The sequence below is a fragment of the Homo sapiens genome, chromosome 4, assembly GCF_000001405.40.
Source record: "Homo sapiens chromosome 4, GRCh38.p14 Primary Assembly".
Lineage (NCBI taxonomy): Eukaryota > Metazoa > Chordata > Mammalia > Primates > Hominidae > Homo > Homo sapiens.
In genome coordinates, this window is record NC_000004.12 from 8,684,918 (window position 1) to 8,797,477 (window position 112,560).

Here is a 112,560-nt window from a genome sequence, read left to right on the forward strand (position 1 = left end):
AAAATTTAGAGATAAGTTCTCACTATGTTGCCCACACTGGTCTCAAACTCCCGGTGTCAAGCAACCCTTCCACCTTGGCCTCCCAAAGTGCTGAGATTACAGGCATGAGCCAAAGCGCCCAGCCAAGATGACACTATTTTAACAGGTTATCCTATCCTAATCATTAAATAAAGGACCTTAAGCGGCGTGGAATCAGTAACGACATGCCTGTCTCATAATGGGCGGTACATTTCAAGACAGGTCTTGCTTCCTTCACAGGATGACTGCAGGTTAGCCAGGTGGGTGGTCTCAGGGGGGGCTAGTCCACTCCATGCTGCATGGGGACCTAGTCTCTGATCCTAAGTGCAGCCACCATGTCTCTCCTCGTGGTTCCACGATGGCTACCCCTACTCCACCGATCTTGTCACACCACAGCGACCAAACAGGAAGCAAGGGGGACTGCTGCTCTGGCCAAGGGAACTCTCCCTTTCACTGATGAGGAGAGAAAACGTTCCCAGATGTCCCACGTCTCATTGTCCTGACTTGAATCACAAGCCCTTCTGGAAGGGATTGAATTGCCATGACCTTACATCAAGGATCGGTGAACTATTTCTGTGAAGGGCCTGATGGTGAATAGTTTTGGCTTTGGGAGCCATATGATCTCTGACTCAACCATGAGATTGTAGCACAAAAGCAGCCACATGCCGGGCACACTCGTGCCCACCTGTAGCCCCAGCTACTCCAGAGGCTGAAGTGGGAGGATTACTTGAACCCAAGAGTTCAAGATCAGCCTGGGCAACATAGCAAGACCCTGTCTCTTAAAAAAAAAAAAAACCAGCCACAGATGATGCAAAAATAAATGGATGTGGCTGTGTTTCAATAAAACTTGATTTACAAAAATAAGCAATGAGTAAGATTTGTTCCACAGGCCAAATATAGTTTGCTGATCTCTGCCTTAGACCAAATGATACTCACCCCTTGGGGCTGGCCAAATTGCAACCAGTGAATCTGCCAGAAGCGTTTAAGCCGGCCCTGCATCTCCTGGGTTGGGAGGAGCAGTGGCCAGTGCTGCCTGACCTTCCAGCAGAGGACTTCCCATGCCTCCATTCTGGGAAGCAGAGAGGGACCAGCAGCTGAGTGTGGCCTGGATGGGACACAGAGGTGGGGGGGCATTGCTGAGGCCGAGCCTGTTGCACATATTGGGAACAGCAGAAGGGACATGTAGGGCATAGCTATGGAGACCCAGGGGCACAGCGTGACTGTTAGAATCACCCCGACTCTTGCCAGTGGAGGGATGTCCCTGTCCCTCCTCTGGGGGCTGATGCCTGGGCCCGCTGTGCATCTGGGATCTGCATTCTCACATGCTGCCTCAGTGGCTCTGAAAATCAAGTAAATCTGGAAACCCTGGTATGCTCTCCTTTTATTCTCCAAGGAATTCTTTGGGACAGGTGACAGTCTCTCTCTTAAAGTTGGGGAAATGGAGGCACAGGGTTGTGAAGGTGCATTCAATCTGAGAATTCACCCCATGTGAGTCTGCAGATGGCAGCGTCTGCTACCAACCTGGGTGCAGAGTCGGCAGCCCAGAGAGTCAACCAGAACCCTTCTAGAGCGCAGTATGGTGTGGTTTTGAGCACTCAGGCATGTTTCAAAGTTCTGGCCCTTAGACCTAGTAATTCTCTTCCAAAGAGCCGTTCAGGAAACAGGGATGTAGAGCCAGAAACATCTACATGTTGTTCATGTTTTTATCATGATGTATTTACCATGATTGTACAATCCTTTTTATTTTGAGATAATTGTTGATTCACATGCAGTGGTAACAAATGATTCAGAGAGATCTTATGTACCCTTCACCCAGCTCTCCCTATGGTAACATCTTGCATAGCTAGGAGGAGGCCAACCAGGAAATCAACATGCTAGGAGACAGTCCATCACCCTATTCCAATTCTCGGTTTTGCATGGCAGTGTGTGTGCGTGTGTGTGTGGTGTGTGTGTGTGTGGTGTGTGTGTGGAGGGTATGTGTGTATGTGGTGTGTGTAGTGTGTGGTGTGTGTGTGGTGTGTGTAGTGTGTGTGGTGTGTGTAGTGTGTGTGTGGTATGTGTGTGGTGTGTGTAGTGTGTGTGTGGTATGTGTGTGGTGTGTATAGTGTGTGTGGTGTGTGTGTGGTGTGTGGTGTGTGTGTGTGGGGTATGTGTGTGGTGTGTGTAGTGTGTGGTGTGTGTGTGGTGTGTGTGTGGTATGTGTAGCGTGTGTGTGGTATGTGTGTGGTGTGTGTAGTGTGTGTGTGTGGTGTGTGTGTGTGGTGTGTGTGTGGTGTGTGTGGGTGTGTGTGTATATTGTGTGTGGTGGGTGTAGTGTGTGTGGTGTGTGTGTGTAGTGTGTGTGGTTTGTATGTGGTGTGTGTGGGTGTGTGGGTAGTGTGTGTGTGGTGTGTGTGGTGTGTGTGGGGATGTGTGTGTGTAGTGTGTGTGGTGTGTGTGGTTTGGTGTGTGTGGTGTGTCTGCTTAATCTTGTGCAATTTTTTTCACATGTGTAGCTTCAAATGGCCACTGCCACAGTCAAGATACAGGGCACTGATTTTGAAAACAACCATTTGCAATAATTTGAGTATTTGTCACAAGAGAAATTGATATAAAAGATTCTGGTGCTTGCTGGGCGTGGTGGCTCACACCTGTAATCTCAGCATTTTGAGAAGCTGAGGCGGGTGGATCACCTGAGGTCACGAGCTCGAGACCAGCCTGACCAATATGGTGAAATCCCATCTCTACTAAAAATACAAAAATTAGCCAGGCATGGTTGGGGGCACCTGTAGTTCCAGCTACTCGGGAGGCTGAGACAGGAGAATTGCTTGAACCCAGGAGGCGGAGGTTGCAGTGAGCCAAGATCGTGCCACTGCACTCCAGCCTGGACGACAGAGCGAGACTCTGTCTCAAAAAACAAAAGATTCTGGTGCAGTAATTCAATTATGCCCACGTCCCGCTTCTTCTGTGGCTCCCGACGTAGCAGAGATTCTTGCACCCATTTTACTGAGGAAACAGGATCAGAGAGGTGATGCTGGGGGCCCAGGGCCACATCCGCTTTTGACTGGGGTGGGGGAAACGACAGAGTCCACCTCCTCCCACTGTGCTGTCTTTCCTGGGATGTGTGGGGCAGGGAGGATGACCCGCCAGCAGTGTGGGGAGACACAGGCCATCTCCAGCCGTCCCGCCCACCAGTGCGCTGTGTCTCTCCCGCCTCTGGATTGTAGAGTGTCTCTCTGCACAACACACTCACACGGAGGCACGGGGAAGGGCAGCAGCGAGAAAGAATTGCAGAGGAAGAGGCAGGGGTTTCTGCGGGAGCTGTTCTGGGCGTCGCTCCTGTATCGCCCAGGTCCTCCCGGACACTGCTGTCAATGGGTATTTGGTTCTTTCCCGTCCCTTCCCCGGAGGCCTGGCCTGCAGCTCCCCGCAAGGCCACTGCGTGGCGCCCTGTACCCCAGGCGGGACGGCCGGCGCCGAGCCCAGGATTCGTCCACGCCTCGCGCAGTGGAGCTTACGGGAGATGCGCGACCGTCATCCTTCCCTTCTGGTGACATCTTCCCAGGCCCTACTTTCAACACATTCTATAATTTCTCTAATTAAAAAAAAGATTAACAATGGAAAATCCCCTTAGGAAGAGATTATTAATGAAGAAATTGTGTTCACTTTCCCATTCCAACGATTGCATGAATGTTCGTGTGCTGTGTGGCCTCACGGGGAGGGTGCTGTTTATCTTTGAGGCACTGGGCCGGGGGCGGAACCCAGGGTCCATTCCTGCTCCCTTTACCACCAGCTGGGTGGCGCCGGGCAAGTCCCTCTCCCAGCTGTGCCCCTGGAGTGCACAGGCCCGTGCTCTGGTTCTCTGTGGAGACTCCCGGAAGGCAGTCTGAGACTAGGTGGAGGGTGCAGGCACCCGGCTCATCCCCAGAACAATGGCAAGACCAAACCCAACCAGTGACATTGGTAAGGAGAGAGCTCCTGTTGCTTTCTTCCAAGGAAGAGCTCGCAATCAAAGGCGGGGCTTGCTGTGCACGTGTGTGCAGAGAATGGAGGAGGCAGCAGAGGGCTGGATTCATTGAGCTCATGAGTCGTTGAAAGAAATTTAATTTTAAAAGACTAGTTCATTCCAAAACATTCGCTGAGGACCCGCTATGTGCTGGGCCAGGGGCCAGCGCTGGAGGCAGGATGACGAGACAGGCTCCTGCTCCCAAGGAGGTGTTCGTCACCTGTAGGGGACAGACAGAGGAATCTGGCGTGGCACCCCTGCTGGCAACCCCGAGGTGGAGGAAAGCATGGAGGGGTATGAGAGGCCCCGACCCATCCTCAGCAGGCCAGGGAGGCATCCTGGAGAGATCCGAATCTTAAAGGATGGCTGAGGGTAGAGAACCGAGTAGACAGGGAAGGAAGAAAGAGCATCGGCGAAGGCCGGACAGAGGCTTGCCAGGTGCAGGGAGCAAGTGCGTGCATTTGGGGTGGAGGGAGGGCCTGGCTGGAGAGGTGGGGGCTGACCGTGGGATGCCCTGTGCACCCTCAGCTCATGGGCTCTGGATCCATCTTGAACAGCTGTGCAACCACAGATTTAACCCTTAAACACTGTGAGCCTCAGTTTCCTTCTCTGTAAAATGGAGATGATAATCTCTCCCTATAGGGCTGGCATCTGGAGGGAATGTAAACTATGGAGTGCTGGGCATGGGGTCCGAGGAGGCACCAGCAGGGATGAGCCGCCTCCTGCTCTCTCCCTGCCCCAAATAATTGTCTGATCTCACCTGAATGGGGAGCAAGATGGTACTCTTCCTCTGACAGGCATGGCCCAGCCCACTTTCTCTCTGCCTGGCAGCTGTAGCTTGCTTTATGAATCAGACCTTCCATAGGGGTCATTCTCCTGACCCCTATCCTGCCCACCTGTGATCTTCCTGAGTCACCAGCAAAGGCCTCATAGCCACACAGGACCCTGGGGCCCACAGTCTCTGTCCCCGTTTGGAACACTGGAGCACGCGTGCCTGACCCGTCCCTTTGCACTGAGGGCACCAGTGCTCTCCTGCCCCGGGCCTGCTGGCTGCACAGGTGGAGTCTGGGGGTACGATGGGTCACAGAACCAGAAGGCAGGACACCTGGGGACACCAGGCAAACAGGTTCCCTTCTTGAATTGGGTGGGCCGGGGTGCCCACATCTGCAAAATTAAGTGGTTGGAAGAGGCCAAGTCTGCAACTCCGTGTTCTAGGTGTCAGTGTTTGTGTTCAGGGTCAGGTGACACAGACAGAGAGACAGACATTGAGAGAGAGAGGGAGAATGAGCCTAGATGTCAATGTTCTCAGGCCTGATTGAAAAAAAGAGTAGGAAGCAGGAAGACTTTGGGGTCAATACGCACTGTGAGGGGAGGGGCTGCTGGCCCCCGTGTCTGGAGCTCAACAGCTCCCAGTGCTCTTTCTGGTCTCGCCTTCCATGCATTCAGTAAGCGCTGTTGCACCCCTGCTGGGCGCTGAGCGTGTGCCGGGCACAAGGACGCTCTCGAGAACAGGGCAGTAGGTTCTGCCTGCGTGGAGCTTGCCTCCTATCACAGGACAAGGGATTTATGAAAACTGCAGCCGCTGTAGATATGACAGGAAGGGAGGGGATGATGGCAGGAGCCCAGCAGAGGAGTTGGGAGCTTGTGGGCCAGGCTGCAGGGCTGAAGGAGCAGGCAGGGTGCAAGCTGAGCAAGGACTTCTGGTCGCCCAGGGAGCCACCTGGGACCACGTGTTGCAGGCAGAAGCAGCAAAGGCCCTGGGGTGGGTGGTGCTGCATGTTCTGGGACATGCCACGGCCGTGTGGCTGCAGGTGCTCTTGGGGGGTTGAAGTTGGGTCGCAGGAAACTGGGGTTGGATCAGGCAGGGCTTTGGGCCAACATGTGACTTTTGGGTCTTTCTCCAAACTCAGGCATGGCAGGACCTTGAAGAGCAGGGATGTACTCACCTGGCATTTAGTGACCGTGTGACTGTATTGACACGGGAGGCTTCCGATGCCCTGCTGCAGGGCCTGGAGCTCACAGCTCTGCCACAGCATCTGGCCCAGGCAGGGAGGATGGCCCTGGAACTCAGGGCTGTCAGCAGAAAAGGACCAGGTGGGGGTCCGTTTTGGAACAAGCCCTGCCTTGGTGTAGAGGACAGATTGGAAGCTTTAGGAAAGCTCCATGTGCCCCTGAGGAACACGAGGTCTGCAATGGGTGCAGCACTGCGCCCGCATCCATGTGAAGAGCACGAGGTCTGCGATGGGTGCAGCACTGCTCCCGCATCCATGTGAAGAGCACGAGGTCTGCGATGGGTGCAGCACTGCTCCCGCATCCATGTGAAGATCACGAGGTCTGCGATGGGTGCAGCACTGCTCCCGCATCCACGTGAAGATCACCAGGTCTGCGATGGGTGCAGCACTGCGCCCGCATCCATGTGAAGATCACGAGGTCTGCGATGGGTGCAGCACTGCGCCCGCATCAGTAGGGTCGGGTTTATGAAGCAGCTGCTCAGCCCCTTCCTGTCCTGGTAAAGTGTCCTCTGCTCATTGCATCGGATTTTGACAGAGCTGTGCCCAGACACCCCCTACGGTTGAGGCTGGGCTGTGGCTCCTCTCAGTTCTGTGAATTCTTGCTCTTTATGTTTTGAAGCCGCACTGTGAAGTGCACAAATCGCCCTGTATCCTGGGTGGAGCGGCCTGGCAATCGCTGTGCACTGAGGTATGCTACCAAACCTTAAAGCCCCAAAGGTATCTGTCTGATACTAGTATAACCGCGCCAGCTTTAGGGGCTAGTGTTTGTGTGATGTATCTTTTTCTATACTCTAACGTTTTCTGGATCCTTATATTTAAAGTGAGGCAGGAGAATAGGGAATTGGGGTAGCCAAGGGCTGGGGCATAAGGAAAGGAATAGCAGGTGCAGCTGGTTCACGTAAGCCAGAGAATTGTAGGGGCAGCCGGTTCTAGACAGGACTAGGCGGCACCCAGGCCACATCCTCACTCCTGCAATAACAAGACAGAAGTTGCCAGCAGTCTCTGATGGACCACAGGCCAAGTCTCCACTTCAACCTCTGATTGGTAACAAGCCAGTCCTTCATAGGGTATAACCAGTTCGAAGCCTCTAAGGGGCACCTAGGGGTGTTGCCAAATTCTTTTGGCTTTATAAAAACCCTGGGGACCATCGCAGTAGAAGAGGCCCTTGAGCCACTTGCTCGAGCCCGTTTCCACTCTGTGAATTGTACTTTCACTTCTTCAGTAAATCTGCGCTTTCATTACTCTTTCTTTTGTTGCTTTGTCTTTTGTTGCTTTGTTCTCTTGTTGCTTTATTTGTGCGTTTTATTCAATTCTTTGTTCAACACACCGAGAACCTGGACAACTCATAGTCCAGAACTTCCATCTGGTAACAAAAGCGTGTCTTTTTTTCTTTTTTTTTTTTTTTTTTTTGAGACAGAGTCTCGCTCTATTACCCAGGCTGGAGTGCAATGGCATGATCTCAGCTCATTGCAATCTTCGCCTCCTGGGTTCAAGCAATTCTCCTGCCTCAGTCCCCTAAGTAGCTGGGATTACAGGCATGCCACCACGCCCGGCTAATTTTTGTGTTTTTAGTAGAGACGAGGTTTCACCATGTTGGCCAGGCTGGTCTTGAACTCCTGACCTCATGATCCGCCTGCCTTGGCCTCCCAAAGTGCTGGGATTACAGGTGTGAGCCACCAAACCCAGCCCAAAAGTGTGTCTCTTCAGGCGGTGTCTGTGTTTGAATATGGTCTGCTGATCCCTGTCTTTTGAGTATTAATCAATTCACATTTAATGTAATTATTGAGCTACTTATGTCTACCACCTTCACATTTGTTTTCTAACTGTCCAACCTGTTTTGTTCCTTTCCCCCCAACTTGTTTATTGCCTTCTTCTAGAGTCATTACTTTAGGTCAATTTCCCCGCCTCCCACGTATTAGTTATTTAACTCACTGGTTATCTTATGATTGGTATCGTTCTTGGTTTATCAAAGTCAAATACAAACAAGTGCTTTCACCCATTCCCAGTATGCTAGGATTTCAGAATGTGCCAACTCCATTTAACCTTTTCCAGCCTTTTGTGTTATTGTTATTCATCTGAATTTGGCATGTATTTTAAAAGTAACCATTGTCTGTGCAATCCATGTTGACTTAGATCCACCTGCACATTTGCCCTCTCTGTTGCTTTCACTCAATGCTTTTTTTTCTTTGTTTCTAACTGACGTTATCTCCCTTCTGTCTGAAGCCTCTCTTTATTGTTTTTTGTTTGTTCGTTTGTTTTTTCTTTTTTGTTTTTTCTGCAGGTCAACTCACAGCTGAGTCTCTCCAACCTGGTTCACTAGGAAATGTCTTCATGTTGCTTCATTTGTGAAGATCTTTTGCTGGGTATAGAATTCTGAGCTCACAAGGGGCTTTTTCTTCATCACTTTAAAGAAGACCTTGTTTTTGTTGAAGTCAACTGCCGTCTTTTGGTGGCCCCTTTTGTTGCCCGTGTGATATGCCTTCTGTTTGTTTGCTTGTTTGCTTGTTTGTTGGTTTGTTTGAGACGAGTCTCGCTCTGTCGCCCAGGCTGGAGTACAATGGCATGATCTTGGCTCATGGCAACTTGCACCTCCTGGGTTCAAGCAATTCTCCTGCCTTAGCCTCCCAAGTAGCTGGGATTGTAGGCACATGCCACCACGCCTGGCTAAACTTTGTATTTTTAGTAGAGACTGGGTTTTACCATGTTGGCCAGGCTGGTCTTGAACTCCTGACCTCATGATCCGCCCGCCTTGGCCTCCCAAAGTGCTAGGACTATAGGCGTGACATCACGACCGGCTGATATGCCTTCCTTCTGGAATGGAATGTGTCTGCATTTAACGTTTTCTCTGTCTTTTGTTATCAGCAGCTCCACTGCTAATGTGTGGCTTTCTTCGTGTCCTTCTTAAGGTTTTTTATGGTTCTTGAATTGGTAGCTTGATATGTTTTCTTCCATTTTGGGAAATTCCCCGCCATGATTTCTTCAAATCCTGTTTCTGTCCCCTCTTCTCTTCTGAGACCACAGTCCGTGTATGTTTCGCCCTCACATCCTGCCCCATGCTTTTATTATTTTTTTCTCTGCTCTGTGTTTTCCATTCTTTTTGCTCTCCTCATTTTAGCCTCACTATTTTCTTTTATTCTTAGTCCATTTATGTTGTTATTGCCTCAATATTTTCTACCCCCAGCGCCCACTCCATTATCATTTCCTGCTCTGCCCCACTGTGAGAACTGGTGAGTCCATTGATCAAGTCCTTCATTTCTGTTTTCAGACTTTTCAGTTCTGCCAATGCTGTTGACTGGTCTTTCTAGATTCTTCTTATCCCCCATCTTGTAGTGGGGACAGGAGCTACTGAAGGAGAAGTAGGACCCGGGGCCCAGATGGGAGTGTCAGGTGCCCTCGGGGGATGTGGAAGGGGACACGCGGGGCTGGTGACACCATGCAGGAAGTTTGGAGTGCCGGCAAAGGGGTGAGGCAGGCTGTCTCAGCCTCGATGAATTTGAGGGGCCAGTGGGACTCCCGGGTGGAAGAGCCCTGGAGGCAGCTGGAGCTGGCAGAATTCAGGAGGGAGGTGAAGTCTGGAGAGAAGGTGAGTTGGCCCCAGGTGAGCAGGAAGAGTGGGAGGAGCAGGGAGAGCAGGTGGAGGAAGGGAGAGTGAGGAGGAGCAGCCGGGGAGTGGGGGACCAGGACAAGGTGGTGCTTTGGGAAAGGGAGGGAGGAGAGCGTTTCCCAGCAGAAGTAGGAACTGACAGCGTGAACTGCCACAGAGGGCTCCCCTGAGATGAGGGCTCCCCTCCCCAGGACACGGAACAGGGTGGGCCAGGCCAGGAGCCAGGTTTGAAGTTGGCAGTGTTGTCACATGAAAAGGGAGTGGCCAGGGGATGGGGATGCCCCGTAAACAAGAGAGCAGACCTGGGCTGCCCGTGGGGACCCTGAGCCAAGGCTACCCGGACAAGGACCCGAGCATAGCCGGCAACATCACAGAGCACTTGCCAACAGCTCCTATGGATGCCGGTCCTCCAGGGCCCCTCCTGGCCCGGGAATCTGCCCTCTGAGCTGCAGGAACAGCCCCAGGACCCTGGAAGGGAGAGGGCAGTGGAGGCGGGTCACACCTGGTCAGGTTTCAAGGGCCAACTGCAAAAGGGCCCTGAGGCTGGGTGGAGGAGCCACAGCCCAGGAAGGCTGCAGGCAGGAAAGGGGTGAGAAGCCCCTTCCTGAGAGTGGCATTGGCCTCTGGTTGTGAAGTGGTCCAGGGCCAAGGGAAGGTTTTCCCTGGGTGGGGGCAGCACAGGCATCTGTGGTCCCATGGCTCCCCCCGGCCTTTCACCTGCCTCCGTGGGACACCGGGAAGGTGATTTGCTCCTGCCTGGCTGTGGTTTCTCTTCTCCAAAAATTGGTGAAGGCAAATAACATCCACTTAGTCTGCCTCGTGAGATGCCAAATGCAGGAGTCTCCACCTCTGCTAAGGGCTGTGCTCACGTGTGAAGAGTTGCTGCCGCCTGTGTGCAAAGAGTACAAGAGTTACGGAGACATCAAGGACGGCCACTCCCAGAGGAAGGAGGGTGCATGTGTTCAGCTTTCTTCCCCTCCACACACCACACACCACGTGTACAGGCATGTGTGTATGCACATAGCACAGACCATGCACACATTCACTTATACACTCATACGCACAGGTACACACATACATTTGCACACAGACCTATACCTGTGCACATGCACACATTGACACATACATACACCCGCACCTGCACACTCAGGAAAGTCTCCTTTCTTTGCAGACACCCTGGCCCTGTCGCTGGTCCCTGGCAGCCCGGGCCTCTTACCCAGTCCTCTTCTCCACTCTTAATGCAAACACTTTCAAAATGAAGGAAAGGAGATATTTTTTTCTAAACACTTAAAATCCAATTTTAAAAAATCAATGGTCCACTTAATCAGCTGCAGCCCTGGGGCGGGCAGGGCAGGCGGGGGAGCACTTGTGTTTCGTCCTGTGCATCTCAGGCTCTGTGGCTTCCTCCTAAGGCAGAACCACAAGCTTGGGTTCCTCCTGACACTGCCCTCCAATGGAGGTAGCAGGGGTTAACTGGCCTCCCCGAAGTCACAGGCCTTCTCCCTATTCCCTCTTATCGGGTGGATGACTCCAACATCCCCAGATCTGCTTCCCCAGGGAGCCCAGGTCAAGTACCTCCTCCACCAGGAAGTCCTCTTGGACTGTTCCAGGCAAGTCCCCTCCCTTGCACTCCTGGCCAAGTGCTCCTTCCTGTCCCAGGATGACCACACATCCCCATGCTCTCAGGGCAGGACTGGTGGCCTGCAGCTGCCCCAGCCTATGTGTTAACAGCGTCCCCATTAGGATGACAGATCCAATGGACACTCTGCTTCCCCACACTGCCACTTCCTCCTTCACTCTCCCAGGATGTGGTCACCATCGGTGCTGGGCCAGGCTCTGTGCTGGTCTCTGGGCCATGGGGAGGAACAAGACAGTTGTAGGAGACACTCAGGTCTGTGGACGATGGCTCTCACTGGCTGGAGCATCTGCAGCAGCCGCAGGTCCTGGGCCTGGAGTGGGAGGCTTTGCAGGAGGCCACCAGGAGGGACCCCGGTCTGCCCTTCCATGAGGCCTGCCCACCCCTCAGCCCATGCACCTCCCTGGCCCAGAAGCTCGCTCCCCAACCAGCCCCATGTCCTTGGCATTGAGCAGGAGTTTGGCTCTGCCCCTTCCCAGCTGTGGGGCTTTCAGCAAGTCACTGTCACCTCTCTGGGCCTCAGCCTCTCCAGCTGGAAAGTGGAACGGATAGCAGTGTCCTCTTTGAAGTACACAAGTCAATGGCTTTAGTATACAGCAGTCCCCCTTACCCACAGTTTTGCTTTCTGAGGTTTCACTTACCCGTGGTCAACCTTAGTCCTAAAATATTAAATGGAAAATTCCCAAAATAAACAATTCACGTGTCTTAAGTTGCATGCCATTCCGTGCCATGTGATGAAACCCCATTCTGTTCTGCCCAGGACATCCTCCCTTTGTCCAGCATCTCCATGCTGTACATGCTACTTTGCCCAGCCATCATCTAGTAGCCACCTCAGTTACCAGATTGAAATCACAGTGTACGTAGGCTTCAGTGCCATTCAAAGCTTCCACTGGGGGTCTTGGAATGCATCCCCCATGAATAAGGATAACACCACTATATTCACAAATACCCGCCACCATCACTGCAGTCCATTTTAGAACATTTTCATCACCTCGAAAGGAACCCCCCACCCCTGAGCTATCACCTCCCCACCCTCCCCTGCCCCAGTCTGAAGCAACCGCTCATCTACTTTCTGTCCTGCAGACCCCCTGTTCTGTTCCTATCATATACATGGACCCATATAGCATGTGGTCTTTTGTGACGGCCCCTTTCCCTTTCCATGATGTCGTGAGCTGCGCCCGTGCTGGAGCAGGCATCAGTGCTGCCCTCCTCTTGGGGTCAAATAGTCTTCCTGTCTGCACAGACAACAATTTATGTATCCATTCACTGGATGATGGACATTTGGGACATTTCACTTCTTGGCTATTATGGATGTTGTTATGAACATTCAAGTACAAGTTTTGGTATGGAAGTTGTTTTAACTTTGCTTGGGTGCATGCTCAGAGCGGAATTGCTGGGTCATAGGGCAACTTTATGCTTTCCTAAGTGGCAGCACCTGTTCTCTTGTACAAAAACAAAAGTTTTGCAAGTAAGAAAGCAGTGCTCTTAGGAGAATCGCTTGAACCTAGGAGGCAGAGGATGCAGTGAGCTGAGATCACATGCCATGGCACTCTAGCCTGGGCAACAGGAACAAAACTCCATCTCAAAAAAAGAAAAAAGAAAGAGAAAAGGAAAAGAAAGCAGTGCTCGAGGACCTTGGCCTTGTACACAGCGGGTAGGAGAGGTTGGCAATTTGTTCCAGTCCTTCCTGCTTCTCCTGCTCCTGGGTCCCCACCACTGCCCTGGCCTCTGTGAGGCACTTGCCACGGAGCAGGACCAGCTGCTCCCCACCCCACCTCTCCACTCTCAGGCCCGACTGCCTTCAAGGTACCTCCATCCCATGGCTGGAAGGGCCTTAGAGATGCACTGGACACTGCTCTGGGGACCCAGGGAGATGAAGTGGCTTGTCCAGGGCCATGCAGCAAGTTAGTGACAGGCCCGGGACACGGAGCCACATCCCTGTGCGTGTCTGGATCCTTCCCGGGTCCATCTGTCCACACTGGCCTCTCTGCACCCCACAGACTGGCTCCTCCTCAGACAGCCTCTGCTCCAGAGGGTGGAGATGGCGTTTCCTGCCCCTGTCTCCCCTTTGGGGCCAGTTTGGAGTCAGGCCCCTGGATATTCCATACTTGCTGGTCTTCTGGAAGCAGAAACAAGCCTGCAGGGACCCTTCTGTCTCTTCCAGCCTGAAAGCATTGCTGGGTGCGAGAAGGGCACCCACATTGGTCTCCTCAGACTAGTGCCTGGGGAGCATCTCAGACGCCTCTTCTTAGATGCCCCGACTGGCCATGTACCAGGCAGCGCTCAGGGACAGCGTGTGCGGGATCGGGGTGAGGGAGAGGCTGGGCTGAGGCGCATGTCGGGGGGCAGGATGGTGGAAAGACCAGGAGGCAGAGGAGGGCAGGGGAGCGCGGCCTTGGCTGCAGGCCTGCTGAGGCGGATGGGGGATCAGTGGCCCTGGACTCAGTTTCCACTCTGGTCAGGAGGGTTGTGGCCATTGGTTAATCCTCCTCTGTCACTCTCCACATTCCCCCTTCTTCCGGTGCCCCTGCCTGTCCCTCCTGGCTCAGGGCTACTGCCCTGCTCTGAGGACGCAGATCTGACCGCCACCCTCCAGCCACACCAGCAGCTCCCCTGCCAGGGGGGACTGGAAACGCCATTCACACCCCATGTGGGTCCCCGGTTCTCAGACACGTGGAAAGAGGCTGAGGTGGCCTGCATGCCTGCCCCCTGGGGTCCTTGCACCCAGCCTGCATCCCCACCCCGTGCTCCATAGGGGTCTGGTTTCAAGGCGGATCCAAGCTCACCTCAGGGCCTTGGCACATGCTCTGGGCTGCCCATAGCATACTCCCACACTGGTGTCTGGCTCCCCCTGAACCCACTTCCCCTTGGCAGGCTTTGTGACCCCCAGCCCTGGATCAGAGCCCAGGAATGTTCATTTCTCAGCCGCCCCCTTCTAGATCAGGCCCAGCAGGGCCCCTTCCTGCTGACCCCCAGTGAGGGCACCTTTTCATCCGTGAGGCCAGAGGTGGGTCTGCCCTAGCACCAGGATCCCTGGGGCCTGGCACAGAGTCCAGGCAGAGTGTCTAGCACAGAGTGGGCACTCAGAAGAGGGCTGCTGGATGAATAGACGGAGAAAGAAGAGGAGGGAAGAGTGTCAGAGGTGCAGATGGCTTGGAAATTCATTGAGCTGCCCAAAGGGGAGGTCTCCCTCCAGGCAGTTGTGCGGCAAGATAAAGGCAGCAAAGCTCTGGCCTGAGGAGCCCCCAGCCCAGCAGAGGATTCTATGACTCAGGAGGCCCCAACACAGCCTGGGACCAGGGCACTGACCCTCGAAGAACCAGCAGATGTCTCTCAGGCAAGGAAGGTCCAGGCACGGGGAACAGCAGGTACGAAGGCCCGGCACCACTGTGTGTGGGCATCAGTGCAGACCAGCCGGCACGAGCTGAGTGGGTCCCCCTCACGCAGGGATGGCCTCACGCGGGCAGCTGAGCCTCGGCCCTGAGGAGAGGGTTTACACCAGACAGTGGCAAGCGATACATGTCCAGGGTTCTCGTGTCCCCGGGTGTAGCTTCACCAGTGTGCTGCTGCCCAGAAATGGAAGGGAGGGCCGGCCAAAGGCAGGGCAGGGGGCTGCAAAGGGCGCCACTTCAGGGGTCTGTGAACCTGCCAGAGAGGTTTTTAGGCTGGGTGCGCGCTCTGTCATCGTAAGGGGTGGGGTCAGTTTCCATCAGATTCTCAGAGGCATCCTGACCCAGGGAAGGCACAGGCGTCACCCACTGCCAGGCAGCCAACCCCTCGCTGAGCAGCAGCGACCCACAGACCTGCCGCTGGGACCCCGTCTCCCTCCCTCCTCACTGTTTGAAGCTGCCGGGCCTAAGCCCCTCTTTGGCTTTTCTCCATCCTGAGTCTGGTTGGCATTCCCAGCCTTCCCACCCTGAGAACCCTCACAGCTGAACTTTGCTAGAGCTGAACTCAAAGTCACTTCAAGGTAGTTTTGATTTTTTTTTTTATTAAAAAAAAAAAAGGAAAAAACCAAGGGTGGGTTATTGGGGGGAAGAACCCGAGCGGGCACTTTGCAATTATCCTTTGAAATTAGAATATTCAGCAGATGTTTCTATTTTCACCCAGTCCTGCTCTCTTTCCAACCCAGCGAAATTAGTTCCAAAGTCATTATTCACCTAATCACAGTAATAGTTTAACATCCGATCTGCCCTCTGTCCAGCCGGGGAGGAGAAGCGGCCAAAGCTCTATTTTGGCACTTCCTTCCCACTGATCCCTTAATTAACTGGCATCTGTTCTAATACAAGTTAAATATTGCAGTTGACTTTATTTTCTCTCTCCCGGTCCTCCAGGTCCCGGGACAGGGTAGATAAAGTGAAACACATTTGCTTCCCCGGGCGGGAGGAAGGGACATGGAGCTGCCTCTCTGGAAATGCGGCCCATCAATCATAAACTGATTACAAATTCGTCACCTTGAATCAATTTCTGTTCACAAGTTCAAAAGGCACCCTGAGCTCGGGGCTATCTGGAACATTCTACATGTGGAGAGGATTAACATTTGGTCGAATGCCTCCTTCTGAGAAGGAGCCCAGTTCGGCGCTCGGGAGGGGGAGGCAGGTTCGAGACACGGATCGCATTAACCCCACAAAGCCGGCGTTCACTGCGGCTCCTACCCAGCCACCCCCTCCCTGGTGGGGGCATTGGCGCTGCCGGGAGGGGTCCTGGCACCTCTTTGTGGACCTAACTGGGGGTGGGGAGGAGAGGAAGAGGCAGAAATTATCTTGTCCGATGGCGTCAAAGCACATTGCAGCATAAATTCTTCTATACGGAATTTTCCTTAAAATGATTATCCTGAAAGAGGCAACTCGTGTGAGTGTGTGTGTGTGTGTGTGTGTGTGAGACAGAGAGAGACAGGGAGAGAGAGAGAACGAGAAAGAGCGAGAAAGCGTTGCCACATGAGCATTAGGGAAGGGCCACTTCCCTGCCGACTTCCAAGTTTGCCCCCGAGTCCCTAAGAGATGCCCTCAGACTTCCTGCCCCCACTCCAGAACCTCAAGAGGAGGCATGTTTTGGGGGAACGTCTTGAGGTTTGGTCAGAGAAGTTCGCTTGTGAAGCAGCCGGGCCTCTGGACCGCCTCCCTCGACTTTGAGGGGATGGGGTGGAGATGAAGTGAGGTGGCGAGGGAGGGGGAGACACCCCACTTTAGCAGCCCCCCTCTTGACTTCAGGTCAGACACGGCTTTAAAGAACATCACCACACTCTTCTTAGAAACAAAAGTCCCCTCCCTCCTCCCTCTCTCCTCACCCAAGTGGGGTCCCAGGCATGGGGAGCACCCAGCACCTGCCCCTTCTGCGCATGGGGGTCCAGTGACTCTGGCAGCTCCATTCAGGTCTGGGGAGGGAAAACAGGAGGAGCTGGGTGCAGACGCCCTTCAGAGGTGGGGGCCAGGTGCAGCCCCCCAGCTCTCCCACCCCCTGCAGGTGTGGCCTGGGCAGCTCTGACATGCTCTCAGCTTCTGGAGGCAAGAAGTCTCTCCTGGGAGGTGGCTGAGCACTTAGAGACACCCCTGCAAAGTGCCCGCGGCACGGTGGTCATTGCCCAGGGTTGGAGGTCAGAGGTCGGAGGTCAGAGGTCACTGCAGTGGACTCAGTGCAGCGCTGTGGCACCGCCCAGCAGCACAGCCCCAGGACACATGAGCGATCCCTCACAAACCTTCCAGGGGCACCCACTGCCCCGAGGGAGCCCGATGCTGGCCTGGGAGTGGCCAGGGAGGAGCCGCTGCCTCTGAGTTTTGGTTCATTTTCACCTCTGCTGGTGCATTTGTTCTGTCCTCTTTTGGATGAGCGTGAAGAAAAAGTTTCTGGAGTTAAATCCACGTCTGCAAAAACACTGAAATCTTGCACTGTCGTCCAGCCTGGGCTCTGCCACGCCCAGCTCCGTGGGGACCATGAGCAGGCCCCATGCTAGACCTGGGTTGGAGAAGCCCTGCTCTCACTCCGGGTCCTTATTGCTCAGACGTGAAAACTGAGGCCCAGGAAGGAGGGCTCTCAAGATCCCTCGGGCTCATTCCTTGAGCGAGGGAGACAAGAGCTGGCCCCTGACCTCCAGCCAAGCCCTTTTCCTCCTGTCCCCTGCCTGTGGCTGCTGAATTGACAGCAGGCTTCTTGCCTTCTGTATCCCAGATCTCCTCGTCGGATGTAGGGATGTTCAACACAGCCAGTCTTCCCATTTAACTCCAAGCACAGCCAGGCAATTTCAGGAGCTAGAGCCCAGTGCTGGGGTCTTGGTCCCAGCTCAGGTGAAAGAGGAGAGGGCAGGATGAATGGACAGGTGGGGACCCCAGGAGGTGGGAAGGGGCTGTACAGAAAGGGAAGGTGGAAAGAGGTGGCCAGGGACTGGGAGGAGGCTTTCTTCCTCTGAGAGCGAGACAAGTGTGGGTGAACCCAGGTAGGGCGTCTGGACGGGAAGTGTTTTCTGGTTAAGACTTGCCTGCCAAATTTCCTCACCAGACATCTGCTCTGCTCATCCCCAGAACACACAGTGTCCAACAGACACAGGTGCTGGGAGAGGGTGTGCTGGGCCCACCATGGAAGCCCTGGCATGGGCCACACCAGAGAAGCCAAGTGGTCTAGACGTGATCCCCAAGTTGAGACTCAGCAGGCAGCTGGACTTAACTCAACAGGCAGGCATCTCCCGCCGGAAGGTGGGAACAAGGAAGGGCAGAGGGAACAGAAAAGCTGGGCCGAGGGAGAGCCTGCCCTCTTCCAGGAACTAAGAGAAGCTCACTGGTATGCAGAGGCTGCGGGACAGGTGTGTCATGGGGCGATCTTAGTGCCTTCACCGCGGCTGCAGTGGGTGAGCTCCAATCTCCACTGGGTGAGAAGCGCTACTGGATGTTCATGAGTTCCAGCCCTTTCTTCCTCCCGAGACACAGCCGTGGGGAACACACACTGCCTGCCCTCAGCAGCTCACAGTCTGGGTCGGGGAGTCAGACTTGAGCCCATGGGGCAGAATACTGGCCCTGGGGAGTTGAGATCAAGGGCTGTGTGTCCTCAGAGGAGGGGGGCTGGCATTACTCATGGCAGAGTCCAAGTGATACCATTGCTCTGGGTGCCAGGCAGGTTCTGGTGGGTGCAGAATTCATTTATCATGGAGGGACTCCTGAGAGGATGACAGGGCCACTTTGGGGGTCCAGCAGTGCTGGTGACCAGAGAGGCAGGAGAGACAGTCATCTTTGTTCTGCAAATGAGCAGAGAGCTGGGAAGCCGAGAGCTGGCAGGGAGGGGGTATTCTGCTGGCCGTAGGGTCCCAGGAGAGGCACAGAGACTCCAGGAAGACAGCTCCAGTTACCACCCACAAGTGGGGATGCTGCAGACCCCAGAACACAGCAGGGACTGGCCAGGCCCCCAGGAGGGGCCAGGTGCACTGAACTGCCCCGGACAGGCCTGGCGGAGGGAGACCTGATGAAGATGCCCAGGCTGCCTGCACACTTTTCTCATTCTCAGTGTTAGATTCCCTCTAGGTTGATTTGTTTTGTTTTCCCCATAATGCTCAAGTTCATTTCTTCACAAAATATCCCAAACGCTGTCTCTGGAGGCAGCCAGACAAAGACTTTGGCCCAGATATGATGATGCCTCAGCCTTCTCATCTGTGTAATGGGAATGAAACTCTCACACCAAATGACCATCCTGAGAATTGTGTGGGGTAAATTCGGGTAAGATCAGCCTGGCTCATCTCAAGTGAGCCCAAGTGTTCCAGGCCCCTGCGTCCCCGTCTGGGTGAAGCCTGTCTGTGGGGAAGTCCCCAGTGAGGTCTGGCAGAGGAGGGGACCCACTGGCCTTGGCTCATCCTCCAGCTGGGAGATGTGACCTCAGTCCAGGAGAGCACACGTGTGGCTGCCTGGCCAGCGCACAGCACCTGAACCATGATTCTCCCTACTCCACATAGCTGCTTTCCAACTCACAAAGCAACCTTCCCACCAAAGGAAAGAACCCCTCAGGCCCCCTCCCTGGCCCTCTGTTCATTTGTGGAGCCGAGACGGGTGACATTTTTCATGACCAATGATGGTTCAGACTTTCCCTGCCCTGGTGGCCACCGCCTGGGTCCTGCACCACAGGGGCCTCTGTGTCTCCCGTTTGGGTGTCAGGGTCAGAAGAGGCTGAGCAGCTCCTGTTTCTCCTGTGGATGTACTGCCTCGGCTGCTGGGGACCTCAGAGCCACATTTTCAGCTCTCCACTAGCAGGAGTGTGAGGCCAAACAGCTTACTGGGTGCTGTTTCTCCCGGTCCTGTTCTCCCATGGCCTCCACTCTTCCTCTAGCCTTTAGGTCACCTCTGTCTATTGTCATCTTTTGCTCCCTTGTTCTAAATGAACTAAGTATAGAGGCTTGTTGATAGATGGACACAGAGAGAGACAGAGAGAAGCAGCAGTGGCCAGCTGCCTGTGGCCCACAGACCCCGGTTAATTTCTTTACAAAACAACAGTAACAAAACATCTGTGTCCCTCCCCTTGTGCCTTGCAGAGGGGGAAGCCTGGGCCTGGAGTCCATGCATGGCTGGGCCTGGGACCAGGCAGTGGAGATGCAGTGCAGACAAGACTTGGCCCCTCTAAGATCACGGCTGGCAGGAGACAGGGACAACGTGGCAGGACAGGTCCTGTCGGTGAAGGACGTGCGGCCAACTCGGGGCTGGCATCTGACAGACCTGGCATCACTTGATGCAGCCTGCCTGGGGCAGGGGCGCTGCCTTGGCTACTCCGTCTGGGCAGGGCAGAGGACGGGGGCTGGCAGGAGGGGGCCTGTGGGAGGAGTCTGTGGAGGCTGTGCCTGGAAAGCTGGGCCCAAAAGCTTGAACCAAAGCACCCTTGGGTGATGGGGACTCTGATGGACATGACATTAAGCACTGTGAGGTCTTGTGCCTCAGTTTCCCCGTGTGCTCAGTGAGGGGCCTGGCCGTTCTTTCTTGGCGCCTCCTGCCTTCTGACCCCAGGACGCCTCCCCAGTGTCCTCCCCAGACGCTACATCAGATGACATCAGCCCCTGTCTGTCCATCTCCCACGCAGCCAGGTTGGTTCTAACTTAATCTGATTTGCTGTTTCACAAAAGCACAGATCCCGCCAGTGTCTGGTCCCTAGGGTGCGGCGCTGACTTGTGTATCAGGAGGGGCTAAGGAAGCGGCCTGAGCTCAGGCACTGGGGCCCCGGGTGCTGGGTAGAGACCAGGCTGGCCTGGGGCTCAGGGCCCACCCCAGGGTGGCCTGGGGAGAGAGGGAAGCTGGTTAGCAATGTTGGGCTGGGGAGAGGTAGCCCAGGATCCCTGGTGGTCAGAGCTAGAAGGGGCCCCACAGGATTCTCTGTCCACATGAGCGGCTCCAGGGCACTTGCTGGAGGTCTGCAGTGCAGGGAGCTCTCCGCTCTCTGAGGCCCGCCCATCCCCAGACAATGCTGCTTGTTAAAATGTCCTCCAGGCAGAGCGAAAAGCTGCCTCCCCGTAGCTTCCCCTCAGCACCACGCAGGCAGTTCCTGGCCCCTGAGGTCCTCCTCTTTGGCCCCCCACCCCAGCCTCAGCTCCAGGTTCCCAGGAGCCTCTGAATGTGGCTCCCACACTGCATGGACGGGAGTTGGGTGCTGGATAAGCCAGGGGGTGCCCCCTCTGCAAAACTTCGGCCTGGCAGGAGGCTTCTTGTGACTTCTGAGGCTTGCCAACAATGTGCGGGGGTCGCCGGCTTTCTGCTGGATTTGCTTTGTAAAGAGGTCTTGGCTTGGGGTCAGCTGACCCCTGTTCCTGTCCAGCCTGCCACCAAGGACTCCGTGTGCCCTGGGGCAGCCACTTAACCCCTGGCCTGTGACGCTGCAGCTTAAAGGGTCTGAGGCCACCCACCTCGCACTCTGCCTGAGGAGCACGCTCAGGAGAGGGAGTCTCAGCAGTTGTGCCAGATGTCACCCAGGTCCAAAGCTGTAGCTTTGCCTCCTCTACCCCGGCCCTCAGTCCCAGACGTGGGAAAGGAAGGGCCCTAATGGCAGTGGAGCCCCCCGAGGCTGCGGCAAGGGGCAGGAGGGTGGTGGGTTGTGGTGGGGGAAGCGTATTTTAATTCTCAGCATCCCTCACTGCTTTCCTCTTCTAGAGACAAGAACAAGCCCAGAGTAAGTGATTTTCCCAGAAAGTTGGGGCATGAGACATGTCCAAGTCCTAAACCCCCATGCCTGTGATTGGAACCTTATTTGGAAATAGGGACTTTGCAGATGTCATTAAGACGAGGTCATCCTGAAATAGGGTGGGTCCCATGTCCAATGACGGGTGTCCTGATGAGAGGAGGAAAATCTGGAAGCAGAGACCCAGGGAGAAGACCCTGCATTGAGAGAGGCAGAGACTGGAGGGAGGCCTAGGATGGCTGGAAACCACCAGGAGCTAGAGAAGTGTGGGAGGAGTCCATCCAGGGCCCCAGAGGGAGCGGGGTCCCACCGCTTCTTGACTTTGGACTTGGAGCCTCCAGGATGCATTATTTGAAACCACCCAGTTTGGGTTGCTTTGTTTGGCAGCCCCAGGAAACGAATGCAGTCGGGTTTGGGATCCGAGCTCTGCCACGAAACCGGCTGTGTGACCTCGCAGGACTTGCTGAACTTCTCTGAGCCTCGGTCCCCTGGTCAAAAAAATGTTGATGCAGCACGTCCCTCACTGGGAGCCGTGGGGACGAAACAAAATGCATAAGGGGCACACGGCGAATGGGTGAGCTGCTTTAGACAGTGGGAAGCCTCCTCCAGCCCCGCCGGGGCCCGGGGGTGCTGCTCTGGCTGTGGGTGGGGGTGGGGTGTGCAAGGGAAATGGGGTATCAAGAGGCTTCCTCCAGCTCCCTTTGATGTATACAACTGCCTCCAAGGGCACGTGAAACCCTTTGAGCCTAGGAGTTGGGGGCAGGAGAACTCTGAGAAAGGCTGCCCCTGGCAATTAGCTGCAGATCAGGTTTCTGCCCGGCGTCCCATGGGTCCTGTCAACAGAGGAGAAAGCCTGGAGCGGGGCCGCAGGTCCTTGGTCCACACATCCCCCTGGTTTCTCATGCCCACCCCTCTCCATGAGACTCTGCTTAGTAAATATTAATTTACCCTCAATTACTGATGACAGGTCGAGGAAGGCCTTGCCCGAGCCGCAGGATGAGGCTGTGTCCTTCAAAGCCGGCACCAAGCAATTAGGGCTAATGGTGTCTGCAGCAGGAGGCCCGTGTGGCTGGCCCCGTGGCCCATCCCCTGGCGGCTACCATGGCAGTGGCCCTGCTTTCGGGTCTGGAGAGTCGTCTCCCACCTCTCTTCCCAGGAAGGACAAGAAAGCAATGTTGCCAAGTGCCCAGGAGGACCCAGAGCTGGGAGGCCTGAGGACCCTGCTAAGCTGGTGAACACTGGCAACTAAGAAATGGGGTTCAGCTGTGCCCTGGGATTCCAGAAGCCCACATTTCTGAGGTTTGGCATTGGAACACAGAGGAGTGTAGGAGCCGATGGTGGCACACTGTCACCACAGACGCCAGTGCAGGGAGCTGAGCAGAGAGGGCAGCCCTGGCCTCACCACACCTTGCTGGCTGACAGCAGCAAATCACTGAGCCTGAGTCTCCTTGGCTGTTAAGTGGGGATACAGTGATTCCCTTGTGGGTGGTGGTGAGGATGGGATGAGACCATGGTCTGCTGTGACTCACGGTTGAGGTTCCTGAGTGTAAGTAGGTGGCCGTGTGTCCAAGGAGGCCCGTTCCCATGCCCTGAGAATTCAGAGGGTTTCGGAAAAGGGAACCCCCTATCATACACTGAGGTCAGCTGAGAGGGAGCCTGATTGAAAGCCTCAGAAAATGAATCCAGAATGAATGAACTTAGGAGGCAGGGGGTGTGGCCTTTGCACACCTCAGCACCATACAAAACCACCCAGTTCTTGCAAAGGTGTCAGCTCACCTGCTATAACAAAGTCCTACAGACTGGGTGGTTTAGAACCAGCAGACACTTATTTGTCACAGTTCTGGAGGCTGGAAGTCTGAGACTGAGGTGCCAGCATGGCTGGGCTCTGGTGAGGACCTTCTTCCAGGTTGCAGACAGCTGCCTTCTCATAGTATCCTCCTGTGGTAGGAAGAGACCTCTCTGAGGTTTCTTTAAAAGGGCAGTGATCCCATTCATGAGGGCCCATCCTCATGACCTGATCTTCTCCTAAAGGCTTCACAGCTTAGTACATCACTGTGGGGATTAGATTTTCATGGATGAACTGGAGGGGGGACACGAATCTTCACTCCCAAGCAAAAGGGCTGTCCAAGACCTCAGAATTCACCCTGCAGATGAAGAACACAGCCCCAAGGTGGGAACCCTGGGATGGGGTGGGCACCGGGCCAGGTCCTGGCTGCTGATCAGGGTGGCCTGCCCAGTGCACCTCTGCAGGTGACGGCACTGTCCTGAGGTCCTGTCGTCCCCTCCCACCCATGCCCCACCACGCCCTGCATCCTGGGACCTCGGTCTCCCACTCTCCCCACTGGGGCTCTGGAAAGTCAAGGTCACTGGGTGAGCTTGAGGATGCCCAACTCCTGCACGGTTCGCATCTGGCCCCTGGGACGGGCATCACTCTCACACCCACCCTGCTGCCACTCTCTGCGCACTCAGCACCCGCGGGAACCTGAACATTCCGCCTCCCAGGATGTGGCCAAGCCAGGGCTGGGACCCAGGGGGGCGGACAGGATTCAGCTTCCCCGGGGATTCAGGGTGCTCAGGCTGAAGGCCAGGCCCTCAACCTCTCAGGATGGGACAGAGCAGGGAAGGGAACATTCACGTGGGCTGTGTGAGTGTTGGGAGGTGCGGTGCATTGAATTATGTCCCCCACATATCCATGTCCATCTGGAGCCTTAGAATATGACCTTATTCGGAAATAGGGTCTCTGTGGCTGTGATGAAGGTGAAGATAGAGATGAAGCTGTCTGGAGTAGGGTGGACCCAAGTCCAGTGATGGGCATCATTCTAAGAGGGGAGGAGGCATTGGGGTGCTGTGGCCACAGCCCAGGAATGCCTGGAGGTGACAGGAGCCGCAGAAGCAGGGAGAAGCCTCCCTCAGCCATTCAGGGGGGCTCCGCCGACACCGTGGTCTGGACTTCTGGTTCCCGGGGCTGGAGAGGATCAGTGTCTGATATTTGAAGCCCCCCAGTTTGTGGTTATTATGGCAACCCCAGAAAATGAATCCAGGAGACACCGAGGCTGGCACGGGTTCTGCCCCCCACAGAGAAGATTGCCCCAAGACAGAGTCCCCCCAGGATTGCCCCCCAGAGCCAGAGCCAAGACCAGAGGTCATATTCCTGTGATTCCCATCTCCTGGGCTGTGGGCACGGAGCCCCAGGTCTGGCACAAGGTCCTCACTCGACTCAGCTCCTCCCATCCCTTTTGGCAAACAGGAATAAGAATTCAGTAAAAATGCAGGCCGGACCCTGCCGGACACAAGGGAACGTCTGCTGCTGGGTGCGTGGTGGCTGACGCTCCACCTCAGCCATTTAAAAGGATTCATCAATGGCATCCTTGCAGCCACTCTAAGAGACACTTTATTATTACCCTGTTTCACAGATGAGGAAACCGACGCACAAGGGGGTGAAGCAGCTTTCCCAGGCCACACAACAGTGTGTGGGGAGTGGCGTCCCACAGCCCTCCCCTTCCACACTTTCCTAACCTCTCAGCTGAGAAGGTGAATTCGTACTGATTAGAGTGTCAAGCTATCCGGTTAACAAGCCAGCATTCGCGGAGCTCCTGTGTGGAGCGCTGGGGACGGGCGCAGCGGGGAATTGCACAGCCAGTCCCGGCAAACAGTGAGGAAACGTGCAGCCAGCGGGAGGCCTTCTTCACAGGAAGAGGCAGGAGAGGACTCAGGGGGGCATCTCTAGCCCTCCACGCCTGTGTAGGGAGAGCACGAAACGGGTCACAGGCTCACAGGAGGAAGCGGATGTCACTTCACTCCCTCTCCAGCTGCCCTGTCCTCCTGGCCTTTCTGCCCCTGGGTGAGGCTAGCAATTCCACAACCTCTCCCCATTCCCCAGTGCCCGGGAACAGGGTGTGGCTCAGCACCCACCTGTCATGTTCTCCCCCCAGAGACTTGGCCCTCCAGTGGGCCGGGGAGGGGGGCTGCTAGTGCTGCGCTGAGTCTCCTTCCCAAGGCCTGGCAGCACGGCTTTCCTTTAGGCGGGTACGGTGCCCCAGCAGCTTGCAGGAAACTCCTTTTTGCCTAAGTTAATCGGAACCGCTTTCTGTTGCTTGCAGCCAAAATCCTATCTGGTGCAGCAAGGCCTCCTGCAGGAAGCAGAACCTGAACTGGGCATTCCCTGGTGGTAGGACCTGTCCAGTTCAGGAGGAGAGGAGAGAGCCACCTGGCAAGGGCAGCTGCCCAAGTCAAGGTGTGGGGTGAGGGCGTGGGATGTGGGTGTGGGGTGTGGGCGTGGGGTGTGGGTGCACTGACCATGTCCACAGGGACTGAGGAGACCATCTGGGAGGGCTGAGACCACAGGGAGGCAGGGCAGTGGGGGTGAAGAGACCCCTCCTGCCTCACCCCTTGCCACCCCTCCAACCCCTCAACTCCTGCTCAGCTCGGTGGCGGGAGCGCCACACTCAAGAGTCACCCACCCAGTATGGACTGCATGTCATGTGGACAGTGCGTTGAGGGCAGGAGCCTGGGCTCTCACATCTCCGCATCCTTCACACCTGAGCCCCACCCAGAGTAGGTGTGGGGCAATGCTGGGTGCATGAAAGAATCTAACTGTTGCAAACACAGGAATGATGCCACTGAGCCATCACTCTCACAAATGTCCAAGACTAATTTACGTGGAGGTACACGGCCCATGCTAAGTTGATCGTGGGATGGAAAGTTGGTCCTCCATGCCCGTGAGAAGTGCCAGTCCCGCTCCTGCAGCCCAGGGGCATTCAGTCCCTGCCAGGAGCAGGGCAGAGTGGAGCAGACAGCTGGAGACCATGTGGACAGATGTGGAGCTTGGCCACTGCTGGGGATGGGGGGAGGTCCTCATAGGAAGCCTATACAGACATCATGTGTCTGGGAAATGCCCTCGTCCCAGAGCCGTGTCAGGCCTGTGGTCTGCAGCAGTCAGAGATGAAAGCCAGTCCAAACTTTGACCAATGTCCCACTCTAACCACCGACAAGGTCAGGGCTGGGGCCTACAGAAAGAGCAGACCCCAAGACCCCACCCTGCCCCCCAGAACCGGGCAGTGCAACCGGGGCAGCAGGACCCAAGCACACGAAGGGTCAAACAAAGCAACAGATCTGAGAGGCAGCTCCAGGGAGCCACAGAGATGTTTCCAAGACAGGGCATGATGGAGGCCTAATCAGTGCCACACAGCCCTCCTGTCCCTTCTGCTCCCTCTCTGGGGCTCCCTCTTCTATGTCCAGACCCTCTCCTCCCCACCATGGTCTCCTTACCTCCCTGGAAGCATTACGTCCTAGCCACCTGACCTCCTTGTAATCCAGTCCACACTGCTGCTTCAGGGACAGTTTCAAATGCCCCTGGGACGTCCGGGTGCTGTGGCTCCCGCCTGTAATCCCAGCACTTTGGGAGGCCGAGGCGGGCAGATCACGAGGTCAGGAGATTGAGACCATCCTGACTAACACGGTGAAACCCCGTCTCTAATAAAAATACACAAATTAGCCAGGTGTGGTGGCGGGCGCCTGTAGTCCCAGCTACTTGGGAGGCTGAGGTAGGAGAATGGCGTGAACCCAGGAGGCAGAGCTTGCAGTGAGCCAAGATCGCACCACTGCACTCCAGCCTGGGCAACAGAGTGAGACTCCGTCTCAAAAAAAAAAAAAAAAATGCCCCTGGGACATCCAGGTAAACGTGGTGGAATGGAAAGGACCTGGGCTTCCCCTTGTTAATCAGTGAGCACAGAGAACAACAAAACATGAAAACTGGTGAGAGTCTGCCAGCAGCATCCAGGCAATGACTTAAAGGGATAGCTGCCTGCCATGCTCATATTTTCACTGAAGTAAGCAAGGGAAACCGATCCCCGGGAGTCATGGCATGGCTCCTGAACACACTTCTGCATGGTAGAAGTCGTATTGTGGGGAGAGGGCAGGTTGACAGAATCCTAAGCACATCCATTGAAGGCTTATCAGCTTTGGAAGTTTCTATTGTCATATCCTTAAGCTCAGAATTAGTAGGCCATGTCCAGCCTACTAATAAACACGTCAAAGGCATTCTTCATTTCTGTGACAGTGTTTTTGATATCTAGCATTTCTTTTAAATTCTTTCTCAGAATCTTTCATATCTCTGCTTGCATTACCCATCTGTTCTTGCAATTCTTGGTCTGATAGTTTCAACATTCCTGCCATATCTGACTCTGATTCTGATACTAGTTTAGTCTCTTCAAACTGGCTTTTGCCTTTTAGTATGCCTTGTAATTTTTATTGGACCTTCCCTTAATCAACCAGTGAGTATAGCAAACAACAACAAAACATAAAAACTGGTGAAAGTGTGCTGCTTTAAGGTATGGTGGAAAAGGGTATGGGTGGACATCCTAGGAAAGACCCCTTGGGAACAAGGGACACAGGGTTTCAAGAGACACACAAAGTTTTTCAGGCCTTACCTTTTTAAATGTCTCCTGCTTATTTGAGAAAATGGCTAAAACCAAGGAATGAGAAACAAGCAAATCAGAGAAAAAAGGCAAAGATGTTGAAACAATCAGAGAGAGGGTAATAGAGGGACAAAATGATTCAAGAAAGGTAGTTGGTGGCCCTGAAGAGGATAACTCAACAATGGAACATAAATTATATTTTAAGATGTAACAGAAGACAATTTCCCTGATATAAAGGAAAGATGAATTTGCCAAATGAGCAGCAAATAATTTTCCAGGGTAAGGTGATGGAGAATGAGCCACACTGATACAAATCCTGGTCAAATTATTGAACTTTGAAGATAAAGAGGCATTTTCAGCCATCCAGGCAGCAAAAAACAAGTTAGGCCGTTATCAGATGACTCCACAGTTTCATTCAATATCACAACACAAACTTCTGGAGGTAAGAACCTGTGGGTGGAAAAGTATGACAATAAAAACAGACAAGTTGCTCAAGTATAAAGGCAACAGGCCAACATTCTCAAACATGAACTAATTCTGGGCATACAGAAAAAATACTTGATAATAAAGTCCAGCTAACCAAAGATAAAAGAAAGAGAAGTTGTGATGAAAGGTAGCATTCAATTTCAGGAGACAGTAGAGCAATGGCTGCAATGGCTAAGGGAGAGAAAAATGTAGCCAAGAAATTCTATACCCAGCTAAGATGGCCATTGGGTATAAAGGCAAAGCACAAGCATTCTCAAGTATGCAAGAATTCATAAAATATAACCTTTATGATTCTTCTTGTGGTAAAGATAACTTTTTGAAAAAAAAAATCTAGTTAAAAAATGGAATCAACTGAAATGCGCATCAACAATGCGCATCAACTGAAATGCGCATCAACTGGACAAAGAAAACATGGTACATATACACCATGGAATACTATGCAGCCACAAAAAGGGATGAGATCATGTCCTTTGCAGGGACATAGATGGAGCTGGAAGCCATTATCCTCAGCAAACTAATGCAGGAACAGAAAATCAAACACCACATGTTCTCACTTATAAGTGGGAGCCGAACAATTATATCACATGGACACAGGGAGGGGAACAACACACATTGGGGTCTGTCAGGGAATGGGGTAGGGGGAGGGAGAGCGTTAGGAAAAATAGCTAATGCATGCTGGGCTTAATGCATAGGTGATGGGTTGAAAGGTGCAGCAAACAACCATGGCACATGTTTACCTACGTAACAAACCTGCACAACCTGCACATGTACCCCAGAACTAAAAATAAAAATTTTAAAAAATGATTAAAGTTTTTAAAAACATGAGATTAGAGAAGTTGTGGTTAAACAAAAGACTGAGGGTAAGCAATCAATTAAGATGTATACACTTTAATAACTATATGAATTAAGATTACAGAATTCATAAATGTTATAAACCTTGACAAAGTAAAATCAATGATACAATAGATAAAAAATCCTGGGATTTTGTTTGAAATTGCATTAAATCTATAGATTAGGAGTGGGCAAACTTTTTCTTAAAGGACCATATGGTAAATACTTTAGTCTTTGAGAACTATATAGTCTCTAGCACAAGTATTTAACTCTGCCATTGAAGTACAAAACCGCCATTGACAATACATCAAAGAATGGACATGCTATTTTCTGATAAAATTTTACTTACAAGAATAGGCAGTCAGCCTAATGGTCATAGTTTACCAACCCCTACTAAATATCAATTGGAGGAAAAGGGACACTTAACAATATTGAGTCTTCCAATCCATGAATATGGTATATCTCTCCATTTGTGTAGATCTTTAATTGCACTTAGCAATGTTTTGACTTTTTATAACTTACATAACTTTTATTAAATTTATTTTGAATTATTTTGTATTACTCTAAATGGTATTTAAAATGTTTTAATTTCAATTTCCATTTTTTTTAAAAGTCAACTTCCAAACCATTGTTAGTATGGACAAATACTATTGAGCTTTTGTAAACTGACCTTGTCAGTATATAAATTATATATTTATAATTCATTCATTATACTCTAGAAGACTTTTGAAGATTCTTTATGGTTTCCTATATAGACAATCATGCTGCTGCAAATAAAGACTTTTTTTCCTTTCCAAAATGCATGCTTATTTTTTTAAAAAATTCTCTTTCTTGCTGTACTGAATTGGCTAGGACCTCCTGTACGATAATAGACACATATGGTGAGAGCAGATCTCTTGTTTTATTCTCAGTCATTGTAGGGGGGATGCATTCAGTCAATCACTATTAAGTATTATGTTGTCTATTAAGTTTTTCATAGACAGCCTTTATCAAGTTAAGGAATATCCTTTCTATTCCTAGTTTGCTGAGAGTTCTTATTATGAATTGAGTTTTGAAGAACGAGTATTGCAGAATGATTTTTCTGCCTTTGTTAAAATGATTATATGACTGTCTCCTTATTCTGTTAATGTGGCAAAGTACATTGATTTATTTTTAAATCTTGAACCAACCTTGCATTCCTAGGATAAATCCTACTAGTCCTTATATACTATTCTTCTTATGTTCAGTTGAATTCAATTTGCTAATGTTTTGTTGAGTGTTTACATATATGTACGTGTGTGTGTGTATATATATATATGAAAGATATTGGCATAATATTTTCTTTTCTTGTAATTTATTTGTCTAGTTTTGTTATTGGGGTAATAATATTGGCCTCAAAAAATAAGTTTTAGCATTCCCCCTTCCTCCTCCTCTATTTTCTGAATCTCTGTGACATTTGTATTATTTTCTTCTTATAATATACTTTGATAAAATTCACCAGTGAAACCATCTGGATCTGGAATTTTCTTTGTAGAAAGATATTTGGTAACAAATTAAATTTTTTCAGTAGTTATAGAGTTTTTCAGAATTTCTGTTTCTTCTTGAGTCAGTTTTGATAAACTACAGTTTTCAAGGAATCTGTCCATTTCATCTGTTATCAAATGTGTTGGCATAGGTTATTTGTAATATTCCCTTATTATCTTTTAATCTCAGTGAGATAGAAGTAAATTCAAAGTAAGTAGAAAAAGGAAGTAACATAGGTAAGAAGAAGTGAATTTAAAGTAAGTAGTAAAAGGAAATAATATCACTCTAAATACCTACATTAGAGAAGGAAAATGGTTTAAAATCAGTGATCTGTTTTTAAATCATTTCCTTCTCTAATATGGCATTTAAAAAATTAATTATATAGGAAGAATGTTTAGTTATATTCCACAAATTTTGAAATGTTTTCATGATAATTTATATTAAAATATTTTCTAATAGGCCAGGCATGGTGGCTCATGCCTGTAATCCAAACACTTTTGAGACTAAGGTGGGTGGATCATGAGGTCAGAAGTTCGAGACCAGCCTGACCAACATGGTGAAACCCTGTCCCTACTAAAAATACAAAAATTAACTGGGCATGATGGCGCACACCTGTAATCCCAGCTACTCAGGAGGCTGAAGCAGAAGAATCACTTGAACCCAGGAGGCAGAGGTTGCACTGAGCCAAGATCATGCCACTGCACTCCAGCCTAGGTGGCAGAGCAAGATTCTGTCTCAAAAATAAATAAATAAATTAAATAAAAGCCAGGCACCATGGCTCATGCCTGTAATCCCAGCACTTTGGGAGGCCGAGGCGGGTGGATCACGAGGTCAGGAGATCGAAACCATCCTGGCTAACACGGTGAAACCCCATATCTACTAAAAATACAAAAAAAAAAAAAAATTAGCCAGGCGTGGTGGCGGGCACCTGTAGTCCCAGCTACTCGGGAGGCTGAGGCAGGAGAATGGCATCAACCTGGGAGGCGGAGCTTGCAGTAAGCCGAGATTGTACCACTGCACTCCAGCCTGGGGACAGAGCAAGACTCCATCTCAGAAAAAAAAAAAAAAAAAAAAAGGATATGGGCCGGGCACAGTGGTTCATGCCTGTAATCCTAGTACTTTGGGAGGCCAAGGTGGGTGGATCACTTGAGGTCAGGAGCTCAAAAGCAGCCTGGCCAACATGGTGAAACTCCACCTCTACTAAAAATACAAAAAAGTCAGCCAGGCATGGTAGCAGGCACCTGTAATCTCAGCTACTCAGGAGGCTGAGGCAGGAGAATCACTTGAATCCAGGAGGCAGAAGTTGCAGTGAGCCGAGATTGTGCCACTGCACTCCAGCCTGGGCAACAGAGCGAGACTGTGTCTCAAAAAAAAATACATATATATATATATATATATATAAATGAATCTTTTATCCAGTTATTAATGGAAATATCATGATTAAAAGTATAATTTTCCTGCATGAAAAGTTTAATAGATGGGATTAACAGCAGTGTGGAGACTGCAGAGGAAAAGTTTAGAGTACTTGAATACAGGTGGGGGAAACCTATCCAATTGTAAAAACAGAAATTGAAAGGATTGAAAAAAAGAACAAAGCATCAGTTCTAAACAATAGAAATGGTTTAACATATGTGCAATTGAAGTTCCAGAGGGGGAAAGAGAAAAAAAAAATGGAACAGCAAAAAAATAGGGAAATTGCAGTTGAAATTTTACCAAATTTAATGAAGAACCTACAAATGAAGTGAGTCAAGATCTCAAAAGTCTACAGATCCCAAAAGCTTGGTAAGCCCAAGAGAACCACCCCTAAGCATGTTACAAGCAAACAACAGAAAAATCCAAAAAATAAAAAGAAAAAAGAAAAGAAAAAATCTTAAAAGCACCAAACGAAAAGTGTACATCACTACAGGGAAGCAACAATAAGAATCAATGATGATGATCTCTCAGCAGATACTATGGAGGCCAGAACATAAGGGCAACATCTTTAAGGAATTGAAAGAGAGAAGAGAAAGAAAGAAGAGAGAGACAGAAAGAAGGAAGGGAAGGGAAGAGAGAAAGAAAGAAAGAAAAAAAAAGAAAGAAAGAAAAGAAAGAAAGAGAAAGAAAGAAAAGAAAAGAAAGAAAGAGAAAGAAAGAAAGAAAAAGAAAGAAAGAAAGAAGGAAGGAAGGAAGGAAAGAAAGAAAGAAAGAAGGAAAGAAAGAAAGAGAGGAAGGGAAAGAAAGAAAGAAGAGACAAAGAAAGAAGAAAGAAACAAGAAAGAAAGAAAGAAAGATAGAGCTGCGACCCCAGAATTACATATCCATCAAAAATATCCTCAAGAAAGACGTTTGCAGATCAAAAATACCCAAGAGAATTTGTTGCCAACAGAGCTGCACACCAAGGGATGTTACAGAAAGTTTCTTGTTTGTTTTTTTTGTTTGTTTTGTTTTTGGTTGAAGAGAAATTATAGTGGGTGAGAACATGGGTCTATAGGAAGAAAGAAAGATCACTAGAAAGAGTACATCTGTGGATAAATAAGAAAGACTACCTTGTACTTATCAATTTCTTTGAAAGTCAATGAGCTATTTAAAGCAGATCTGTCCACAGTAAGTTTCTCTGAGGACGGAAATGTTCCACATCTGTGCTGTCTCACAGGGTAGCCAATAGCCACAGGTGATCACTGAGCACTGAAAATGTGGCGAGAGTGATGGAAAAACTGAATCTTTAATTTTATTTCATTTTGTTAATTTAAATTTAAATAACTACATGTGGTTAGTGGCTATCGTATTGGGCAGTGAAGATTTAAAGCAACAAATATGGTATTGTATTGGTGGGGGCATCATACTGTATACAGAGGTAAGGTAATGGCAGCAGTCCTACAGAGGAGAGGGAAGCTGAATGGACTTGGGCAGTGGTCAGATCCTTACATTGCACATGAAACAGTATAACATCAACTCCAAGTAGATTCTGATTAAGTTAATGATGCATGTTGTAATCCCCAGAGAAATCACTCAAAATAATACAAAAGGACCCTTTTTTAAAAGCCAAAATAAAGGCCAGACACTGTGGCTCACACCTATAATCCCAGCATTTTGGGAGGCTGAAGTGGGCAGATCATCTGAGGTCAGAAGTTTGAGACCAGCCTGGCCAACATGGCAAACCCAGTCTCCAGTAAAAATACAAAAAGTAGCTGGGCACAGTGGCGGGCACCTGAAATCCCAGCTACTCGGGAGGCTGAGGCATAGGACTTGCTTGAACCCAGGAGGAAGAGGTTGCAGTGAGCCGAGACCATGCCACTGTACTCCAGCCTGGGCAACAGAGAGAGATTCTGTCTCAATAAATAAATAAATAAAAGCCAAGAGAAAAATTAAAACAGAATGCTAAACATATTTAGTTAGCCCAAAGTAAAGGAGAAACAGAAGAACAACAGAGGAACAAAAAAATTCAATGAAACAAAGAGAAAAATAGGACAGACTTAAACCTAACCATATCAATAATTATATTAAGTGTAAATACATTTATTAAATGTAAATATAAAAGGCAGAGATAGACTGAAACATATCTATATTATCTGCTTTAGATTTCTAACATCTGAACTATAACAGGATCTCTTTCTAGTAATGCTTTCTTTTAAATTATAGGTCATAGTTTCTTGCTTCTTTGTATGTCTAGTAATTTTTAATGTATTCTGGACATTATAAAATTGTAAATAATATGGATTATGTTATAAGGATGTTGAGCATTGTTCTGGCAGGCAGCTAAATTACTGGTAAATCTTTTTTATTCTGTGGGGCTTAGCTTTATTCTTTGTTGGGGGGGTGTACTTCAGTTTGATCTTAATTCTAAGGCATGGTCCTTCCTCTAGGGTGTGATCCTTACTCCTAAGGCATGGCCTTTATGGGTCTCAACCAAATGTCCAAGTGCTCAATGAATTCTTGGCACTCTAACTGATCCAGAATCCCATGTCTCCCTGCACTTCACAGCCTCTGGAAACCCAGCATAGCACGCAGCTAAGCACTGGATGGACGATCACTGTGGTGGCTTATGAAGACATGTCCTGTACATGTGCAGCACAGCCTGAGACGAGGATCTGCACTGACCTCACGGGGCTGCTGGGGCTGCTCATCTGTGTGTCTCCCTCGTCTGATACGCTGCCCCCCAAATTCAGCAGCTCAAGCTCCAGTCTCTTTCTCTTCAGCTCAGTGAGATTCGGAGCTCCACGTGGGCTCCAGGAGGGAGAGGGCAGACAAAGCTCACCCACCTCCTTTGCTCCTCTTCTCTGGGGAACCACAAACCTGCTCTGCCTGTTGTCCAATATCTGAGCACAGTGGCCTCACATGTTCTCTACCGTTTCATCATTGTTTACACTGGGAGGGAAAATCCAGTACCTGTTATGCCAGAAGTGAAAATCCCAACAAATAACTAAGCTTGAAATTCCTTGTTCTTCTGGAAATGTATATGTATGGGTCCAATCTGGCACATAGTAGGTGATTGACAAATCACAAAAATTCTATGTTAATTAACTAATGCTCATCCCCCATATTTTGTAGTATTCAGTGTTTTCAAAGCATGTTTACATCCGTGGCCTCATCTGCACATCGTGATAGCCCTGTAAGAGGTTTTGGTTCGATATTATTTTCTTAGATGAAGAAACTCAGATTTCAACAGATCAAGTGATTCATCCAAAGTTGCCAGCCGAGTGCGGTGGCTCATGCCTGTAATCCTGGCATTGGGGAGGCTGAGGCAGGCGGATTGCTTAAGCTTAGGACCAGCCTGGGCAACATGGCAAAACTCTGTCTCTACTGAAAATGCAAAAAATTAGCCAGGCATGGTGGTGGGCGTCTGTAATCTCAGGTACCCAGGGAGGCTGAGGCAGGAGAATCGCTTGAGCCTGGGTGGTGGAGGCTGCAGTGAGCTGTCATCGCACCACTGCACTCCAGCCTGGGTAACAGAGTTAGGCCCTGTCTCAAAAATAAATGAATAAATAAAAACAAAGTTGCCGAGCTAGAAAAGGCGTCTATATGTGAAGCCCCTAGGCCGGTGCCCTCTGCACGAGGGACTGCAGCCTTCTACAGACACGATCTCCTGCTTCATCTCTCTCCCCTGTTCTCCTTGGGAAAAAAAAAATGTTCACCATACAGGTTTCTCTCCTGAGCAGTATGAGGGATCCATAAATCAGGAATAGTTAATTTCCCCATCAAAGCTGGTAACATGTGAGCCCCCCACGCCCCAGGAAGCTATGTCATTAGATTATTCAAAATCTATTCAAGTCAGTCTCTAGGTCAAAGCAAATTAGGGGAATGAAAACTTTGAACAAATATCTATGAATTTAAGTGAGGGGAGTGCAACAGATATTCCAGTTAGGTAAAGCAGGAAGGAAAAGAAATGAATTTACCCCAAACCCAAATACACAAATCGTCAACTAAGGCTAATTCCCTTCCACTTTGTGAAAAGTTACCCAGAGCTTCTTGGACTAAGACAGCGGCAAACGCTGCAGGAATGTCTCTTTAGTCTCTGGATCCAATTGGGCAAGATATTGTTTTGTTTCCGTGTCTCCGGTTCTTATCAAAATTTTAGAAGAAGAACACTTTAAAAATGTCCAAAGGTGCCCCCATCTCTCAGGGTGTTTCAGAACAGGCAGCATACGGCCCAGATGCTCTGGAGCTGCGCCGAATATTCACTGTCCATAAAATCAACCACTCATTTGTCTTTGTAGCTGGGAGGTTTCCAAAGAGAACCTTCACCAAAGATTCCAGCTTGGAAATTCAAGCCCAGAGACAGTGACTAGACACACAAGCTTTTTAGCAGATAACACTGCTTTGAAGCAGTTCTTTATTTGTATTAATATCTGTCACTCAACAGATATTTTTGAATGGGCAAATAAAGCCAGGAAAGAATCGATGAATACATTGAATGTATACAATGAATACAACTCGACTGATCCAAAATGATTTTAAAAGCAGGATGATTCCTATTGCATTTTAAAAAACAAAACAAGAACAGCTCTTACCTTACGTTTCACAGGCTTTCCCTCAGTATTCTTTACTCCCAGCTCAGAACTTTAGGGCCAAGATTGGCCCTGCTACCTGGCAGATAGTAGGTGCTCAATAAACATTTGTTGAATAAATAGATGAGTGGATAACCTTCAAAACTGCAGATTCAGCAAGGAAGCCTAGAAAACGAGTTTAGGTGCTTCCCGAAATGGAAATAAAGACTCAATTAAGCACACCCACACCCAGCAAACTCCTCCCCGAGGAACCCCCTGAGCTGACTCGTCCCTGCCCCATCTCCACCGCTCTTTCCCACGGAAGTGAAAGGTCCCTGTGTCCTTTCACTGGACCTGCCTGATTCATATTGAGGGTGGAGATTTGACCAGGGCCTGGCCCAAAGAGAGGCCTGGGGAAGGAGCTATTGAACACTTTACATGAGACAGTAAACCTTACTGTAAATCTTACACCGCAGACGGTGTTACCCATTTCAATGGAAATGTGTCCTGTTTTACAAAATCTAGAGAAGTGAGTGAGTAATTTTTTGTAAAGAGCTTTTTGGACCCAAATCTAATAACACACAACATATAGTAAAATGATATCTATATATAAAAGTATATAAAACAAGTATATAGTTAAGTTTGTCATACATAAATTTATTATTTAATAAGTTAGAGATTAATATATATGACCTATAAATATATAATATATAATACATATATAAATATATAACATAGATGAATAGATACACACTATATAAATACATTATTTATTTCCCTCCCCGCTGGGAAAAAAATCTGATAATTCTACCAGTTTCCATTGGTTTAACTTTACTGATTGGATTATCTCTTGTATGTAACTTGAAAATGTGGAACTTAAAAACATTTAACAAAAGACAGATAGTCTTCCTGGATATTACATGTATAGAGGCAAATTCAAAACAGAAAGCCAATACCGAATGGGTATTAGAAACGAATTGCCTGATTAAATCTTGTCTGAATTATCAGGTACATAATAAGGCAAGTGTTAGCTTTGCAGCAGAGCTGAGCCGTCACTCTGTGTGGCTCGCCTTCATCTAAAAGAGACCAGATACTTCTCGGTGGCAACTAAGAACCAACATTTTTCTTATTTAAGATGATTGGAATGACGGATGCATAAATCATAACATATGAAATTCCCCCCGTCACTTAGACCCCTTTAATACTAAACATTTGTTCCAATTTCTTGACCACCGCTGCACCCGGAGCTGCTTACCAGTTACGCCTGTGCTGATGCAGGCATTTTCTAAAATGCTCCATCACCTTGGCCCTCAAGGTGCTGTCTTGAAACTAGGAGGTCAGGATGTAAATGAAGGATGACTGAAACGCATTGGCTTAATCAACGATGGATGGCATGTGGCAATCATTTTTGGGCTTCTTCTAGATATTTGTAAAGAAGGTACCATGGCTTGGTTGATCATCTGAATATGATTATTTTTGGTGGGGAAGTAGGGGGTTGTATTTGTTTACCTCGCATTTTCTCAGGATTGCAAACTGATCCATAACTCTCCTGAAAGACTCTTAACTTTTAAGAACATAATTTAATGGTCTACATAGTAAAACCCCGTCTCTACTAAAAATACAAAAAAATTAGCCGGGTGTGGTGGTGTGCTCCTGTAATCCCAGCTACTCGGGAGGCAGGAGAATCACTTAAACCTGGGAAGCAGAGGTTGCAGTGAGCTGAGATCGCACCACTGCACTCCAGCCTGGGAGACAGAGAGAGACTCCATCTCAGCCAGAAGTACCCTTCCTGGGGGGCTCAGCCACGCCCACCCACCTGTTCTCCAACCCTAAATGATGGGGTCACACTCAACTTTGAAGCTCATACCTTTCCACCAGCTGCACCCAAGAACCTGGGGACGACCTAAAGCAGTCAGAGGAGGCCTCACATAGGGATGTTGAGAGGCAGCTGCTGTGCTGAAAGGAGCCTCGAACTGGTGAACAGTGGGGAAGGGGACAGACATACGAAGCCAGGAGGCCCCTAGGCAGGGCCTGTACCTCTGAATTAGCCTTCAGGGAATCCAGGAGACAGACACTGCCAGGGGGTGTGTTCCCGATTCCTCTGGGGACTGGGCCTTCAGCTGTGCAGAGCAGGATGGATGATGCCCATTTCAAAGGAGCAGAAACTGAGGCTGGGGCAGGGGCTGGCGTGCAAAGCCTTGGCTTGGGTCCCATGGGTGTAAGCCATGGAGTTTGCGCCTGCTTTCCACGTGTCGGGGAACTGGATAAGGTCTGCTGAGGCCTTGCTGAGTGTGCACTAGGTGGCCACTCTCCGGCAGCTGGCTGGAGCAGTGCTGAAGCCGATCTTGTGCTCTGATAGGTGTGGTCACTGCCCAACCCCCTCACACAAGAGCACACCGACAGCAAAGCCGGGCCCAGCCCAAGATGCCCATCCATGCCTCAGTTTCCTCTTTGGTGGTGGCCCTTCCTGTGAATGCCGTTCCCCCTGCAGAGAAGAGGGGGCGGGGACAGCAGGGGCGCTGCAGAGGAGAGGGCTGGCCGGTTCTCCTCCCTTCTGGGGCTGCAGCCAGTGGGGCCACCAAGCCTCCCTTTTTGTGTGAATCAGGCTGAAAAGAACCATGGGGGAAGGAGGGACCGAGACCCAAGTCAAATTAGGACTGTGGATTTTCCTTAGTGAGTTGTTCTAGAATGTTCCTAGGACAGAGCAGAGAGATGGAGCAGAAAGAGGAAGAAGAGAAGGAGGAGGAATAGAAGAATAAATAGGAGGAGGAAAAGAGAGAGCCAGAGAAACAGAGAGAGAGAGACAGAGAGAGAGGAGGTCTGGAGGACAGAGAGGGAGAGACCAGGAGAGGGGAACAAAGAGACAGAGACCTGGAGAAAGGGACAGAGGCAGAGACAGAGACACAGAGAGATGGACTGGGAGTTTCGGTGGGGCTGGGGACAGGTGTTGAGATCCTGGATGTCATTTGTCAATGGAGGGTGCTGGCAGCACTAAACCCCGTGATGGGGCGGGCGGGAGGGCCGGGGATGGCAGGGGCAGGTGGGTGGCAGGCCCGAGGGTCCAGGCTCAGGGTAGACCCAGGCGGGAGCATCATGGAGGTGGTGTCCACCAGCAGGGCTAATGGGGAGGCTGCCAAGAGAGGTTCCAGTCAGGAGACAGGAGGAGCCACTGGGGGACCGAGAGGCCACGGTCAGGGAGGGGAAAGGAAAACAAGAGGCTGAATCCAAAAGCCGAGCAACCGAGGGTGGACGTCTCCGCTGGCCCGCCCCTCCTCCCTGGATGGGTATTCTCAGATGCGCCTGCTTCCCCAACACAAGCCCCCCTGCTAAGAGTAAGGACAACAACTGACACTCATGTGTGGGACTCTACAGCTGGCAAATTTCCTCCCAATGTGGTTCTCACGGATGCACACTGTTCCAAAGCCCAGAGAGTCTGCGCCACTTGCCCAAGGTCACACAGGAGGGCAAGCTGGGGTACGAGCCCAAGACAAGTCCCGCCACCCTCCTCATGCTGAAGCTCACCTGGAGAATGTCCGGAAGAATGCGCTGTGGACAGAAGACACCCCTCCCCCTCCTCGCAGGTTCCTGCCGCACCCTGGGAACAGTGCCCTGGGGATACCGGGCCCTTGGGTTGCTGCAGGATCAATCTCTTTGCCTTCAGCTTCCACCAATGCCGGGTTTGCAGGGAGAGGCAGCCGGGACTGGGCATGTGGCCATGTGCAGGGCTGCGGAGTCCACTCGCTGGTGCCTGGTGTGTGGCCTGTGAGTCCCTCTGCCAGGTGTGATGGCCGGGCCGCCACAGGGCAGCTGGTCTTGGGGCGCCTGTGAGCCAGAGCAGAGCCGGCAGGAACAAGGCTGCGGGCGCCTAATGAGAGCCAGGTGGGGCCACACCTCGCCTGTCGGCGGCACCTCCTGGCTTTGATCAGTGATAAGGGACTAAGTGTTCCCAGGACCCCTGCCCTCCCCCACAGCCGGCTCCTGGCCTGGCCACCGCTTCCCCTTCAAAGCCACCTCTCATCACCCAGCCACAGGGCAGACAGAGGCAGAGGTGGAGGGGCCCCGGCTGGAGGGGCCAGGGGCGGGGCAGAGGTCCTGCTTCCCTGGGATCCATTTCTCCAACACTACTGCAAAGCCCCACGTGCTGTATAAACACACAGGCACACCCCAACACCACCCACTCCCAGCCCAGACCTAGAGGAAGCTTCCCTCCTCCCGGCCCTCGGCTCAGCCACCCACTTGTCCTCACGGGGCTGCCCCACCAGCCAGCAGGCCTCCTCCACGGTGAAGCCTGGAAACCCCTGCTCCACGGCCTCCCTAAGAGCCAGGCATCCCTGTCCCTGTCGGGGAAGGATCCCCCGCACCCCCTCCCTCCTCTCTATTTTGTTTTGGTGATTTTTTTAATTATTAAAAAAATGGAGCTTTAAAGTCTACTTTGCCCCAAAACTGGAGCAAAGCCGTGTGGAGGGACAGTGACCCTGACCCCGGTGTGGGACCGTGAGAGTGCAGGAGGGAGGCCGTTGGCCAAGGCTGCTGAAGCCCCCACGGCTTCTGATCCTTCCCCGCCCTTCAAAGTCTCACGGATGACCCTGGACCCATGGACTCCAGGCAGGTGTGGGGTGTCTGCACTGTCACTTGGGGTCACACTCACAGCCCTGTGATGCCTGGGGTGTCTGTCCTTGTCTGCTCATGGACGGGGCTCCCTGCTCTGAGGACACGACATGGGGGTGGAATCTGCCTGTATTTGGGGGGCGGGTGGGTGCAGGCACAGCTGCTGTGGGGCTCCTCATGAGTATGGCAACCTCATTAGTAAAGCAATCAACACTTGGTCACCAGCAGGGCTTCAGAGCCAGCAACCTGGGGGTGGGCAGCCCCCACCCTGTGTCTCCCAGCTGTGGATCTCCTGCTGGTTGACCTCCCCAGGTGGGAAGGAGAATTGAGAGGGTTAATGCAGATGAAGCCCACGGAGCAGAGCTGGGGCCCCACCACTCAGCTGCTCCTGCTGTTATCACCATTACCACCCTCACGGCAGCTGCCCAGGAGAAGTGCCAGGCTCAGGCTGGCTGGGGCAGGCAGGTGTGTGTTGAATGACTAAGCAAATGCTCTGACATCGGCCCCGGGAGGCCCAGAGGAATTAACAGCCTCCCCCAGTCTTCAGCTGTTTGCAGCCATAGGCTCCCTGTGCATATGACCGCCACTTGCAGGAGGCTCAGGGTGAAGCTGTCCCCTCCCACCGCCCACTCTGCACCCTCCCAGTGGTCCCCCCACCAACAGAGTAACGGTGCCCAGAGCAAAGGCCACAGCTCCGCTGCCCAGTGGCTCGGGAGTGTTGCTCTGAAGTTCTTCCTGGGGCCCAGCCTAGAGCTCACTCCTGCAGCAATGCACTGTATATATGTGCACGCTGCCGGTCACAATCAGGATCCTAACGTTTAGAGTAATTCCTGATAAATGATAGGTGGCCTGATTAAGATCCAGTTACTATTTGTTGAATGAGTGAAGGAATGAATGAATGAATGAATGATTGCAGGTTATTCGTACACTGATGATCTTATTTAATGTTTACCAAAAGAAAGATGCCTGTGCTGGCAGTTATGTGATGAACAGCCCCATTTGTTAGTTTCCCAGGCTGCCATAACACGGTACCACAAACTGGGTGGCTGAAAACAATAGGAATTATGTCTCCAGTTCTAGAGTCCAGAAGTCTGAAGTCACGGTGTGCAGGGCTGGCTCCTCGGGGGGCTGCGGGGTGGGGGTGTCATTCCCTGACTCTTCCTGGCTTCTGAGGGCTCTGGCATTCCTTGGTATTTCTTGGGCAGGTGGACGCATCACTCTGATCGCTGCCTTCGCCTTCACACGGCCGGCTTCCCTCCGTGTCTGTCTCTTCTCCGCTGCTTATAAGGACCCCAGTCATCGCATTTAGGGCCCACCCTACTCCAGTGTGACCTCATCTTAACATAGGTAATTGCACCTGCAAGGACCCTATTTCCAAATAAGGTGACTGTCACAGGTATTGGGGGATAGGACTTAGATGTGTCCTTTTAGGGGAGCACTGCTCACCCCAGTGCACCCTGTTTTCTAGGCTCATACTCACAGACAAAGCTGCAGAGTCAGAGGGCTCAGGGCCCTCCACCAGCCCAGGCTTTCGGGAGACAGGAACTGAGAGGTGGCCTGGCCGAGCTGCTTCCTGGAGGTTCTGAGGCCCTGACTGTGACTCTTCCTGCCACCCTGGGCTGCCGGGCAGACACTGGATGTGAATTTACACATGAGTATTGCAGCAGGGGCCGCCACCAACCCTGTCCCCCACCAACGGGTGCAGTCAGTCAACTGCTGGCTCGGCCCCACTGGCCTCCATTCTGGAGAATGGTCACTGCTCCCAAAGCAAAGCTTGTGTCCAGTTGCCCACACCGCAGTCAGATAGAATTGTTCTCTGACCAATGGGTGGGGGCTGCAGGAGCACAGAAGGTGTGGCCTCCTGGGTTAACCCCTAACTTGGAGCAGAAGAGGGGCTTTAACAAGGACCTGGTGGGAATGGTAAGCCCAGAAGGCTTCCTGGAGGAGGTGATGGGCGCACAGAGAAGAGGGAGCTGGGGTTGAGGCTGGAGGGAAGGTTCTAGCGAAGGCCAGCAAGGAAGAGGGTGGGAAGGTCCGTCCCATTCTGGACAAGGCTGGGCCACTGGAGACAGGCCTGGGAGAGAGGGTCTACCCAGCATGGAGGCCTCTATGAAGGACAGAGGGTGCACTGGTTTGCTTTGCTGCTGATGGAGCCCAGTAGCCCCTGCCAGTGCTGGATTGAGACAATGGAGTTTGAGGGAGAAGGAGTTGCGGGGAGGCCCTCAGAGGCGTGGGCTGGTTACTCGGTAGCCATCTCCTCAGCGCTTCCCTCCTGCCGGGGCTGAGTGGCCACCAGGGTGGGTGGAGTAGGGATTTGGGCCACTTCCCCAGGCTTCGGCTTCCTGTGTGCAGTAGGTGCCTTTGGCTGGTGCATCCTGAGTACTCAGAGTTTGCTGTAGCCGAGAATTTCCCAGGGAGACAGTGGAATCTGGGGTCAGTGAGCTGGAGAGGGGCCTACGCCTTCACCTCATGCTCCCTGCAAGAAAGTTCAGGATCCCTGTCCTCCCCCAGGGCAGAGGTGGGTGGAAATGGGTGGACCACAGCTTCTAAATCCATCTCTACCCCGAGCCTGGGGTGGCCTTGGGCAGGAGGGCAGGAGATCTTGTGTCTCTGGGTCTCTGTTTCCTCATCTGTGAAGAGGGCGATGCTGGCGGCTGCCCCAGGTGCTGTGAGACAGAAGGAGCAGATGCAGGAAAAGCCCCCCAGTGGCACAGCAGGCCGGAGACACCCCGGGACGTGCACGCTCCGCTTGGCCTGGCCTGGCCTGGTGGTCTTCATATTTGCTAACTGTATGGAAAGACGGAGTTTTCTTTCTTTAGAATAATACAAATGAATTCACTCATGCTACAGAAACCGATCGAGCTCCACTGGGCAGGGCGCTTGGGATGTGTCAGTGAGTGAGGCAGCTGCATCTGCCTACCCATCGTGTTTGCACTGGGAGGTGGCGTGGGGGAGGGAGATGGGTGATAAACTACAAAGACAGCAGGCGACTGTCTGCTAGACAGACAGATGGACACTGGGGGACAGCAACAAACAGAGCCGGAGAAGGGGATGGAAAGGGCTGGGGCAGGAAGGGAGGCTGGGTGCAGCTTCAGACAGTGGCCCAGAGCTCATGGAAGGGGGCGTCATGGAGCGGGGGCCTTGTGGAGTGGGGGGCCTTGCAGGGGGACCTCATGGAGAGGGGAGCCTCAGGTGGGGGGCGTCATGGAAAGGAGGGCTTCGTGGTGGGGGGTCTGGAAGGGGACCTTGTAGGTGGCTTCATGGAGAGGGAGATCTCATGGAGAAGGGGGCCCTCATGGGAGGGCTCAAGTAGGGGGGCCTTGCATGGGGGCCTCGTGGAGGAGAGGCAGCATGAGGGGGTGAGGAGTGAGCCTTAGAGAACCTGCCGGAAGGGCATTCCAAGCAGAGCGAGCAGGTGGCACAGAGGCCTATGGGGTGCACCAGGGCTGGGCTGGGGCAGTGTGAGTGGGGGAGGGGCTGGGAGCTGGAGCCAGGGCTGCAGGCCCAGCTCATGGTACCTGGGTGACCACTGCCAAGGCCATGGGCTTTAACCCCGAGTGGGAGGAGGGGCCTGTGCAGCATTCAGAGCCGAGGAGGGGCATGACCCAATGACACCGATCCTTTAAGAGGACAAGGTGCAGCATGCTCACTCGCTGGGGCTGAGCAGGTCAAGCCGTATTTCAGATGTCCCCCAAAGACAGATCTAAGTTGTAACCCCGGTACCTGTGAAGGGGACCCTATTTGGAAATAGGGTGGAGGCGGCCTTGCTGGCGGCCTGGCTGGGGCATGAGGGGCATGGGGGACGATGTTCAGGTTCAGGGCCAGATGAAGCAAGGGAAGTCTGGATACACCCCCCAGCCAGACACAGGCCTTGGGGCAGGTCTCAGCAGGATGACGGCAGCTCAGGTGTGGCCGAGCTGTTGAGTTTGCTCTGCGGGTGAGACGTCTACTGGAGAGGTGGAGGGTGGTAGGTAGAGACGCAGGAGGCTTGCAGGGAATGAGGCCTGGCCTGGAGATACAGCGGTATAAATGTTGCACAAGTCAACACACGTGGTGATGTAGGTGATGTGTCGAGGTCCTGCCCATTTCTAAAAGGAAGGTGTTGAGCAAGAACCAGCTCTCAAGTTGAGTCTGTGACTGCAGCAGCATGAGAAGGAGCAGGGGTGGGGGCCTTCGCAGGTTCCGGAGGTGACAGGGTCAGGGGATGCTGCCACCAAGCTCTGTGATCAGAGAGAGGCCGGGTAAGCCCCATCTGGCACCTTCACACATGGTCATCTCCTCACCTGGCGCCCCTTCCCTGGGGTCGGCCTCTAACCTCAGACCAAGAAGAGCTGTGCTTCTTCCCAAAAGGCCTTTTCAAAAACCACAGAGTTTTTGCATGGTGGATGTAGGAACTGATGCATTTTTCACCCTCGCCCTGGTTGCTAGAAGGCTCGGGACAAACCCAGGGTCCCTTCATGTGAGTGGGAAGTTTTCGGGGACTATTTGGTAAACTGGGTCATATCCGAGCCAGGACAGGTCCCCTGACCTTATGTGATCTTTGCTCAGACTTCCTTGTTCATTAAAATCACATATTCACTGTTTGGGTTCTACCACCCACCTATACTAGTAAGTTCATTTATGTCTCCAAGTATTGGACTTAATTGCTATCTAACAGTGGAGTGTTCGCCTGGCCAGCCCTTGTAAGTCATCTGCCTTAGACTTGTGCCCACAGTGGGTGGCCAGTTGCTGGAGAGAACTCCCAGGCTGCACCAGGCATGTTCACCTGGAGCCCGGGGAGAAGGTTCCTGTGGGACCCTCAAAGCGCCCTCAGTGTGTGGGGAGGGAGGGAACCTGGCGGCATCTCTTGACCATCTACCACGAACATCACATACACATTCTCCCTTAAACTTCAGCCAAGCCTGAGAAGTGGGTCTTTTTTTTTTTTTTCTGAAACGGAGTCTCACTCTGTCACCCAGGCTGGAGTGCAGTGGTGCAATCTCGGCTCACTGCAACCTCCGCCTCCTGGGTTCAAGCCATTCTCCCGCCTTAGCCTCCTGAGTAGCTGGGATTACAGGCACGTGCCACCATGCCTGGCTAATTCTTGTATTTTTAGTAAAGATGGGGTCTCACCATGTTGGCCAAGCTGGTCACAAACTCCTGACCTCAAATGGTCCACCCTTCTTGGCCTCCCAAAGTGCTAGGATTATAGGTGTGAGCCACCATGCCCAGCCAGAAGTGGACCTTTTGTCCCCATTTTACAGATGAGGACACTGGGGCTTGGGCACAACAAGAAACCTGCCCAGGGTCATGCCTAGTGCTGACCTGTGAGCCCAAGTCCGCCCAGGTCGAGGTCCACACTCTTGGCTGTGAGCATATGAATAGCTCACCTGGGAGACAGGTGTGTGTGTCCGAGCAGCACTCCACCAGGAGGCAGCATGGCTGGGCAAGACCCCTGAAGCCCTCCAGGGAGGAAGGCGTGGCCCCAGAGAAATGGCCCCTAAAGTGGTCCACGTTGGAATCCAGGAATCTGTGACTGTGTTAGGCTTTGTGGCCCCAGGACATCCAGACTTCAAGTCAGTTGACTTGAGATGGAGAGATGATCCTGGATCATGACACAGGTCCTGCACTGGGCGGGAGGGAGGCAGAAGCAGGGCCAGAGTGACTCAGTGCAGGAAGACCTCCACCCACTGTGGTTGGCTTTACAGTGGGAGCTCAGGGCCACGAGCCAATGAATGTGGGCACCTCTAGGAGGTGGAAAAGGCAAGGACTGGCTTCTCCCCTGGAGCCTTCAGAAGGAACACAGCCTCACTGACACCTTGACATTATCCCAGTGAGACCCGTGCTGGACTACGAGCTCCAGGACCATGAGATAATTACTGAGCACTGACCTGCCAAGTCCATGGTGTTTATTATGGCAGCCACAGGAGACGAACACCACAAAGGGTTAAACACTGTTTCCCAGAAGGCTGGGGGAGGCTGAGCTGCCACAAAGGATATGGAGTGTCATGGATGGAGGATGAAACGGGCCCTCTCTCCCTCCTCTTGGTCAGCCTTGGCCGGAATGGGAGACCAAGGAGTTAGGCCAGGCAAGTGGAGGAAAACCTCAGAATCCAGGCAAAAGCTGAAGAAACTGAGGCCATTGTGTGCAGGGGGCAGGGGCACAGATAGACCTTGTCACCTTCTCCACGTCTCAGAAGGGTTGTCACTGGCAGCGGAGCCCAAGAAAGGCTCGGCCTCTGTACTGGAGGAGGGGTCTCAGGGGTGGTGCACAATGCAGGGCGAACATTCATGGTAGTGAGCTCCCCAGCACTGGAGACGTACAAGCCAGGGTCAGTGTGCCACCATCAAGCCAGAAGGACAGCTGGCCCGGAGACGCTGATAGAGTTCTCACGAGATCTGTTTGGTTGAAAGCGTGTAGCACCTCCCACTTTGCTCTCTTCCTATCGCTCCAGCCACATAAGATGTGCCAGCTTCCCCTTCATCTTCTGCCATGACTGTAAGTTTCCTGAGGCCTCCCCAGTCATGCTTCCTGTACAGACTGCAGAACCATGAGCCACTTAAACCTCTTTTCCTTATAAATCACCCAGTCTCAGATAGTTTTTTGTAGCAGTATGAGAACAGACTAATACACCAGGATTTCCCTTTCACTCCCTGACATCCACCCCCATCTTGAGGCCTGAAAATGCCCAAGGGGAGGCCACAGGGATCTGGGGTTGCCTGACTCTGGGGCAGCCTGTCCACAGGAGAAGGGCTCAGCCTCAGCGGGCAGCTGACATCTGGGCATTGCAGCCACTGGCCCCACAAGGACAGGGCATGGTCAGACCCTCCAGCTGCGAAGAGGAAGGGGATACTCTGTACTCTGCCTCTAGGACCCCATGGGTGCCCAGCACCTCAGTTTACCCCAGAGATCTCCCTTGAGTAGTTTTGGGCCTATAGAGCAGGGATCTCCCACCCCTGGGCCTGGACTGGTATCAGTCCATGGCCTGCTGGGAACCAGGTCTCACAGCAGGAGGTGAGTGGCAGGCAAGTGAGCATTCCCGCCTGAGCTCCACCTCCTGTCAGATCAGCAGCAGCATTAGAGTCTCATAGGAGATGAATCCCATTGCGAACTGTGCACACGAGGGATCTAGGTTTCATGCTCCTTATGATAATCTAATGCCTGATGATCTGAGGTGGAACAGTTTCATCCCAAAATCATCCCTCCACCCAACCTGGTCTGTGGAAAAATTGCTTTCCACAAAATTAATCTCTGGTGCCAAAAAGGTTGGGGACTGCTGCTATATGAGATGGATATGGGTTTACTGGGGACTGAAGTTTACATAATGGGGTGAGGGCTTTTAAGAAAAAGAATACAAGGCCGGGTGCAGTGGCTCACCCCTGTAATCCCAACACTTTGGGAGGCCAAGGCAGGTGGATCAGCTGAGGTCAGGAGTTCAAGACCACCTGGCTAACATGGTGAAACCCCGTTTCTACTAAAAATACAAAAAATTAGCCAGGTGTGGTGGCACGAGCCTGTGATCCCAGCTACTCAGGAGGCTGAGGCAGGAGAATCACTTGAACCTGGGAGGCGGAGGTTGCAGTGAGCCAAGATTGCGCCATTGCACTCCAGCTTGGGCAACAAGAGCGAAACTCCATCTTGGGAAAAAAAAATACAAAATTACAAAATTATAAATGCAAATTTAGTTATAAAAGTGAACATTTACTTAGAATGAGGAAAGAAATAACACATTTCAAGCTTAAAATAGCTTACAAATACAACAAATTTCAAAGCTCCAGAAAAATTACATCAATTTTACTAAGGAACATTCTTGTGACTATTTACTTTATACCCACAGGTTTTGGCCACATGCTTGCTCCATCTCTCCATAAGATCCTAATTTGACAGTATTTTCCATTGAGACAATCTCTCGTGGTTGGTCAAAGCTTGTTTTCAAGTGTTGACATTTGAAAGAAGTTTCCCTTTTACTATTCGTTATTTGTCATATTATATAAATTATGAAACAGTTGTCAAATTTGGGGAAACCTCATCAAATTGCTTCTCTACTTGAGATGTGCAATATCAAGGCACTTCCAGGGCTCTTGGATATAACTCATGTTGGACGCTCTTTGAATTGATGACATACCTCAACCAGTTGGTCATCAATGTCCTTGCTGTGTTGAATATTGTGAGCTTTCTACTCTCTTCAGTGATGTCAAATGTTTTGTGTTAAATCAGCAGGAAATTTAGATATTTTCATAGAGTATTCATGTGACCCATTTATTAATGGATTATCTGATGATCCAAGAGTTTATTTATTACTTTGATTTAACATTTATCTCTTTTCCTTATTGCTCGCCTGGGTATGATCTGCTACGTGACTGCTGCATCTGCCCAGCCTGTTGTGAAGGCGGCCAACAGGGAGCACACTGCATCTCATTTCTGTACATCCTTCCTTGGCCCCTTCCCTTTTTCCTCCATCCTCATCACCCTGGGTTTGCACCTCCCAAATAACGTGTTAGTTCCTTGATTTGTGCTTCTTTCTGCGGGCCTGGGGCTGGGTCCAATGGGATGCCTTTCCCCTGTTCTTGGTTTTCAAGAAGGAGAATGTATCTGTGATGTATTCCTGCTCTTCACTGCTCCAGGAAGGTGGAGTGACTCCCATGATAGGCAGATTTGGGAAAGATAACTGAGACGTCTTGGCCTAGCTGAGACCTTCCCCTTGAGAGAGGCTGACAGCAGAGGCCAGATGGAGAGGCCTGGCCTGGCCAGGCCAGGGCTGCCTGGAGCTGGGTAGGCACATCTTCCTTCTCATTCTCAGCCACATTCACTACCCTGGCCTCCACCACTCCGATGGTGATGTTGAGAGATTCCATCTGTTGGCTCCTATTTTATTTCAAAAGCGTTGAGCCCTGGGCCAGCTCCAGAGACCCCATTCTCCCCAGGGCCTAGTATGGAGCCCAGGGTCTGGAGCAGAAGAGGAGTCCTGGGACGAGGACTGTTGTTGTTGTAACTTGATGACAGTCAGGGAGAAGCTGTTTTGCATAGCAACCCCCAATGTGCATTCTACCATCCCAGGGCCTAGAACCCCCTACCAGGAATCTTCAGCAGGTCCCAGGAAGCAAGAGACCTCAAAGAACTGGCACACTTTTCATCCCCTTTGGCCACACCAATCTGGAACTTTCAGAGTTGCTGTCAGAACCAGAGGCACCCCCCACCAGAAATGCTGAAGGATCTCTTAGGGCAATTCCACATTGGGCAGTCATGAAAGGGTCTGTCCTGGCAGAGGGCCAGGCCAGTAGTCACTGACAGAGGGGTGTGCATTGAGAAGCAGCCCCTTGGAATGTGCCTCGGGTGTTACCAGGGCCCCAAATGCACGGTGCTGGCCTCCACGGGGCCCCACTCATCTGACCTAGGACTTCACCTATATATGGCCATGTACTTTATTTGGGGGTGATCCCAGAAAGCACATGATGGGGCTAGGGAAGGGAGACAGAGAGGGGAGGAGAGCCAGGAAAAGTGCATTGATGAGGGAGTGGCCTCCACGGACAACTGGAGCTCAGCCCTCCTGGGCACTGGAGGTCCTCACAGAGACAGTGCAGAGCCCTCCACAGAACTGTGCCTACACAGGGCCTTCCTTCACCTAGTCTTCTCCAACAGTGAGTGAGGGCTGTTCTTGCAGGAACAAACTCCCTAGCTTTTCTCGCCTGCCCTGCAAGTGGGCCAGGCTGACTTCCATGACCAGAGTAAGCTCACAGGCTCGAGCCTCAGGGGTGCAGGGGAACTGTTCAGCAACGGAAACTGAAGCCCTAGGTGGGCCAAGGGGCTGCGAGACACACAGACAGCCGGCATCGTCGGGAGGACAAGAGCGCTGGGTTACCCATGCCAGATTTCCCACTTTTGGGGGTGTCCGGGGTGAGGGGGCTGCTCTTTCTGAAGCTGGTTTTCCCCTGAAAGGGGCACAGCCTGTCCCATTCACTCATTTAGAACCTGATGGTTGGTGTGGGGAAGGGGATGCGGATTTTTCTCCTGTTGCCCCAAAGACAGTTCCCAAGATAGAGCGACTTCTGAGCAGAGCTCTTCCTCTGCTGCAAAACGTTATGGCTGTGCGATTCATAATTGGAGCAGTCATCTCTGACCAATGCGATGGGGCTGCTTCCAAGAGCTTAACCAACCAATTCGTCCAGGGGGAAGGAAATGAAAGCTTTCCTTAATGTGTGGCTATCTGGGAGCCGCGGATGGGCACTGCCTGTGTTATTAACGACAATCAGACTGTTATTAATTTATATTCCGCCTCTTAAAGGAAAACCTATGTGTGCAGAGACCATGAGGGAACACCTTGCTGCTCATTTGCTTTCCAAGTCTATCTGAATTATTCAGGCCTGCTAATGAATTTGTCTTGTCCAGGGCTCTTCCATATTGTCTAGACAGATTTCAGAGAGTTAATAGCAGAGTAAATCCTGCAGTCTGGCCGGCCAGACAAAAATAGTTGCATATAATTATGTCGTTTCCTAAAGAGGTGATTTCCTGGCTGAGACCTGGGGGGTGTGGTCAGGATGCGTAGACATTTGCATGGACGCGTGGACATTTGCATATTTCTCACTGGAGCTGAGACACTGGGCAGGGAAATTCCGACTGAAGTCATCTGAGTGGAATTTTGTTTTTTTTGAGATGGAGTTTTGCTCTTGTCACCCAGGCTGGGGTGCAGTGGCGCTATCTCGGCTCACTGCAACCTCCCCCTCCCGGGTTCAAGTAATTCTCTTGCCTCCATCTCCTGCATAGCTGGAACTACAGGCGCCTGCCACCATACCTGGCAAATTTTTTACATTTTTTGATAGAGATGGGGTTTCGCCCTGTTGGCCAGGCTGGTCTCAAACTCCTGACCTCAAGTGATCTGCCCGCCTCAGCCTCCCAAAGTTCTGGGAGGCATCCCTGAGGAGCACGGAGGAGGATGAGAGCCATCAGCTGTCCAGAAACACAGGATGAGAGCTGTCAAGCATCCAGAAACAACTGCAGCAGCCCGGGTTGAGGGTGCTTCCAGCTTGGAAAGATGTCTGCTTGTCCTCAGTTTCCCCATCACATCAAACCAACAGGCATTCATCGTGCAGGCACTGGGCTGAATTCTGGGGACGCAGAGGCTGTAAGGTGCAGGTGCCATCACTGCATTGTCACAGGAGGTTCTGCCCAGGGCTGCCTCGGTGTTGGGTGGTAGCTGCATCTCTGAGGCATCCGGAAGCTTGGAGGGGAGGTCAGGGTGCAGGAGGCAGGAAGGGCTATTCTCGGCCTCAGGAGCAGCGGGACCTGGAATAAGCCTGGGAGACGTGTCCAAAAGGCCCAGAAATCTGGGTGTTTCAGGCTGAACCGCGTCCCTCCAAAATTCGCATGTGGAAGTCCTAATTCTCAGGACCTCAGGATGTGATCACATTTGGAGAAAGGGTTTTTAGGGAGGAGATTAAGTCAAAATGGGGTCACAAGGGTGGGGTCTGATCCAACCTGCCTGGAGTCCTCATAAGAAGAGATTAGGACACAGGCATGCACAGGGAAGATCAAGGGAGGACACGGGGAGACTGTGGCATCTGCAAGCCGGGAGAGAGGCCTTGGAGGAACCAGCTCTGCCTGCTGGCGGCTGGACATCGGGCTTCCAGCCTCTGGACTGTGACAGTGCATTCTGTGGCGTAGGCCTCCCCATCTGCAGGACTGTGCCATGGCAGCCCCAGGAGATGCGTGCCGTGGGAATAGGAAGCCCAGCCCTGTGGCCCCGCCAGCATATTCCGCCTCCTCCGTCTCAGCCAGAGCCCTTCGGGCCCATCCAGACTGCAGTTCAAACCCAAGCGTGTCTCCACCTGAACCTATGCCCGCCCTCAGCCCAGATGAGTTGGGGGCTCCAGGCTGGCGAGACAGCTGAGCGTCTGCCTCCCTCTGCACAGTGCGGTGATTTCGCCCTGATGGTTAAGTGGAGCGCTTAGCTCCTAATTGCTGTAATGGTGCTCGGGGAGGGCCCTCGTGGTGGGCGGATCAGGTGTGAGCCCAGAGTAGGCACAGTGGTTGGAGTCAGTGGCCAGCTACCCCCTGCCCCCTACCCCACCTGCAGCAGATGAAATACAGCCTTGCCACAGGCCTGCAGGCAAGGCGGAGAGAGTGGGCTGGGCTGCCAGGCCAATTGTGGCCACCTGGCACCTCTACCCAGCAGCCGGGAGGCAGAGGGTCTCATTCATTCATTCACTCATCCACCCATTCATTCAGGGAAGACACAGGCTGGGGGCTACTGTGCGCCCCACACTGTACAGGGCACTTGGCACAGATTGACTCAGTTTATTTTTCTGATGGGCCTTGGGGGCATTCACTTCATGTCACAGCTGATGCAGATCGGGCCAAGGGAAGCTAAGTCACTTGTCCAAGATCTCCTGGCAAGAGGAGCTGGGACTCAAGCACCAGCAGCCTGGGTGGCTCCAGAGACTGTGCTCCCAGCAGGCAGCACAGCCTCAGCCAGGCAGGCAAGGCCCTGCAGACAGGCGGTGAGGGCCTGCAGCAGCCCGGCCTCTGTCCCGCAAGGCTGGAGCTCAGGGAGGTAGGAAGCGAGGAGGCGCCCAGAGGGAGGTAGGAAGCGAGGAGGTGCCCAGGAGCCATGCCCAGAACTCCCGCCTTCCAGCTCATGGCCCACCTCCTGCGTGTTCTTACCAGGGCCCGGGATCCACCGGCGTTCCCAGCCCCAGAGAGGAGCAGCTGTGGAGGGCTGGGCCCTGGGGCTGCACTGGGAGGCCTGGGCGCTGAGTCCCCAAGCAGATGGTCCAGCCTTGGGGCCTTTGGCCACGCTGCCTCCCCTGATGCCCTCCCTGACCACCGGCTGCAGCACCGCTCTGAAACCATGCACACAACGTACTGCTATGTATTTCTTTGCTTACTCATTGCTGTCTTTCTCCTTCCCAAAGCACGAAAGTTCTGCCAGAGCACAGCTGCTGCCTGTCTTGTTCTCTGGCATCATCCAGGCCAGGACAGCACCCAGACCAGGATGATGTCCAGCACAGCTACCACGGTGCAGACTCCCGTCCCATGTGAGTGGTGGGGACGCTCCTAGCTGGAGCACGTCCCACCCTATCCTGACGGACATGGGGTTGCTTCCTAAGGTGGGGAGCTAAAGGTGGTGTCATAGAGCAGAAACTGCGCACCGAGAGACACAGCCAGGCTGTCATCCCCAACATCTTCCCAGGGAGCCGGGCCCTCACCCTGAAGTCTGCTGAACAAAGCTTTTAGCCTCCCAATAGGTGTTTGCTGATCTCAAGCTCCACAGAGCAGTGCTTTCCTCTCCTGGTGAATCATAATTACTTTCCTAGCACTGTGAGGGCCCTTTGTACAGAAGTAAGTGAATAACATACGTGCTTTGAAATGTCTTGGACATACTCGATGCCAGGCCTTCCATTGGCGTTTCCCTCTGTGCTTGCTGTTAATGAAGCCGGTGAAGTGGCCTTCCAGTGTGGCCCTGGCGGGGCACCCAGTCTCGGTGAATTAGACGCAGCAGCAGGCGGATACCGTGCCAGCTTCCTGAGCAGTCTCCAAATCGGCATTCGCCAGTTTTACCTCCTGCTGCTGGATTTAGGAGTTTAATTGAGGTTTTCTTTTTTCCAGGTTTTCAGTTACCCCTCCTCATTGTCTCGAGCCTCTAAACAAAATTGAGAGCTAAACAAATTACAAAGTTTTATAAAAGCCCTTTTTGAACATTCCTAAGCATGAAAGGATGGAGGGAGAAAAGGAAGAAGCACAGGGAGAGATGTCTGCAGAAGGAAGAGGAGCCTGGGGCTTGCAGCACCACCTGGACAGGCCTGTGTGGGGAAGCCCAGGAGGACCCTGAGAAGGAACCCAGGGGAGCAGGGGTGCAGAACCGCACGTGTCACCCCCTCTAAAGAGGCCCCAAGAGTGCACCTGAGCTGAAATTAATGGGGCATGGGCAACACGGGTGGGACAGGGGCCGGCAGAGCCCGAGTGAGCAACTGGATGGGTCCTATGAGTGCAGGCTGGGCAGGGGGAGGGTGGAGTGGGCTGGGGCCTTGGGGACTTGCAGCTGTGGGCTAGGTTCTCCGGTCAAAGGAGCAGAGGGTGGTCCCACAGTGAGGGCTGAGCCTTAGGAAGAGCTGGCAGCAAGTGCAGATAGAGCTTCAGAAACAGGGCCACTGGCAGTGTCCTCTGGCCTCACCTCTCCCCAGCTCTACCACACCTTCCTTCCCAGCTGGGTACAGTGGTCCCCCTGCCCCCGCCCAGTCCCTGATGGCGCCGGAGTCCTTTGCAGGCCACAACTCTCGCTTTTGTCCACCCTCCTCCCAGGGGAAGGGAGCGAGCATGAGTCAGGCCTTCCGTGTGCTGTACCACCCAGTAGGCGCAGCCGGCTTCCACAGCTCGCAGAGCGCATGTCTCTTGCTGGAGCCACTGGATCCAAATCCAGGCCCTTGCCTCCGTGCCCGAGCTCTGACTCCCGTCTCACAGGCACTCGGTAAAGGCTGAATGAATCAACAGATGCACCAGCAGTGTGTGTTCATGAGAGTCGTTGTGAAAAGCCAGTCTTCTTTAATTAATGACTCGCCTATAATTGCCATTCTAGTGCGCTACGTGCCGCCGTCTGTGATGGGCTTTCCAGACCAATTTTGGCGTCAGCGGCCTAATGTGGGCATGCTGTGCCTGCGCACCCAGGGGCCCAAGTGCCCCATCCATCAGCCTGCCTCCTGCAGCCCCAGCCGCCCGGATCAATACCCTCTCCCACACCCAGGCTGGGGCTGCACCCTCAGTCTGCCCCTCATGGTGGGCCACCTCCCTGGCGCACGACACTCCTGGCTTGTTCCCAAGGTGTCAGCATTTCCTTTGTGCTAGACTAGGGGTCTCAGAAAGGGCCCGCCCCTCGAGCTGGTCAGGGGCCAGGCACGTGGCCCCTCTGCAATGTGGCCCCTCTGCAACCTGATCCCCGTGGACGTCCTGGGCCTGCCTTCCCTCAGCCCCTTCCCCTTTCCACTATTCACTCCACCTCCTGCTTGCTGCGCTGCCCCCAGCCCCCATGGCTCAACGCTCTGCTCTGTCCCTGGGGAATTCGTGCTTCCAGACTCAGCCCCTTTCATTGGAGGTGTCTCCCAGGGAGGCATCCCCCTGTCTCCAAGGTAAGCCCTGCCCTGCCAGCCCCGGAAGCACTCACCACTCCCCCAGATGCCTCTGCGGCTTCAGCCTGTCTGGGTCCCCAGTGCCTGGAACCAGGACTCAATGTTGAGGAATGATGACATCAGCCAGTGTGGGTGGGGGTTGGGGTGGCCCACGGTCAGATCCCACGGATTCATCCTCCAGCAGCACACAGCTTGGCAGGTGAAGGGAGGCCCAGCAGGCAGCTAACTGTGTTCTTGTCCCCAAAAGATAACTGTGTTTCCCCAGAAGAGATCTTCAACCCCCGAGACCCAAGAATGTGATCTTATTTGGAATGATAGCCTCTGCAAATGTCATCAGATTAAGATGAGGTCACACTGGATGGTGTCCTTAGAGGAAGAGAAGGAGATACACAGGAGACAAGTCCGAGTGAGGGCAGAGGCAAAGGCTGGAGTGGTGCCGCTGCCAGCCAAGGAGTGCCAAGGGTGGACGACTGCGTCCAGGTGGGTGACATAAAGGAGGAGCCCCCGCTGGAGCCTGCAGAGGGAGCACGGCACTGCTGACACGGTGATTTTGGACTTCAGACCTTCAGACGGTGAGAGAATCAATGTCTGTGCTTTAAGCCATGCAGTTGGTGGTCCTTTGCCATGGCAGCCCAAGCAAGCTAATCCCCCTACCAGTGCCCTGCCCTAGCCAGGCAGCCCTGCACCCCACACCAGGCCCCCTCCATCACGACCAGCATCACTATAACCCCCCCAGTGCCCCAACCTGACCAGGCAGTCCGGACCTCACATCAATCTCACTGCCTCACCACCAGCGTCACCATCCCCCTCCCAGTGACCCACCACAGCCAGGCAGCCCTGCACCCCACACCAGGCCCCCTCCATCATGACCAGCATCACTATACCCCCTCCCAGTGCCCTACCCCGACCAGGCAGCCCCAGACCCCACACCAATCTCACTCCCTCACCACCAGCATCACCATACCCCCTCCCAGTGACCCACCCCAGCCAGGCAGCCCCAGACCCTACACCAGTCCCCCTCCATCACCACCACTGTCACCCTGCTCTGGGCTCTGGCTACTGGCTGTGACATCCATCTCTTAACCCAGCAGTCCCCAACCTTTTTGGCACCAGGGACCATTTTCTGGAAGATAATTTTTCTATGGATGGTGGGGAGTTGGGGGGCACAGAGGATGGTTTTGGGATGATTCAAGCACATTCTATTTCTTGTGCACTTTATTATAATATAGAATGAAATAATTATACAACTCACCATAATATAGAATCAGTGGGAGGCCTGAGCTTGTTTTCCTGCTACTAGATAGATGGTCCCATCTGGGGTGATGGAAGGCAGAGACAGATCATCAGGCATTAGATTCTCATATGCTCAGCATAGATCCTTCACATGTGAAGGTCATAATAGGGTTCACATTCCTGAGAATCTAATGCTGCCACTGATCTGACAGGAGGTGGAGCTCAGGCGGTAATGCAAGCAATGGGGAGTGGCTGTAAATACAGAGGAAGCTTTGCTCACTTGCCTGCCACTCACCTCCTGCTGTGTGGCCCAGTCCTGGCCCATGGCCCCGGGGTTGGGGACCCCTGTCTTAACCACTGTCCTTGACTTCACACCTCTGCCATCCTTAAAACCAAAAGTATCTTCCATCCTCCAACTCCCTGGGTCATGAATGCACTGGGTCCCTCTCTGGCTCCATCTCCCCTCACATCTCTTCCTGTTCCTGCCATCTGGCTATGCTTCTTCTGGTATCCTCATCATGCTGGCCCCTCTGCCTGAAATGTCCTTCCCATTTTCAACTGCAAACTCCTACTCATCCTTCAAAACCCAACCCAGACCACCTCCTCTGAGTAGAGCTAACGAAGCAGGAGGACTGTCTTATCAGCTCTGTGAATGGGGTGTCATCTCATCATATAGTTTAATGTCCTAATGTCAAACCCAGCAAATTAGGACCAGTCCCTTTACCCCACTGAGTCTCACAGTCCTCTTAACAACTGTTTAATGAACAACTGGTTTGAACCACCTGCTGGAAGGTTTTGGATCTCTCTATACTAAACATCTTGATTTACTTCTCAGAGTCCTTAATCCCAGTAATGATTTTTTAAAAAATTTTAGCCCAGCTTTTGAGAGAAAGAAAAGACATGAAAGAGTACATGTTAACATCAGGGGCATAGTTAATGAGCAGAAACCTACTAGGAAGGATCCTAGAGTGGCCAGTCTGTCCAATCCAATTTCTCTAGTCTAAGATAGAAATCGCTGGTTTTGTTGCTGTGTAACTGATATAGTTTGGCTGTGTCCCCACCCAAATCTTATCTTGAATTGTAGCTCCCACAAATCCCATGTGTTGTAGGAGGGACCAAGTTGGAGGTAATTGAATTATGGAGGTGAGTCTTTCCCATGCTGGTCTCATCATAGTGAATAAGTCTCATGAGACCTGATGGTTTTATAAATGGGAGTTCTCCTACACAAGTTCTCTCTTGTCAGCAGCCAGGTAAGACGTGCCTTTCACCTTCTGTCATGATTGTGAGGCCTCCCCAGCCACATGGAACTGTGAGTCCATTAAACCTTTTTTACTTTATAAATTACCCAGTCTCGAGTATGTCTTTATCAGCAGCGTAAACATGGATTAATTCAGTAACTTTTTAGTTATTTAGTTAAGTTCCATTATTCTTCTTATAATGGCTCTGTGAGGTAGGGGCTATTCTCCTGACATTTTACAGATAAGGAAACTGGGGCTTCCAGAAGTAGTCTGCCCTGGCCTCAGGGCTGGGCAGCCTTGGCAGGGGTGCACAGTCAGGTAAGAAAGACACAGGTAAGAAAGGTAAATGAAGTGGAGGGGGTTAAGCGAAGTGTGGAGGCTGCAGGGGACCACATGGGGACACCTAGTCCAGACTTGGGAGTCAGGGGGCTTCTCTGGAGAGCAGCATTGAAGCCGTGACCTACAGGAGGAACGAGCAGGAGCCAGAGAGATGAGGGTGCAGAGCTCCCAGGTGTCAGGAGTGATGTGTGTGGTCCCAGCACAGGTCACGCCACTGTAAGACCTATGCGGCCAAGTCCAGGAGGGAGTGAGGTGGTGCCCCCTCCCTCGAGTGGAGTCTCAAGTAGAGATGAGAGAGGAAGGCACCATGAATGTCCTCGCACCCAGGTGCCTGGCACATGGTTGGTGCTCTGTAAGTTATCTTTCAGTCAAATTGAACTCGCCGGCGAGTGACCTAGCAATTGAAAAGTGAGCCTTAGATCGGATCAGAATCTTTGACCTCACTTCCGGGAACTGGGAATCACGCAGCAAGGCCAGACCACGCGTGAAGGGTGTGGGGGAGGCACTCCCAGGGCACTGACCCCCTGTCATGCTCACTGCACTCCACCAGGCGGCGGGCACTGGGGCCCTGGACCAGCCTCCAGCTGAACCCCATGCCCAGCCTTCCGGGGACACAGCCTGCACCTGCTCACCAGCAACATGGCTCCCCAGGTTCCAGGCCTACCTTGGCACTAAAGTTCCCCACCTCCACGGTGAGGTTGTCTCTCCTTCTGGTCCTCAGTTTCCCTGGCTGTCAAATGAAGAGGATTCCCTAAGATGGTCCCCCAGTGCCATCCAGCTCCCACAGGCCCTGATCTTCTGTAGGCCCCTTTTGCTCTTTCAGGACTTCTCTATGTGTCCTTTATTGAGAGCTTTGCTACTAGGCCGTTTGTATTTTCTGAAGCTGTTCTCTCCCCTGAGCAAATGTGCTTCCCTCCTGTGCCATCTCTCCCCTGCCTCCAACTCACGGTATTGATATTCAAACAAAAATAGCTCCTATCCCTCTGCCCACATCACCAGATGCACAGAAATGCAGAGTTACTTCCCGAGGCAATTAATCCCATTAACAAGCAATAGTTCACAGCCTTCAACCGGGAGGCCGCCTTCATTACAGACTGTTAACCAAGATCTTCCTTAATCCCATGCAAGGCGTGCAGGCTGCTGCTGGGACACCCAGACACCAGCGGCCTTGGGATTAACTGCTGCCCCCATCCCACCACAGCACCCCACGTCCGCACACAGCCCTTCCAGCATCCCTGGGCACCGACGCCAGGGCTGGGCACATGGCAGCTGTACGGGGGTCCCCTCAACATTCAGCGGATGTCAACAGCCCACTCCTGATTGGGAGTGATTGTTTTCAGCATGGAGTCAGCCCGGACTGGATTTATCAAACTGTTAACTGTGCTTATCGCAAATCACTTTAATGATGTGTTAACATTTAATTAGATCGCTACCGAATGCTTCAGATTACACGTACGGCCGGTGAACCTGACCATCAGAGCAAAGAGAGTCACAGAAAATGGGATCCTTGCCCCCAGCCCCAGCTGGACAGGCGGTCCTGGGCTTGGCAAGCCAGCCCATTTTGGGGGGAAGTTTCTTGGCATCTGCTTTACGTCTCTGGTGAGGCCATAAGGCGTGCAGTGGGCATTGTCGTGGAAACCGTGCACATCCTGGAAAAAAGAAGTCTGCTCATGTTCACGCCGCGTGGCTGTGTTACGTGTCCGCTGTCTGCAAGGCACAGAGTTGATGCTTTGAGGGACCCTGAAATGGAGAAAACATGGACCCTACCCTTGAAAAGATAGGCTCACAGAGCAGAAAGAAAATTCCTGTTCCTGCACCCAGGCCCATGCTGAGCAGGGGGCGGCCCCCGATCCTACTGCTCAGCTAGGAAGGCGTTTTATCTGCATTTTACAAACAGGGAGATCAAGGCTCACAGAAGTGGTTGTTTACTCCTTGTGGAGGCTCCACGAGGGCAGGAGGGGAAAGGTCTTGGGTGAACAAATGCTCGCTCGGCCAGGCTGGGGCCAGCGCTGCAGGCCCGGGAAGCAGAACCAAGGGGCTTCAAGCTGTGCTGTAGGCAACCACGGAGGGGCTTTGAGGCAGGGGTCGGGGTGACGCAGTCCAACCCACGTTTTCAAGATCCTAAGAAACAAAATGTTCATTATCCTCACGATTTGGAAATAGGAAATCCAGGTCTGTGCTATGACCCCACGGTGTGTCTGATGCCCTGTGTAGCAGGTTGGGTGTTGGCCCGTGAGTGTCAAATGCCTCCTCTTCTTTGGGTCATTGGTTCATTGATAATTATTGAGTTATTGAATCATTGATTCACTTGCTGGGAATCTGCTGGGCATGGACGGTGCCCACGAGAAGCGCTCTCTCCATCTCAAACACATATGCACACCATGCACATATGCACATGTGGGCCCACACACGCATGTGTGCACATACATGTACAAATCCACCCAATGCACATACACATGCATACATTCACATACACCCTCACACTTGTGCACACTCATGCACACAATACACGTGTGTGCACATTCACATGCACACCCACACATTCCACACGTGTGCACACATGCACGTACATTCATACACATGCACGTACATTCATACACATGCACACTCCACACACTTGCACACAGATCCATGCACACACACAGACGCATGCACACGTACGTTCATGTACATGCACACTCCATGCCAGTGCACACACATTCATAAACACAGGTGCGGGCACACATGCATGTGCACACACATTCATACACACATGCGCAGGCACACACATTCACACACACAGGTGCAGGCACACACATTCATACACACATGTGCAGGCACACACATTCACACACAGGTGCAGGCACACACATTCATACACACATGTGCACACACATTCATACAGGTGCAGGTACACACATACATGCACACATGTGCACACATATTCATACACACAGGGGTAGGCACACATATTCATGCACACGTGCACACACATACATGTGCAGGCACACACATTCAGACACACAAGTGTGCACACATTCATACACACAGGTGCAGGCACACACATTCATATACGCATGTGCACACATTCATACACACAGGTGCAGGCACATACATTCATACACACGTGCAGACACATTCATACAGGTGCAGGCACACACATTCATACACACATGTGCACATTCATACACATGTGCACACACATTCATACAGGTCCAGGTACACGCATTCATGCACACATGTGCACACACATTCATACACACAGGTGCAGGCGCACACATGTTCCGCCACACATGCGTTCACACATACAGCGCCAGCCTTCATATGGTTCAGGCAATCATGCGCCATACCCAGCTGCTCTCCAGGTTTCCATCTCCGGAAATGCAGGAGCCGGGGCAGTGTGTGGGGGCCGGTGTCCCATTTGGCTTCGCTCTCCCCTCCACCTGCATGAGTTGGGGAAATGCCCGTTTTCAAAGGACATGTCGATGGCCCTGCGGCTCTGCCTCCACGGGGCCGTGGCCCAGCACCTCCGCAGCGAGGCCTAGGCAGCAGCTGTGCTGCAAACACCACCCTGGCTGTGCTCAGAGGCGGCCGGCCGCCCCGAGAAACCCTCCATGATGTGACGCGACCAGACAGGCGCAAGGAACAGGCCCCGCAGTCATGTAAAATGCAGGAGCGCTCCCATCCCAGACGCTGGCTGACCGAGCAGCAGCGCAGCAGTAAGCGCATCCCAGTCCCCGTTTGGGGGCAATTTAACCCGGGCCCTTGCGTAACAACAGCCTCATTATTCGGAGGAAGCCGGAGGCTCAGGCGTGTTCTTTGAATGGCATAGCCCTTGTAGGGGGTGCGCGAAATCATCTGGGGTGGACGCCACGTGGCCTCCCAGAGCTAGCCCAGCCCACTACCCAGATGGAAGCTTCCAGATGAGTCAGTCCGTGGGAAGAGAACAGGAGTTTGTTCAGCAAGCTCCAAAGCCTCGGGCAGCCTGGGGGATGATTGACCTGGAGTAAAATCGTGCATCCTTAAACTGGCAAGCCTTGGGCTGCCCGACAGATTCCACGTACGGGTCACCTCCCCGAGACAGATTAAGCTCCATGGTACCCCTCTGCCCAGGCGGGGGGTGGGACGGCCCAGCCCTGCTCCTGGATGTGCTGTTGCCTCCCACATGGTGTGGCAAAGGAGAAGGTAGGAAAGGCCAAGGCATTGGGGCCAGGCCGGCAGGCTTGAGATGTGGCTGGTGCTGAGGCCCTTAGGGTGAATGCCTAAACCTCTCTGCACCTTGGTTCCTGTGCCCCAAAAGTGGTCATAATAAGGGAGACCGCCATGCAGGCCCTGTGTGGGAGGCTCTCACAAGGACAGGGCTGAGCCTCTGGACGTCAGCGTTGCTCTCTGGGCACTGGGCAGGGGCTGCGGCACCGTCCCGGGCACTGCCATGAGCAGGCAGCAGGGCCCTCGGAGCCAAGCCCACACCTGCTCAGAGAGGAGACTGAGCACACTCACTGGGAATTTGCGATGGCACGTTGGTAAGAAGAGTTCAGCAGGAATGGCAGGCAAATTGGTGAAGGCATGCAGGCTGGCAGGACAGGGTAGACTCCTGCGGCTGCAGAATTTGGAGGATTCCCCATCATCTACTGGCTCTGTCTCACAAACCCCGCTGGATGCTCACAGAAAAGTCTGGAAAAGTCCCCAAGTTTTGTCCACTGTGGTGGACCTCGGAGAGGGGTTGAGCAGCCACATGGAACTGGTGTGAAATTCCAGCCAGGCCCTTCTCCCCACTGTCCATCAAGGTACAAGAGCCTAAACCTGAGCAGGACATCAGTGAAAACGCATTGCAGCTAAAGGAGACTGGGGAAAGAGGACTTTACTCTTCAGGGAGGGTGACAGGATTGAGGACTGAGCCCACAACCATGGCTAGAAAAAGAGCAGAAGATCCGAGAAGGCCACAATCCCAAGAACCAGGGCCACAGTAAACCTAAGACTAAGGCTTATCCAGAGCCTCGGCAAGCGCACTCACCTCCACCTCCTGCCACCAAGCTAATAAGATCTGCAACACCAGAAACAGCAGAACGATGCCGAGAAAGGGAGAGGAGAAGGGAACCAGCATAGGAAATCTCTCTGAAGCACAGTGCAAAAGGAAAACCTAGAATTCAGAGTCATACGTTGCTAAACACAGACTATCTATGCAGCTGCTTGAAGCAGTTAGAGTGATCACAGTAACACATCTCAAACCTAGCCCAGCTCCTAACTAGATTAACTTAAACCTCCTACAAAGGGTCCGGTAGGAGGAAGTTGTGCCCGTATAAGATGCCTGGCTTTTAACACAAAATTCTGATGCATACAAAAAGACAAGGGAAAAAAAATCACACTCATAAGAGATAAAGAATACACATGTTGGAAATACTGGGCAGGAAATTTTAATAACTATGATTACTCTGTTGAAGGCTGTAATGAAGAAAGGGGACAGTGCATGATCAGATGGGTTATTTCAACGGAGAGATGGAAACTGTAAGGGAGAATCAAATGGAAACGCTAGAAATGAGAAACACAGAGACAGAGAGGAAGAGTGCCCTCAATGGGCTCATCAGTAGATGCTACACAGCTGAGAAAGAATCACTGACCTTGAAGACGAGTCAAAAACAATTACCCAAACTGGAAAAAAGAGAAAAAAGAATGAGCATCACATGGACTAGAACATCCAAGAGCTAGGAGACTATATCAAACTCCTAACATACGCATACCTGGAATCCTAGAAGTAGAAGAGGGAGAATGAGCAGAAGAAGTATTTAAAGAAATAATGACCAGAAATTTACTGAAATGAACAACAGACACCAGAAGACAGATCCAAGAAGCTCAGAGAACACCAGCTAGCATACACACCAAAACGAAAGCAAACAAAGAACCACACATAGGCATGTTATATGCCAGCTCTGGAAACCAAAGACAAAAAGATAACACTGAAGCGAGCCAGACCAGGGCAGGGTGGCGGGCAAGCATTATGGAAGAGTAAACGCGCAATTTGCAACAGAGTTCTCATCAGAAATCATGCAAAACAGAAAACAATGGAGTGAATCTTTAAAGTGCTGGAGGACAAAAAAAACCAGTTAACTCCGAGAAAAATATCTTCGCAAAAATGAAGGAGACATAATAAATTTCTCAAAGAAACAAAAATGGAGAAAATGCATTTCCAGCAGACCTACTCTAAAGAGAATGCTGAAGAAGTTCTTCAGGTGGAAGGACTAGGATAGTAACTGAAACTTAGCTCTACACAAAGAAATGAAGAGCGCTAGAAATGGAATAAATGAAGGTAAAATTAAATTTATTTTTTTCTAGTTTCTAATTGCTCTAAAAAAAAAAAAAAAACATTTAAAACAGGCCGGGCGCAGTGGCTCACGCCTGTAATCCCAGCACTTTGGGAGGCCGACGCGGGCGGCTCACGAAGTCAGGAGACTGAGACCATCCTGGCTAACACGGTGAAACCCCGTCTCTACTAAAAAATAGAAAAAATTAGCCGGGCGTGGTGGCGGGCACCTGCAGTCCCAGCTACTCGGGAGGCTGAGGCAGGAGAATGGCGTTTACCCGGGAGGCAGAGTTTGCAGTGAGCCGAGATCGCACCACTGCACTCCAGCCTGGGCCACAAAGTGATACTCTGTCTCAAAAAAAAAAAAAAGGTTGCACCGTATTGTGTGTTTATAGCATATATAACAGTAAAGGTGTGACAGCAACAGCACAAAGGCCAGGAAGAAGAAATTCGGAATATGCTATTTTAAAGTCCTTATACTACATACAAGGTGGTACAATATTATTTGAAGGTAGATTCTGATTAGTTAAAGATGTACATTTGAGGCAAAGGTCAACCACTAAAAGGTTTTCGAAGAGGTATAAATAATAAGTCAGTAGAGGAGATAAAATGGAATCATAAAAATTGCTCAGTTGACGAAAGAGAAGGCCAAAAAAATGGGAAAAAAGAAACGAAGAAAAAATAGAATAGAAAATGGTAAGTAAAATGATGGATTTTAATCAAACCATATCCATAATCACATTACTTATGAATTGTATAAACATACCAAATAAAAGGCAGAGATTGTCAGATGTGATTGTTTCGATTGCGTGCTGTACATACGAAACCTGCTTGAAATATAAAGATATAATAAATGTGTTACAAAAAGTGAAGGAAAAGAAAATACAGATCATGCAAACACTAAGCAAAAGAAAACTGGAGTAACTATATTAATATCAGACAAGGTAGACTTTAGAGAAAGGAATACTGTCAAAGATAAAGAGAAACATTACATAACGATGAAGGAGTCAATTCTCCAAGAATATAACAATCTTAAATGTGTATGCAACTAGCAACAGATTCAAAATACATGAGTCAAAAACTGATGGAACTGGAATGAGAAATGGATGAATCCACACAATTATAGTTGGAGATGTCAACTCTGTCTCAGGAATGGACAGAAAAGTAAACAGATAATCAGTAAGAACAAAGACTTGAACAACACTATTAGGCCTAATTGGCATATACAGACTCCACCCAATAACAGGAGATTGCATCTGGACCATAAAACAAATTTCAGCAAATCTAAAAGAATATAAACCTTTTAATCTTTAACCATAACAGTAAACTACAAATCAATAACAGAAAGGTAGAAGAAAAAAACACTTATAAACTAAACAATGCACTTATAATAACCCATAGATAAAAGAGCAAGTGTCAAGAACAATTTAAAAATATTTTAAAGTGATATTAAAATGAAAATAAAATATGCCAACATTTGACGGATACAGTTAAAGCAGTGCTTAGAGGAAAAAAGAAAACTTCAGTCCCAGCTGATTTTGCTGGAGAATTCTACCAAATGTTTAAGAAAGAGACAGTATCAATTCAACACAATCTCTCCCAGAAAATAAAATAGGAAAAACATTTCCCAATTCATAATTCCAGCAATACCCCAATATCAATCCACACAAATACACTGCAAGAGAGAGAAAATTACAGACCAATATTTCACATGAATAAAGTGTGCAAACTCTCAATACAGTATTAGCACGATCATGTTTTATCCCAGAAATACAAAGGAGGTTACAAAATTTTAATTTAACCTGATACATCATATTAATATACTACAGAAGAAAAGCCATGTAATTATCTCAGTAAATGAAGGAAAAGTAATTGATAAAATTCAAAATCTATTGATGACGAAAAAAATTCTCAACAAACTGTAAGTAATAGGGAGCTTCTTGATGTGAAAAAGAACATTGACAGCTAATGTTAAACTTATAGGTGAATGTTTTTTCCCAATATCAGAAACAAGGCAAGGATGTCCTCTCTCACCATTCCTATTCAAGCATTTCTGTCCTGGAATTATAGGTGCACACCACCATACCCAGCTAATTTTTATATTTTTAGTAGAGAAGAGGTTTCACTACGTTTGTGAGGCTGATCTTGAACTCCTGACCTCAAGTGATCCACCCACCTCAGCCTTCCAAAGTTCTGGGATTACAGGCATGAGCCACCGCGCCCAACCAAAGTATAAATTTTTAAGTATGCAACGTCTGCATGCTGAAAACTACAAACATTGATAAAAGAAATCAAACAAGAACTAAATAGTGAGATTTATAGCAAGAAAGACTGAGAATTGTTAAGATGTCACTTCTGTACAATTTCATTTATAGGTTTAATGCAATGCCAGCAGGCTTGTTTTTTGGATAACACACGTTGAATCAAAACTGTCTATGGAAAAGCAAATTAACTAATAGAGCCTCCACTAGAAGTTTGTAAAAGGAGAACAAAGTTGGAGAACTCACACCACCTAATTTAGAGACCTGCTGCAAAGCTATAGTAATCAAAACAGTGTGGTCTTAGTGTGAGGACAGACATACAGGTCATCAGAACAGAATAAAGCCCACAGATAGATCCAGGGAAATACTGTCACATGTTTTTTGACAGAGGGGCAAAAGAAATTGAATAGAAAAACATGGCAATTTTTTCAACAAATATGCTGAGGAAATTGTGCATTCATGTGAAATTAAATAGCTTAGTCTTTAACCCTTATAACAAAATCAAATCAAATTGGAACATTTGTAAAATGTATAAAACTTTAAAACTTCTAGTAGAAAACATAGGAGAAAAGTCAGTGTGGCCATGAATTGGGCAGAGTGCCTAGAGAAGACCAAATAACATCATGCACCAAAGAACAGCGCTGATAAGTTCAACCTTATCCAAATCTGGAACTTCTATGTAAACAAGTTAAAAAAAAAAAAAACTATTAAGAGCATGAAAAAACAAGCCACAGGCCGAGAGACTATGTTTTCAAATCACATTTCTGACAAAACACAATATCCAGAATATATATACAGCAGTCCTCCCACCTTCTTATCTGAGGAGGATACATGCAAAGACCCCCAGTGGATGCCTGAAATTACGGACAGTGATTTCACGGACGGTGATATACACTATGCTTTTCCTCTACATATGTATCTATGATATAGATTAATCTGTAAATTAGGGACAGACAGAGATTAACAACAGTAAGTAGTAATAAAATAGAGCAATTATGACAATATGATGTAATAAAAATTACGTGAATGTGGTCTCTCTCTTTCCCCCCTTTCCTCTACCCTCCACCCCTCTCTCCCTGTCTCCTCTCTCTCTTTCTAAATATCTCACTGTATTATATACCATGGGCAACTGAGACCACAGAAAGCAAAACCGCAGATAACGGGAGACTACTGTAATTTTTTTTAAAAGCTCTCAAAGGTCAAAATGAAGACAACAAACAGAGCTTTTTAAAAGGGGGAAAGATTTACACCAACAAGTCATTGAAAAGGACGTACAGATAACAAACAAGCATGTGAAAAAGTGCAGGAGAAAAAGAACAAGGTGAGCTTAGAACATCTTAGGGTGCTAGAAGGTAGAGAATCGGTCTGAAAAAAGAGATGGGCACATGTTAAAGCACAGGAGCGCTGGAACAATTTAAGCATCAAAATAGACAAAATACTGGATTTGAACCCAAATAATAAAATAAACAACCCGAGTCCATACTGATATCATGAATAATGAACTAAATAAATAAACGAAGTAATAGATGGAGAAGGGACCATTCTTTCTTCCAGGAGAATTCCAAATAGGAGCTATAGAAAGAATTAGGAAAATAGACCATCACCATTAGAACATCGCAGTCGTAACTACTACAGGGAGGTCCACTGCTGAATGCCAAGATTAGTAGGCAGAAGTGTTACTGGTGGAGGGTTTTGACTACAGGTTGTCCAGGTTCTTGGCTTGTTGAACAAAGAATTGGACAAACGACACCAACAAAACAATGACGGAACAAAGCCACAAAAGCACAGATTTATTGAAGTGAAAGCATACTCCACAGGGTGAAAGCGGACTCCAGCAAGTGGCTCAAGAACCCAGTAGCAAAATCTTCTGGGGTTTAAGTACCCTGTAGAGGTTTCCTATTGGTTACACCCTATGTAAATGAAGACTTGGCCTTTGACCAATCAGCGGCTGAAATGAAGTTACACCCTATGCAACTAAACTTGGCCCACAACCAATTAGAGGCTGAAGTGAAGGCTCCCTGTTTTCAGACCCTATTTTCCTGCCTCAGAAGTTTCAGGAGGAGCAGGACGCTTGCACAGCATCAAAGTATCTCTTCCAAAATTTTAGGAGTGACAAAGGAAAAACAGCTAACTGTGCAGAGGAGAAACCTGGCGGCCACCACCTTACTCAAGAATCACAGCGAGTATCACCAGTGATAATGAGGTAGGAGGTGGGGCTTGGACGCCGGACCAAATTGAGGACTAGCTAAAACAGGACAGGGAAGCAAGCCACTTTCCATAAGACACGCCCACCAGTGCCATGTCAATTTATCATTGCCATGGCAACACCCGGAAGTTACCACCCCCCTTCCATGGCAGCAACCTAAGGACCAGGAAGTTAACACCCTTTTCCTAGAATACTCTGCATAATTCACCCTTTAATTTGCATATAATTAAAGCTGGTTATAAATATGAGCGCAGGGCCGGGCACGGTGGCTCATGCCTGTAATCCCAGGACTTTGGGAGGCCAAGGCGGGTGGATCGCCTGAGGGCGGGAGTTTGAGACCAGCCTGGCCAACACGGTGAGACACCACCTCTACTAAAGATACAAAAATTAGCCGGGCGTGGTGGCGCCTGTAATCCCAGCTGCTTGGGAGGCTGAGGCAGGAGAATCACTTGAACTCGGGAGGCAGAGGTTGCAGTGAGCTGAGATCACGCAGATCTGCCTCTGAGCTGCTGCTCTGGGCACACTGCCTGTGGGGTAGCCCTGCTCTGCAAAGGAGCAGTACTTCTGCTGCAGTACTTCTGCTCCTGTTTCGAAAACTAACTGCTAAAACCACCGGCTTGCCCTTTAATTCTTTCCTGGGTGAAGCTAAGGACCTTCCTGGGCCGAACCCCAATTTCGGGGCTCACCTGCCTTGCATCATCAAGACACATGGGATGGCCCCTGATGTAGGGTACATCTCTAATGCAGCTCTTCCCAGTAGTTCAAGGCGTCAGTGTTACCATGAGAAAACATCAGTCAAACCCAAGCTGAGAAATTGTCTACAAAATAACTTCCAAGTCTTTTCATAAAAGACAAGGAAAGATTGAAGAACCGTCAGAGGTTGCAGGAGATGGAGGAGACTCAAAAGCTACATGCGTTGTGGAATCATTTGGCCGGGCGCGGTGGCTCACGCCTGTAATCCCAGCACTTTGGGAGGCCGAGGTGGGCGGATCACGAGGTCAGGAGATCTAGATCGTCCTGGCTAACACGGTGAAATCCCGTCTCTACTAAAAATACGAAAAATTAGCCAGGCGTGGTTGCAGGCGCCTGTAGTCCCAGCTTCTCGGGAGGCTGAAGCAGGAGAATGGCCTGAACCCAGGAGGCGGAGCTTGCAGTGAGCGGAGATGGAGCCACTGCACTCCAGCCTGGGCGACAGAGTGAGTCTCCGTCTCAAAAAAAAAAAAATGTGGAATCATTCAATTTTTGAACAAAAAAGAACTTTAGTGGAAAAACTGTTGAAATCTCTACTTTAATCATAGCAATGTATCAATGTTAATTTCTTAGTATGATCATTATACTATGGCTACATAAGATGTTAATGTTAGGGGAAACTGGATGAAAGGTGTCCAGGAAATACCTGTAGTATTCTCACAACTCTTCTGTAAATCTAAAATTATCTCCATGCAAAAGGTTAAGAGTAGGAAGTGACTGAGAAAAATAAAGGTGAGGTACACATACTACCCAATTTTTTTTCTTTCTTTTTTTTTTTTTTTTGAGACAGAGTTTTGCTCTCGTTGCCCACGCTGGGGTGCAATGGCGCAATCTCGGCTCACTGCAACCTCCACATCCCAGGTTCAAGCAATTTTCCTGCCTCTGCTTCCTAAGTAGCTGGGATTACAGGCATGTGCCACCACACCCGGCTAATTTTGTATTTTGAGTAGAGATGGGGGTTTCACCATGCTGGCCAGGCAGGTGTCGAACCCATGACTTCAGGTGATCTACCCTCCTTGGCCTCCCAAAGTGCTGGGATTACAGGCATGAGCCACTGAGCCCGGCCCACACTACCTAATTTTATAGTAAGTAGCTACTATAAAGCTACACAATCAAATCAGTGTGGCCCAGAGTAGAAGGTCCAGGAAGACAGCCACTCGCACATATGACCAACTGATTTTTGACAACGGTGCAAAGGCAATTCAATAGGAAAGGATTGTCTTTTCAACATATGGTGCTGGAACAATTAGACAAGACATGAAAAACCAGGGGCTGCCACCACACCTCACACCTCATACAAAATTAACTCGAATAGATGACATACCTAAATGTAAAACGTAAAACTATAAAACTTTTAGAGAGAGATAATTGGGACATTGAGTTAAGTGAACTTTTCTTATATACACCCACTGAAGCAGGGGTCCCCAACCCCCTAGGCCACAGAGCAGTACCTTTTCATGGCCTGTTAGGAGCCAGGCCGCACAGCAGGAGGTGAGTGGTGGGCCAGCGAGCATTACGTCCTGAGCTCCACCTCCTGTCAGACCAGCGGCTGCATGAGATTCTCTTAGGTGTGAGAACCCCGTTGTGAACCACGCATGTGAGGGATCCAGGTTGTGCACTCCTTATGAGAATCTAACTAATGCCTGATGATCTGAGGTGCAACAGTTTCATCCAGAAACCATCCTCCTACCCTGGAAAAATGGTCTTCCCTGAAACTGGTCCCTGCTGCCAAAAAGGTTGAGGACGGCTGCACTAAAGCAGGATCCATAATAGAAAACAATGATACATTTAATTTATTAAAGTTTACCTGGCAAAAGGACATTGTTATAGAGAACAAAAAGACAAACCACAGGCTAGGAGAAAATATTTATAAACCACAAATCTGTAAAAGGACTTGTATCCAGAATATATAGAGAACTTTTTTTTTTTTTTAAACAGGGTCTCACTCTGTCTCCCAGGCTGAAGTGCAGAGGAGTGATCATGGCTCACTGCAACCTTGACCTCCTGGGCTCCAAGGATCCTCCTGCCTTAACCTCCTGAGTATCTGGGACTACAGGTGGGCACCACTATGCCTGGCTAATTTTTGTATTTTTTGTAGAGACAGGGTTTCACCACGTTGCCCAGGCTGGTCATGAACTCCTGGCCTCAAGCAATCCCCCCGTCTTGGCCTCCCAAAGTGCTGGGATTACAGGCGTGAGCCACCGCACCTGCCATAAAGAACTCTTAAAGCCCAATAATAAGCATATTATTAATTCAATAATAAAATGGGCAAAAAGTTTGAACAGACACTTCACCAATGAAGATATAAGCACATGGCAAATAAGTACTTGAAATAAGCTGGCGTGGATGCGGTGAACGGGGGACCCTTCTACACTGCTGGTGGGAATGTCAACTAGTATACCCACTATGGAAAACAGTGTGGCGATTCCTTAAAGAACTAAAAATGGAAATACCATTTGATCCAGCCACCCTACTACTGGGCATCTACCCAGAGGAAAAAAAGTCACTGTACAAAAAAGATACTTGCCCATGTATGTTTATAGCAGCATAATTCGCAATTGCAAAATTGTGGAAACAACTCAAATGCCCATCAATCAATGAGTGGATAAAGAAACTGTGGCATATATATATATATAGATACACACACACACACACACACACACACACACACACACACACACAATGGAATACTGCTCAGCATAAAAAGGAATACATTAATGGCCTTCGAAGCGACCTGGATGAGATTGGAGACTATTATTCTAAGTCAAGTAACTCAGGAATGGAAAACCAAACATCGTATATTCTCACTCTAAGTGGGAGCTAAGCTATGAGGATGCGAAGGCATAAGAATGACACAGTAGACTTTGGAGAATGACACAATGGACTTTGGGGACTCGGGGAAAGGGTGGGAAGCGGGTGTGCAGTGTATACCGCTTGAGTGATGGGTGCACCAAAATCTCACAAATCACCACTAAAGAACTTACTCATGTCACCAAACACCACCTGTACCCCAATAACCTACGGAAATTTTTTTTTTTGAGGAGTCTTGCTCTGTCGCCCAGGCTGCAGTGCAATGGCGTGGTCTCGGCTCACTGCAACCTCCACCTCCCCGGTTCAAGCGATTCTCCTGCCTCAGCCTCCTGAGTAGCTGGGATTACAGGCATGCACCACCACGCCCAGCTAATTTTATATATATTTTTATATATTTATATATATTTATATTTATGTATATCTATATATATATATTTATATTTTTATATATTTATATATTTATATGTTTTTATATATTTATATATATTTATGGTTTTATATATTTATATATTTATATATTTTTATATATTTATTTATATATTTATATATATTTATATATTTTTATATTTTTATATATTTATATATATTTTTATATATTTATATATATTTATATATTTATATATATTTATATATTTATATATATTTATATATTTATATATATTTATATATTTATATATATTTATATATTTTTATATTTATATTTTTATATTTTTGTATATATTTATATATTTATATATTTATATATATTTATATATTTATTTATATATTTTATATATTTATATATATTTATATATTTATTTATATATTTATATATTTATATATATTTATATATATTTATATATATTTATATGTATATTTATATATTTATATATTTATATATTTATATATATTTACATATTTATATATATTTACATATTTATATGTTTATATATTTTTATATATTTATATATTTATATATTTTTATATATTTATATATTTATATATTTTTATATATTTATATATACTTATATATTTATATATATTTATATATTTATATTTTTATATATTTATATATATTTATATATTTATATTTTTATATATTTATATATATTTATATATTTATATATTTATATATATTTATACATATATTTATACATATATTTATACATTTATATATTTATTTATATATATTTATACATATATTTATTTATTTATATATATTTATACATATATTTATATATATTTATATATTTATTTATATATATTTATATATATTTTTTTAGTAGGGATGGGGTTTCTTCATGTTTGTCAGGCTGGTCTCAAACTCCTGACCCAGGTGATCCGCCCACCTCAGCCTCCCAAAGTGCTGGGATTACAGGCATGAGCCACCGCTCCCCGTCAGAGATAAATTTTTTTTAAAAATACAGGTACTTGAAAAGCTGCTCATCATCACGCATTAGGAAAATGCACATTAAACCCCCAGTGAGGTACCACTCCACACTGGTGAGAAGAGTTAAAATTAAAAACGAAACGAAATCCCTGACAGTACCAAATGCCAGCAAGGCTGCAAAGTGACCAGAACTCTCCTGCGTTGCTGGTGAGAATGTGTGAAAAATGGTTAACAGCGTCCCGTAGCATTCCGCACGCATTTGCCACAGGACACAGCAGTCACCATCCTGGACACTTACCCAGGCGAAATGAAACCTGTGTTGCCACAGTCGCCCGAATGTCAATGGTTAGAGGAGCTTTATTGACGATCGCTCAAACTGGAAGCAACCCAGATGTCCCTCAAGTGGAGAGTGGATTAATAGACTACAATACGGTCACGCGATGAAGTGTCACTCAGCAAGACGAAAAGAGGAAGCATCAGTTCACACCACAATGTGGACACATCTCAGAGGGATTACGCCAAGCGAAAGGTGCCAGGTCAGAAACCGCGCACTGCGTCATCCTGTTCGTATGACATTCCGGAGAATGTCATGGACACGATAGGGATGGAGCACAGATCCTGAGTGCCATGGGTTAAGGGGAAGGGGCGGCTTTCACTGCACTGGAATTGGTGTGGGCAGGGGAAGGGATGGAACGGTTCTGCATTTTGACTGTGGTAATGGTTATGTGACTATGCATTTGTCAAAACTGCATGCAAAAAAGTTAATTTTGCTGTATGCAAATTAGAAAATAAACTTGTTGTTTTTTTAATGTCAACACTATTGCGCGGTTGGGGTCTGTCTCTCGCTCTTTCCCTGTAACACAAGAGCAGCGTGTCCCAGATGGGGTTGCTTCCTCAGCCCGGGTCCCGGATAGACCCAGAGACTCCTGGAGACTTGGGACTGGTGTCCAGAGCTGGGCGCTGCCCAGGAAGGAGCAGGAGAGACGGGGCACACCTGGACCTCTTGCTCCCTCTGTCCTGTCTCAGAATCTGGTTCAGCCCCTCCCCAATGCCCCTGGAGCCACAGCCTGTGTTGGCCTGGACACTGCGGTTTGGTCTGCCCAGACCCCTCCCTGCTTCTCCCTGTGGTGAACGCGTTCACTCGACTTTGAGAACACCCTCTCCCCTCTGGGTGGTTCCACTGCGGCTGCCAGCCCTGCCTCCCACGCCCCTGCCAGAGAAGATGCATGACCTGGCCATGCCAGTCAGAAGCCTTCTGTGGATGTTATGCCGGCATTGGAGAGAGAGAGGACCTCTGTCTTTCTGTGGATTTGAGCTGTCAGAGTGTGACCTTGAGTAGTTGGTGGCCACATCCTTTGCCATTTGGAAAAGTCCAAGTGACCACCAGAGATGGCAAAGGCACTGGTTCCAATCTGAGGGGTATGCTCCATCCCTACGCCTGCCAGCCGGGGCAGCCAAAAGCCCCCCTTTTGTCTTGAATAGCTTGGGACTCCACCTGGAACCCTGAGTCCCTGCTGCTGCTCCCCTGGGCTGTGAGATGCTCCCAGGTCTGCAGCTCTCTCTCCTGGCAGCACCGCAGACTCAGAGCCTGAACTCTGCCCGGCCAGACTGAGGGCAGCCAGAGCCCCAGCAAGCCTCCATGCCCAGATTGGCCTGGGCCAAGCCCACGGCCAGGGCCAGCAAGCAGAGAGGACCAGAATGGCCCGTGCTTTTGGCAAGAGCTGGCCTGGAGCACGGAGGCAGCTGCCACCCTCCCTGGAGCCCCACAACAACCCCCCTTCTAGAGTGTGACTCTAGAGCCACACTCTTCCCTCCAGCTGCTCTCTCTTCCACCTCTCCCCGCACCAGCACCGACACCCAGTGCACGGAGTGCACACCCCACGCCAGCCCACGCTAAGCTGGGGAGGAATCCATGCGGAGGAACCTGCTCTGCCCCGGAGGCTCACAGCCTGGTGGAGAGGAGGACGAGTTCACAAATCATTGCAACCCAGGGACGCGGCAAGGGCCTCAGTAAAACCAACAAATAACCAGGAACTGACCACAGGCTTTGCTCCAGGCAGTGAGCCCAGCAGAGTAAACCTCAAAGGGCCGGAGTCTTTCCAGGTGTCCCGAGAGGCATCTGGCAGGGAGGTGGTGCCTGAATTTTAGAGCTGAGCTGGGTTTTCAGGGAAAACCAGGGGAGTTTCCCCCAACGTCATCCAGGGAAATCTCCGTCAGGTTGGGCGGCAGCACAGAGGAGCAGCTGGGAGAACTGAGGTCTCACCAAGGAAGCCACCATCAGCCGGTCCTGGGGCCTAAGGCACTGTCATTTGCAGGGCAGAGCCATGGACAAGGCCCACGGGGGTGGCTGGGCATGCTGGGGAGGGGCTCCACGGACAAAGAAAAAGGGGCCCAGCAGGGGTGAGGCGGGGAGGTCAGGGGTCAAGGCACAGGGCTGGGAGGAGCCGTGGGCAGGAGGCAGTGTCCCCGAAGAAGCCGGGCCAAACACCGAGGCCTGGACCATGGTTGGGCTGGTGGCCCCCGCCCAGCACTGGACAGCACATACCACCCCTCACTGAGGCCTTGTCCCCCTCCTCACTCCTCTCCCCAGCTTCACTCCCCATACAGTGAAATCACTGAATTGTTGCTGCCCCAAATATCATTTTCTGATTTCCAGCCGGTTTGGACTGGAAGGAACCTTCATGTCCATCCCTCGCAGCTGGCCTGCCCGGGAGTCCCAGGCTCTCCCTCTGCCCTCCAGCCACAGACCCCCGGGGATGCCGCCTTTCATCAGCAGGCCCAGGGGCTGGCACTGCCTGGCAAGGGGCCTGCTGCATCTGGGAGCCAGGACGGGGCTCCAGGCTGCCCCTCAGACCCGGCCACAGGGTGCCGCTGCCCAGGCACTGGCTCAACAAACAGTCACTAAACACCTCTTAGGGATGACAGTTCTGCTCTGGGCATTGAGCCACAGACAGATGACCACACCCTCATGGAACATTCTGGAGGGAGATGCAGAGAACAAATGGGAAAATAGGAAGGGTGTGAGGACAGTAACCCATGGTGGCTAGAGTGCAGCTTCCCAAGTTGTGCACTGGGCACATCAGGCTGTCACCTGTGCAAATGGGTCACCTGTACAAATGGGTCACCTATGCAGATGGTTCATCTGGGAATAAACGTCACCTGTGAAGGAGGGTCACCTGTGCAGGTGGGTCGCGTGCAGGTGGGTCGCCTGTGAAGGAGGGTAGGTATTCTGTGGAGATGAACCACCTATAAAGGAGGGTCATTTGTGAAGGGGGGTGGTGAGATATTGGTCTTCCCCACCCACAGCAGAGGCTCTGGGTCCTGGAGGAGGTGAAGCCCTAGGCTAGTAGCCTCCTGCCCACAGCGGCCTTGGCAGGGGCTCCTCAGAAGGTGCCTAAGTGGCAGGGTCAGAGGACAAGCCCTGTGGTCCCCGCAGATGATGACCACGGCAGCCACATCAGCACTTGTGCTCAGGGACACAGGAGCCCTTCAGAGGCTCTGCCTCCTGTTGCCAACTTCAGCAGCCCAAGCCTCTACTTGCTTCGGGTGAGGCCCATGCCTGGTGCCCCAGGGTCAGGGTGGGGCAGCAGAGTGAGTGGCCCCTAGGGGCTCTTGAGGCACAGCTGCAGGCAGTGGGCATCAGCAGCCCCTCAGCCGCCGAGGCCAGCTGGGCCACTCAGGCTGGGTAATTTGCACGTGGGGGCTTTGCCATTGGCTTTGAAGTTTGTGAAGTGAGAGCAGCCAGTCGCCTCCAGGTTCTCTGCGATCACAGGACATTGCAAGGTTACATTTTTCAATGAAATAAAAATCACGGAGCCAGCTGCTGGCATCCCTAAACACAGCGCCCGCCGCTGCCGGCTTCTGACGGCTGCAACCCTTGTTGAAAATATTTACCCCCATCAGGATGGGCTGTTTCTCGTCCGCGGTGACCTGCAAGAATTTGAAAATAGAATCATTTAAAGCCCCAATGGAGAATTACTCGAGAATTACTTGGGCCGTCTTACGTGTGAAGCACTATAGAAAAATGCCCGCGTTTCTCATGAAGTGCTGCAAACTCCGGTTTCTCACTAAAATTCAGGAAAAGTTACTTGGAAGTTTTATACAAATTCAACATGAAAAATTGTCCTAATTATAAAATACAAAGAAAACATAGCGCATTTCTTTCCTCCGAGTCCCCAGGCCAACTCCACTTTACTCAGAGTGTCATACGAATGACACCATTTCTTTGCATGGTGTGCTGAGGAAAAGCGTGGGCAGCCCGAGGGAGCCCCGCACAGGCTGCAAGGAGGCCTGGGGGAAAAATGGGGTGCAGGGGGCGTGGTCAGAGCAGCAAGGAGGCCGTGGGGCCGGTACAGTGGCCAAGGAGGTGGAGGTGGAAGCTGAGGCAAGAGGGTCCCCGGCCGCCCCTTGGAGGCCAGGCTGAGTGGCTGCGTCTGACCCTAGGATGGGTGAGTAGGTGGGGGATTTCATAGGGGGCCACGGTTTGTGAGATGCAAAGCCCCATGGGTGGGAGGCCAAACCTGTTGACCCCTCAGTCTCTGTACGCTGAGATGTGGCCTGTGTGTGATGGGGGCTCATAGCTCCACGTTCCGCTGAGGGCAGGTTGGCAAACTTGTTGCTGGCGGCCCCAGGGCCCTGCACGCTGGCTGCGCGACACTTAGCAGGGAAGCCAGAGCCCTTAGGGAGGCATTGAACACTTCTGAGCACTTTGCATAGGTGACCCCCCCCACTTCAGAGACATGCCCCTTCCCCAAGATGAGCCCCTTCCCGGGGGGCTAGTGAGGAAGGCTCTGGGCACCTGGGGTGCGCAGCTGGGACGGGGAAATTAGCACAGCACATTAACACAAGGACGCACGAGGATAATGTGCTCTCAGGAAGGAGATCGATGGGCCCTCTCTGGGTGCCTGAAAGGAGTCCAAGGTCAAATGGCTCGGGGCTGCGGGCTGCCGGCGGTCAGGCTTTCGGTGAAGCCACGCAGACCCCAAGGAAGGCAGTGCTGAAGTTGCAGGTGCCAGGCCAAGGCCTCCCTTCTCGGGCGTACGCGGGGCTTCTCCACCCCCTCCCCTGCCCCGTCGTCCCCACCAGCGCCCCAGGATCCACTCTCTTGGCCCACCCCACCTGTCTGGGAACTCACTTTGCCACCTCCCATGCCCCCAGCTCTGCCTTGGGTGAGCTCCCAGACGGCCTCGATGGCACCCAGTGAGGTGGGCCTGCCTTAGATGGGACGCTCACGTTCTGCTAAACAGGAAAATGCCTTTGCCACCTGCCCCAAGAAGGAACAGATGGAGCTCATTTGCGCCACGGGAAACACAAGACAAACCATTTGCCAGCAACTGTCTGTGTGCCCAACGCCAGATCACAGGGTTACTCCTGGGGTCTTGCCCCCAATCTACAGCCACCTGGTCACTTCCAGGGTGTCATCTCCATCTTGTTGACAAGGGAGAGAAAGCGGCTCCCCCTGGGTGGTGTAGCCAGGCTGGAGTCGGGCTAACCTGTCTCCCCACAGCCGGGTTCTGATCGGATGTGACCCATGGATTTGGCCTCGTGCTGCTGGATGGAGCAGCCCTCGAAGACAGCCCGTGCTTTGCTCTGCTGAGAGGATGAGAGGCTGCCCCATGATGCTGTGGCCACACAGAGAGGCCCTTGGCTGCAAGGGCAGGTCAGCCATAAGCAATGGCCCCCAAACAACATCATCCCCAGCTGTTTGCCAAAGTGGTCGTTAGGCAGAGGACGGCCGGTATGACAAGAGTTGTACCTACATGCCCTGCGACAACCCAGCAGGAGACAGGCACAGGCCACAGCCAGGTTGGGGGACAAGAGTAGGGAAGGGCTTCAGGAGATACTGGGGGGACTGGCCTGTCCTGGGCTGGGGCAGGCACATCACAGGAGGGTCATTTGATGAGAGCAACAGAGAGAGAGAGAGAGAGTGCCCCATGTACCATCCATGTGTCAGCTGGCCCTTGCCAGCCACGCACACAGGAACGGGCCCTTGCCAGCCGCACACAGGCCCTACTCTCCTCATGTTATTCACTCACTGACTCATTCACGCACTCACTCATTCTTTCATTTGCAGAGTGAGCACCTGCGAGCCGGGACCTGGGGGTGGGTGCAGCCGTGTGTGACAAAAGCGTGCTGCCCACGGGGCTCCCTGTCCAGAGGCAGCAGAAATGAAGGAGCCAGACAGCGTTGGGAGGAGCCCGGCCCCAGAGCCCAGAGGACTTGCTGTGAATGTAGCAGAGGAGGGTCAGGGTGGGATTTGCTCCAGCCCCTTGGGTCAGGGCCTGCGCAGTCCACACCTCTGTCTCCCTCCACATCTACAGAAAGAGGTGACGTTGGTGAGGGCCAGGACACATGGCCAGGCCTTTGGTGGCAGCATTGCCTCCTCACCCTCATCAGCCCTGGCACCCCCGGCAGTGACCCCCACCCCCAGGCTCTCAGGGTCCTTCCTATAGAACAGGATGTGCCTTGAACCTCCCAGGAGACAGTGGGCACTGAGCAAACATTCCTCCTGCTGTCCTCCCATGCCAGTCCCCAAGGCCACCAACCTGGCCCAGGGTTTCCTTCCGTGGGTGTGTTGAGGAAGCATGTCACTGCTGGATTCCACCTGCCGAAGTGCTCCCAGTACACATGCAGGGCTCTGAGGTGTTCCCTGCTCACAGGCGGGGCTCCGAGGTGCTCCCTGCCCACAGGTGGGGGCTCCAAGGTGCTTCCCAGCTTACAGGTGGGGTTCTGAGGTGCTCCCTACTCACAGGCAGGTTTCTGGGGTGGTGCCCGCTCACAGGTGGGGTTCTGAGGTGCCCCCCACCCACAGGCAGTGTTCTGAGGTGCCCCCTGCTCACAGACAGGGCTCTGAAGTTTGTGGGTCTTGCTGCCACCCTCCCAGGAGACAGACAGGAACCCGGCTGGGTGAGTGATTTGGAAGGAGGAGGGAACATCACTGACCCCTCTCACAAACAGGAAGGGCAGCCTTGCTGAGCATTTTACTAAATACCCTGCACTCTGCAGGCATGATCCCGCACAAAATGGATCAAAAGCCGGGTGATCGGACCATGCCTGTGTGAGCCCCTCATGGCCTCCCAGGGAAGGCCCTTGGCACCCAGGACAGAGCCCCTGTCCGCCCACATCCCCTCCCTGCTCCCCCGACCTGCCCACCCTCACCTTCCCCTCCGTCCTGTTCTGGCCACGCAGGGTCTTTCCACTGCGGCGTCTCCGCTGACTCTCACTGGGGACTTGCCCCTGCTTCGCACCCAGTGTCTGTGGGGTCCAGTAATGCCTGTGGAAGACTTTATGGGCAAGAAGGGTTATTTACTATTTAATCGGGTTTTAACTTAATACACAACTTATTAAAGTTAACATTGACGTTTCATATTCAAAAAGCCAATTTCCCTTGAGCCGTAAAGCTCGACTTACAAATCTCATTGTACTGTTTATAAAGCTAGTCATTGTTGAATAAGAAAAGTATCTTTTACGTGTTCTTTAAGTAGCATCCGAGGCACTGAAATTAAAGACCTTAGCCCCCTGTGCTTTATTTGCCTACTCCACACATCTAATTAATTACACCTTTTAGATTGCATTCATAAAATTAATATTTTTAGAGGTTTTATTTTTTCCCTAAGAACTTCAAAGGCCTGTCAGGGTATTCTTATAGACCTAACATAAAAACCTTCCGAAGCACTTTAATAGCCCCTGGAAATAAAATAAACTGTATCCATTGCTATGCTGTCAGTAAGTTCATTCCAACCCTCTCCTTCATTCTATTTAGAACCACTACACTCTCGGCATTGTCTAGAGTGGATGTGGGTTTTTATTTTGTTTCGTTTTTGAGACGGAATCTCACTCTGTCGCCCAGGCTGGAATGCAGTGGCATGATCTCGGCTCACTGCAGCCTCCACCTCCTGGGTTCAAGCAATTCTCCTGCCTCAGCCCCCTGAGTAGCTGGGATTACAGGTGCCTGTCACCACACCTGGCTAATTTTTGTATTTTAAGTAGAGACGGGGTTTCACCATGTTGGTCAGGCTGGTCTCGAACTCCTGACCTCCACTGATCCACCCGCCTCAGCCTACGAAAGTGCTAGGATTACAGGCATGAGCCACCGTGCCTGGCTGGATGTGGGTTTTTGTGCCGAGCTCATAGCCTCCTCCGGCTGCCTTCCAACCTAACTCCACCCCCTGGCCCCTGGCTCAAAACTATCCCCCAGGCTGTAGGAGGGCCAAGGATGCTCACCCCGCTCCCTCCATGCTTGCCACAAAACCTTCTGGGCATCTCCTGCCTCTGTGCCTTTGCAGCGGCTGTTCCCTCTGCCTGGAATGCTCTTCCTCCTATGTCTGCTCAACCTCATGGCATTCAGGCTTCGTCTGGATGGCCCGGGAGGCTATCAGGGCCCTGCCCTGAATTGAGCCCAGCCACCGTCCTTGGCTTTACTTTCCCACGTGGCATTTACCACCACCGGGCCCCACCCATGGGTCTGCTGTGGGTTTGCTGTCAGCCTCTCCCTGGAGGTCAGCTCCTGGAGGGCAGCACCTTCTGCTGCTCACACCTCTGTCCCAGGCTACCCTGGAAAGAGTCTGGAACAGAGGAGGCATCAGCAAGTGTTGACTGGATGAATGAATGAATGAATCAGTCTGTCAATCAATCAACCAACCAGATCAATCGCCCTCACAAAGATGATCCCTTGCGAGAGGGCCGTGCTGCTCCGGGTACTGTTCCACTTCAACGTTCCTTCCTGTTTCTTTCTGTCCCAAGATTAAAACATCACCACCGAACGGGGAGGGTGGGGACATGGCCATCATTTCAGGCCAGCCAGGGTTGCTGCACCGAAGTCCAGGTGGTCGGAGAGCCGTAGAGCCATGGCCGTGTGCTTCGTGACGTCTGTCCCAGGTCACCAACTGCTGAGCCCTGGCCACCCTCGCAGCCACCCCAACTCCATTCCTGGTTCAGGCCCTTGGATGGCCAATAGGATTCACACTCCTTTCCTGGGTATTCTTGTCCTGGCCACAAGGCCGAGGTTGCCAAAGGGTACTGCTGACCCCCCGTTACCCTCCTGCTCCATCCACCCAGCGCATTCACACTCCCACAGCTGCCCCCGGGCCATGTCTGTCTCTGCCCCTGGGTTGCTGGAGACATCTGACTCCCATCCCACCCTCACGTTTGGGTAAACAGAGCCCCCTCTCTGGGAAAGGGGACAACAGCTGGGCTCCTGGTGGGGACGCATGGAGGTCAAGGAGCCTGCAGGCCACCAGCACCACAGGAGAAGGGTGCCCTTAGCGCCTGGCCATTTGGACCCAGTGTGGCCATCACAGCACTCCTTAGGAATGTGTCATCTATTGTATGACACTCTCTATCCAGTGCAGTGTGTGACAGCATATTAAGGACTGCTATTTCAATTACTATGAATAATAGAGCAGCCTGGGGAACTGACTGCCTCTCAGGCCCTGGAACGAGGAAGCCACAGTGTTGACATTCACACACCTTACAAAGTCAGGGACAGAGCTGGATGGGGGCGAAGAGAGGTGGTGGGTGCTCCACGGGTGAGGAGGTGGGTGCTCCTTGAGTGAGGACCTGGGTGCTCCTTGCATGAAGAGGTAGGTGCTCCTTGAGTGAGGACCTGAGTGCTCCTCGGGTGAGGAGGGGGGTGTTCCTTGGGTGAGGACCTGGGTGCTCCTTGCATGAGGAGGCAGGTGCTCCCTGGGTGAGGACCTGGGTGCTCCTCGGGTGAGGACCTGGGTGCTCCTTGCATGAAGAGGTAGGTGCTCCTTGAGTGAGGACCTGGGTGCTCCTTGCATGAAGAGGTAGGTGCTCCTTGAGTGAGGACCTGGGTGCTCCTTGCATGAAGAGGTAGGTGCTCCTTGAGTGAGGACCTGGGTGCTCCTCGGGTGAGGAGGTGGGTGCTCCTTGAGTGAGGACCTGGGTGCTCCTTGCATGAAGAGGTAGGTGCTCCTTGCATGAAGAGGTAGGTGCTCCTTGAGTGAGGACCTGGGTGCTCCTCGGGTGAGGAGGTGGGTGCTCCTTGAGTGAGGACCTGGGTGCTCCTCGGGTGAGGAGGTGGGTGCTCCTTGAGTGAGGACCTGGCTGCTCACTGCATGAGGAGGTTGGTGCTCCCTGGGTAAAGAAGTAGGTGCTCCTTGGGTGAGGAGGTGGGTGCTCCTTGAGTTGGGATCAGGTGCTCCTTGAATGAGGACCTGGGTGTTCCTTTCATGAGGAGGTAGGTGCTCCTTGAGTGAGGAGGCGAGGACCCAGATGCTCTTTGCATGAGGATGTGGGTGCTCCCGGGGTGAGGACGCAGATGTCTTTGGGTGTGGCTGTCTCCTGCAGACATAGCCACTGTCCTCTGTGTGCTCTGGATCTGTGCTGCAGCATTAATGGTTGTAAAGCCTGTCCATCCTTCAGTCTCTCTGGAGGCCAGCTGTGTGTGAGGCACATGTCACAGTCAGACATGTGGGGGCCCCCGCTGGCCCAGGTCACTCCCTGAGGCAGGGGTGCTGAGAGTGGGCCCAGGCCCAGAGATGGCAGAGGCCACTTAGGGCAGATGTGGCTGCAGAGAGCGGGGTGGACAGTGCCGGAAGGTGCATCTCCACTCCTTTTTTCTGAGACTTTCTGGGAGGTTGTCAGGGAGACTGCCAGGATGGCCTTCCCACCACCAGGATGGCATTCCCGCCGCCAGGAGGGCAGTCCCGCCGCCAGGAGGGCAGTCCCGCCGCCAGGATGGCAGTCCCATCACTACGAGCACAACGTTTTCCATTTCTCTATTCCATTTTGTCATTTTTTTCCTCACTCTCCTCCTTAGGATCCTGCCAGACAATTTCGCCTTTGAAAGAAGGGCCATGTTCATAAACTGGGGCGAGCCTTCAGGCCTCTCGGGGTCCTCCAAGCAGAAGGGGGACTGGGAGTGGACTGCGCAGGGGTTGAGAGCAGGGGCTTTGTGGCCAGAGGGCTGTGGGGAAAGCCCAGATCGGCCTCCAGGGACGCGTGACTCCGGGCCTGTTACTTAACCTTGCTGTGCCTCAGTTTCCTCACTTGCAAAGCAGGGACATTGTGTGCCAGCTTGCTGTGAGATCTCCTCAGTTTGCTGCATGCGGTGCTCGGGTCAGGTGGCTCACAGCGGGTGTCCAGAAAGCCGCAACACTTTGGGCTGTTTCCTCCCCTGCGCAAAGCTCCCTGAGTCAGCTTGCTCTCAGGGGCACAAGTGTAAGGCTGAAATAAACGCCAGTAGAGCGGGGCGGGGTGGAGGGGGGGGTGGGGGGCAGCAAGTTGGTGGAGCGCAAGGCTCCCCTCCGTGCTCAGATGAGGAAACTGAGGCAGAAGTGGGCCCTTCTATGCAACAACTGAAGGGTGTGATATGGAGGGACAGAGCAAACGGGAAGACTGCCTGCCTGGGCTCCTCACTCAGCTCCCTGGGCTGTCAGCTGCCCTGTAAAGGGGGATGATACTATAGTAATAATAGTCAGGAAGTGGCTTCTGAGAAACGCAGGCTCCTCCTTTCAGCACAAATTTGCTGAACACCTAGTTGGGTCTAAGCCTCTGTTGAGCCCTGGCAACAAGCAGGGAAGAGTCTGCGGCCTGGGGGAGCCCAGGGTCCTGCAGTACAGACGGGCAGGAAGCCAGCAACAGTGGCCCCAGGCAATTGGCACCAGGAAGCAGAGGGCAGGGGCCACAGGGAGGACTGTGACCTCCCCCACGAGGATGCCAGGACCCAGGCCGGGAGGCAGGGCCATGTGAGCGACCACCACCACTGGGGAGAAGAAAGCTCCTTCCTGCTGCTCAGCCCAGAACGCCCTGCCTTGTGTGTGCTGGGGTGAAATCTGCAGGGAGCTGCTCCTGGTCAGAGCTCCGGCTTCTCTACACCTTCCCGGCTGGGAGCACTTCCCTGCCTCCTGCATTCCGCAGCTGCCTCAGCTGTAAAGCAACGGGGTAAGAGGACATCCGCTCCATGGCATGGTTGAAAGGTCTCCCTGAAATCACAGGGGTGATTCTAGGCAGGGGAGAGGGACCGAAGTTTGTCGGGAGTCTCAAGACGTAGAGACCTTCCAGAAAGGCTCCTCCCTCTTATGCTGGCACCGTGCAGGCCCTGAATAAATGTCTGTGAGTGTCTGTAACTGTGTTTGGTCCGTGCCTGTGAGGGCGCGGGGAGTTGGGCGGTGTGACTGCAGTAACAGCGCTGAGAGGTAGTGAGCTCCTGGTCAGGGGAGGCATTCAATGGGAATGTGAGTAATCTCCAGCCCCGCCTGGCTGGAGCACAAACCAGATGGTCTCCAAGGGCCCCCTCCCTCCACAGCCTGTGAGTCCACAAGTCTAAGATTTGGGAATTCTCAGGTACAAGACTGCTGATTCCCCAACATGGATTAAACACTTCCTGTGTGCACCCTGGTGGGGGAAAGCAGATATCCTTCCTGCACAGGTGCAGGGACACCCAGAAGAGTGGCAGACCTGTCGGGAGGAGACCACTGACATGTCTAAGATTCTGAGTCTGTGAGTTTAAGATTCTATAATATGAATATCCTATTACCATTATGGCTCATAACAGTGGTTACTCCTTATTGAGCACCTACTGTATGCTATGGTGTGTGGCCTGTTCTGGGGGCGGCCTTTAAATTATTTACTCAACCCTTTCAGAGTGAGAGGGGTGCTTACATTTCCCCATGTAGAGATGGGGAAACTCAAGCTCAGGAGGGGAGGGCCCAGGGGAGCTAGAATAGAGGAAGGCAGAACTGGTTAGTAGCCCAGGCTGCAACCAAGTTCCTAGTTTTTAAATATAAGACATTAAGACCCCTTAGGTACAAAACTCTATTAGTCCGTGATACTCAGCTTCTGACTATTACTTTAAATTTCCATGGCTTTAAGCTTATTTGGTATGCGAGCCCAGGCTCCTGTGCTTTAAAAGTGCCAGCTCCCAGGCGCTCAGGGCCTCAGTCTGTCTCCCCTGCCACTTCCCTCCTCGGGCCATCACAGGTCCCCCGGGCTATCACGCTTGGCTGTGGGAGCTGGCCAGACCCGGTTAATTGTTATAAAGCACTTAGACACTCGCAGGCGTCAAGAGCCATGTCACACCGACATTATTTCATTACCATTCCTTAGAGACAGAGCCATCAGTGAAGGTCTGAAAACAGGACTCAGGGCCAGCAGCCTGGGCCTCATCCACCTAGGAGCAGCCCTCTAGGGCTGTGGGCAAGTCATTTAACTCCTTTTAAAACTCCCAGCTGGTTGCAGCTCGGGCTTCTAGCCAGCTCCGCCTTCCTTATTCTAGTTCCCCTGGGCCCGCTCCTCCTGAGCCTCAGTTTCCCCATCTCTACATGGGGAAATACAAGCACCCCTCTCACTCTGGGAGGGTTGAGTAGATAATTTACAGGCCGCCCCCAGAACAGGCCACACACCATAGCATACGGTAAGTGCTCAATAAGGAGTAACCACTGTTATGAACCATAATGGTAATAGGATACTCACATTATAGAATCTTGGACTCACAGGCTTAGATGTTCCTGAGAGCAGAGAGAGGCGGGGTGTCCCTGGGCCCAGGGCCCATCCTGGAGCAGCCGGAGGCCATCGGGCCACCCCGCACAGGGCGTCGGGGGACTGCAGGGGGCAAGCTGTTCCCGAGTGCGCCAGACTCCCTGGAGCGTCTTCCAGCACAGGTGGCCTCTGTCCACGTAGGACGCTGAAGGGCTTTGCAGACCCGCAGTGGGCTTTTGTTAATCTCACCCATGACTGCATCTAAAACTGTGTTCAAAGCCGCGGCACCCACCCGGCACCTGGCTAGACAAGCGTGGGTCAGCTCCGTTCATTCCTCCCTGCCTTCGTTCATTCACTCAGTAGATGCTATGGGCCAGCCTTGAGCCAGGCCTCGGTGACAGTGGGGCAGGTGAATGAGTGAGAGCCCTGGCCCCTGGGACCAGCGTCTCTCTGGGGAGTTAAGCCCATGACCATGACTGTGGTCTTTGGAACGAGTGCTAGGGTGGGGTGAAGGGGAGGTGCCCAGCCCGCCTGGTGGAGGCCAGAGGTGGCTCCCAGGGAAGAGGGCGTGTGCCGAGCCCTGCAGATGAAGGGGCGCAGCCAGCAGAGGGGGACACGGGAGGACAGCATGTGCAAGGCCGGAGCCCAGGGACACGTGGCTGCGGTGGCATCCCGCCCGGCCCCCGTGCCTCTGGGTAACGTGTGCGGAGCTCCTTGGAAAAGGTGTCTCCTGCCCACACCACCCTCCCAGCGTCCTGCGCTCAGCCTCACTCTCCCTCAAAACTAAAGAACTGAGTCCCACCCTAGCTGTTTCTCACTTCCCCAGTGAGGCCACAAAGCAAAGCAGACCCCCAAGCCTGGGAACAGGTCTGCAGTGGGCGGGGGGCGGTACTGCAGCCCCCACCGCAGAGCCTCCTTCCCCACTGCCCTGCCCCCTCCCTTCGGCCTCCAGGGAAGCAAAGCACTTTAGAATCATTTTTCCTGCCAGTCTCCAGAGGCTCCTCCCTTCCTCTGGTCCTTTGCAGCCCCAGCGTGGAGCCCCCCACTCCTTCTCCTTCTATTACACGCCTGAAGGGGGCTTCAAAAGCCCTCCAGCACTCCACGATACACCAGGTCTCCCCCAGACCAGGGGCGATGGCCTGGGACCCCTGGAGGTGGGAATCTGAACACGGGGTTCCTTCGAGCTCGGTGCCCTTTGCTGGGGGGTGTGGGGGGCAGGCATTCTTTCTCCCACTGCGCTCTCCCAGAGTCTATTCCATTCCAGGTACCTGGAGATGCTGGGTGAGTCCTACAGAGGGGAGGGGCGGAGGAAGGTAAAACTGTCCCTGGCAATGTGACACACCCTGGCCTCGTCCAGCACTTCTACTATATACACTAAACATAAAATCCTTGGCCCCCCACCTACTGAACGGACCTCCTGGTAACCAAGGGGACCCCAGAAACCCCTGAAAACTGAGTTCTCGGCCGTGATGGGATGGGTGGCCAGCCTCGCCTCATTCTACTCCCCTCCCTTCTGCGGTGTAGACACAACTGCCCAGCATTAATGTTAAAATAGAGGCCATGAGACCAGCAGAACAGACTCTTGGTGGCAATAAGATGCCAAATTATAAACAGGACCTGAGGCCCTGCGGGGCACGGGTTAAGCCATACACGCTTGCACTTAAAGAATAAAAATGCTCTGGCCACAAGGGTTTTCTTTTTCTCCAGCCGCTAAGCAAGCCCTGGCCTGGAGATAAGAAACGTAAAAACAATCACAGCTCATCCAGCTCCAGACACCAGCTAGCTGACCCCCTTCTCCAGCAGCCTAACACCAGCTTTCACTGAGCGAGAGACCATTTCAGGAACTTTCTCCTGATGAGAGACCAGCAACCACGGGCTGCCTCTGGCCGGTTTCCAGAGACTGTGCACTTGCGCCTGAAAAGACCTTTCGATGTATAGGGCCTGACTGTAATACACTTATTTATTTCACTTTTTTATAAAATCAGCTCCTGCAGGAGTTGTAATACATTTAAATGTTAGATCTCCACCTCAATGTGAACACGGGTCATACGTTACGTGCATGTTTCTTCAACATGCATGCAATAGGACCACGTTTGGCAATATCCATACCTCCTCCTATAACCTGTTCCATGTTATAACCTGTGTAGCCAGCCTGGTCAGCAGAAAGCTCCTGCTCCCGCCCCTCCTCCCTCGAAGCACCTGTTTCTCATGCTTCCTGGATGGCCACCTCTCAGGCTGTGACTCGTCAGAAGAAAGTCTCCCTCTCCTTTCCAAATTCATAGATATCATAGGTCTCTTTTTTTTTTTTTTTTTTTTGAGACAAGGTCTCTGTTGCCCAGGCTGGAGTGCAGTGGCACCATCTCAGCTCACTACAATCTCTGCCTCCAGGTTCAACCGATTCTCCTTTCTCAGCCTCCCGAGTAGCTGGGATTACAGGCATGTGCCACCATGCCCAGCTAATTTTTGTATTTTTAGTAGAGAAGAGTTTCACCATGTTGGCCAAGCTGGTCTTGAACTCCTGACCTCAAGTGATCTGCCTGCCTCGGCCTCCCAAAGCGTTGGGATTACAGGCGTGAGCTACCGCACCCGCCGGTTTTTTTTTTTTTTTTTCAGTTAACAAGTAGATCATCTCATTTTGTCAAGATCCCCGGGAGTGGCACGTGCTATGGCTCTGTGGGCCCCTCTCCTCCCTGCCAGCTCTGTGCCCGAAGCCCACCTGCACAGCACCAACAGGCCTTCCCTGAGGCCAGGGGAGTGGAGGGGCCTGCTTGACTCAGGTCCTCCCAAAAGCTCCGACAGCTGTGATGGGGGGCTGCAATCACGTCCTTACCGTGTGCCGGCCAAGGTGGAGGCTGGTGCATTTGGTGCAAGGGCCATGAGGATGAGTGGTAGGAGAGGCAGCCATGGCAGCCAGGGCACCTACGCATGGCCGTTCCTCTCCCGTGTCTCAGTTCTCTGAGGTTCCCTTTGTCCTACACACGTGTCAGATGAGGAACGGAAGCTCAGGGGCCGACGGCTCACTCGGATGTTCCTCGGGCCAAGTACGTGGGGAGGACAGCAGGGGAGGGGGATTTGCTGCCAGGGATGCTCCTGGGGAGCAGGGAAGGGGCCCGTCCTGAGGCTCTGCCAGGCTCTGGGTGGGCAGCTGCCATCATCACCCATGCACAGACCCTGCGCCTCCAGGTGGGGGTCCGGCTAGCTTTGTGCAGGACGCCTGGTCTCCCCAGACCTGCTCCCTCTTCAAATTACTAATCTTAGGAAATGACGATTCTAGTTCTAGAAATTCTCGCCTTTTTTGGTACTAAAATCTGGTTTCCTGGAATGCAGTGCTCTGCTGGTTTTCTCTAATGCCATGCATCATGCTGGGGCTGCCAGCCTTTGGGCACTGACTGTGCCAGGGGCTGCTGCAGGCTACACCCATCCCATGTGGGCTTTGCAATGACCCAGTGCAGATGAGGAAACCGAGGCTCTGAGAGGTTGTGGGGGATGCGAGGCCTGGATCAGGGCAGGTGTGGAGACAAGGGGCTGGGGGCTGGAGGAAGACAGGGCCAGGGGAGGTGACTTACATATAGGCACCAGGGGATGAGAGTGGTGCTCGTTCGTTCATCTTGCATTCACTCATGCAACAAACACTCACTAAGGACCTCCTGAGTACCGAGTGCTCACTGGGTGCCCCCTGAGTACTGAGCGCTCACCGGGTACCCCCTGAGTACTGAGCGATCACCGGGTACCCCCTGAGTACTGAGCACTCACCAGGTACCTTCTGAGTACCGAGCGCTCTCTGGGTACCCCCTGAGTACTGAGCGCTCACCGGGTACCCCCTGAGTACTGAGTGCTCACCGGGTACCCCCTGAGTACTGAACAATCACCAGGTACCCCCTGAATACTGAGCAATCACTGGGTATGCCCTGAGTACTGAGCACCCACTGGGTATCCCCTGAGTACTGAGCATCCCCTGAGTACTGAGCACTCACCGGGTACCCCCTGAGTACTGAGCGATCACTGGTTACCCCCTGAGTACTGAGCGATCACTGGGTACCCCCTGAGTACTGAGTGATCACTGGGTACCCCCTGAGTACTGAGCACTCACCGGGTACCCCCTGAGCACTGAGCGATCACTGGTTACCCACTGAGTACTGGGTGATCACTGGGTACCCCCTGAGTACTGAGTGATCACTGGGTACCCCCTGGAAACTGAACACTCACCAGGTACCCCCTGAGTACTGAGCGATCACCAGGTACCCCCTGAGTACTGAGCACTCACTGGGTATCCCCTGAGTACTGAGCATTCACCAGGCACCTGCTGTGCGCTGAGAACCAGCCCCCACAATGCAGAGGATGTGGCCCTGTCCTCAGGGCACTCAGCCTCCGTGGGTGGCATCTGACTGAACAAATCTGGCCGTGCCGTCTGGCTGTTCCAAGCATGGAGCTTCAGGAAGGTGGAGTGAGTCACTCTGCCTGGAGAGTGAGATCAGGGAGGATTCCCAGGACAGGGGCAAGTCCATTTTCAGAGGGGTCTGAGAACACGTATGGCCTCAAAGGAGGCCAGAGCAGGAGGTGGGAGCTGAGCATGCACAGCAGCAGAGGAGGGACTGGCGGCTGGAAAAATGGCAGCTCATCCAGAATCTTCCACTGATGCCCCTGCTGCCAGTCCCAGGTCCTACCAGAGACCCTCCCTGGGCCCAAGCTGACCACTGACCATCTCCCTGTGTCCTGAGGGCCAAGGAGGCAGCCCGACCTCCATCGTCATGTCCACAGCCCACAGCCCCAACACCTGGTGGGGACTCGGGGACACACTTAGGCCTGGCAGCCCCCATGAAGGCCCCCATCAAGGCCCCCTTGAGGACGTGGAAATCCTTGCACAGTCACCATCAAGCCCCTCCCCAGCTCCAGCACTGGTGGAGATCACACGAGTCCTTTGTCAGTGTGATTGGAAAGTGAATGGGTCAGGTTGCCCCAGCCTCATTTCAGAGGACTCTGGTGAAACAAGAACCCCCCAGCAGCTGTGATGGGGGCTGCAATTGCATCCCTATTGTGTGCCAGCAAAGGAGGGGGCTGGTGCAGTTGGTATGAGGGTCCTGAGGCTGAGCGGCGGGAAGTGCAGTACCAGCTACGCCACTGCATCCCACCCATTGGAACACACTGCACAGAGCAGGCCTTTCATAATTTTTTTTAAAAAGTTTGCCTTTTCTAGATGTGATGACGGAATGGTTAGATGAGGTACCTGAGCTCACAGAATGCCCACGGCCTCACCAGCAGGCACTCAGCTGCCGGCTCAGCCACAGCTCAGCCCTGACCGCCTGCTGCTAACCACCCTGCTCTTCAGCACAGACTGGAGCAGCTGCCATCACAGCTTTGCCCGGATGCGGATGTGAGCCACCTTGAATTAACATCGGGTTGGTCTGTGCCCTGAACCAGCTGTCAGTTGTCCTGGGCTCTGCTGATGCCTCTCTGACCAGGGGCCACAGGGACAAGAGAGGATGGGGCAGGGGCGAGAGGCAGGCCGGGTGGGCAGAAACCGGTCTGTACCCTCAGTGGGAGCCACAGCTCAGAACCTTCACTCCTCTGATTCTCATCTGAAAAATGGGGCGCATCCTGTCTGCTCCCCGAATCGTGTGAGGGGCAGGATGTCATCAGTTTTGGGGGTAGAGCTGGGACTGCCCGGCTGTGAGCTTCTAGGACTGTCAGCTCAGAGACCAGCAGGGCGGGAGGAATCCCTCGATGACATCAGCAAGCGCAGTGAGGAGCAGACTGGAAGGGAGGGTTTGGCCCAAAAGAACCCTGTGTCCCACTGTGCATCTCTAGCCCCTCCCTTGCATTGTACAGTGAGCACCTGTACACGCACTGCCCAGGTGAAGAATGAGGCACTCACCCAACCCAGGAGTACCCCTCCCCGTGCCCTCCCTGACCTCTGACCCTGCCCCCTGCCCCCTGTGTTCAGCCCTGGCCTCTGAGCGATGAGGAGGCAGGCTCCCATCCAGCTACTGAACCTCACTCTTGGGACCTTCCTCGCTGGGCGGAGTGGAGGAGGTGGGGCCAGGATCCACCCCCAGTGCCTTGACCACCTGCACGCTGCCTAGGCAGGTCTCCTGTCTCTGCTGACTTTTCTCAGTGCTGTTCATTCGTTATGTTCCGTAAACATTTATAGGACAACAACCCCGGTCCATGTCCCAGGCCCTCAAGGATGGGAGAGTCACCCTCCACCCATGCTGGGTTTGAGGGAAGGAGCCCACCACCAAGTTCCCGGGGCAGAATGGACAGGGCACCCTGAGCAGGTGCTGCAGAGGCGAGGGCCACAGCCGGCTTCTCCTGCACCTCGGGCCAGGAGCCAGGGTGGACTCTGGAGCTAGGCTGACCCCAGCTGACGTCCAGCCCCACCTCTGCAGGCGCAGCCCTGGGAGTCAGCCCCAGCCCTGCCTTCCTTGTCCACCCTACAGTGACCACAGCTGCTGAAATCTCACTGTGTGGCCACTGCCCTCGCTGGTCTGCTTCCCACCCAGGCCTTTGGGGATGCTGGCCACGTGTGTGGCATGGGTCGTGGCCAGCACAGTCCCACGTGGAGTGCAGAGCCAGTGGCAGGGGCAGCATCTGGTGCCGAGGTTCAGAGAAGCCTGGGAGCATTTGGGGCCGCTCCTCTGGCAGCTGGACACGCCTCCTGGCCGGCCCGGGGACAATAATTAAGAATCAGGTTTCCCTCAAAAGGCTGTATTGCTGGGAGGGGTTATAAATCAAGATGACATTTTTATCACAGAGCAAAAATTAATTATTTAACATGGGACATGTTTGTGCTCTCTTAACTGCCAGCAGGGTGGCTTGACTCGGGGTGGCCAGACGGTTCCAGCGCTGCAGGAATGGCTGCAGGAACGGCCCTCTCAGGGCTCTTGATGCAAGGGGGAAACTGAGGCCCAGAGAGGGGAAGGGGCCTGTCTAGGGTCTCACTGCCATTCATAGCAACTCTTCTGGCCCTGGAGCTCTCTGCCGACTATGCTGGAAGCCAGGTCCACCCAACCCCATCCATGAAGGGCGCCCGCATTGTGCAGGCAGCAAAGCCAGTGGGTGGATGGTGGTGGGGTCGAGGCTTGGTTCGGGGGAGGCCCCAGCCCTGTGCTCCACACCTGCGCCTGTGCCAGCCACAATGTGCCCATCCCTTTCTCTCCTTCGTCCCCATGGCCCTTCAGAAAGCCCAGCCAGCTGGGTCCTGCTGCGGGGCCCATCAGGAAGGGGCGGCCACGGCTCCCTCCGGCTAGCTCAGGTCTGGCATTTCCCAGGAATGGGAGGTGGCCCTTGGGGGTGTGGGCCTGGGGGCGTGGGGTAGTCAGCATCTCCTGGAGGAACGTGGGTCCCCATCCCACGAGCTTCCAGCCCTCCTTCCTCCAGGAACTGTGGCCTCCTTCTCCCAGCCACCCCTGCCCTGGGTGCAGAAACACTTGGAGCGTGGAGATGAATTCCTGCAGGCCCCTGGTGGCTGACTGCAGAGGGAGCCCACCCGATCATCATCCTGTGGCCGGAGGGACCCCAGGACCCTCTGAAACGGGGTTGTCCCAGCAAGATGGGAGGGGTCCCAGCACCTGCTGCTCGCTGAGTCATTCACTGATATGTGCCGTCAGAGTTCTCAGAGCCACCGGGCAACAGAGCAGACGAGGGTCTCACTGCCAGCGGAGCGGGCGCCTGAGCAGACGCTCTAGATGGGGACACTGTTGCCCCCTGAATGGCTCCTCTGTCTCCCCAGTGGTCCATCTCTTTCTCTCTTGCCCTTTCCTCTCCCTGTGCCCATCCATTACCAGCCTGACCCTGGGCTCTGAGCCTGTGTGTGGCCAGCCATGGGGCCACAGAGTACAGTGGGAACCAGGCGGAAGTTCCCCCTGAGGGGCTGCTGGGCTGGGTTTGGGGCCAGCAAAGGTGTGGCAGGGTGACCAGGCTAGGGCCACCAAGCGGGGAGATGGTGGGGAGGGCTGGTCTTTGGGCAGAAAGAGTGACAGGCACTCACTTGCCACTGGGCCTGAGCTGCGGGACCCCCGGTCTGGGTGAAGGTGGGGAGACCAGCATCCTGAGCTGGGCCCCAGCCCATCTTCCTCCTGGGACCTTGTGTCCTCATCTGTTAAATGGGGTCACCCCTCTATCATGGACACATTGTGGGTGTGGCCCATACGATGGCCACTGGACAGCTCCCGTGGGTGGGAGCCCTGAACCAGGCCTTGGGAGACGCTGGCTGACTAGCTTCCCATTCCCGGCATGCCAGGAGGAGGGAGCAGAGCTTTCGGAGGCCTCTTCGTCCGCACTGAGCTCCAGGTTGGCCCAGGGCTCCGGGAGGCAGCTGGCCTAGGGGTTCGTAGAGGATGGCATCCTCCCCACAGCTGCTCTTGCCTGTAAGTGGGCCCTGTGGGCAGCCTCTTAGGCCTGATCGTGAGCTCTGCCCCCTTCCGCCAGCCCCATCCACAACCCCCAGACTCTCTACCCTTCACCCCACACTCAGGCCTCGCTCGGGACAAGGAAGCTGGGGCTACCCCTCAGCACCCTCCCCCCCAACTGAACCCCAGGAGAGGGGCTGTCAGGGCCCCTCAGGGAGCCTCTCCACCTCCAGGAACCAGAAATGAAGCCCCATGGGCAGCTCCACGAAAGGACAGCTGCAGGCTCCCGTGAGCCCGGCACTCACACAGAGCACACAGGAGGGAAGGCCCAGGGCTCCATGCATGCAGGAAGGGCAGCACCCTGCAGCGGGACAGCCAGGTGCGAGGGCACAATCCTGCTCCTCGGGCTTGCTGGGCGCTGCGGGGCAGAGGTGGGAGCTCAGGCTTCACAGAGAGGTGGGAAGGTTCAGATGCCAGTGCCTCCACTGCTGTGAAGGGATCCAAGGAGGTCACTGTGCTGGGTGGGCCCAGGCAGGTCACTGACCTCTCTGGGACTGGGTTGCTTCCTCCATAAATGCAGGTTATCACAGTGCTCTGCAACCTGAGAGTCAGAAGAGGACAGGGACAACCCAGCACAGCACCCGGTACAGAAGAGGATGGGGACAACCTAGCGCAGCACCCAGTACAGAAGAAGATGGGGACAACCTAGCACAGCACCCGGTACAGGGTGAGGTCCACAGATGCTGATTGAGGCCAGCAACCGTGCCCCTGGCACCCCCAGCCCCGGGACAGAGCAGCAAGGAAACAGGGCCACAGGCAGGGCTCTTGATCCTCGTGGGCGGCATCCTCGCCTCCCGTGGTGAGGGTAGGGGGGGCGTGCGGCAGCAGGAGCACAGGCCTGGGGTCATGGTGCTGCAGCATGGCCGCAGCTGACAGACGGGCAGGCACCAGAGGGTGGTAAGGTAGAGTGACTGGGTCAGCAGGGCCTGAGTGCCCAGCAGAGTGGACTTTATCTGGAAGTCAGGGGTGGGATGCAATCAGGTCTGATCTTCAGAAAGGCCACTTGGCCAAGGGCGGGGACAGATCAGAGAGGGGGAACTGGAGTAGGGAGGAGGGAGTGGAAGGGAGGACTGGGGTGGGCAGAGGCCAGTGGTCAGGAGGGGAGAGCCAAAGCAGCTATAAGGGTGCAACCTGGAGGGCTGCATGGAAGAAGTGCCATTTCCACCCTCAACTTGTGGGAGTCCTTGCCTTGTTCATTGCTGTGCCAAGGGTGGGGGCCATGTTGGGCATGGAGGTGGGCAGAAGAGATGGGGCCTGCCACCCACCAGGGCACTACAGAGCAGAGCACAGCCCCGGAACTGCACAGCTTTGAAGCTCCCAGCCCCTGGTGAGAGGGGCAAGCGGGGCCCCTGTCCAGAGATGAGAAAACTGAGGCTCAGCCCATCTCTGCCTCCCCAAAGTGGGGCTTCTGGAAGCCAGCATGGGAGCATCCGGGCAGAATCTGCACACGGCATGGCCTTGCCCTGTGGCTGGAAGCCCCCGAGTCGGTTTCTTCATCTTTAAAATGAGGTCACATCCTCACCTCCCTCCCTCCCTCCCGGGGATGGGAGGTGCGATTGGAGGGTACAAACTGTAGAGTGTCCTGCACCCAGGCAGTCGATGCCACCCACCTGGTGTCCATGGTGATGGATGCCAGCTGGCCTTTTCGAGTGACTTCAAGCTTCCTTGAAGGGAGGAGAAAACACCTGCGTTTGCCTGGCGCTCTGATGTCTGGAGGCCCAGGCAGGGCCCAGGGCTCCCTGCCGCACGGACAGTCACGGGGGTGCTGAGACGGGCCCCTCACCGTGTCGCAGAGGCCCTAGTTGCAATCAGGTATTAATATTTCCAACACAGATATTTACAAACCTCTCCAGAGACTGCACTGATGGACTATTGGCGATCATGCTCGGCTAAAAAGAGTATATTGATCCGGGGAAAAAAGAGGTCACTTCTTTTTAAACCCAAACCTATAAAACACTGAAATCCATCAACCCCCAGTTCCCGGGCTGCAGAGTGACATCCAACCCCGGCTGCGGTCTCCCTGGCCTGGTCAATACAGCTCCATTAGGGGCCGCTCGCCTCGTCCCCACCCAGGCCCTGTCCAACCCTGTGGCTGTCCAGATTAATATGCACCCCAGCTCTTTAATTCTCTGTCCATTAGTGTCACATTGCCAGCTGACCGGCTTGGCTATTGATCTTGAGGAAAGCCCGCTCAGAGGGTCCGGGCCCTGCGAGGTCAGTGGGGGACACCGTGACAACTTTTGCCGGCCCGAGGGCAGAAGCTACCAAGTTTCCTGGAGTCCGTCCTTCTGTGCACAGAATCTGGTGCCTCCAGAGCTGGCCGCAGGAAGGCCAAGGGGCCTCGCACGTGAGCCAGACCGAGGTCCTCCAGGCCCCTGTTACTCACCATAGCTCAGAGACACCCGCGGACCCTGGGCTGCACCATCCAGGGCCTGGGTCCCACCTCAGGACATGGGGGCCCAGGAGGGGCCGGGGGCTCAACATGTTGAGCATCTTCTCATGCCAGGCACCAGAGAGGCCCCTGATCCCTGCCCCCTTTTCCAGTTGAGAGGCTGAAGTTTCCGAGCATTTGAGTCCCCATGAAGGTCACCCAGCAGGTGAGTGAGTGAGGTGGATTTCACTGCCCCCGCCAGCCCATACGCTTTCCACCTCATGATGAACAAAACAAGGGAGGTGCAAAAGACAGAGCGAGGCCACCAGAGACAGGCGGGCACCAGGGGCGAGGCCACCAGAGATGGGCACCCACACTGCCCCTGGATGAAGGAAGCACCAGGTGCCGCCCAGCAGGGCTCGGTGGAGAGGTGGGGCCAAGGGAGCCACGCGGCTGCTGCGTGGGGAGGGTGACGAGGCTGCACACAGAGGAGCCCGGGCCCCCTCTTGGAGGGAGTAGGGGCATGATGGTGCCTCCCAGGGGCTTCTAGTCTGCGTGTGAGGCAGAGGACAGCCTGGATGGGAGGAAGGAGTCCTCAGGACCAGCCAGGGCCATCCAGGGGAGATATGGCAGAGCCCAGACCAGGGCTATCCAGGGGGGACATGGCAGAGCCCAGACCAGAGCCTGGGGCCGGTGAGGATGGAGCAAAATGGTCCTCAACAACCACAGAGCAGCAGACCTGCCGGTGACCCACAAGGGTGGCAGGCGCCATCCCCACGCCCACCCCCTCCCTGTTCTGCACTTTGTCCCTGATGTTACAAACCCCCAGCCAGCAGGGCAATGTCAGAGGTCATGAGAACTCCTCAGGTGCACGCGTGGGGGTTCCTCTGGGGGCAGCAAGGGAGTTGGGAGGAGGCAGTGTGGGAGCCCACGGCCCAGGTGGGACCCAGGCTCTGCCTCCTGTCACTGTGGGAGAAGCCTTGGGCACATGCACAGAGCTCTCTGAGCCTCAATTTCCTCATCTGTAAAATGGGGATAAACACGCTGACCCCTCCCAGGCAGGGAGGGCTACAAAGAGGCAGACAGACAGCAGGGACCCCACCAGAGCTGCTCCCCCAGACCCTCCACCCACCCTTCCCACAAATGCTGTGGTGGAAATTCCTTGACGGCACGGACACTTTGCATTTTTCTCCCGCATTGAAGTGAGTTCTAATCCCTGTGTCACTGTGCAATCGTCTCGAATTTTATCACATTTTCTCATCTGAAAATGATCTCAGCGCTGTGGTGTAGGTTGGAGGAAGCAATTGGGTTGACTGTGAGCGAAGGGGGCCGGCATCTCCAGCTGAAACCACTCCCTGTCCAGCACCCTGCCAGGGCCCAGCCCCTGGCCCCCACCGGGTAAAGGCTTATTGAGAAGTGAACTGAACCCTGAAAAGGAGCGGCAGGAGCTGGGGAGGAGAGCTGGGTAGGGGGCGTCCACCTGGAGGGTGGACGCTGCCCGCCGGCTCTGCCTTGGGGAAGAGGAAGCCACCATGAGCCAGCACGTAGACAGCTTGGCTTCCAAGAACACTGCTGTCACCTGTGGGGAGGACGTCCCTGTGGGTGTATAGTGTCCCCCAAACCCATGTCCACCCACAGCCTCAGAGTGTGCCCTCATTTGAGCACAAGGTCTTTGCCAATGTAGTTAGTTAGGTTGAGATTAGTTCACTCTGGATCAGGGTGGGCCTAAATCCGATGCCTGGTGTCTTCATGAGAAGAGGACGGGACACAAGCACACGGGGACACAGAGGGCTGAAGGAGCTGCAAGCATGGAGGCAGAGACCACAGGGACACAGCCACAAGCCAAGGATGACGGAGGACCGCCGAAGCCAGCAGGAGCCGGAGAGAGGCCGGAACGATGCTCCCTCCCAGCCACGGGAGGAGCCTGCCCTGCCCACACCTGGATCTCAGGCTTCTGGCCTCCGGGGCTGTGAAGCAGTAATGTGCTGCGGTTTGAAGGCCCCAGTTGGTGGTCCTTTGCTTTGGCAGCCCCAGGACACTGGTCCTAACCCCAGAGCTTGGGGCCTGCCCTCCCGGCCAGCCGTCTTGAGTGATCCACTCCAAGAAGCCTAGGAGGGGCTAACCCTACTGCTTATGCTTGGAGCTGTGCCAAGTTCCAGGAGAAAACCACGTGCAGTGGAGAGGGGACACATCCAGGGCCCCGAGGTGAAGAATCTGTGTTTAGCTGTTCCTGAAACCAGCAGAGCCCTGGGAGCCCAGGCATCCCCTATGAATCCCGCACGGGAGGCCCAGCAGACGCCACTGCCGGTCGCCTTGGGGTGTGGGTTGGCCATGTCCTCCCTCACATCCCTGGGGCTGATGGAACACAGGCAGCTTGGAGGGCCGTGCCCCTGCTCTGATCAGCCCAGGAAGACAGCAGCCAGGTCCCCACCACACAAGGCCACCTGGGCCTCGAAAGTGAATCCCAGCAACACCAGCCCCAGCCCACCCTGAGGCCAAGGCAGACAAACACTCGAGAGATGGGTGCCAGCCACAGCATGCCCACTGCCGCAGCGCCCACTGTCTGCAGCCCCTCAGGCGGGACCGGGCCAAGGCTGATGCAGCCAAGGCGGGGAAACCCGACCATGCAGAACTCGGCTCTTCAGCAGTCTCGCTTATCCAGGGCTCTATTTTAAACTCAGAAGGGGTCAGAAAGGTTTTCTGGGTTGCCAGCCTACACGTCCGAAGCTCCTGTACTAACAGCTACTCAAAGTGCTCATGCAGATCCTGCCACTTGTTACCCCAGGATATAGTGACCTGTTTCAGAGCACAGAGCAGGTGAAACCGCTAAATGTGAAAAGGAAGAGGATCTTGCTCAAGATACAGGTGAAAGAGTAGCCACCGCCTGCCAGCAAAGAAAATGCAGACGGAGGTGCAGGAACCCTGGCGTCCGCCTGGCCCTCTGGTGCAGGAACCAGCCTTCCACATACATCAGCAGCCCGGGCGCCATCCTCCAGGGCCTTTGTCACCTGGGAAGGATTTATCTACAGTCCTAGGCTGGAGGCTGCAGAAATGGAGATGATTCTGGAAACTCTCCTGCCCTCAAGGGGTTCTCTGCTTATGTAATAAAACATTTGATGATGGTGTAATGACTGAGGTACAAATTGGCTGCTGTTTCAGAGGCTTAAACACCGTAGGGCCAGGAGATCAGAGCTCGACAGGCAGCCCCTCCCCGACGTGGTCAAATGCATTGCCACTCTGCGAGGTTTCTGGGGACAGCCCTCATCCACTCTGCACTCGAGGGAGTTAAGGGAAGGAGAGAGGCTGACCTTCCCCCTGCAGGCCCAGCCCCAAAGTGCTGCCCCCAGCACTCGCATCCCACACCCTGGCACGTGGTATCCTGGCCACACTTGGCTGTAACGGAGGCTGGGAAATGCAAGCTTTTTTCGGGTGCCTGAGAGATACAAATCAGAAGTTCTATCGCTGTTAAAGAACAAGAGAACAAATACCGGGGTTGGATCGGAGTCGCTGCCACTGCAGGCCTACACGATGCCAACAAGGGACAGATCTCTCTAGAGGGACAGACTGGCCTGAATGCATGCCTCTCCTCCAGGTTCCTGCCCCCAAGAGCTGCCCCACTGCCCGGTGCTCAGGGAACTGCGGGCTCGAGGCGTGTAGTTGGTGGCATCAAGATCTGTGCACACCTGCTCTACCTGCCCCAGCCCAGGGACCAGCAGTAAAGAGGCTGGCTTGGATGAGGTGGTGTGGGTACAGCTGGGGCCCAGAGACTGCAATGGGACGGCGATTGACCAACTCCATCATGAAAGGGTTTGGGCCATGATGGCTGCACAACACGGGGATGTAATCAATGCCACTGAAACATACACTTAAAAACGGTCGCCAGGCGAGGTGGCTCACACCTGTAACCCCAGCATTTTGGGAGGCTGAGGTGGGTGGATCACCTGAGGTCAGGAGTTTGAGACCAGCTTGGTCATCATGGCAAAACCCCATCTCTACTAAAAACACAAAACTTAGCTAGATATGGTGGTGGGTGCCTGTAATCCCAGCCACTTGGGAGGCTGAGGCAGGAGAATTGCTTGAACCCAGGAGGTGGAAGCTGCAGTGAGCTGAGATCACACCACTGAACTCCAGCCTGGGTGACAGAGTGAGACCCCGTCTCAAAAAAAAAAAAAACAAAAAAGGTTAAAACTGCAAACTATATAGATGTAATCACACACACACAAGTGGAAAACACCAGTATGGTTGTCTGGTGGAGGGCACCCACCTCCCCAGGAGAGGGCTGCTGGGAAATGGTGTGGTGGGCATTTGTGGGTGGGGGTCTCTGTCCCTAGGGCAGAGCTGGAGTCATCAGGAGACCGGCAGCAGTTAGTGGAAGGAGGCCTGGGGAAGTGGCTCCAGCACCGGGCAGGAGGCAGGAGATGAGAGCAGGGAGGGGCCAGGGCTCCGAGTGCAACCGTGCCAGCGCCAGGCCCGTGGGGATATCTCCAGGCCTTGCCTCATGCCTCCCTCTGGAGCTGGCACTGGCACTCCCATCCCACAGATGAGGAAACTGAGGCTCAGAGAGGCAGAGTGACTTCGGCAAAGCCATGCCGGCAGCAGGACTCATTTATTTCCTGGCCCCTCGTGGGGCTCTTCCTTCTCCTTCTCACAGAGTATCTGGGTCCTCAGCCCAGGAATCCCATGAGGCCGGACAGCATCCTCCCAAAACGGAACTCAGTCCCCTGTCTCCTGTAACCAAAGGAAGCCACGGGGCCAGAGGAGTCCGGCCTTTCCAGATCTCGCCTGCCGTGGTCCTGTCACAAGGAGGATGCTTGCTGGCCAAGCAGGCAGAGGTAGAGACAGAGGCCCGCAGGCCGGGAGGAGGGAGAGGTAGAGGCCCACAGACCAGGAGGAGGGAGAGATGGAGGCCCACAGGCCAGGAGGAGGGAGAGACAGAGGACCACAGGCTGGGAGGAGGGAGAGGCGGAGCCCACAGAGCGGGGGAGGGAGAGGCGGAGGCCCACAGGCCGGGAGGAGGGAGAGATGGAGGCCCACATGCCAGAAGGAGGGAGAGACAGAGGACCATAGGCCAGGAGGAGGGACAGGTGGAAGCCCACAGACCGGGAGGAGGGAGAGATGGAGGCCCATAAACTGGGAGGAGGGAGAAACAGAGGCCCACAGACCGGGAGGAGGGAGACATGGAGGCCCACAAACGGGGAGAAGGGAGAGGCGGAGGTCCACATGCCGGGAGGAGGGAGAGGCAGAGACCCGCAGGCTGGGGGGAGGGAGAGGTGGAGGCCCACAGGCCAGGAGGAGGGAGAGCCGGAAGCCCACAGGCCGGGAGGAGGGAGAGACAGAGGCCCACAGGCCAGGAGGAGGGAGAGGAGGAAGCCCACAAACCAGGAGGAGGGAGAGATGGAGGCCCACAGACCAGGAGAAGGGAGAGGCAGAGGCCTGCAGGCTGGGAGGAGGGAGAGATGGAGGCCTGCAGGCTGGGAGGAGGGAGAGATGGAGGCCTGAAGGCTGGGAGGAGGGAGAGGCAGAGGCCCGCAGGCTGGGAGGAGGGAGAGATGGAGGCCTACAGGCCGGGAGGAGGGAGAGGCGGAGGCCTGCAGGCGGGGAGGCTTTTCTCCCCACCTCGGCATCTCCAGATAATGGTGATGATCGTGGCTGTTTGCTGCAGAATTCCCATGTTCCCATCTGGCCTTCCTAAGGACCGAGAATGGGATCGTGAGGAAGGAAGGGAGACTGGGCAGCATGGAGGGGCTGCCAGGCCAGGTGCAGATTGCAGCATCCACGGTGCTCACCTAGGGCTACAGTGGCGGCTGCCTGCGTGCTTCACCTGGGTCCTCAGCCCAGTAATCCCATGAGGCTGGACAGCATCCTCCCAAAACGGAACTCAGTCCCCTGTCTCCTGTCTCCAAAGGAAGGCACGGGGCCAGAGGAGCCCGGCCTCTCCAGATCTCACCTGCCCTGGTCCTGTCACAAGGAGGACGCTTGCTGGCCAAGCAGGCAGAGGTAGAGACAGAGGCCCACAGGCCGGGAGGAGAGAGAGGCGGAGGCCACTCCAGCTGGAGCCCATGTCTTCCTTACTTCAGAGCACAAATTATCTAATAACCCTCCTAGAGCCACAGAGCATGGACCTCTGGGCTTGGCAGTCACTGTTGTGTGCACCTAAATGGCTCCATGTCAAACTTATTTGGCAAATACAGAACAGATTGTCAGTCAACACCCCCTTTCTCTAACGAGAATGTAAAGACACCCCCCACTTCTCGCTTCTGAACACCAGCATGCCATTGCCCCTCCTTGCTTTGTGGCACAGCCTCAGGGTCTTCCTCTGACAGACTGCCTGGCAGCTGAAGCCCCCTCACCCGGGATCGCCGACGCTTGTAACCGATGGATCAATAAGTCTCCCGAGGCCCCCGGGGAGGCCCCCACATCCCTGCTGCCCCTCTCCAGTTGCAGAATTAAAAGGCAAGCTTGTTGTTGGCGTTGTAATGAGCTATGTGCCCGGGGCTCCTGTTACAAGGAGCTGAGAGCCCGTTCCTCCTTAGGCTGGGGTCAGAGGCCTCTTGCTCCTTCCTGAGATGGGTGGGTCTCAGGATGTGGTAGCAGCTGCCACGGGTCCCCTTCCTTCTGCTGGGGACCAGGGTCTAGACACCCAGAGCATCTGAGCTACAAGAGCTCCCTCACCCCTGGGCTCCACGTACAGATGGGAAACCAAGGCCCAGGTGAGGATGAAAGGTTTGCCCTGAGCCCATAGCAGGTAACTGAGTAGTTGTAATTTTATTAACTTTTTTCAAAATTCTTAAAATTCCTAAGCTTAGCACATAAAGTCCTTTATGTAGGAACTGTTGCTTTCCAAGCCATTGGGAATCACTAACTACACACACACACAGCACACAGGTGCACATGCACACACAGCACACAGGTGCACACACATACACACACAGGTGCACATGCACAGCACACAGGTGCACACACATACGCAGGCACACGTGCACACAGCACAAAGGTGCACACACACACGCAGGCACACGTGCACACAGCACACAGGTGCACACACATAGGTACACATGCACACGCAGCACACAGGTGCACACACACATACACACACAGGTACACATGCACACACAGCACACAGGTGCACACACATACACACACAGAGGTGCACATGCACACACAGCACACAGGTGCACATGCACATAGCACACAGGTGCACACATACACATGCCTTCTTCATTCTCACGATTGGATCCCTCACTTCAGTTCTCCAAGGGCCTCTGCCCTGGCCATTCCCTGTGCCTTGAGTACCCTCTCCACTTCATTTGTTCAGCCAATCCCTGCCCTTTCACAAAGCCCAGCTTGGGCATCACCTTCTCTAAAAACGATTTCCTCATCCCCCAACCTCGGCTGGGTGGGGGCCTCCTCTGGGATTCCACAGCATCCATGCTTCCCTCCGTCCCGGCACATTGACCCATGTGGTCAGCCCCTCTGGCTACCCAGCAGAACTGTGACTGCCTCTGGGGCTTGGCCGAAGCTCTGTGGTCCCCAGCCCAGCACACCAGAGTAGCTGCTCAGTGAATACTAAGTGGACACAAAATTCCTCCACTTCCAAAAAAAAAAAAAGAAAAGAAGAAAAAGAACGAAAGAAAAAAATAATAATTCCTCCATTTTCTAAATAAAAAAAAATCCTCCATCTCCCGTCAATCAAACAGTGCTCTCTAACCCAGACATGCTGATCATTGCCTCTTCCACAGGTTTCAACGGAATCATGTACTTTCGCTGACCTGTGAGGCTGGCCCCAAATCCAGTGTCTCAGGTGCACCTGGGTGGGCTGCAAACTTGAAGTCTCTGAGTGCTTCAGGAAAATCCCACGAGAAAGGTGTGTGGTCCCTTCTCTTCTCACAGCCAGGGAAGGGCCAGGGGGCGGGGGGCAGCCAGGAGAGACCTATTTGGGGGACAAGTTGTTGCAAGGCGGACTTAGAGGGACCTCAGAACTCCCACCTGGGCCCGCTTGGTGTTCCGGCTTGGGTCCGGTTTCTCAAAGTTCCCAGGGGTTGGGGAGGAAGGAGGTGTTATTGTTTAGTGGGTGCAGAGCTCTGTTGAGGATCGTGTCAGTCCGGGGTTCTTCAGGGAAATGGAACCGATGGGAGACAGACGTGCACACGCACACACAGAGGGAGACGCACACACACACACACAGAGGGAGATAAACACACGCATGCACACACACAGAGGGAGATAAACACACGCGTGCACACACACAGAGGGAGATGTACACACATACGCGTGCACGCACACACAGAGGGAGACGCACACACACAGGGGGAGATGCACACACATGCTCACACACGCAGAGGGAGACGCACACATACGCACACACGCACAGAGGGAGATGGACACACACACAGGGAGATGCACACACACACACACACAGAGGGAGATGGACACACACAGAGGGAGAGGCACACACATGCTCACACACACACAGAGGGAGGCAGACACACGCGTACACACACACACAGAGGGAGACACACACACACAGGGAGATGGACACACACACAGAGGAAGGCATACACACGTGCACACACACAGAGGGAGACACACACACATACACACAGAGGGAGATGCATGCACACACACAGAGGGAGATGCACACACAGGGAGATGCACACTCACACACAGAGGGAGATGGACACACACACAGGGAGACGCACACACACGTTCACACACACAGAGGGAGGCGCGCACACACATGGAAACCCACACACACATGCACACACACACAGAGACGCACACACGTGCACACACACACAGAGGGAGATGCACACACACACACACAGAGGGAGGCACACACACACATGCACACACACAGAGGGAGAGGCACACACATGTGCACACACACAGAGGAAGACGTGCACATACACACACGTGCACACACACACGTGTGCGCACACACACAGAGATGACATTATTGTAAGGAGTTGGCTTTCTGGAGGCTGGCCAACCCACAGTCAGTAGAGTCAATGTTCCTGCTGGAGTCTGGGGCCAGGCGCTGCTGGAGAGCCATGGTGCGCCGGCCCCACTCACACAGCCAGGCAGGAGAGTGCCCTTTGCCCAGGGAGAGGTGGCCCTCTGTTCCGTGCAGGCCTTCGATGGGTCAGACGCGGCCCACGCACTAGGGGAGGGCGACCTCCTTTACTCAGTCTGCAGGTTCAAATGTGACCCTCATCTGAAAACACCCTCCCAGAAACAGCCAGAATAATGTTTGAACAAAACATTTGGACATCCCATGGCCCGGTCAAGTTGACACATAAAATGGACCAACACAGGGATAATGGAAAGGGCTTGGGGAGAGACAGTGGTGACGAGTACATGGCATGGTGAATGTCTTTAATGCTATTGCTTGTGAATTACAGTGATTAAATGATAAATATTATGTTAGGTATATATTACCACAATTGAGAAAATCACAAGGTAGATATTTAGAGATACCACATCTTACCAGATTTTCTTTTAACGGCTATGATTAGCAAACCCTTTCTGTGAGGTTCAGAACCAGGGTCGACAAACTTTGTAAAGGCCTAGGAGAATCTGTGTTTGCACTCTCTGCTGCACCTGCTCACCTCTGTCCAGGTGTCAGGAAAGCAGCCGAAGGTAACAAGTACAGGAAAACGTCATTTATGAACATGAAAATTTGAATTTCTTATCGTTTTCATGTGTCACAAAATATTTGTCTTCCTCTGATTCTTTTCAGCCTTTAAAAACATAAAAGCCTTTTTTAGATCACCTGTTATACAAAAGCAGACCAGATTCAGCCCGGGGGCTGTTGTTTCCCAACCCCCGATCTAGACAAAGAGCATCTGGGGCCAAGAACACCAAGGTGGGTGCCAACCACAAGCAAACGCAGCCCCAAGGGCTCAGCCAGGCCGGGGCATCCGGGCATCTGGAGTCCAGTCTCACTGCGTGTGCTGCTTAGGAGCAGAGCGCAGGCTTCCCAGGGCTGGGTGGGGATTGGCAGAGGACAAATAGGGGAGGCAGGCACCCAGGAGACCCAGAAATGCCAACCGCCAGGCTGCTCCAAGCAGGGGCACCCCAGCCACCCTGGGGCAGCAGGGCATCCACCCTCTCAACCTACACCCCCAGGTCCGCTCTGCCACCCCAGCAGCCCCACCTAAGCCCTGGCAGTTCCAGCTCCTGCTGGATCCTTGCCTGCTCCCACATCCAGGGAGACACCCTGCTAGAGGCCCACCCCTCCCAGGCCGGCTGCTCCAGAAAAGCCTGTGGGCAACAGACCACGAGGGACCGTTGGGGTTGCCTGGGACTGAGGACTGTCTCAGGGTCCATGACTTTCAGTGGTGCATCTGGTCACCCTCCATGCCACCCATATGGTCCCAAGGCCCCTGACTGGTCCAATCAGCAGAGGGAGGGGTGGGAATGGAGGGACAGAGGATGCCATCACCCAGTGCCCCTGCAGCCGGCATTGTGCCGGGCACACTTAGCAGCTCAAGAACTAGAAGGAACAGGGGAGGGGACCAGATGACTCTTCTCATTCAGATTCCCTTTTATAATGTGTGGTCTATGCACCCAACAGCAGACAACAGGGCAACCCACGCTGCAGGCGGCACAGGAAGAATCTCCCTGACAGACGCCAGCAAAAGAGCCCAGCCTGGGTGATTCTGTTTTCCCAAAGTACGAAAGAAACAGGCAAAGCCAGCCCCCAGTGTTACCTTCGGGGAGTCGCTGAGGGGTGCTTCGAATGGTCGAGCCGTGGTCCTGGCCCGGTGCTGGTCCCCCAGCGGTGCTTGGCCAGAGAGGTCACCCGCTGCGCACTAAGGGTCCATGCACCTCGCCGCGAGTTCCTGTGTGCACCGAAGCAAGTGCTTACAGAGGGAGAAGGTGCCTCCTTACGAAGCATCTCCTGCTTGGCTCTGTGTGACCTGCTAGCTAGCCTCTTGACCAACCTGGGCCAAGTATCTCCACCAGTCTGGCCAAGTGCTGCGCCCTGGGAGGGGAAGCTCCCCACTTGTGTTCAGAGTCCCCCAGGGGCAAGGCATTCTTACTCCTCATTTTACAGATGAGAAAACTAAGGCCAAAGAGGTGGTCAGTGGCCCAAAGTCACCCTGCGTGCCAAGATGCAACCCCCATCTGCCAGAGCTCCAAGCACTCTGTCTTCCCTCTCTGTAACATCCTTTCCTGTCTTGCAGGAAAAGGAGTTCCCATACCTGCCTTCCTGACCAGAAATCCCAAACTCACAGTCCAGACCCCAGACCTAGGGGGATCCCCCCTCCCCTGCTGGAGACGCTGCTGGCCAGGCATTTAGTCTGCAAATACCCTGACAAGACAGGTCATCAATGTGAAATTATCACCATCAGCAGGGCCAGGCGGCCTGGCCTCCCATTATGACCAAATGAATAACTCCGTTTAGAGAAGTCGTTTAGGGCGCTGCCCCAGACAATGACTCCTGTCAAAAGATTTACCGAAGCTCAGGGGCAATGTGGCGGGGAGGCCCCGTGGGCCTGGCCTCACAGTTTATCAGCTCATGCAGAAAACAAAGATTGCAGCGTGGACCATTTCGCCGCTGAAATTCATGCCTTTTGACCCCAAATGAAGAGATAATCCCGGGGCTTGTTTCCACTTGAGCTTGGAGATATTGTAAACAGCTGGCTCTGAAGCAGAACCTCACATTGGCCTTGGGTGGAAAACAAGTCATCAACCACACTGCTGGGGAAAGCGGTTCTTTACTTCATTTTACTACACTCCCTTGGAAGCACCCCCCAGGAGAATTCTATTTTTAAATTGAGTGCTTGGTAGAACTCTCGCTAAAGGAACATGCTGGAGGATGTGCTTCCTCCAATCCCCTACTGAAGACTGTAAGCTTAATCATGATGTATTTTCTCCTTGGCTACCAGGAAGCTCAAAAGCCAAGAAAAGCTTAAGTCCGTCAGCAAGGCTGGTCCTTTATATTATAACATGTGCATTATCCTTTACTTTCCTGTTGTGGATTCTATTTAGGTTTAATGATGTTTGTTTAAGTGCTTCATCGTGTAAACAGCTTCATATCCTTTGTTGAAAGAGGGAGGGCTGTGGGTAAATGATGGCGGGCTTCCAGGCAGGCAGAGTGGACAGCCAGAGGCAATAACAGGATTCGCCAAGGGACACCAGGTGGGAAGACCCATGCAAAGGCAGCTTGGGATGATCCACTTGCCCAGCATGAGAGGGGCACCTGGTTCTGCCCAGAAGCTCAGGAAATACCACGTGAATGCATGAATGTTGAATGGATAACTGAGCACTAAGCAAGTGGCCAGCAGACCCTGGACGCAGGCACCGTGCTCGGCCTCTGCTGCTTGGGGGTCCTCTCCTGACTTGTGAGGCCAGTCACCACCTCTCTCACAGTGAGATGGGGAGATGAAACCACAGCGGCGACCTGGCGTGTGCCCGGTGCATGGCGCAGCCTATGAGAGCTCCTCCACCTTCTCCTCCTTTCAGGGTGAGGTCATGTTTGACCAGCTTAAGTCAGGTGACAGATGCCAAGAAAGTGTGCATGCTGCAATTAGAAGCTGGAATGTTACAAAGGATGATAACAGCAGCTCCAGAGCATTTGCTGAACCCCAAGCGCTGTCCTATGCAACCCGTGTGGACTAACCCCTGTGATGCCCACACCCTCACAAGGTAGGAATTCTCATTGTCATTTTACAGATGACAAAATGGAGGTGTGGCAACTTTAAAACCTGTCTACAAATTCTTGGACCTTCTGGCATCGAGAGGCAGGTCACAGACCACACACACACACACACACACACACACACACACACGCACACGTATGCATACGTTGAAGCTGGCTGGCTGCGATTGTGACTCTTTTGTAGCCAATATCATGGCAGTGAGGTTAGTTGAGAAAATGTGGTGGTGCCAACAGTTCCGGTTTTTGTAGCCCAGGCACCAACCATGTGAGCAATGAGATAATCCCAGCCCCCAGGCATTAAGTCCCCCAGAGCCCCCAGTCTTCCAAGCAGGGGTCCCCCAGACTGTGTGGAGCAGACAAGTCATCCCCACTGGCTCCTTCCACAAAGAGGTTGTGGCTTTATTTCTAAGTTTGAGGTGGCTTTACATTGACAGGACAGAGATTTGGTGTCTGGGCAAATCCCAAGCATTAACTCTGGTCCTGGGCAGTGGATAGAAGCTAAAGGGGCCTTGAGAAGACTGCCAGTGAGGGCTTGAGGAAGACCAAGAAGAACGTCATTGGAAACCAGAGAAAAAGGGAGGTCAGTAACCCAAAGGAGGCCAATACTGCCATAAGCTACAACGTGGAAAGCAGGAAAAGGGTACCTAATTAACCCAGTGATGTAGCAAGCTTCTTCTGTAAAGGGCCAAATGGTAAATATTTTAGATATTGTGGAGAAGATGGTCTCTGCTGAAACTCCTCAAGTCTATAGTTGTAGCTCAAAAGCAGCCATCAACAATACACCAATAAATGGGCATGGCTGCACTCCAATAACCCTGTTTACAAAAACAGGCAGTAGGCTGGATTGCTCACCCCTGATCTAGCTAAGATGTCCAGGAAAATATATTGAAAGTGCCAG

General features: G+C 52.6%; 1 long non-coding RNA gene across 3 annotated transcripts, besides 16 other annotated features; it reads right to left on the reverse strand.

Annotated features, from left to right (window-relative positions):
* Positions 5,120–5,621: an enhancer, noted in NCBI's record as "H3K4me1 hESC enhancer chr4:8691763-8692264 (GRCh37/hg19 assembly coordinates)". NCBI's record gives its function as "activates a minimal SCP1, AML or CMV promoter by ChIP-STARR-seq in primed H9 embryonic stem cells {active_cell/tissue: H9 hESC(primed)}" and the evidence as "EXISTENCE:reporter gene assay evidence [ECO:0000049][PMID:30033119]".
* Positions 9,843–10,499: an enhancer, noted in NCBI's record as "H3K4me1 hESC enhancer chr4:8696486-8697142 (GRCh37/hg19 assembly coordinates)". NCBI's record gives its function as "activates a minimal SCP1, AML or CMV promoter by ChIP-STARR-seq in primed H9 embryonic stem cells {active_cell/tissue: H9 hESC(primed)}" and the evidence as "EXISTENCE:reporter gene assay evidence [ECO:0000049][PMID:30033119]".
* Positions 16,374–17,342: an enhancer, noted in NCBI's record as "H3K4me1 hESC enhancer chr4:8703017-8703985 (GRCh37/hg19 assembly coordinates)". NCBI's record gives its function as "activates a minimal SCP1, AML or CMV promoter by ChIP-STARR-seq in primed H9 embryonic stem cells {active_cell/tissue: H9 hESC(primed)}" and the evidence as "EXISTENCE:reporter gene assay evidence [ECO:0000049][PMID:30033119]".
* Positions 20,532–21,278: an enhancer, noted in NCBI's record as "H3K4me1 hESC enhancer chr4:8707175-8707921 (GRCh37/hg19 assembly coordinates)". NCBI's record gives its function as "activates a minimal SCP1, AML or CMV promoter by ChIP-STARR-seq in primed H9 embryonic stem cells {active_cell/tissue: H9 hESC(primed)}" and the evidence as "EXISTENCE:reporter gene assay evidence [ECO:0000049][PMID:30033119]".
* Positions 21,279–22,025: an enhancer, noted in NCBI's record as "H3K4me1 hESC enhancer chr4:8707922-8708668 (GRCh37/hg19 assembly coordinates)". NCBI's record gives its function as "activates a minimal SCP1, AML or CMV promoter by ChIP-STARR-seq in primed H9 embryonic stem cells {active_cell/tissue: H9 hESC(primed)}" and the evidence as "EXISTENCE:reporter gene assay evidence [ECO:0000049][PMID:30033119]".
* Positions 24,727–25,502: an enhancer, noted in NCBI's record as "H3K4me1 hESC enhancer chr4:8711370-8712145 (GRCh37/hg19 assembly coordinates)". NCBI's record gives its function as "activates a minimal SCP1, AML or CMV promoter by ChIP-STARR-seq in primed H9 embryonic stem cells {active_cell/tissue: H9 hESC(primed)}" and the evidence as "EXISTENCE:reporter gene assay evidence [ECO:0000049][PMID:30033119]".
* Positions 38,475–38,975: an enhancer, noted in NCBI's record as "H3K4me1 hESC enhancer chr4:8725118-8725618 (GRCh37/hg19 assembly coordinates)". NCBI's record gives its function as "activates a minimal SCP1, AML or CMV promoter by ChIP-STARR-seq in naive H9 embryonic stem cells {active_cell/tissue: H9 hESC(naive)}" and the evidence as "EXISTENCE:reporter gene assay evidence [ECO:0000049][PMID:30033119]".
* Positions 38,976–39,476: an enhancer, noted in NCBI's record as "H3K4me1 hESC enhancer chr4:8725619-8726119 (GRCh37/hg19 assembly coordinates)". NCBI's record gives its function as "activates a minimal SCP1, AML or CMV promoter by ChIP-STARR-seq in naive H9 embryonic stem cells {active_cell/tissue: H9 hESC(naive)}" and the evidence as "EXISTENCE:reporter gene assay evidence [ECO:0000049][PMID:30033119]".
* Positions 40,904–41,516: an enhancer, noted in NCBI's record as "H3K4me1 hESC enhancer chr4:8727547-8728159 (GRCh37/hg19 assembly coordinates)". NCBI's record gives its function as "activates a minimal SCP1, AML or CMV promoter by ChIP-STARR-seq in primed H9 embryonic stem cells {active_cell/tissue: H9 hESC(primed)}" and the evidence as "EXISTENCE:reporter gene assay evidence [ECO:0000049][PMID:30033119]".
* Positions 42,283–42,988: an enhancer, noted in NCBI's record as "H3K4me1 hESC enhancer chr4:8728926-8729631 (GRCh37/hg19 assembly coordinates)". NCBI's record gives its function as "activates a minimal SCP1, AML or CMV promoter by ChIP-STARR-seq in primed H9 embryonic stem cells {active_cell/tissue: H9 hESC(primed)}" and the evidence as "EXISTENCE:reporter gene assay evidence [ECO:0000049][PMID:30033119]".
* Positions 44,400–45,103: an enhancer, noted in NCBI's record as "H3K4me1 hESC enhancer chr4:8731043-8731746 (GRCh37/hg19 assembly coordinates)". NCBI's record gives its function as "activates a minimal SCP1, AML or CMV promoter by ChIP-STARR-seq in primed H9 embryonic stem cells {active_cell/tissue: H9 hESC(primed)}" and the evidence as "EXISTENCE:reporter gene assay evidence [ECO:0000049][PMID:30033119]".
* Positions 60,210–60,737: an enhancer, noted in NCBI's record as "H3K4me1 hESC enhancer chr4:8746853-8747380 (GRCh37/hg19 assembly coordinates)". NCBI's record gives its function as "activates a minimal SCP1, AML or CMV promoter by ChIP-STARR-seq in primed H9 embryonic stem cells {active_cell/tissue: H9 hESC(primed)}" and the evidence as "EXISTENCE:reporter gene assay evidence [ECO:0000049][PMID:30033119]".
* LOC101928532 (uncharacterized) lies at positions 60,479–62,805 on the reverse strand. Of its 3 annotated transcripts, none has more exons than NR_187903.1 (3): positions 62,429–62,805; positions 61,013–61,220; positions 60,479–60,748 (listed from the first exon to the last, which is right to left on the reverse strand). It is a non-coding gene; the product is annotated as an uncharacterized LOC101928532 (long non-coding RNA). The 3 variants fall into 3 exon arrangements; NR_187902.1 differs by having other exon boundaries at positions 60,479–60,806; NR_187901.1 differs by having other exon boundaries at positions 60,479–60,839.
* Positions 77,905–78,405: an enhancer, noted in NCBI's record as "H3K4me1 hESC enhancer chr4:8764548-8765048 (GRCh37/hg19 assembly coordinates)". NCBI's record gives its function as "activates a minimal SCP1, AML or CMV promoter by ChIP-STARR-seq in primed H9 embryonic stem cells {active_cell/tissue: H9 hESC(primed)}" and the evidence as "EXISTENCE:reporter gene assay evidence [ECO:0000049][PMID:30033119]".
* Positions 78,406–78,906: an enhancer, noted in NCBI's record as "H3K4me1 hESC enhancer chr4:8765049-8765549 (GRCh37/hg19 assembly coordinates)". NCBI's record gives its function as "activates a minimal SCP1, AML or CMV promoter by ChIP-STARR-seq in primed H9 embryonic stem cells {active_cell/tissue: H9 hESC(primed)}" and the evidence as "EXISTENCE:reporter gene assay evidence [ECO:0000049][PMID:30033119]".
* Positions 80,263–81,123: an enhancer, noted in NCBI's record as "H3K4me1 hESC enhancer chr4:8766906-8767766 (GRCh37/hg19 assembly coordinates)". NCBI's record gives its function as "activates a minimal SCP1, AML or CMV promoter by ChIP-STARR-seq in primed H9 embryonic stem cells {active_cell/tissue: H9 hESC(primed)}" and the evidence as "EXISTENCE:reporter gene assay evidence [ECO:0000049][PMID:30033119]".
* Positions 86,437–86,954: an enhancer, noted in NCBI's record as "H3K4me1 hESC enhancer chr4:8773080-8773597 (GRCh37/hg19 assembly coordinates)". NCBI's record gives its function as "activates a minimal SCP1, AML or CMV promoter by ChIP-STARR-seq in naive and primed H9 embryonic stem cells {active_cell/tissue: H9 hESC(naive and primed)}" and the evidence as "EXISTENCE:reporter gene assay evidence [ECO:0000049][PMID:30033119]".